General features: G+C 40.9%; 9 protein-coding genes and 2 long non-coding RNA genes across 23 annotated transcripts; 6 read left to right on the plus strand and 5 right to left on the minus strand.

Annotated features, from left to right (window-relative positions):
- The first annotated feature begins 20,540 nt into the window (after positions 1-20,540).
- Positions 20,541-36,250, plus strand: LOC142951326 (liprin-alpha-3-like). The gene is made up of 30 exons (XM_076092823.1): positions 20,541-20,873; positions 23,249-23,350; positions 23,827-23,991; positions 25,574-25,648; positions 25,756-25,815; positions 26,037-26,165; positions 27,242-27,334; positions 27,690-27,742; positions 28,436-28,529; positions 28,692-28,826; positions 29,104-29,187; positions 29,303-29,434; positions 29,536-29,598; positions 29,775-29,851; positions 30,221-30,365; positions 30,460-30,650; positions 30,802-31,045; positions 31,157-31,293; positions 31,411-31,559; positions 31,704-31,800; positions 32,097-32,178; positions 32,404-32,604; positions 32,746-32,808; positions 33,349-33,375; positions 34,317-34,492; positions 34,617-34,714; positions 34,840-35,015; positions 35,197-35,265; positions 35,768-35,930; positions 36,204-36,250. Exons 1-30 carry the CDS (start codon positions 20,541-20,543, stop codon positions 36,248-36,250), a joined length of 3,660 nt encoding a protein of 1,219 aa, XP_075948938.1.
- A 3,889-nt stretch (positions 36,251-40,139) lies between these two features.
- Positions 40,140-41,236, plus strand: fgf21 (fibroblast growth factor 21). The gene is made up of 4 exons (XM_076092862.1): positions 40,140-40,405; positions 40,548-40,625; positions 40,755-40,858; positions 40,946-41,236. Exons 1-4 carry the CDS (start codon positions 40,258-40,260, stop codon positions 41,234-41,236), a joined length of 621 nt encoding a protein of 206 aa, XP_075948977.1. The 5' UTR covers positions 40,140-40,257.
- A 2,490-nt stretch (positions 41,237-43,726) lies between these two features.
- On the minus strand, positions 43,727-47,324 carry LOC142951358 (potassium voltage-gated channel subfamily A member 1-like). Its single transcript, XM_076092861.1, has 2 exons — positions 46,638-47,324; positions 43,727-44,632 (listed from the first exon to the last, which is right to left on the minus strand). The coding sequence occupies exons 1-2, from the start codon at positions 47,322-47,324 to the stop codon at positions 43,727-43,729; spliced, it is 1,593 nt and encodes a 530-aa protein (XP_075948976.1).
- Positions 47,325-60,117: 12,793 nt separating this feature from the next.
- Positions 60,118-88,064, minus strand: LOC142951884 (voltage-gated potassium channel KCNC1-like). Of its 6 annotated transcripts, none has more exons than XM_076093748.1 (5): positions 87,444-88,064; positions 69,898-70,804; positions 69,823-69,843; positions 68,536-68,649; positions 60,118-60,586 (listed from the first exon to the last, which is right to left on the minus strand). In XM_076093748.1, exons 1-5 carry the CDS (start codon positions 88,062-88,064, stop codon positions 60,432-60,434), a joined length of 1,818 nt encoding a protein of 605 aa, XP_075949863.1. In that variant the 3' UTR covers positions 60,118-60,431. The 6 variants fall into 6 exon arrangements, with proteins under 6 accessions (XP_075949863.1, XP_075949858.1, XP_075949862.1 ...); XM_076093743.1 differs by adding an exon at positions 66,641-66,661 and having other exon boundaries at positions 68,536-68,730; positions 69,823-70,804; XM_076093747.1 differs by lacking the exon at positions 69,823-69,843 and having other exon boundaries at positions 68,536-68,722; positions 69,905-70,804.
- Positions 88,065-100,613: 12,549 nt separating this feature from the next.
- Positions 100,614-101,784, minus strand: LOC142951332 (uncharacterized). Of its 2 annotated transcripts, XR_012954567.1 has the most exons (3): positions 101,566-101,784; positions 101,391-101,466; positions 100,614-101,208 (listed from the first exon to the last, which is right to left on the minus strand). It is a non-coding gene; the product is annotated as an uncharacterized LOC142951332 (long non-coding RNA). The 2 variants fall into 2 exon arrangements; XR_012954566.1 differs by lacking the exon at positions 101,566-101,784 and having other exon boundaries at positions 101,391-101,553.
- A 1,773-nt stretch (positions 101,785-103,557) lies between these two features.
- On the minus strand, positions 103,558-106,504 carry rexo4 (REX4 homolog, 3'-5' exonuclease). Its single transcript, XM_076093606.1, has 8 exons — positions 105,986-106,504; positions 105,545-105,879; positions 105,311-105,457; positions 104,866-105,059; positions 104,692-104,780; positions 104,527-104,601; positions 104,337-104,411; positions 103,558-104,152 (listed from the first exon to the last, which is right to left on the minus strand). The coding sequence occupies exons 1-8, from the start codon at positions 106,208-106,210 to the stop codon at positions 104,000-104,002; spliced, it is 1,293 nt and encodes a 430-aa protein (XP_075949721.1). The 5' UTR covers positions 106,211-106,504; the 3' UTR covers positions 103,558-103,999.
- Positions 106,505-106,717: 213 nt separating this feature from the next.
- pigp (phosphatidylinositol glycan anchor biosynthesis, class P) lies at positions 106,718-108,793 on the plus strand. The gene is made up of 5 exons (XM_076093613.1): positions 106,718-106,796; positions 107,056-107,140; positions 107,728-107,800; positions 107,949-108,067; positions 108,372-108,793. The coding sequence occupies exons 2-5, from the start codon at positions 107,059-107,061 to the stop codon at positions 108,485-108,487; spliced, it is 390 nt and encodes a 129-aa protein (XP_075949728.1). The 5' UTR covers positions 106,718-106,796; positions 107,056-107,058; the 3' UTR covers positions 108,488-108,793.
- Positions 108,794-109,543: 750 nt separating this feature from the next.
- On the plus strand, positions 109,544-111,672 carry LOC142951802 (putative nuclease HARBI1). The gene is made up of 2 exons (XM_076093612.1): positions 109,544-110,342; positions 110,951-111,672. The coding sequence occupies exons 1-2, from the start codon at positions 109,571-109,573 to the stop codon at positions 111,379-111,381; spliced, it is 1,203 nt and encodes a 400-aa protein (XP_075949727.1). The 5' UTR covers positions 109,544-109,570; the 3' UTR covers positions 111,382-111,672.
- LOC142951800 (receptor-type tyrosine-protein phosphatase H-like) lies at positions 111,577-134,082 on the minus strand. Of its 5 annotated transcripts, none has more exons than XM_076093608.1 (28): positions 133,746-134,082; positions 132,661-132,745; positions 131,548-131,790; positions 131,022-131,279; positions 130,500-130,757; positions 129,978-130,235; positions 129,391-129,648; positions 121,349-121,606; positions 120,919-121,176; positions 119,996-120,253; positions 119,566-119,823; positions 118,639-118,896; positions 118,209-118,466; positions 117,284-117,541; positions 116,854-117,111; positions 116,089-116,346; positions 115,686-115,916; positions 115,255-115,515; positions 114,964-115,057; positions 114,818-114,865; positions 114,496-114,577; positions 114,258-114,348; positions 114,051-114,127; positions 113,676-113,810; positions 113,306-113,428; positions 112,938-113,095; positions 112,482-112,617; positions 111,577-112,080 (listed from the first exon to the last, which is right to left on the minus strand). In XM_076093608.1, the coding sequence occupies exons 1-28, from the start codon at positions 133,812-133,814 to the stop codon at positions 111,946-111,948; spliced, it is 5,322 nt and encodes a 1,773-aa protein (XP_075949723.1). In that variant the 5' UTR covers positions 133,815-134,082; the 3' UTR covers positions 111,577-111,945. The 5 variants fall into 5 exon arrangements, with proteins under 5 accessions (XP_075949723.1, XP_075949722.1, XP_075949725.1 ...); XM_076093607.1 differs by having other exon boundaries at positions 114,818-114,868; XM_076093610.1 differs by lacking the exon at positions 131,022-131,279 and having other exon boundaries at positions 114,818-114,868.
- On the plus strand, positions 133,708-136,308 carry LOC142951804 (uncharacterized). 2 transcript variants are annotated; one of them, XR_012954611.1, is made up of 4 exons: positions 133,708-134,179; positions 135,016-135,092; positions 135,450-135,949; positions 136,047-136,308. It is a non-coding gene; the product is annotated as an uncharacterized LOC142951804 (long non-coding RNA). The 2 variants fall into 2 exon arrangements; XR_012954610.1 differs by lacking the exon at positions 133,708-134,179 and having other exon boundaries at positions 134,614-135,092.
- Positions 136,309-139,058: 2,750 nt separating this feature from the next.
- LOC142951805 (ferritin, lower subunit) lies at positions 139,059-141,329 on the plus strand. Of its 2 annotated transcripts, none has more exons than XM_076093615.1 (5): positions 139,059-139,304; positions 139,905-140,008; positions 140,207-140,353; positions 140,443-140,568; positions 140,751-141,329. In XM_076093615.1, exons 2-5 carry the CDS (start codon positions 139,907-139,909, stop codon positions 140,898-140,900), a joined length of 525 nt encoding a protein of 174 aa, XP_075949730.1. In that variant the 5' UTR covers positions 139,059-139,304; positions 139,905-139,906; the 3' UTR covers positions 140,901-141,329. The 2 variants fall into 2 exon arrangements, with proteins under 2 accessions (XP_075949730.1, XP_075949729.1); XM_076093614.1 differs by having other exon boundaries at positions 139,073-139,253.
- The last annotated feature ends 1,071 nt before the right edge of the window (positions 141,330-142,400 follow it).

Below are 142,400 nucleotides of genomic sequence, written 5' to 3' on the forward strand. Positions count from 1 at the left end.
GCATGAATATGGTCCCAGCAACCAGCCAGACCTTACGGCTGCTTTCCTGTAAGATATATATTTAGACTTGGCTTTCCTCTCCTTGTTCTTATCATAGCTCTTAAAATACCTTTCATATCTTCCCCTCCGACAGCAACAATGCCAGCTCTCCCGAGGCATCTGTAGTGGCCCCGCTGCTGGGTATCGGCTTTCACTGTTTCTTTGAGAGCTTTTCTCTCTGTCTAGGTTTTATATTATTATTCATGACTCGAAACGTTTGCACTCTTCTCACCTTAAAGCCCCGTACACCTGTTTTCTTGCAGCTGGATTAGTGAAGCACCATCTTTCTCGTGCACTGCATCCAAGTCGAGGCAGTTCGGTTTCTATCTTGAGAATATTCGAAGAAGAACTCCACAAGACGCTGACTCAGTGCAACAGAAAACTTTAAAAAACGAGCCTACCATCTGGGGAAATGCTTTTGTCCCAATTGTGGAATTATTTAAAGCCTAGACTGACTGATTTTAAGACAATAAGATTATGTCTGATATTGAAATGCTACACAAACGATCACGGTTGAGAATACAACTACTGCAAGACGGATCAATCTAAACAGTATTCATTTTTTGGTGTATTTTCAGAAAATATCGGAAAGCAAGTTCATTTTTATTTGATAAACATTTAAACTAAAAGGACTAGATCTTCATCAATTCAAGAGTCAACTCTGGTTCCATCCACACAGAAGAACGTGGTTTGATTACACCTGTACATCCTGACTTTCGCTCCCAATAGTTCCATCCTCTCCGTGGTGCACAACTAAACCAAATCTTTGGAATTTTATTAAATTTGGCCTATACTCACCATCTTTTTTTCATGAATTTCTATGTAAAATTTGGCAGATTTGATGCCCTCAAACCAAAATAGCAGTGTTTTCAAATCACAAATTTTTAACAAATTCCAAATTCAAGACATCTCCGTTAAATAATAATTTTACATGTCGAATGATAGTCTGTTTCCCCCCAAATCTATGTTTTCCCAACAGGCCTAATGCCTGTACACCTTACATTCTAAAAGATATATCGATGTCTATACTGATGACGCTCTTCATGATTTTCAGGCTATGAATCAGTGAATCAGACAATAAAATAATAAAATCAATCTAAAAGTTGTTTTACCTGCAATGTTAATGTCCAACTGGGCGACTCCCATCCGCTGGGTGGACGACTGAAGGTCATATTCAAATTCTTCGGTTCTCCACAATTGCTGCAGTTATCCAGGAGCTTTGTTTTCCAACAAGATCTGTTTTCCAGTAGATTATCTCCAGTGGTTCAAACTCCAAGGGTTTGCTTTTCACAGTTTGGGTTTGTGGACTCCTGTCTAAAATTTGGAATTTGAACTAGTAACAAATCATTTTCAATTAATTATTTAATTTGATGTTGATCTAGTATGATGTTGTACAACAGGGGTCCTTTGTTGACTGAGGAGATCCAGTGAAGAAGATCTAACGATTCCAGTAGATGTTGAACCTCCCAGCTTGATTTTCAGGAACCTGGATCTACATTGCCACTGAAACAACCGGATGAGCTAGCTTTGTGGTAGGGTTGTGCAGGCACCTCGATCGGTACCACCTCGAATATACAATATATTTAGAGAGAGCACTCTCATCACACTCTAACAGATTAGACTCAACAAAGTTGACTTTGACCAATTTTCCAGGCCTTTATCAAGGGTGATGATTCAAGGCTGGCATCCAAATCTTTAATGAAGTCATGAAGTTGGATTTATACAGCCGAGAAATGAAATTCAACTAATGCAACAGCTGTTTGTTTCTTTTAGTAAATTCCTAAATCACAAACCCACACTCAGCAAAAGACAGAGAGGCTGTCAAGGGCAGGGTGAGAGGGAGGGACACTGAAGAGGAAGAAGGGGGGGGGGGGGGAGAAGGGGCTCACAGAGAGTGCACTGTTAGAGGACAGAAGAGTGTTAACAGCCAGCGTAGGTAGATCACCGGACAAACACTGCAGCTACAAGTCAGAACGGAGAGAAGGAGAGAAACAGATAGATAGGTTCACACGTGCAAGGAGAGAAGCGGAGTACAGCGGGAGAGGGTTGTGGCTGTTTGGGCAACAGGAGCTTTTGAAACCAGGAAGAGGGGCAGCCAAGCCTGAGGAGATGCTGTGAGGAAGACTGCCAAGTGATGGAGCTTGAAGCAGCCAGCAGGCGGGCACAATTAGTCAGGTACAGCAATATGGCATCTTTATTATGATTTATGTCTAATTTGATTCTCTGTAGACTTTGAATAGTTACAAACTTGCTACAGAAATATATACATGAGTACATTTGAGTGTTGCTTTATGAATTATTTGATAAATTAAGAGTACAGTTTGTAATACATTTAACAAAAAGACTGTTGCTTAAGGTTAACAGTGTTGTGAATCAGGTCCTGCTGTGTTATCTGTGGCGAAACTATTAAAGGCCCATTGAGGGAATTTATCTCTTTGCTAAGCTGGTATATTTCAGTTGTATTTCCCCGCATCTGTTGAGCCTCCTATAGCCCAACTTAACTGTGTAAAGTCATATGAAATGTGTTGTGTACAAAAATCCAGTATCCTCATAGGGCAATCTTCTCAGGCCGTTAAATTAGTAGTTGTGACAGTGCCTTATGCCACTACTTTACTTATCAAGGTCAAACTGATAGTGATGATTTTGTTGGCATTAAAAGACATGAGAATGTAGGAGACATGCAAATATTTGTGTTGATGGAGAGGGAGGATATTTTATTCAACATGCTCTGTGACCAACTTCACATGATGCTCCAGAGTCCTTGGGCACCACAAAGCGCACTCTGTGTGGTACACAGACCCACCATTTGTCCTCCCCTCCATCCCTCTTTAGCATTTTAAGTCTTCTCCCCGAGCAAGTGACCCCCGCTGACTGAGGAGGAGATTTTCCAAATATTTCACAACACCCACGTAACCTCCATCGGCTATGAGGTTGTTGGTCTCTGCTCTCATCTCTTACAAAGACGTGATTGTTTTCTCTCGTTTACTCCGTGTCTCGCTTGTAGAGGATCGTGGTTTACGCCGACATAGACTGCGGCAGCTAAACCATTTCAAACCTCTGGGTCACGCACGAGTGCTTGTGAGATGTTTCTCGTGAATTTCTATCTTCAAGTTCATCTGTAGTGCTGTCTTATGAGGGTCAACAATAACTCTACAGTTAACATAAGCTGTACAGCTTTGCTAAGACAGCTACAGCAGGTGTAACTTACAGGAACTGAGAATCAGTTTTAATATCTAAATAAGGATACTTTTCAGTAAAAAAGTGACTGTAAATTAAGTGATTACGTTATTACATTATACATATATGCATACATACTTCTAACTGCAAATACAGCCAATGCAAACACACAAAGTAGTTTAGCATACAAATTTGTTGGTAAAACTTCTTATATACGTCTATGATAACACACAAATATCACATTAATACATAAAGCAATTATTTTTTCATGACATAGAAATGTAAGAAAAAGAAAAATTGAAATGCTAGAACAATTTATATTTTATAAGTATATTTCTATTTCTATATACATTTATAAAAATATAATGAGAAAGTATTAGAGAAATCAACTCTGTTGTAATTCGTAGATTATATAATACTAGAAGTAATTGATGACATAAAAATAAGGAATTTAAGAGGATAGACATATTGCAGTATTAGGAAAGCAAAGCAATATATAATTGTATGTATATATATGTATATTGCATAAACTGAAAGTTGAAAGACATAAATGTGAGTTATAATTGAGTAACAGAGCACACAAGAACAAAGTTGATTGTATAAAAGAGGAGTGCTGGGTATTTTAGTAGGTTCAGGTGCAAGAAAACATGCTATCATGTGACCTGAGGTACATAAAGAAGACGGCATGACTCTACAGAAGCACACAAACTAGTAACACAGTGAACCCCACGCAACACATTTGTCTTCAACAGGCCATTTTACTTTCCCTGCTCCACACGCTTTTATTTTGGTTTTCTTTCTTCAGCAGTCCACGCTGCAGTTCTGCAGTTCGGGACACATTCCAAATGTCGCCTCTCATACCAGGCCGTCCCTGCTGCCAGATTGGTTTTCACACAGTCCCGGGGCCCCTCCCTGCTACCACGGCGATGCAGCTGTCACCTGTCAGTTTCGTGGTGGGGATGCGCGTCGGCCTGTTGTGGCTCAGAATAGAATTGTGGGAGAGTTTTCATTGGAAGTGGGGAGAGCACAACACCAAGCCTCCGAGAGGATGAACAGTTGACTGGGGGAAAAAAAATCTCAACTGTATGGGAATGTGGCATTTGTGTGCTCGGAGGTTACATGGTGCTGTTCATGGAAGTGACTGACTGCTTCTACAGAGAGAGACTCTGGTTCAGATTGTATTGGTAAGGCCTAACGTCTTAGCCTCACTCAGAGCAACCAGTTCATTCATATGTGTAGAGCTTGAGGTATGAGTCTTGTTCAGTACTGGTCACATACCGTGTACGGCATTGGGGAAGCCAAGTGTTTGTTCAGAGGTTGTGGTAAATTATAACTTTACATGTGTAGATATTTGTATTATGTGTTTTATTTACTTTATTGAGCTGTAATTTAAAAAATCCAGTCCAATTGAGATATTTGGTGTACTTTGCTGTGTGTGCGTGTGTGTATGTGCCATATTTGTGTGTTCTACTATGGAAATACTGTATGACCTTGAATGAAGGAATACTTTCTTATAAACGTATATATATATATATATATATATATATATATATATATATATATATATATATATATATATATATATATATATGAAATACCCTGGTTAAAGTTCACCTTCGCCTTTAGTTTGGGTGTAAACACTGACATTTCGTATGTGACATTTGCATCCAGCTCACGTCTCACAAAAGTTTATGACTGGGATCCTCTTGTAATTACCTCGTCCTTCTTTCCAGAGTCTATCTGGCTGTTTTCAGCTTTAATCTATATTTGAATATTTGTGTTTCTACTGCAGAATGGATGACCAGGACAGAGTAAGCCAAACATCCAGTGTGGCCACCATTTCCTACTTTCCTGTCATAAAGGTTTGTTTTAAGTTCAATTTTTCTATCTTGCACATGTGGACGACTTACTGCGATACAGCTAATGCATACTAATGTGTCATTCCCTCTTCGGGTAACAGGAAAGTGATGGAAAGGTGCAAACATTTGGGAAAAGGTGTCTGGCTGCCAAGAGAGACCCCAATTGTCCTGTAGTCATCAGAGGATGGCTCAACAAAAAAGTAATTTTTCAATTAACAATTAATAACTTTTACAAATAACATTTCATGTAGAAGATTGACTGAGTAAAGCAAAGAGCAGCTCCTAATGGATATCCCTTCTGCAGGACAGTTCTGGTTTGAAGCTTTGGAAGAGAAGGTGGTTTGTCCTCTCCAACTTCTGTCTGTTTTACTATAAAGGTACACAGCTTTTATCCCAGCAGTTTTTCTCGAGTGAAACCCTTTCATGTGCTCTGACTGTAGAACAATGCATCTCTTCTTCTGTTCATTCATTTTCTGTCCCCCCGCCAGACAGTAGAGAAGAATCTGTGCTGGGCAGCATCCCACTCCCGAGCTACAGAATCCTGTTCTGCACACCACGAGAATGCAAGAACAGAAAGTTCACCTTCAAGGTATCATCATTTGGTTACTCGTCCAATCCATAAATGCATTGTTGACATTGGATTTTACAGGAATTGTTTTTACTCCACTGAACAAACCAAAGGGGAGACATGTACTCGTCAATTTAGAGTTTTGTGCTATTTTGCTTCCGTAACATCTTCTTTCAGACTAGCGGAAAGAAAACATACAAAATACACATTTAGGTTTTCATTTTACTACACTTTGTCTACTTGCTTCTGTAAGTTTCTTTATTTATTTATGTAAAACTAGGTGGTGCACCAGGGAATGCGCTCTTATTTCTTCAGTGCTGACACTCAGGAGGACATGTTGGGTTGGGTCCGAGCCCTCAGTCAGTCTGCTGCAATGGAGCCAAACTGCTCCCTGAACAGGTACAGCACATTCACTGTGGACATGAAGGTGTTATGCTTTAAATATCAAACATTTTTCATGATTGAGCTTTTATTTTCTGCATCTCTTATAAATTCAGGCGTTGCTCGAGTTATCAGGATTTCATACAGATAGGTGGCAGCAGTGAGTCAGTGGACTTCCCTAAAACCCCCTCTGATGGAGAGGGTCCCTCCCAAAGACACAGACACGTCAGCAGGACTCTGAGCGAACCGAATCATTACACTGGCGGGAGGATGGAGACTTCGCGCTCAGATCCGAGGGGGAGGCGGAGTGTGCGTCACAGAAACAGCAGGTTGTCAAAGCATCTCTGAGTGTGAATGGCGCGTATTTAAATCCCAGTGGTTTACTTGAAGAGAAAATCATCACCAGAAAAGTCCCAGCTTTTACATTTCTGTTCTGTTCTCTGTTTTCTCTTCAAACAGAACACCCAGCCCTCTTGATTTTAGCAGAAGAAGAGCTTTTGGTCCACACCAAGAGGAAGGCTCTCTTCCTGGCCGTAACACACCACCCATGCAGACAGAAATGATGGGAACGGGTTCTTTGACCTCAAGAGGTCACCTGGGGTCACGACCTCACACACCAGTGGGAAGGGTAGACATTCGACCTCACGATGACTCGGACATGGCGCCACAAACCCTGTACTACGCACCTGCCTCACCTAAGCTGGAGTTCAAATCCACCCCAAATACTCCAGTCACGGAGAGGCGGCAAAACCTATGCAAGGTGTGTTTGGTTGATCTTGATCATAAGATGTGCTCCGATAGCCCTGATATGTTATCAGGGTTCATTTTTATTATAATGTGTCTCTTGTGGGCTCCAAAACTTTATCGAAGTGCAATACTTAATTGCCGCACAAGATTTTGTATCACCAAACATCTCATGTCACTCAAACCTAATCTTTTTGATTGTTCACAGCCTACACCTACCTATGGGTCTGTCCATCATATATCGAGTGGGAAACGACATTTAGGAAAGGTGATTATAGTACAAACAATATATTTATGGCAAACATCCAGACTGTTCAGCAGTGTAAAGTAGCGTTGTAGGTTGTGTGTAACGCCATGTGTGCTCTGTTCTTACATACGGCCTCTTCCTTCAGGGCTTCTCCACAGGGGCACATGCAGACTTACTGCCCCCTTTGCCCCCATCAGCGAGAGCTGCACATGCTCCCCAACACCCACACCACCACCATCACCACCATCATCACCATCACCGCAGCAATGTATCTGTTTGTGTGCTACCGCCAGCCATGGTACAGCCCTCGTTGCTGCGCTCTGTGTTCCTATGGTGTCCTGTGTGGTTCAACTTTAAACCTGCGATGTGTTGTTTGTATGTCTCCTCGAAAATGTTGTGGTGTTATGTTCTATGTATCTAACCATGGGGACTCATTTTGATATCAACGTGAGCAACAGGGTTTTTGTAGACCTTGTAATATAGTATGTGTAAAGAATGTCACTGTTTCATGTCCATGTCGTTGTGCTTTATTGTCAGTTTTTATTTGTGACTAATAAATCCTATCGTGCTCATTGTTTACTTCTAGTTATATATTTGTGTTTTGTCTAATTTTGATGAGTTCTGCCATGATTATGCTACATGAAATGTTATATGTTGTTTGATATGAAACGGATATTTGGCAGAGGGCTGAAGCTTGTGCTGTGCTTATTTGAACGACAACAGCTCAGTCTAACATTGAAGCATTGCAGCATTAACCCACATTCACCAACTGTAGTCAGCACAATGGCTTACAGAAAAAAAACATTCAAAAATGATCTCATTAAAATTGTATTTACAATCACACTTTGATAAATGGTGAACAGGAAGAAGCAACATCAAAACAGCACTATTTAACAAAATGATAACCTTGATGCATTTCAGGCACCAAAGCCTGACCTGAGGGAAGCCCCGCCAATCAGGCCTCTTGAAAGCGATGCAGACGTGAGTATTTATAATGTTGCCATACGGCTCTTAACTGTCACCAATACGGTGCAGTTACTCATCATCTTATAAGATGTTTCTGTCTGAGTTTTTATTTTTGTTTTCCCTCTTCAGGTTGTGTTGACGAGGTTATGTGGGTGTGACAAGCTGCTCCAGACTCTTTCTGTGGAACTGGCCCAGCTACAAATGGATAAGGTGGGTAATAATAAGACGACTCGTTTAAGGCTATTTAGAATAATTAATAGCAAACAATATATTGTGACTGGTTTGAGAATAAAAATAAAAGCTTTTTTTTTCCTGTTTGCAGGACAGCGTCCAGTGTGCATTAGAGGTGTCCAGACTTCAGCTGGAGGAGTGGAAAAGCCTGGGGCCCAGGGCCCAGGAAGAAGCCCTGACCCAGAAGGCTTTGCTCCAGGAAGAGCTGGTCACAATCCGGGCTAGAATGTGTGATGTATCGTTGGTGTGTAATTAGCACGGGGGACATGGAACCAGAATGAAATAAACAATGGCATTGCATGAGTAGTTTATCATTAATCATTCAAAAGGGATGTGACGTACTCATAAACTGTCAATTATACTGTTGATATATGTTATTGATATTCATTCTTTTCACAAATCTTCTGATCTTTTGATTCAGGAAATGGAGCGGGTGTGGAGTCAATATGAGAGGATGGAGAGTGAACTGTCGGTTATCCGTTCACACCTTCAGCACATCTGTAACTTTGGAGTACCACAGGTATTTGAAAACTACAAACTGGAGTGTGTGATGTGTGTTTTTTTATATATATTATTTTAGCCACTGACCTCAAAGGGACAACAATTCTACAAATCATTGAGGCTCATGCCTGAAGATACCTCATGAGTAATATCTTTGATTTCTTTCTTTTTGTCAGGACCAGTCTCAGGCCCAGAGAGAGCTGTGGATGATGGAGGACATCCTAGCTGGACTAAAGATCAACAGGGATCACTTCCGCTTCTTGCTGGGACTACAGAGGCACCAGAGTAAGCATCACCTTTCTCTCACTGTCATGCTGAACAGTTTAGACTGCATAATTATTATGTGCAATAGAAATAAGGTGCTGTTTCAATGTTTTGTGGTGGTGGGTTTGATTGTGAAGTCTTGAAAGCTTAAATAATTACTTCTTGCTTAGGCCGCCAATAAGCAAAGTAACCTGGTTCATGTTGATCATGCACAACCTGACGATTGATGAACAGTGTCAACAGCTTGACCTTTTCTGTCTCCCCCTCAGTGTTCCAGCCGACATCTCCACATCCTGGATCCCCTGGATCTCCCACTGAGAGAATGCAGAGTGGACTCCCAATGGTACAGTACGACTCCTGTCCATTGATTTGTCACTGACGTTTGCTCTCTGCTTATGAACAAATGTGGAATTGTTGTCCGCTCAACGCAAAGGTTAAATCCATCTGCTGGCATCTGCTGAGATCTTTCAGTCCTACGGGTGTTTTCTTACAGTATTGCCACAGCGTTTGATTTTTCTTTCACAAAATTGCTTTAAATTCTACATCATATAGATCAAATTACTGCTAATTTATTTGTGAAGTGATGGCTTTATGTGATCTGGTCGTCTTTTTGTAGTTTGGCATGATCGTAGCTCAGTGAATATATACCATAGTGGATCAACAGAACAGCAGGATTTGCAAGCCTAGAATTGTCAGTTTTCTCCCTTTATCCAGATATTATTAGTGACTCTTAAAATATAGTGTGACGGTTGGGATGACAAGGTTTGTTTTCTATCATGTCAAGAATTGATTCAACATCTCTACATTATGTTGAGGCATGCATCAATCTTCATCAATCTGGTATGGATGCAGTGAGATCTTCTTTCATATCACTTGTGACAATGACCCCTGCAGGATGCGGAACAAGAGCCACCACTCCGCCCACCATTACCGCAGCAGCTACAGGAAAGCTTCCACAGCAGGGATCAGGGCCATGGCTGCACAGAGTCATCATATGAGGTGTGAAATATTGACATTATCAATGACAATGATTATCAAGTTAGAAATATTTTACAATGTTTTCTCTTCTTATGTTTCAGGGAATCTACAACCACACTGTTGATCCTGTACAGAGAAAAGGAAACAGCCAGCCTGACCTGCTTAGTGTGAAAGCACCAAAAGACACATTCGGTTGGTGCAGATATACAAATAGAGTACATGGAAAGAGTAATACAATACAACACATTTTCAGACATATCTAGTATTAAAGAGCTTTAATAGGTGTTTTATGCAAAAGGATATTTTTTTATGTTCACTCTCTCCTCCCACTTATCCTCTCTCACTCCCTCTGTCCTTCTCCTCTTTCCTCTATTTTCATTTCATCTTTAGAATCTGGTTCAAAGTGGATCCCACCAGATACAATGAATCAATCAACCAAGGTTTGATTCGTCATAGTTTCGTACTTGCTGGTCAAAACTATATCTGGATGTATGCATGTGATCCAAAATGCTCCAAATATAGAAGCAGTCAAAGCAGATTTTTTTCCTCGTTGCAATCACAGCCAAATTCCAATTCTTTGATTTCTCTCATCTTCCTTGCAATTAGGGCATGTTGCAGTGCCTGTTGTAGGCGAGAGGGGGAGGCAGAGTCACATGTCTCAGTGCATTAGCTCAGTCTTCTCACGTTTGCCACCCAACCTCCTTTCTCACATGCTCACAATCACACACACACAAACACATATATATGTAGATACAGATGCATATGAACATACGGTATGCACGCATACACATCTGCACAAACTGTACAGTGTTTTTGATATTCAAATACATGGATTCTGGTTCTTGCGTTACCTTTTCTAAATGCATATTGCTGTGGCGTGGGGTTCATAAATGGCTTATTCTATATATTTTCTAGAAGCTGAAGATGAGTGAAGAAGAGCAGATTGAGCGGATGAAGAGGAATCAGGAGAGGTTAACTAATAAAAAGAAACCCCCCATACCCACTCCAGGTCAAAGTTCAGAGACAAGAGAGGAGGTCTGCCAAATCATTAATCAGTATAACTGACTGAATCACGACAATATATACCAATATACATTTACTAACCATATCTTGCTATTTCCTCAGGCCCCGTTTCCTCTAAGAGTGACACGAGTTGTTACAGCTGTACTGCCATCCTCTATTGTGGCCAGACGAGTTTCTGTTGAGGACCCCCCGCCTGAACTAGTCAACCCATTGCCCGAGCAGATATCACCTGAGACGCACCAAAGATTGTCAGGGCAAAAGGTGTTGAACAAGCAACCCTGGGGTCTGTTGCTGGAAGGTCCTGATCAAAACCAGTCCTCAGCAGAGATGCACCAGGATGAGCTTTTTATAAGGACAAACAGGCAGCAGCACCACGGAATATTGAGGTCTTCCAAGAAGGAGAAACGTTCAGAAGCGAACAGAGCCGAGCCAACAGAGACCTCGAGGAATCAAGTTCAAGACCAAGCAGGTGTAGGACATGGGAGTGAGAGCTTGGACGTCAGGGTAAGAAAGATTGAAATACATTTAATAGGAATCAAAGACTAGTATAAGCACAGCATATTTGGAAAGATGATACCATACCATGCATTTTCTAGTCCATTTGTTGATATAATGTCATCTCATTCTAACACAACCCTTCCTATGCCTTCGCGTTGGTGACAGCCGTATTCAGGTTTATACGTCCCATCCCATTCTTGTTAATGGAATATCTCAGGAAGGCCTGGAGGAAAATTCTTTTGCACAAATGTCCACTTGGACTCAAGAATGAACTGATTACATTTTGGTTGATAAAGGTCAATGTAACCTCATAAAACATGTTTTGCACATAACTCAAAAATGAATTTGCTAATTTTGACAATTTCACACAAACTTGAATGGTTGGCGGAGGCATTCAACCGTGAGGCGGTAGTTCTAGTGTTTTGTTGACGTGGTAACGTATATTGTTATTCACAGACAAGGACATCTACAGTATATTATCCAACTTAGTGAAGTTACTTACAGTATGTTTGCATCAATCAGAGCACAGGCAGGGTTTAACTGCTTGTACAGTCTAATGAACAAACTACTACAAAACTCAAAGACTTAACTCGCGATTCGGTGTTTAACCATGCTTTACACCTGTGGTCTCTGACAGCCCACACAGAAGTGAAGAAGTGACATCTGAAATCAGTCAGTTCAAAATCATGTTCATAAGTAATTCTATAATACATTTAGGAAAAGTATCAAGCTAATAGAGCAATGTTCATTTTGTTTTTTTGAGGTGTTTTAGAGGGCCTTATGTGCATTTTAATGTGACTCTGCTTGAACAGGCAGATGAACGGCAATCTGCCCTCCTGACCCCTGACATGGACCCTAACCTCTGTCTGACCCCTGAGCAGCGAGAGGCCAAACTTCGTCGTGTGGAACGAATACGGGAGAGAGTCATAAGAAGGTAAGAATTTGTTTTGTAATTGCTATATTTAAATATATGCACATGCACTTTACATATACAGTATGACCGCCTCCATAAATTGGTTCTTCTATCTGTCTGTCTATCTATCAGTGCAGTCAGACAAAGAGCTACTACACTCGATCAACGACCAATCAGGGGGGAGGGGCCGGACATTCATCAGGTGCCCCCTGACACAGCTAGAAAACAAAGGATGAAATCAGGTACATATTCACCAACACAAGATCAAGAAGTAAATGATTGCAAGTAAATTAAATTTGGTAAACACAACTATTACAAAGCTGCTTCTTCAGTAGAAGTATCATCGAAAAGCACACTTCCTATGCTCTAACTTACTGGCAAATTGTGGTACGTTCCTGTTTTCAGACCATCAATTCTATGGAAGCTGTGATCACATCAGAGCTGCAGAACTTCAACTTTGTAGTGGAACATCTCAGGATGAAGATGAAAGAGACCGCCATCTGAAAAGATCTAAAAGTCAAGTCAAATTTGGGGACAAAACACAACACAAAGATCACAGTGTAAGAACAGGGGTTGCCAAAAATAAAATCAAACGTCCAGCTTCACCCTATCACATCTCCTCTATGACTATCTATCAGAAAGATGGAGGCAAGGGATTTACAAGTCGCAAGGATGTAGAGGAGCAAAAGCTTGAAGAACCTGCCACTGATGACAATGAAAGTGATTTTTCTTCCTCCGATCTGAGAGCCAAGTGGTTCCTCTCCACCAACCAGTGGCAAGGGTTCGTACCTTTGCAGATCCCTGGCATAGACTCGTGCCATGAGGAGGTATCAGACATCGAGAACCAACCAGCATGCACCGACGACGTGACTGATTCCAATGAAATGTCATCCGCAGTCAGCGAAAGCTTAGAGAAAATGAAAGAGAACCATTCGCTCTTCTATAAGATTACATGTGACATTACTATTTCAGACACAGATATTACAACGAATGATGGAAATTCAAATGCCCAAACGTCATGCAGGCCAGATGACGAAGACCTACATATCACTGAATCTGTGACGGATGAAGCAACCCATAATGTTGGGAGATCTGCTAACCAAGAGAGCAAGGATTCTAGCCTACATTTGCCATCAGACTTTAATGAAAATATTCACTCAATTAATAATGTACTCAAGGATTCAACCAAGGACAAAGCAGTGTTAAATACCTCAGCCAGTCCCACAAAGGAGGCGTGTGTTCATAAATATGTCCCTCAGAAAGAATGTGAAGACACCTCAAGGCAAGACAGACAGTTGGAAGTTAGAGAAACTGTCCATGGAGCGTCTGTTCAGGACAATGCCTCTGATCAGGCCCTGGATGATGAATATGTAAAGTCAAGAGAAGAACAAAGTTTGGCGAAGGTGTCAGAGGACGGGAAGGTGGACCAAGAGAGCGCTGAAGAGCCGAGGAAATGTCGTAGTTTCAGTGAGGGGAACAAAGAGACAGCCCAAGAAGGAGGCAACAACCACTCCATCGCTCCATCCAGCTCTCTTTATGAGGGCGTAAGTGTGACTCGGAGTTCCTCTTTTGGGAAGGCACGAGTTACAGTACTAAGGACAAGTTTGTAGAGGCAAGAACAGCGAAGGCTTAACGAGCTTAAATGATTGAACTTGGAAAGGACAAGAACACAGTTAAGTGATTTTTTTTGGTAACGGAAAAGGACTGAAGAAGAGGACTTTAAGTGATTGAAGGAATCTGCACATAATTTTGGATTATAAATGGTAAAATGGGAACATACAATGTCAGAAATAGTCCTATGATTTGGTAAACTTGAACATTTCCATTATTCATCATACTAGGTTTGAAACAGATTATAGTTATAATAGAAAGTCTTACAAATATTTCATGAAAACAAAAGCTATTAAAATATTGGTCTTGCAGGTTGTTGTTTTTTGGTGATAAACACCAAATACCTTATGTCTAGTCGAAAACATGTCGATGTATGTTATTTCATTCCTCTCAAAACATACATCTAACACGACACAGAAATTATAGATGATCGCTGCTTGTGGATGGCAACATAACCCTGTTATTGTCACTGTAACAAAATGTGTTTTGTATCTCAAATATCCTGATTAATAAACATGCAGTGTGCTACATCGGGACACCGACTCTTGCTTTGTATGTGCAAGAAACTCTCATTTCATGTATTCTTTTTTTTCGGTCAATGAAAGCCTCACCACCACCCCCATCCCTAAATGCTTAGGTGCTGCTCTCTGACAAGCCCCGATGCAGAATTAAACAGAGACAGTAAAAATGCCTTTGTCACTTTAAATCCTTGCCATGTCTCAGTCGATGACATCATTGTCTGAGAACACATTACATCACCCCTTCCCAGGCTCTCGCTCTCTTAAAGACAGCACCACCTTATGTTTACTGGGCTACACATATGCACATATACACACACAGAGAGAGAGAGAGAGAGAGAGAGAGAGAGAGAGAGAGAGAGAGAGAGAGAGACCCGCTTATCTGTTTACAAATGCAATATCAATATCAACATGCATATTAATTCAGAACAGCATCCATAGATGTGGCCAATTCCACAAATGTATTCAAGAGCTACAAGTTGGCGTTTAGATGTAATAAAATTCACTTTAAACATAATCCTGCTATGATTGAATACTTTCCTACCACAGACAGTGAAGGCATTCCTGATAACATTTTAAATAAGAGCTTGTGTATTTTTTTTACATGCAGTATTCATATCTCAAGCTGCATGCAGCAGAATTGGGACATGTTCACCAAAATAGGTTATTTATCAAAACGGCTTCCATAAAATCATTGCTGATAAAGTTGAAGTGATTATTGATGCTAATAATATGCAATATTTGAAAAGATAATGCATTTTTGTATCAGAATATTGGACATTATTACTAATACCCACATGAGGTTCTTCTCATGGACAGAAGTTGGGCCTGCAAAGCATCGCCCCACACACATTAGCTTTCTATTGCAGGAACACATCGCAGATATAGCACCGCTTTATGATTTACTAAATGATTTGAATGCATGTTGTTTATCACAAAGTGTATTTATCAAATGAGTGACTTTTGGCTCAAGGTACAGATAGAAATTTGTATATTATAAAAAAAATAAAAATATTTGTGCAAGTGAAATGTCTGTCTGTCAGTTGGTTGGTCTTTGATACACATACACGCTGTATAATTAATCAGGTGCTTGATTGGCCTGCAAGTGCGCGTGAGTGCGTGGCGCGCGCGTAAATCACAGAGATGCGGAGAATGCTGAGAGAATGTTTCTTTAAGACCCATTACCTTCCAATCCGACAGAGGGGGAGTCTGTGGTAAGGTGGCGTATCGTCTCTCTCCGCGTCCCCCCCCCCCCCCTCCTCGCCGTTTACATGTGGAAAAAGAGAGACAGAAAGAAGAAAAAAAAAACATATTTTCGCCGGTTTCGGATGAGGGGCACGGACACCATCACGATCCGTGGTGATGGACCTAAGGAATATTTAACGTCAAACATGGACACAGACTCCCCGCGATGACTGTGGTAAGGATGCAACTTCACACCGCCCCATCGCAACCCAGTTTCCACTGAGAGGGAAATAATATCCATCGGAGGACGCGGAAGAAATACTAATGTAATAATACATGCAAGAGTGTGCGTGCATGTGTGTGATAACGAGAACCTAACGTTGTGTTGTGAAGGATTGAGGGTGGTGGTGGTTTATGTGTGCATGTGTGTGTGTGTGTGCATGTGTGTGTGTGTGTGCGTGTATGTGTGTGTGTAAGGAGAGCGAGGGGGGTGCGATTTTGAACAGAGGCAAATTGGCTTATATTAGATAGAGTATGCAACGCTCGGTGCCTATGGCAGTGTCAGGCATTGACAGGTGTGTTGGCAGTACACGGCACGATTTATTTAGGGCGCGCTTGCTCACTCCCGTTTGCATACAGTTTGGTGAGGTGATAGCTGTGGAGGGAGGGAGAGACCGATGATAAGATGCCTCTGTATATTGGCCTTCTATGTGTTGCTTGTAATTAATCACGGCTGTAACTAAGCCCTTAGCCGTTAGGAGCTTTGTAGTCAAACCTCCCAGCTCGGCAATACTGTCACTGGGCCTATGGAGTTGCTTATAATTCTATAATGTCTGGACAAGGCAGGCCCAGTAGTGAAAATGTGCGGTGTGCATTTTGGGCCATCTTCCTGACGTGATGCTTTCCACAGTCACAGTCGATCTCTAAATAAGAGACATCATCTCCCTGGTGTTTGCTTCAATGCATTGTAACACAAGAAGAGCCAATTCAGAACCCCCCCCCCCCCCCCCCCCCCCCCAATACACAACCACGAAGCTTTTTCTTTTTTCTTTTACTAGAATAATGTATATCTGCTCGTGCGCGCTCTTGCTCCTATCATCGAATGGTCTTTCCTCCATACATCCAGAAATGGAGGTATAGCCACAGACCTGTCATCTGGAGAGGCTCATTTCCCCATTAGCCCAGTATGCCGGGTGGATGCCAGCGCAAATAAAAGCGCGTTAGTCCGGATCCTGGTGCTTCCATTCCCCCCTCTACCCAGCTGCCGACAATCACTTATCGATTCCAATGATGCGTTTCTTGGCCAGGGGGTACTGTTTCATGGTATTAGGAGCGAGAGAGAGAGAGAGAGAGAGAGAGAGAGAGAGAGAGAGAGAGAGAGAGAGAGAGGGGGTCGGCGTACATTATTATACGCTATATACTTTGCTGTTATTGAAATGCAAAGTGCGTTATGCATCCGGCACGCGTGCATTCTTTCGCTGTAAAGGCGATTGACCATGTTGTCAAACCGGATGTAAAAACCGATCTCAGAAACCCTTTTTCTTTAGTTCCATTTGTCGGCGGTTGTGGGAGCCTGCAAACCTCTCTCCCCGCCCCAGTGTCTGGTGGAGGAGAGCGGTGCTACTGCTCTCTCTCTCTCTCTCTCTCTCTCTCTCTCTCTCTCTCTCTCTCTCTCTCTTTCTCTCTCTCTCTCACTCACAAACACACACAAGGCGATGGCATTTTCCATTTACTTACTTTTTTTTCGGAGGCAGGGATTTTTTTTTAGTTACACCATACACAGCCTAATTGGTGCCTTGTCGTAATTGGTCATGTAGCAACCACAAACTATAAAGCCAGTCTGTCCACTCCAGGTTAGGTGGCTACAAGCAGGATTCAATGTGGCCATGTATGATGATTATGGTGATGATGATGATGATGGTGGTGATGATGATGACGATGATGATGATATGGGCAATCATAATATGAAAACACCCACATGTGCACACACACACACACAGACACTAACACACATACTCAATCGATTTCGGTGTGTTGACACTGTGACATGAGCTCCCCCATTACACCAATGCATCTAATGCAGCTGCTTGATAATGTAGCTGCACTGTAGCTCTACATTATAGAAACATGTTATCACTGGCTCATTGTTTTCAAGCTGCCTCTCTGCCAGTCCCCATGCTCACTCCACTGATTGCTATGGCAGCAAGAAGGGCAACCATTCAAAGAAAAGGTCTCAACAATGCTCATAGAGCTGTAATGTTATGGCATAACAAGTCTACAGTGTCATTGTGATGCACCAGACATTGTTGCACGCTCTCTTGTTTTCTAGTTGCCTCTCTCACCCTTCCACACACACACACACACACACACACACACACACACACTCATAAATACACAAGTCCTGAAGCCCAGTGACCCCTCAGCTGACGCTTCAGTCAAAACTGCAGGCTGCACAGTTATGCTTACTGAATCAGGACTCCAGCAATGAATGCTTTTGTTTTTTTCAGCACGGACTCATCATGTGACACAGTAGGAACAGAGTGAACTATTACTGTACAATACTGTATACACAGTAGTCTGCAGTAATTACATTACACTGTTCTCCGTTGCCCCTGCAGAGCTAATAGAGCGGCTGGTAATGACGAGTATCCCGAGATAAGTGGTTGAATGTTTTATCTTACAGGACGAAGAGTATTTCAGGTGTTTCAAGGTCTTGAAACAAATGAACTTCAGGATGATATTTGGAGTTTTTTGGATCACAATGTAGCAATCAGAAGCTGTCTTAAACTGTTAACGAAACGCAGTCGGTATTGCATCAGTTATTATCCATCAGTGGAGGTGGAAAGGAAGGAAGTTGTTTTTTTCGTGATACATACAGTGAGGTTGCCAAGTACGCTAGCCAGCTCACCAGCATGAGGAGCTAATTTAGTGCTGTATCAGGCCTCCAATTACCAGCAAGCAGTCCCCATCTTTAGTCCTGGACGTCCGTATAATAATAAGACGACTGGCAATACTTGTTTTCAGTGTTGTTGAGGCCTGTTTGCTAAATATGTTTTATTCACAAAATGGATGATTTTTGGTTGACAAAGAAATTCTTCATCGCTCTGCCCAGTCTGACTGACGTACAGAAGCCTGCATGGGGCACTAAATCAGTCCAAACCACTTAAAAGTATAAAGGCCAGTGCAAGCCCCTGAGTATTGTAGACTAGACAGTGAAGAATATGGTAGGAAAGGAGAGAGGGCCATGCGGCGCTATAATAATGCTGATTGCCTGAATCCATACCATTTTGGCCAGAGTTTGCAGTTTGAGACAGAGACCTTATCCAGTTAAAAAGGCAATTTTTAAAAAAGCAGACAATTTATAACAAAACTGATTAAAGGAGGCTTGATGTAGTGAAATCACAAAGTTGAATCTCAATGACATATTTAGTTTGTAAGAAAAACTGAGAATGAGAAGAAATGTAACATAGCTTTGCTTAAATCATCAAGATGATCTTTTTAACACCTTCAGCAGTGCGGAAGTCAACACTGATCTCACCAAGATCTTAGTGACTGATACCTGAAAGCAACAGTTTGACATTTTGGGAAATACGCTTTTGACTTTGCTGCAATAAGATAGATGGGAAGGTTGTACCGCTCTCATATCCGTCTGTTGAATATACTCAAGGGCTACTGCCCACAGTTGATTAGCTTAGCTTAGCTTAGCTTAGCTTAACCTTGAAACTGGAAACAGGTGGAAACAGCTATCCTGGTTTTGTCCAACAGTTACAAAACCCACCGACCAGCACCACCTATAATTATCACTAATTTACACTTGATATGCAATTTGTTGAAAGAAAACAATAACTGAGACTAAAAGCAACAGTATTTAGTTTTCCGGGGGTACTGTGCTGAAGTCTTATTCTCACTTTGAGTTATTCATAAAGTCAATGCTCCCGGTAAAGAAATAGTCCGGCACATAGCCACCTGTTATACCACAACTTGTAGTTATACACTTCACATTTAAAGATGTATGGATTAAACAAACAAGATATACAACGTTAATTAGCGAGCTTCAGAGGAGATGGTAGGCAAATTTCTATTGACAGAACTGGGCTAGCTGTTTCCCCTGCCTGTTTCTAGTCTTCGTGCTAAGCTAACCGGTTGCTGGCTGTAGCCTTATATTTAACAGGCATGAGAGTGGTATCAACCTTCCTCTAACTGTCAACAAAAAAGAAAATACATGTATTTCCCTATAATAAATAGTATTTCTTTAACGCAAATAATTCCATGCACATTTCTCAAACTACCAGCTCACTCTTGCAATGTCTTTTCTCATTTGTTACATGCACACTGCGGTTTATTGAGGGGGATCTAATGCAATGCCTGCTCTCTTTTTCAGCTCTCACCCCCGGTGCTGTGAGGAGCTCTGCCTCGTGGACACAATTTAGGAGCATCGGCCCTCTTTTATCCCTTCCTTCTCCATAACCCCTTCCCTCCCTCACCCTTACCAATCCCAGCCACCCACAGCAGGGCTTCCCCGTAGATACCCCTTCCTCTTGCATAACACAGGAACACATAAGCATTCTGATCATATACCGTACAGGTTGTGATTTTATAAAGGAAGACAAGGGAGCAACGACGTACTGGAGAAATAACATAAAGGCAATAAACTGAGGACAATATGCAACCCAAAGGAATGATATTTTTGGAAAACTGATGATGTAAAGATTTATATTTTGTACATCAAACTTTTAATACAAGCTCAGAAAAACCCAAGGCACGAGGACAGACCTTTTGCACGCACAATCCAGTTTAGTTTTCTTTATTAACTCGACACACACGTCACGGTCTCATGATGATGTGCGAGGTGATGCCCACCATTTCTGAGGATGGGCGAAGTGGGACTGGTGGGGGCCCTTCCTCACCTGCCGGGGCAGGAGTCGGGGGCTCCGGAGGTGCAACGGCAGGTGGAGGCTGCAGTGGGAGGGAGGCAAGAAGCGGAGGAGACGAAGGAGGCAGCACCGGGAACCTGGAGTCGCTAATGGTCAACATGCTGACCGAGAGGGAGAGGCTCCTGGAGAACCTGAGGGAGACCCAGGACTGCCTGGGCACGGCTCAGCTCCGCCTCCGCGAGCTCGGCCACGAAAAAGAATCACTTCAGAGGCAGCTAACTATTGCTCTGCCGCAGGTACAACTGTGTGTATGTGTGTATTTACATCCTGTGCATTATGTGTACAGAGGAATCAGCCTTGTTTGGAAGTGAAAGTATGAGTTTGGGCTGATAGAAGTGTGTTAGGTTGAACACTCTTCCTTTTGAGAGAACATTGTTCATCCTCTGTGCTATCAGTGTCTGGTTATGTACGAGTGCTTTATTCTGAGTGTGTGTCATCGGGAAGCGAGCTCATGAGACAGTAAGCCTTTGCAGTGACGGTTCATGCAGAGAGATGCTAGAGAGTGGATGCTAAATACCTCCCACCCTGCTTCTTCAGAGGTTCCCTCACTAATGTTGTTCCTACTAATGCAGAGGGTTTATGTTCCTATCATCTTCTGGCTGTTTAGTCTAAGTTGTATCTGCAATTTATTCTCATTGTGTGGTCAGGTTTTATTATGTTAGTCGGCCATGTTGTTAGTGCTCATATGTTAATGGCTTCAGCTTAATTTGAACGAGTACTTGATTTTCTACGAATTCTCTTTAGTTTTCTGGGTAAAAATTGCTTATTAATAATAACTGCAATTTGAAGATTTTATCCTACATTTCTAACACAAACAGCTTTCTCTTTTTTTTTACATTTATTTCTCTTTTATTTCTCCAGCTTCTAAAATCTGTCAAATTTGTGTCGAATTTACCAAATACAGTCAGATTGCTTCTGCACATGTTGTGCTTTTTGATAAATGGTGTCTGTGACTCGACTGATCCCGTATGAATCTAATACCAGGAGATATTGCCATTGTCATTAGTTCAAGTCAGAAGGGTATTTTTAGATCTAATTTTGATGTTAAAACATGAAAGGAGACAGAAAAGGGACTTGATAATTTCAATTTTGTAATGAACATTGAGTCACCAGAGCTACTCTCATTATCATAACACTTCCACATGTTTGCTCATTATAAGAAGTAGATTCACTATTATAAAAACCCATGGAATCAAGTATAATACAATTTATATATATTCTCCATTTTCTCTTAAAATATTTAAGATGACAACAAAACAAGACCCAAACTAACATTTAATTATCACCTCTAGAGGTGAAACAAATGGTTAATTAATCAACAAGATGATTGACAGAAAAAAGGCAGCAACTACTAGCAATTTTTCACATTTGATAGACTAACTGTTAATCGTTTACTCAATCGATAATGAAAATAATCATTAGTTGCAGCCCTAAATACCTCTGTGATGCTTCTTCAACAAAGAGTTAAATGTCATAAACTCCATAATGTTAGTATTTGTTAAAGGGGTACGTACATTACTTAATTGCATTCGAATGTACAGGTGTTTATGATGATTGTGTACAAAACCTGTCAATCATTTTGCTGCTAACAGCAGTGAAAAGCATTTCAAAATTGTATTTCCTTATGTAACTCAAGTTTCCTTGTACACCATAGAGCAGACCTGCACATGAAATTAAATGAATGGAGGCTAATACAGATAGAGTGAGATGAAATAAAAAAGAAACAATGATGGGGACAAGAGAAGCCTACTGAGAAGCTGACCCCTATCCAAACAAGAAACAATCCCATAAGGCTGAGAGCCAATGGACCTACTGTGTAACCATCTGTATAGATCTCTTTCTGGCTCTTTCTCTCTTCCATTCTCCATGCAAACACATTTCATATGTCTACTTTCAGCTGTTTATGAGTCAAAAGGCAGGTAATCCTGAATGTAAACATCTGCACATCATTGTCATTCTCATCAACAGCGATTGTCTCACACTTGAAGGCTTCAAACGCGTTTTATGGAGACATAAAGAAATCACTGACCATGGATCAGTGTTTCATCAGTCAGTGTCTTATCAGTGTTGTTTAAGAGAATCGTGCACGACACCATCCTGTTTGCACTCCTTTCAAAGCATTATGCAGGAGTTGCAAATGTGTTCCCAGCGGTGTTGTCAATGATATATCGATGGCGTGTTTTTGGGGGTCTCTCTTGTGCGCCAGTGCAGAGCCATTGTGTAACAGTGTGATGTAATCCATCCACGAATGCGAGTTCACGGATAAATATGAGCGAGAGAGAGAGAGAGAGAGAGAGTGGTGGTGGAAACGGTGTCAGTGATTTACATGATTGTTATGTAGGTTTGCATCATCTACATTTCCCTACATCCTGGTCTCAGGTGTTCAACACAGTGTGTTTCTGGAAGGCGTTTGGTTATGCATATAAGTGCAGCCAACTCCATTTTATTGCCACAGTCACTAGATCTGTATGGCCTGAATTATTATTTGTGCCTTTAAACTCTCATGGCTGCTCAAGCAACTGAGCAGGGACCACTTACATTTAACTATTAAAACCATATATTTAAACAGTTTGTTTTCTTTGCCCCTGAACGCAGCTTGTGTGTTCCACAGGAGTTTGCTGTGTTGACTAAAGACCTGAACGTTTGCCGGGAGCAGCTTCTGGAGAGGGAAGAGGAGATTGCTGAGCTCAAGGCGGAGAGAAACAACACACGTGTAAGATGTTTAGCGGCCATTTTGCTTATTAGCACTGTAACAGCCTCTGTGTTATCTTCCTCACCCATTGTGGTTGTGTGGGTGTGACACATTCATTTGCTTCTGGTCTTTTTTGCCCCTCTTTCTCTTACTCTTTCTACTCCACATTTTCTCTTTGTGACTCCTTTTTGTGTCCGTATCTGCTTTCCTTATCTCTCCCACTCACTCCTTGTCCCTTTTTGCAACCAGGTGCTCTCCTCACAATTTTATCTCATTGTCACTCTTACTACCCTTCACTCCTCGGCATCTTCTCTGAACCTTCCTTGTCCCTCTCGCTTCTCTTACCTTGTTCTCTCTGTTTCTGTCTCTTACTGTCTTGCTCTCCTCATCTTCTGTGTCTCCATTCTTCAAACTCCCTTTCTCTCTTTCTGTTCACCTCTTTGCATTCCCCTGCCACCTTCCTGTCTCCTTCCCCTTCAACCCACTCACTCCTGTAGTTGTTGCTGGAACACCTTGAGTGTCTGGTATCCCGCCATGAGCGCAGTCTGAGGATGACAGTGGTGAAAAGACAAGCCCAGTCCCCGGCGGGGGTCTCCAGTGAGGTGGAAGTCCTCAAGGCCCTCAAGTCTCTGTTTGAGCACCACAAGGCTCTGGATGAGAAGGTGGGTCAAACTGGTGTCCTCTGCATTGTGTATCAGGGCCTTATCAAACTGCTATGTGATATTTTGGAGAAAAAAGGAAATTTCTTTCAGTGAAGCAGCTGCAAAGGAAAGCCAAAATATCTGATGAGATTCGGGCCACTTTGGTTGACCATCTAATGATAAGGGAGGCTGGGCAGAGAGTACAACCAAACTTCAGCAAGTTCACAGTAGGCCAGAAATCATTACAGTATTGTAGTATTGCATATCAATACAGCACACGATTACTGCAGTACAGTATTGCAAGTAGACAGTAAACAGAAATATGTATATTACAAAAAAATGTCTGTGTGTCATTTGAACACCATGCCATTTTGAGAAGACAGCATTGTTTTGAATGCAGAGTTTCAGTCTGTGTGTGTTTGGATTTGTGTTTGGAGTGATGAAAATATGAGCTGTGCTTTCAGAAAACGTGTGTAAAACAATTGAGAAAAACTGTAATAGTTGAAGAACCACATATTGCCTTCAAGACTCAGTAGAGACCAAAAAACAGAGCCAAAAGGAGAGAGACTGGCCTTATTTACATTCATCGGGTGACCACAAACACAATGTAAAATTCATGCTAATGTTGCTCTGTATCTGCTGGATGTATAAATATTATCGATGTATAAAGAGATCTGTGTATCATACATCCATGGTAAATAGGCTGTTTGTTAACATGCTAGCCATATTCATTTTAAATTTGGTACAACATGTCAGTATTGTGTTGTTTCTTGTTTCTGCTGTCCTCAAATGGTCAAAAAATATGTTATGGCAGATTTAAGAATGAAAGCTATTGAAGGGAAGGGAGGCACGAGAGAACCAGAACCAGGACTGTACAGGGCAGACTGTCAGACCCTGCAGCAGTAAAATAAATAGGACTCTGGTTGCCGAAAACGCTACCGCTTTTGTCCACAGTGATCACCAATACCAACACAAAATTAAAGTTCGTTGTAGTAGCTTTCAGTACAATTTTGACATACTTTACTTACTTCCTTATGCTACTTTATACTTCTACTCGATTACATTTTAGGTAATATTGGAAATATTGTACTTTTTACTCTTTTATTCATTTATTTGACACTTACAGTTTATTTTTTCATAAAGAACATTACATGCTTTTATGACATAATGCCATACTATACTTATAATCCATCCAGTAGAATACAAAGTATTGACAATCAACTCCACATTCGCAAACTGCAAAATGAAAATGATCTTAAACACAGGCAGAGGTGAATACATTCTATCAGCCTCATTGACTGTCTCATCAGGATGATCACAACCAAAAGGTGGGATGAACTAAATTACAATGCAGTGCACAGAAATACCTTATGCACCTTTTGTTAAGAAATGCTGTACTGATGTGAGTGTTTGGGCCTCTTATGAACTGTTTGATGACTCTATCGCTTTGTAATGTTTTCTTGCTCTTTCTATCAGGGAAGGATGGTCAAGAAACTGTAGTTACTTTAGGGAGTTGGAGGAGATCCGTTTAGTCAACACACATGCAGCTTGAATCGCAATTTCTAAACTAAATGATGGGCATGGTCATTGCTCTACTCCATAGGTTCGTGAGAGGCTCCGCGTGGCCCTCGAGAGGGTGTCCTTGTTAGAGGACCAACTTGCCGCATCGTCTCAAGAGGTAAAGTTCAAATGCAAATGATTTTCTGGGTCTCGAGGAATGCTCGGTGTGAAGCAACAACACTCATTCGTATCATCTGTTTGTCCATTTTGTCTCTCCTTTTCTAGGTAATCTCTTTAAGAGACCAAATTAAAAGACGTCAACAAGGGGCGGACGGCGGGAAAGATGTAAGGGAGAGTTTTATGCATGTTGGTTCCAGTTGTTTTTGTGTATGTGTGTTAGCGTCCAGAAAGTCAGTAGAAAAGTAGATGTATGGGTAACATGGTGTGTCAGTGTAATGTTAACTTTAAGAATGACCTATTCTACATGTCTTTTATTTCCACTACAACATCAACTTGTTATCTTTCTTCATCACTCTGTTTTTTTTTTTATATTATCATCATTCCAGCGACTACCCAATGGTCCCTCCACTGGCCTGGAGGACAGTGAGTTGGAGAGACAGCGAGAAGGAGAGATTGAGAGGCAGAGAGCTGAACTCTCCCAGCTGAAGGAGAGGCTGGCCCTCATGTGCCGGCAGGTGAGTGTATATTCCTGTATATCTGTTTAGTGTTTGTTGACCAGTATGACATTTGTGCCAAGCGGGGAAATCTTCACTCAAAATACGTTTATAGCGGTGAAGTAAGGATTGATTGTTGCGGGAATAGTTATCATTTTGGCAACCACAACCTATATTACACTTTGCTATTTCCCGCTGTTTCCAGTCTTAATGCTAAGCTAAGCTAAACGGCTGCTGGCTGTAGCTTTATATTTACTACAGCCAGCAGCCGTTTAGCTTAGCTTAGCATTAAGACTGGACACAGCATGATAATAGCTAGCTAACGATAACGATTCCTGTAACAATCAGCACACTTGACCGAAGTGTTATTGATTTTCTCATAAAAGTCTCGGCAAAGAAATAAATAAGCGCATTTACCAAAATGTCCAACTATTCCTTTAAGATTGGGGTTTTGTTAGCACTGAGGACTAGATGTAGTCAGTGAAGGTCTAATACAAGTGTACGTGCTTGGGTAAGAGTGCATCTATTGTAACACTTGCTATTATTAAAAAATATATTTTGTGTACTCCTTTTAGTAGAGTTAATCTATTGCACAAGTATTTCCAACAGTATATCCCAAGAAGGAGGGGAGCTATGTACAGTTTGTCTACTAGGCTCCTTCTTCCCTCTTGTGGCCAGTTAAACTATTGCATCTGCTTCAAATAGCCATCGTTTTACTGAATTGTGCACAATAAGACACCATTTGAATTTAGTTAATCAGTTTAATCACGTCCGACATGTGTAATGGGTCAAAAGTATTTAGGTCAAGATAGCCAAACTGATAAAATGTTCGACTGTCTGGTCAGATGATAACAGGATTTAATATAAAACTGAAAAGAAGCACATTGTGCCTCCAGTTTACTGAGTGCTAGATGCATCAGACTCCCAACATGTTACACTTATGTCAGTGATGCTTTTTAAGAGTCTTACATTAACCAGACAGACATTTGCAATGAATCACTTGTCGTGTCTGTTTACACTTGGTGGTGTGGCAGTTAACACTGACTCATGTAGGTTCAATCTGTGTCATCCTGTGTCCCTTTGTGGTGTCACGTCAGGTTGGGGAAATAGAGGAACAGCTTGCGGCCGCCAGGAGGGAGGTGACGAAGTCAGAGGAGGCCAATCAGAAGCTCCAAAGGGAAGTGAAAGAGGTCTGTAGGGCACCTCTGTCTCTTCCTAGCCAAGACCCTTAGCTCCCTCAGTTCCTTGGGCTCCAAGTATATTTGAACACAATGGTCATATGTTATGAGCTTGATTTATTTTGTTCGTGGCGTAACTGCAGATACAGAAGTCTAAAATAAATGCAGACAACATTTTAAGCGGACCCCTACAGTATTTAAAGGTATCACCTATGCAGGCCATCAACACATTCTAATGTTCTCCTCTTTCTCTTACCTGGCCATTATTTATCACATAAACGAGCAATAAGAACTGTTATCTCATCTATATAATGAAAGCCTAGATTGCACATCGTCTTGTTTCATGATACATCTTTGCTTCCTCTAGGCCCTTTGCCAAAGGGAGGACATGGAGGAGAGGATTACAACACTAGAACGCAGGTAACCTTTGCTGTGTTTAAGCAATCTATTCTTAGTTTTACTGAGGACTCACATTTCGTACATCAGCTGTAATAAATATAGCAGAAGGACCATATGTTTCACCTGTTGCCTGGAAATGTGTTGCAAAGTTGTCCTGCCACCTCTTTATACAGTAAGGTTGTTTTACATAATAACATTTGCATTACATTCTTATTAAGAACGCAGCTGTGAGCGATAAGCAAAAAAAGCTGACTTTGTGGCATACAGTTTGTTGGAAAGCAAGGATTTGACATCAGAAATTTGTAGTTTGAATCACATTTTTTTCTTTTATTAACTGCTGCAAAATATAACGATAATAAATTGTTTTCCTGGAAATGCAGAGGAGCCAGCCCTGACTAGTGTGTGCCGGCAAGAGCGGTAGAGCTGCTTCTATGTTGCCTGAAGGACAAAAAAAAAGTCTGCAATTCACATTAAGCTTAAATGCTGTGAGCGCAGTTATAATTGAAGGAAACCCAGATAAGCATTTTAACATTTTGATTAACTCAGTGCTTCTCCCATCTGGATTTTGGCGATTTGACAGTAAGAAGACAGAAGTTTGGTGGTATTTTAGTGAATAAATCAATTCCCACCCTTGCGTATAATCACATATATCTTTTTGTGTTGGCCAAGAACTGCAGCTCTAATAATTCAATGCTGTCTTGGTGTTGAATGCAGGTACCTCAGCGCCCAGAGGGAGGCGACTTCTCTCCATGATATCAAAGACAAGCTGGAAAATGAGCTGGCAAGCAAGGAATCACTGCACAGACAGGTAAGGAGTGGCTCAAATAATACATAAATAACATAAAAGTCAGCTCTTGCTGATGGACTTATATTGTAGTATTTAAAAATCCCAAAATGCATCTGGTATGCGAGTGCCATCTGACCTCCAATCACACATACTGTGCATTTGTGTTTTGGTATGTGTGTCCAGAGTGAAGAGAAGAACAGACAGCTACAGGAACGGCTGGATGAAGCCAAGCAGAAGCTCCAGCAGACCCTACAGAGGGCAGAGACACTGCCCGAGATCGAGGCCCAGCTTGCCCAAAGGGTTGCTGCTCTCAACAAGGTATTTTGAGTCTGTGCAATCCCATTCTGTACCTTCCTGACCAGACAACCTGACATTTGTATTCAGTGCTGATAGTAACATTTAAAGATTGGGTTAATTTTACAGTCGCCTCAACTCTGCATATATGCTGTCCTAGCCTTTATTGATCAAATAATCAGATCACCATGCCTTATTGAACAAAAATCCTAAAGCTTTTATTTAAATCAATTTTCAGTCCATTCATACATCAGATAAAGACTTGTAAGATCATCTAGAAATGATGCTTCTTTTAATTTAGGCAGAGGAGCGCCATGGGAACTTTGAGGAGCGACTACGGCAAATGGAAGCTCAACTCGAAGAGAAGAACCAAGAGCTACAGAGGGTAACATCATTTATTTTTCTCTACGTGGCTACATTTCCCACGTTAAGCGATATTAGAGTTTGTTGTCTGCCTTTTTCCTAACTCAAGCTCCTCTCTTACGGCTGTTTCATTTTAGGCGAGGCAGAGGGAAAAGATGAATGACGAACACAACAAACGCCTCTCAGATACAGTGGACAAGCTTCTGTCAGAGTCCAATGAGAGACTGCAGCTCCACCTCAAAGAGAGAATGGCAGCACTAGAGGAGAAGGTAACGAGGAGACTAATTAGTGCTGCAGAATATTTGTGATATAATGAAAAATAAGAAAAAGTGGGTGAAAAAATTGCATATTCATTCTTTTGCTCTGCTAGAATTCTCTTTCAGAGGAACTGTCCAATATGAAGAAAATCCAAGATGATCTTATAGCTAATAAGGTATGCACCTTTTCAGCTATGTTATCATTGTAATCTCATGTACCTTTAATTCACCATCACAATTTTCCCAGTTCTTATGAGTTCCACTTATCCCTACTGACAAGAGACGTGGTGTTTTACAAATGATGTGTTCGTCGGAAAAAAGCAAGTTATGTCTTTTTTCCTCTGTGTTTTAGGAACAGCTCCTTGCTGAGCTGGAGCGAATCCAACTGGAGCTGGATCAGCTACGAGGCAGGCCTGGCTCTTATTCCAGGTTAGCCACACTGAACATTTAAGGGAATTTATTCATACATTATGTTCTACATTTTGTAAATTTCCAAATGACAAGTCTCCCAAGGGACACTTTATGTGCACAGCCCTTTCTGAGCACAAATATACTATACCTAGAGGGTATTTTTCTGGCTAATAAGAATGCAAATAACATGCATATGCTTTATTTATATTGATACAATTTCTTCATTTTTTTTATTTCCAGGAAAAAGCTGTCTGTGTGATAATGTCACGATTGTTCACTCAGGAAATGGGGACATTATCATCTTCAAGTACTAACATCACAAATTCATTCTGGATCTCACCACAGGGCAGGCAGCGTGAGCTCACTTCCCTCCACCCTTTTTCGAAGATCTCTCCCAGGGAGCGCCTCGGAGCTGCGGTACCCTCAGGGTGGAGGCTCGCTCCCGTCCGGCTACAGCAACTCCTCTACCGGGGTGGTGGTCAGGCGAACACACCGAGGCCGGTGGGGGGCTTCTAGAGACGATAGCAACAAGGTGTCGATCTCACGCTGCAATAATAATGACGATGGCGATGTCGATATGATTTGTTATTAGGATGATGATTTCCTACTTTTTCCCTTCTTTCCAGTATGGAGAATGGGACAGCGGCAGTATGCTTGGTCCCGGTTTTGAGGGTGGGGATGGAGGCTGCTCTGACGATGAGGACGACAGAGAGACTATGTTCGGATCGGAGCTGCTGTCTCCCAGTGGACAGACAGATGTACAGACTTTGGCCATCATGCTACAGGAGCAACTGGAGGCCATCAACAAGGAGATTAAGTGAGTTTTAGGTCTATTACAGTTTTGATCCTAAAGCCATTCGGGCAACCAATATTTTAGCCTACACTTAAAATGATGTTGAGTGAGGCTTTCCGATAGAATAAAGATAGTAAATCTTGATATTTAAAAATATTTTTTCCTTTTCTCTCAGGCTGATTCAAGAGGAAAAGGAAAGCACCGAACTGAGGGCAGAAGAGATTGAGAGCCGGGTCAGCAGCGTGGCCCTCGATGCCCCATCTCTTCCCCCCTGCTCTCTGGGAGGACGTGACAGCGTCGGCAGGGGATACATGACTCCCTCCATCACCTCCTCTACGTTGGCGTCTCCCTCACCGCCCAGCTCTGGACATTCCACCCCCCGCCTGCCACATTCCCCTGCCAGGGAGACTGACAGACAGGTACTGTGTTGAAGTTGTGATACAGTATAAGCCTCATATGTGCTTCTTCAACTGAGGATAATTTAAAGAAGACCCTGTGTGGTAATTCACACAACTCTTTCCGCCCTGCAGAACAGCAAAGATGGTGAAGAATGCAGAGCACTTGCCCTGATTGACTCCAACCCTTCTGTTCCTCGAGCCCTACGATTGGACCGTATGACACACACTCACCCGGGTGCAGGACTCGATGACCTCCGTGAATTTCGCAGGTACTCTCAAGAAGGTTTACTCGTACTTTGTTTATTTGGCTAACAAACTAGCCCTCAGACACGCTCTGCGTCTGTGTTGATTTCACCTCCTGTTTTTCCCTTTATCTGTTCTTTTAGTCTCTCTGTTGACGGTTCCACCACTGCTAGCCAGGATTCCCTCCACAAAGCCAGCAAAAAGAAAAGCATTAAGTCGTCTATTGGTCGTCTTTTTGGCAAAAAGGAAAAGGGGAGGATCGGTGCACATGGGCGCGAGTCTTCCTCACTGGGTTTGTGAACAGATTGAAAACGACTCATTCACATCGCCGTTTTGTGTCTCCACCTGACAAATATATCTGTTTACAGCAAAATTATCATCAACAGTGAGGTGGATTCATTAAATAATTATTATGTTTAACCTTCGACCCTTCCAGCCTCCACACCTTCTGACGACCTCGGTTCAGCTGACCCATTAGGCCTGGCTAAACTTGGGACTGGAACAGTGGAGAAAGACCGCCGCAGCAAAAAGAAGTGAGAACAGTCATTGTTCCACACGCTTCTCATGACATTCACAGATCTTTGAACCCTCGTGTAGTCAGGTGCCGCTTGTAGAGCATGGCACTAACCAGGCCTGGCCTGGAGCTATGATATCCCTGGTGCCACTCATTTCAAAAATATATGCCCTTGTGGTGCTGCAAGGCACAAATATTATGGTATTTGAAATTTTAAATTCAATGGGATTTTCTATTTATAAAGGAGACCATGTTAAAGTGATATATGAAGACATTTACCTTTGCAAAACTTCTGTTTTCCACTCTCCTTGCAAGACATGACCTGTTGGAGGAAGCGTGTCGTCAGGGTCTGCCTTTCGCCTCATGGGATGGTCCGACTGTCGTTACGTGGCTTGAGGTACGTCATGGCACCCTGTCACCGATGAGTTTATATAGACATCCAGCATCTTCCCAAGGTTAATCTAAGGGGTAGGGGTTCATTTTAGTAATGGTGTCAGGCTAGGGTTAGGGTTACATAATCTGTATGCAACAAATACAAAGGTTGCTCTTAAACATTTGGTTTTTGGCCTCATGCGTGTTTATTTTGAGTGTTGCCGTTCACATCTTCTCTCTGTTCATCCAGTTGTGGGTAGGGATGCCTGCATGGTATGTAGCAGCATGTCGTGCCAACGTGAAGAGCGGCGCCATCATGGCTAACCTGTCGGATACAGAGATCCAGCGGGAGATCGGCATCAGCAACCCTCTACACCGGCTCAAACTCCGTCTGGCCATCCAGGAAATGGTCTCCCTCACGAGTCCATCTGCACCTGCAAGCACTCGCTCTGTAAGACTAAAAAAGAAGAAGCATGATGTGATTGTAGATCAGCTCATAAATCATGTGCTCACACAGATGAGACATTAGCAAATTCACTTACCCATGTCAAGCAAGAAGACTGATGTTATATTTGTTTACTATTCATTACAGTCGACCAGTAACATTTGGATGACACATGCCGAGATGGAGTCTCTCACTGCTGTCATCAAGCCAGTAAGAATATTACATTTAGTATCAAATCTCAAAAGAGAATTCAATATTTTAGGATATTGATTTAATCTATGTTTATCGGTGTTGCACTTAATAACTGTTCTGATACAAACACATTATTTTTTATTATTTTCTGTTTTTAGGCATGAAAGAATATTCAGTGTTTATGTTTTGGCATAATTCTCAGCAATTTGACCTCACATTGATGAGCTTTTTGTTCTTCTTCTTTGTCTCTGATTAGGCATGTTTGGCTACACCTTTCCCTTACTATTCCCTCAAAATCTGTTTCGATGTAGTGTTTTTCCAACTAATTCTCACACACTAACAAAACTTTTCTTCCCTCTGCCTTCCCTTTTTTCTTTTCCGTTCTGTCTTGACTCTGATTCACCGTAACACACACACACACACACACACACACACACACACACACACACACACACACACACAAACAAACAAAAACACACTACCCCTTGGTGATCTTTCCTCCCCTTTGCAACTCTCTATCCCTTTTCTCTTCCATTTCTTCTCTTCCTGAAACACAAGGAGCAGAAGGAGTTCAGCTGGGACCAGGTGAGTTTTTGGCAGTGAGTTTTTATTTTACAAATATTTAACTAGTCTTGTATTAGGTCAAGAGGAACATATTATAACACTTTGGGATCTGAATAAATATGAAAACTATCCACAAACGTAAATTATTGAGTAACGAACACTAATAATGCCAAACACAACCCCAAATGTGATCTGTCAGATAGTATGCCTAAGTAATCTATGATTCCCTTACACTGATGGAGACTGGTTTCCTGATATGAGACAGAATTTTCTAAGTGGACCCTGGCAAGCAATCTGGCAAATTGCGTGAACACCATTGTTCCTCATCCTCTCAGCCGGTTTCCAGTCGGTTGAAGGTAAATCTGTCCCTTATCAAATGTCTAAAATGAAAACCAGAAGGGTCTGCGACCAGCACAGAGAACAACTGAGAACAAAAGTTGCTCATGCTTTATAGCAACTTTAGGGTTGTCAGTCTGTAGAAAAATTGTCCTCTTTTTAGATCCTGCTTTAATGCACCTGGAAGTCCCTCAAATTGACTGTAGGTAAGTGGTCGATGTTATTAAGTTCTTAATGAATGTATTTCTGGTCCTGATACCCTGTAGCCCTTTTTTGAGTAGGTAAGTGGTTAAACAGTCCATTACTGGCTGGGTGTTCAAACCCTTTAAAACACTATAAACCCTTTGAAAAGAGTGCCTTACTAGAAAGTGGTACCAATCTGTCATAACACATCCTTCTAACATACAGTATATAAATGATGAATATCCCTAAAAACCTACCAGCAGCGATCTTTATATTTGCCCTTTTAGCTTATAGTTCAATTTTTGCATTATTGCTTTCTAGCGAGCACTGTATACACACAACTGTAGTGTATCTAGAATGCACAGTAAGGAGAGACAGCTGAGGACAAAGGGACTTTGTGTTTTATTGAATATACTCACCCACACCTCACCTCTGTGCTCCAGATCCTGGCCTATGGGGACATGAACCACGAGTGGGTGGGAAACGAATGGCTGCCCAGCCTGGGTCTGCCCCAGTACCGCTCCTACTTCATGGAGTCACTGGTGGACGCCCGTATGCTTGATCACCTCACCAAGAAAGAACTGAGGGGCCAGCTGAAGATGGTGGACAGTTTCCACAGGTCTGAAAGTCAGACGTTTACACAAATGATCTCTCTACTTCTTCTTTGTACCCTCTTCTTCGGTGTATATATATATCTGCCAGCTTGGATGAAAATTAGAGCAATGTGTCCATCTCACTTACAGGGTGAGTCTTCATTATGGTATCATGTGCTTGAAGCGCTTGAACTATGACAGGAAGGAGCTGGAGAGGAGGAGGGATGAGAGTCAACACCATAACCAAGGTGAGGCCTCTTGTCTTTAATACTCAAATCTTCTCTTCGTGACATGATATCAAAGCAAACATTTACTCATGCTTTTTGGTCTTCAGTGCCCTGGTGATGAGTGCATCTTGTGTCCTTCATCACAGATGTAATGGTGTGGTCCAATGAGCGAGTGATGTGTTGGGTGCAGTCTATCGGTCTGAAAGAGTTTGCTGACAACCTATTAGAAAGCGGGGTGCACGGGGCTCTCCTGGCGCTAGATGACACCTTTGACTACACTGACTTGGCCCTCCTCCTCCAGATACCCAACCCGAACATACAGGTACTCCACAGCACACCACCATTATTCTCAACTTATAGACACAGAGCAGTGATCCCACAACTGTTGTCAGAAATTGTCATTGCCACACCTTCTGTTTGCCTAATGCCAAGCTAATCCTAATCTTTAACTCTTAAATGATGTTAATTATGATCTTAAAGCTCTGTTTGTCTCTCCATTGCAGGCGAGGCAGCTCCTAGAGAAGGAGTACAATGCTCTCATCACCATGGGAACAGACAGGAGGCCAGATGAGGTATGACAAAGCAGACTGTCAGTCGCAAATCACTCGAGATAATCACTCCTGCCAGGAGGCGGGAACGTGTGATGATTGTAACCACCGTGGCTAAGACTTTTTTACTCAACAATAGAGCCTTTGATCCAAACTTTTCTATTTTGGCCCTTTGTTAAATATGTGTCATGACAGGTGCATTTCCTTTCAATGGTACAATAGCCGACTTAAATATCTGTCTTTCTTATAAAGAGAGCCATGGCATCACTGCATGCACCACTGCTGTTAGATTGTTGGCATGCCAAAGTGGTTCAGCTGTGTTTACGCCACGGCTAATTGCTTAGTAACAGCTTGTAGGATTAAAAACTTTGCAACTGTGGTATATTGTTACAACAACACCTGCTTTGTCAAATACTAGTTTGTGTTGACACCGCTAATGCATAATGAATATGACCATGAAATAGATATCCTCTACTGAGGATGCTGTTTTTTTTAATCACTGGTGTTTTTTTTTTTGTCTCTACAGGATGGCACGAAAACCTTTACACGGTCACCATCATGGAGGAAGATGTTCAGAGAGAAGGACCTCCGCGGCGTGACTTCTGACTCCTCAGAAACATTACCTGCCAACTTCCGTGCCTCCGCCATCTCAACCCCCTCCGTCACTCTGAGAAAAGTCCAGAGTGAAGGTGAGCAGATGCAGCTCACGGCGTCTAAAATGAACAAGACGGAAGCACTCCCAGGATCAGGCATTACACAGTGGTTTCTTCCTGTTTGTAGAAAATGCATTATAAAATGTTAAACTAGTCACAATATATACTAACAAACCAAGTCAATCAAAACCACAGTTTTCCAGTGTTTGTTTTATGCGATCAAGTTTTAACTACTGCACTAATTTAGGTCTGCTTGTCTCATAGTTCCACAGTGAGTTTTATTTACTAATTACCTCTTTTCTCTGTCAGTAGGTCCGAGAGGAGAGTCGGGGTCCGTGAGAACATATTCTTGTTAAAAGATAAGCACACCAGGTGAGAAAAAGCACCCTCACTGATGAGTGTATCTGTAGCTAAATATAGCTCGTGTGAACACCAAATCAAACATCTCATCTCTGCAGGAGCTTTCATGGTTCTTGTGTGTTTTATTTCATTTTGTAGAGCCCCACCTCTATCCTAATCCATGGGGGAAAAGAAACACATTTTTTGGAGAAAAAGCCCAAAGGATCAAAATAAAAAATGGACACTGGAAGATGATCAACACCATTTGAGTGAGATTCCTCAAAGAATCAAAGACACTGAGTAAATGATTTCTTAAAAAATGATAAAATAATGAGTGAATGTTTGTTAATCTATCTCTCTCTCTCTCTCTCTCTCTCTCTCTCTCTCTCTCTCTCTCTCTCTCTCTCTTTCTCTGTCTCTCACCCCATCTTGATCCATAGTTGTGGCATGATGCTGTTTGACTCTGTAGAAAGTGGCCTGTAGAAAGTGACCATCACCTATTGTGAATACATCTTCTGTTTTTGAGTGTGAGATGGCAATATTGACACAATGAATTTATAGTTTTTAAAATGTAAAACTGCATTCCTGTTGAGATCGAGAGAAAGATACCCCGTCACACATCATTTCAGGTGACCTTACTATGATTTAGACTGATAATAGAACATACTCTGGCTAGTTAAAAATACACAATACATTAGAGTTTGGGGAAAGTGTGGTTCAAAGGGAGAATATGACTACACAGGGGGAATTAAATGTATGTTCTTAAGCCATAACAGACATGAGATGCACAAATGTGAATAGGACGGACAATGAGATAATTAGCAAAGTGCTTTATGACAAAATCCTGTTTAAAGTGGGTGAAAAAAAGAATTAAGCATTTGTGTTAATATGCATGCTGAAATCAACCATTTTAGAGTGAACATCATGATATCAATCATCTAATGATGTGAAAGCTTGGGTCAGGACTTTGTAATATGTGTGTATTTTCTTTTTATCATTTTTTATTGATAACTGCTATTGTATGTATGTATGTACAGTATGTATGTGTGTGTATTAAACTGTATGTTCATTTCATACTTAGTTTTAAGACTGACTGTAATTTCATTTTAGGTTGAAAAAGGAAATATGTTTTAAATTATGGACATTAAAGATATGCTACTTGTATGTGTACATTTTGAAAAAAGTGTTATGATTTAAATTCCTATTATTGGAGAGTAGTGATGATAATTGAATATAATATGGTAATAATGATAATGATTGTAAAAGCTGTAATTAAAAAACATACCTGTAAAACGCTAACTGAAGGAGTTATTTGCAGTTCCCCCTCACAATGATGAAGAGAAGTGGGTGTGATGGTATAAAGGTATCAGTCATCTTTCAGAGTATGAACCGTTGAAATGCAGATGCTCGTAGAACTGACATCTTCAGCTTGATTACGTCAGTGTTAAACTGCAGCAAGGGAGTCATTTACAGGACACATGTCCCCCCCCCCCCCCACACATACACTTCCAGACTCCTGCACTTTTTACAGTGCAAAAAATAACATTATAATATTTAAAAAGAAAGTCAAGCTGCAGCGATGAACAGGCCCTTGCCCCTTGTGCACATTGGGAGATTGGCGGAACGCAGGTTGGCGCTACTATGTAGTTCTGTGACCAACCAACATTTCCTGAGTGGAGTACGTGGGGCTGGACATTTGTACCACTTCTTGTGTTCACTATGTGATGCTAGAGAACACGCTAATTAATTGGCATGTTGCTGTATATGACAAAAACCGCCCACCATGTCAATTTCATGTCAATTTGATGATATTTGTCACATAGGCTGACTTCCTTTGGTCAATAGATGGCACTACGACTATGACGCAATATGGGCCTACTGACCGCCTTGCAATAGCAACGCTGTTCCACCAAAAAGTAAAAGCTTAGCACTGTGAAAGTCTTGAGACTCTGTTGAACTAATTAGAGATGTATCTATTGAATCCTAGGAGTGTAAAAAAGTTCCAGCCGTTACCTGTTAAGTTCCTAAAATGCCGTATTGGCACATGACCTCATGACATCATCGTATTGACTATTCCTTTGCAAGTTAGCAACATAGCCGGAATGTTACACTAATGAATCTGATACTCTAGGAGGAGTTCGAAAATGTTTGCCGAAAATGAATGTAAAATGGACAAAATTTAAAACGAACAACTTCCGGTTGGAAGGAGCTAAGTAAATGCGGTATGAAATATATATGTGAATATTGAAGCAACTATGTTCCAAATGAAGGTCTTCCAAACACTGGAACTGAGTATAGTATGTCGAAAAAAGTCTTAAAAAAGTCATAGTATGTCGAAAAATGTTATGTATAGCATGTCGAAAAAAGTCTTAGTGTAGCATGTCGAAAAAAGTCAGTACAACATGTCGAAATATGTCCTAAAAAATTGATAGTATAGTATGTGGAAAAAACTCATTGTATAGCATGTCAAAAAATATTAGTATATTATATATATATATATATATCTATATATATTTATATAGATATATATATTTATAGTTTTACACTGAAGGGCAAGCATGAGGCCCACACGACACTCAGTAATAAATATGAGCGCAACATAAACACGAAGGGACGTTTTTCAGTGTTTATGACTTCCATTCTGTTTATATTTCATTTCAACATCCGGAGACATGTCTGGGCACGCTTCATTATCTTTACACAAATACAGGGTTATTTTAATTACGCTGTCACGGATGAGCCATACGTAATAATGGCGCCACAATACTTTCTCTGATGTGACACTGTTAACAGTTTGGAAGATCAATGAAGATATTGTAAATAAAAGGAGACTTTGGTGGTGCAATAAAATGTTATGCTATCTGATGCTATTTGTTCTGACTTTCAAGTAAAAACTATAACGATTTGGATGAACTGACCCCTGAAGTAACATCACAGTGAAATGAAACATGGTGGTAATGCACTTTGCGGTGAGAAAGTAAAGTTTCCTTGTGATGCAGTGGGTTTCTTAACTTGTGAGTTTACGAGCTGACGTACGGCCTCTCACAGCTGCAGTCACATAAACACTTGTCTTCTGCTTGTGATCCGTTTCACCCATTCTCTCATTCAAACACACACACGCCAAAATAAGATAAACACTGGGAACCCCAGTCTCTTCTACTCTGTTATAATTTATTCAGCAGATGACGCAGAGAGATGTGTTTGATCTTCTTGTAGTTGTGAAATTTGTATATTTTTTTAAGTGGAGGCCAGAATGGAAAAGCACCCCGAGTTACTTTCAAGTTTTTTTTGTCCACACATGACGAAGCATAATTTGTGGACAAATCCCGAGTTAAAACGAGGTGTCTGTACTGAAAGTTTTGAAATAAAAATAAAAAGCAATTGAGGTATGGAGGGGTATCTCATTTTGTCTTTACAAAATCTCAGTAATACATACCTTGATTACTTAAATCAAATTAAAAAGCGTATATTCAATGTTGTTTTGGGAAGAGAATGAGACTAAATCAAAATTCCAGCTGGTGCTTATGTGTTAAGAAAGAAAATCTAATTTCATTAAAATACATAATACACTTTTATTCAGAGGTCCTTGAATATTGTTCAATAACTTGCTAAACAAGTGTAAACAAATAGAAACATTAGGAAACATAAAATTAATTCATACTTCTATGTTTTATGTGCTAGTTGGCTTAGAGGAATTTTATCCCATCTGATTCCCGAACACCCAACTTTACGGGAAACTCTTACTGTAAGCGACAGGAAAAAGCCCATAAATAGTGTTTAAACACAGGTCATCCTCTCTGCATTAAATCACAGTTTAATTATGCAGAAACATCTGACTCATACGCTCAGGAAGTACGACCTCCTTCTACAAACTCCTTTATAAAGGGCACAAAACTTGCTCCTGATCGAAAAGACCTCACTGCAGAGCAATATATTTCCTATTTATTTTATAACCTATTCCTTATTTTCATTGAGCTACTTTTTTTTTTTATTCCTTTTTTATGTTCCTGAATCTTTTTTCCAAATGTTTTTGTTTCGATGCAGCTCTTTCTCTTGCCTGTCTTCTTTTCTCTTAATCATCCCGATTCCTTTCTCTCTATCATTTTATCTCACTGACTCCAACCCACTTTTATCCTTCAGTACTCAAGTCAGAGAGGTTCACCTCTACACAGGTATTTTTTAAAAGCCTACTTGTCATTTTAATAATTTAATAATATAATGAATGCAAATATGTAGATATGAATCAGATAGTGCTGCTCTTTAAAGACCTTACATTCTTAATAATGCAGATTTCTGTCGTTCTTCTTGTTGCAGATAATCACAGAAGGGGGATGTATCTACAGATGACTCTGGATGGGAGAGTGTCGGGCAGCGATGTTCAGACCACTTACAGTGAGTATTTGTGAGATAAATCAGGAACAGAAAGCATAATGTGGGCTCAGTTTAGGATATTTTCCTTTCAAAAACATTCACACAATACACCGGATAATTTGAGGTCTATTAATGTTTCTGTGCTTTCAGGTGTGCTGGAGCTGAAATCAGTTAAATCAGGCCATGTAGTTATCAAGGGACAGTCCTCATCTATGTTTCTCTGCATGGACAGTGGGGGTCGTTTGAGTGGGCAGGTACAGTAAGCAAAGAATACTTTATTTTCCTAAAGTCGCCATCCTTCCTGTCGTCACTGACAGTTTACTATCTGTTCATCCTTTTAGGGGCAGTACTCAGAGGCCGACTGCACCTTCAAAGAACTGCTGCTGGCAGATGGATACACCCGTTTCCTTTCCTCGCACAACGGATTTCCTCTGTCTCTGGCATCAAGACATTCCCCAGATCGACACACAGTCCCCTTCACTCGCTTCCTACCACTTCGGATTACTTTGGCAGTGGAGAGTGTGTCTGAACAGCCACCAAACAACCAGAGACATTTCAACGTGGACTCTGATGATGTCCTTGGAATGGGTCTGAATACTATGGTCAGTCCTCAGTTCTCAGTGGACAAGTAAAGAAAATGAATTGTAGAGATCTGTAACTTAAGTATTTTTTTATTGATCAGGGATCTGATTTTGTTCTCAACATGTTTCTCATGAACATACAGTATTATTGTAACTTATTTATTTATTGTGTTTGTGGTGTATTTCTAATGGCTATTTAAAAACTAACTAAGATTTTACAGTCAGTGCTTTGAGAGCGTGTTTGTGTCTGTGTGAGGAACTGACAGTGTTTGTACGACTCATGTTTATCAGACTAGAGAGAAGTTCTGAATGAAAATAAACATGGTATAAATTTCACATTTGTTTGTCTGAATCTGTCATGCAATGATACAGACATCCAGTGAAACAATTAAACAAACCAAGAAGGATCCATTAACGTAACGAGGAAGACCAATGACCAGAGCTCTCATGGTGGAGGAGTGAGCAAGTGGGATGAATGTTGTGACAGCGGGAGCGCTCTCTGCTGGACAAATAAGTAATGATGGAAAATAGTCCAGGTTCTCTGCCTGTAAACTTGTATAAAATTGGGTATGTATATAATAGTGCTATCGTTGTTATTATGAGCCTATATTACTGTTATTTGAACGTAGTCCTGAAAGTTAGGAAATAGTCACAAAAAGAAAAAACAACAGCAGATCCGTGAAGGTTAACAGACTAAAGCAACTGTTTTGGACCAAAGTCACCTGCAGTTCAAATCCATGGCTTAAATGTCTACAGCTAGAGGTCCATGGTTCATTGTAGGGAAATGTCATTGGTTTAATACACAATCTGATATCTGAGATTTTGTATATTAGACTCACTGCTCAATACGCCTCTAACGACCATAAACCAAGACAAGCGGTTGATCCAAAACTGGGCCTAGAGGTGGACCAGGTGACGCAGCAGAGCAGACAGCTAAGCCTGAATATAATTTAAAGAGTGAGTTGTATAAAAATGTACCTGCGTACAGTTGCCATGAACAGGGATATTAGCTATAGAGACCAAAACAGTTGTTTGTACCGTGCTGTAAACATGTGCCGTATAGTTGGGCATATTAAACATGTAGATCGAAGAGGATTGACTCGCTTTTAGAGCTATACCCTGACCTGCCCTGGAGGTTGCCGCTTGGGAGGCATGTGAGAAAGATAAAGTTTTCCTCAAGAATTCAAAATAACACACGGCGAGTTTTTGATATACAAATTGTCATTTTAAGGTTGAAAAATGTCTTTAAACATTTTTTTTTTTAATCCTATTGATTTTATTGTATATACATTCTCAGTGCTTGGTTGGTAATCTGCACAGGTGGTACGTTTATAGGTTTGTTATTCTGCAAATAGTTTATCTTAATTCATTTACCCTTCACGGAGAGTTAAACTAACACAAACTAAAACACATAATTGAAGCCATTTACACAAGCAATGTTACTTTAGTACACATACTTTCCATGGGTCATCACTGTGATGTTGTGGGAAGTCGAACGTGTTCCAGTTAAACTGAGAACAACATTATTGGAAGCTACTTATAACAGCGTAGTAGCTGTGGAAAAGGTCGGCCATAAAAGTGAAACACAGATTGGATCCGGCAGATGTGTCTAAATGTTGTGATTAGAGATGCAGTAGACGAAGCAGTGAAGGATTAGTTGTTGTATTTCTAAAATAACACTGCTATAACTAATAGGCAAATATGATTTTTAACAACTAAATATCACAGGCAACCATAAATGGCACTGCTTTTTTTTAAAGAAAATTATTAAAATATAATCTTTATTAAACACACCGAGTCCATAATTAAGCAGGTAAATGCAGAAGGTTTGTTATAGCAATCAATACATTCCTCATTAACATAAACGTGCCATTAAGTAATGCAGCAGTGTTGTATTACAGCATGATAAAGGTCATGTCAGTCACTTCAGGTCACATGAGCCAAAACTACACAAATATCAACTTTGTACATTACTTACAGAAGAATGATGAGAATGTGGGGTTGGTTTACGAGAATCTCAATCTGTCTGCAGCGACAGCTCTGCTGGTGTTTGGTTAAGTTTCGGGGAAACTTGACATCTATGTTGCCAATAATCTATCTGCTTCCACTTCAAACATGAAGCCAAAAAGTGACAGTACTAAGACATTACAGTTTCAACGCACAGAACACACATTCAGAAAGAAATTCATTTTTTTCAAACACAAGCTCTAATCACATTAATAAATAACAACTCATATTATATTCATATCAAGACCCTGAGAATGTAAAACTGAATGTCTTTTTCTTGCCTTTCTTTAAAACTATTATACAAAAAGTTGTCTTTCAGCGACATTTGGCTGACTAGTGCTGTAATAAATACCTATAAATGAACAAGGAGAGGCAATAACAAGTACTGAGTAGGCATATTAGCGTTATATTTATAGTTTTACTTTCCAATATCTTTTTTTCTAATTTCATTCATTGTGTTTCGTTCAGATTTTTCATTCACCTCGTCATTTTTGAATGTCTTTGTCAAATGGTACAAAACAATGCTTACCCACCCTACACTTGAGTAACCAGTGATTCACTCAGATAGATGTTACCTCCTCTGAACTCTGTGCTCTGCCCTGTGCACACTCCATCCAACAGAGTCCCATTCAAAGGGTTGCAGCTGCCTTCAATGGCATAATAATCTGCCTCTGCGTCTCCATCCCCTTCCTCTATTTCCTGCCCTTCTGGCCCTTCGTCCTCTCGCAGACTCGTCTGGATGTGAGTGTACTCGGTATGATCCACACATTCAGTCTCTCGATGGTAGAAGTAGCTAAAGTTGGACACTATGACGGGCACTGGCAGCGAGATGGTGAGCACACCGGCAATGGCGCACATTGAGCCCACCAACTTACCCCACACTGTCTCTGGGTACATGTCACCATAGCCCACTGTGGTCATGGTGACAACTGCCCACCAGAAGGCATGTGGTATACTGATAAAGTCTGTGTTGGTGTGGTCAGCCTCAGCAAAGTAGATGGCGCTGGAGAAGAGGATGACGCCAATAAACAGGAAGAAGATGAGCAGGCCCAGCTCGCGCATGCTGGCCTTCAGTGTTTGACCAAGGATCTGGAGGCCCTTAGAGTGACGAGACAACTTGAAGATCCTGAACACCCTCACTAACCTGATGACTCTGATGATGGCCAAAGATGTGGCTGGAGTGTCATCATTGTCCTTGGCCAGCTCTGTTCCCAGAGTGACAAAATAGGGCAGGATGGCACTGAAATCGATGATGTTCATGACATCCTTGAAGAAGTGCATCTTGCTGGGACAGCAAGTGAAGCGCATGAGGAGCTCAAAGGAGAACCAGCATATACAGATGGTCTCCACCAGGAAGAAGGGGTCATGGAAAGCACTTTGTGGCAGAGGCATGTTCTCAGACACGTTCTTTGCTTGGGAGTGGTACTTGTAAAAATATTCCTGAAGTAAAGGAGACAGGAGAGACAGGAAAGATATAAAACATCATCGTAAAAGTGTCACTATAACAAGAATGAAAATACACAATTATAACACAATGTTATTTTGCTAATTGTTCTTCAAACTATAAATAATTCAACTCCAGTAAATATGAAGATAGAACCAGCAGCAGGTTACCTTAGCTTAGCACATAGAGTGGAAGACGGGGGAAACAGCTAGCCTGGCTCTGTCTAAAAGAAACAAAATCCACCTACCAGTATGTCTTAAGCTCACCAAATAACACGTTATATTAATTGTTTATTCTGTGTAAATACCTAAAGTGTAAAAATGGCACAGCCATAAACTGAGCAACTTTTCTTGACTAGAGTAGTTTGGCACATAACCCTACATAAAACAGAGAATTGGCGTTTTTACACTTTAGTTTTTGTACGGATTAAAAAAACCACATAATATTACGAGTCTTTCTGCTTAACTAAGCCAAGAGATATGAGAGGAGTATCTATGATCACATCTACGCTTACATGCCAGTCAAATCCTTCAACTGTATATCATGTTATGCTGAAATACTGTTTTTATGGTATTCTCATAAACTGCATATAACTTCAGTATGTTGTCCACCATCTTCTGACACCATCATAAAAGCACTTGACATCTGCGGCTTTAAATTTCAATCGTATAGCTTCGCCTATCTCTTTTTCAGTTCAGTTCTTTTTCTGTCTTTCTGTCCTCCGTGTCTGTTACCAGCATTACGTTCAAGCACTGGATAGTGGCTGTTTAAAACATCTTAACATCAAGAGCGGATGATACAGATATAAAGGGATCAGCTTAGTATGCTGTAATTGGCTGTGTGTAATATATAAAGTTTCAGGGTAGTATAAACCACGTGTCTTCCGAATGACTTTCAGTAGCAGGTCAGTGACAGTGTTTATTACTAAAGGTGGATGTCTATGTGTTGATGTGCTCTAAGGGCTCTCCTAAGACTAAATATAACCCTGTGAGATCTCCGAAGAGAAACATGAGATCGTCTCCTGGTCCATCTCAACCTTGGCTGCTACCCCGTCTCACTGGCCCCTGCAACCATGTAACATTGCAAGTGCAGTTCAGTGGTGTCTGGAGTAAGTTACAGTAGGTTCCTGGCAGCTCCCTGGTGCAAAGGCAGCCTGGCCTGGCACAGCGGCCCTGGAGGAATGTGTTAACATGACCCAACGTACGCTTATCATTCTGTGAGATCTTTTAGTCTCAGGTTCTAAGCTACCGGAAGGTTTTGACTCACCATTTACCCATGTGTTAGGTCACCTTTTACACACACACACACACACACACATTACCCCCTCCACCCTGTAGCGCTTCCTGAATACGAGTGTATCAAATTTAACAGCCGACTAAAATAATCACACCATAAGTCTCTCTCTCTCTCTCTCTCTCTCTCTCTCTCTCTCTCTCTCTCTCTCTCTCTCTCTCTCTCTCTCTCTCTCTCTCTCTCTCTCTCTCTCTCTCTCTCTCTCTCTCTCTCTCTCTCTCTCTCTCGTCTGCTCCCAGACATATTGGCAAATAGTTGTCCCCATTTCTGTAGTTTTCTTCTTGAGACATGTAGTGCTCACCCAGTGTGTGTTTACCTAAACACCTGCTTCCTGTGATATCATGTTTCAGTTTGAGCCAGGCTGTCACAGACTTCCCATTCAAGACCTAATGGTGGTTTGATTTAGGCTGTTGGTATCTCTGTTTCAGCAGGTGGCTTTGAATTATTTGAAGGACATCCATCAATGTAACCTCATGTCCAAACCTTTACCTACCTATACGCCAAATGTGGCATTTGATTCAATTCCCAGTTTCTTCTGTCAATGCACATTCCCAGTTCTTTTTATACTCCTGATCACCAAATAATAAAAGGCGGATACTCACCATCTTACATATTGCCATCCACTTAATCTTCAGGACATTTGGAAACTCTAAAAACTTCCCAACCCTGTTCTGCCTCCCAACCATGCACTTTAATCACATTACCTACCTCCCGTGCCTCCTTGTCATTCCTGAAGTCGGGCAGTGTCTCCAGGCAGAAGATGAGGATGGACACCACAATGACCATGACACTGATGATGGCTATGATGCGTGCGCTCGATGAGGACTCGGGGTGCTCAAACAGCACCCACAGTCTTTTCTGGATCTCGTTGGATGGAAGCGGCCTCTCCTCCTCTTTTGGAAAACCTTCGTCCTCCTTAAAGCGGTTCACAATGTCCTCTCCCAGCTCGTAGAACATCAGCTCATCCATGAAGATGTCCAGGGGTATGTTTGTGGGCCTCCGAAGCCTCCCGCCCGACTGGTAAAAATACAGAATGGCATCAAAGCAGGCACGGTTTCGGTCCAGGAAGAGCTCGTTTCGAAGTGGGTCAAAGTAGCGTAACCTGCGCCTGGGGTCACCGAGCAACGAGTCAGGGAATTGGGCTAAGGTGCGAAGCTGAGTTTCATATCGCATCCCTGAGACATTGATGGCCAGTCTCTCACTCAGCGCCCATCCACTCCTCCATAGAGACCCAGAACGCCGGCCCTCCTTCTTCTTCTCTGTCTCGTTCCCTTTGGTCTCCTTCTCTCCTTTTTCCTCACAGTTGAGATGGTTGTTCAGCAGTTTACCGCTCTCTCCGTCGCTCTCCTTCCCTCTGCCTCCTCTTTCGTCTTCCTGTGGGTCAATGCTGTCCATTCCTGTGTGTATCGCAGGCCAGGGAGCGCTGCAAACCACTCTCCTGAGGATTCGTAGGACAGCTGGACTTAAAAGCAAACCCTGTCTGAAACCAGAGTGATAGTTCCATCAGTGGATTTCAATTTCAATTGATTGGCTTTAATAGATAGTATTAGAACCATATGGCTATAAGGTAGATACTGTAGCAGGGTCTGTTTGTACAAACATTCTCCATGACATATTTAATCGCAGTTAAACATACACATTCACCAAAAAAGTTGCAAAACTTTCCTTTAAATGTTCGTAATTAAATTGAAATCAAAAGGTGAACTGTGGATAAAAAAAAATGGCAAAGAACAAGCAATGTTAGTTTCCAGTTAGCCAGATGAAAGCATTTACTCACTAAGTGTAAAACAGCTGCTGACAGACAGGCAGGATGAAAAATCACATTGTTGGTCTCCTGTGGCTCATCAGGTTGTCTGTGTTTCTCTCTGTCATCATGTTCGTCTGTCATACAAACAAAGTCCTTGTTTGGCTGTGACTTTCGGTCCACTGGCAGCTAAACTCTCTGACCAGGTTGTACACCAAATACGCTTCCAGTTGTTAGCTCGGGGATCATCCACGATCTTATCCCGTCCCTTGCTGCCTCACGTTGTCTGTCTTGAAATTCTTTTGGGAATGCTGTCCTGTTGAAATTCAATCTCTGCCAGATCCCTCCAACCCCTCCCGGTCCTTTCCCTCCATTTTAGCTATGAGGCAAGACAACCTTCAACCTCACTATCAAATGTCACCTCTGCCTGGCACTGCATGGTGTCACCCTCTCTCACAAGCATGGTGGTCTGACTGACAGAGGTCCCTCGCTCTTCCTCATTAACTTCAATGTAATTTGACTTGAATGTGTATCACAAAATAAAAACACTTAAAGACAAAATAAAAACGGTGGAACTGACAGCTGTAGTAAAAAACATTTATTGTCTGATTATTACATTTAATCACTAATTTTGCTAAATTATGTGCTTAAATTACTTATATATGGATCAGTTGAAATCGTTTTTCATTTTCAATTTAAGAATGTGCTTATAGTCATGTTAAAGGAACCTGCACAGTATAAGATATACAAATCTTGGAAATCAAGTTGACGATAAAATTAAAGTTGGAAACTTATGATAACCTCATAAATCGCAAACATGCAAAATGGGTGTTAGATCCAATGGAAATATTCTAGTAAAATGCTGTGAATATAATGTGATTCAAGCTATTCTGCTTAAAAGATAAACCTGTTGACCATGACTTTGTGATTTACAGGGAGAAAAAACAACACAATTGGCTGCTTGCATTTTGGCCTTTGGTTTTTGTATTCAACATATTAGATGGAATCACAGGGTTGTGTCACATTGCATAGCACTTTCTTAATGCTAGTAATACTTATCATTTATTTCAGTTCATTTTAACTTTGTGTTTAAAACAAAAACAACCAAATGAATAAAGACGAGATCAACCAATCAAGCAGATTTACTGTTATTAGGTCCTCATCCATCTGAATCAAAGCAGACACTACTGTGTATTACCACCAGAGGGAGATGAAGTTTTGGCATAAAGGAGAAAAAACTGAAGGAGGCCTCTGCCGACATTTCCTCAAAGCTGCCTTCAGTCACAGAATAAATACACTTCTCACTGGGTTGCTACATTACATCCCAATTTGATGGCATATCTCATGTCATCAAATGATGTAACTCAGAGTGCATACTATGAATCTGACAACCCTTTGTGTGAATGTGCTTAAAAAGCAATAAGCTCGAAGATATCTACAGAGTGCAAATAAAAAAATATCAAGTATTAATTGAATGCAGTAAAGGATTCGTCTTGTTTTAGAGGTGTTAATGACGTGTATATCCACCATAAGATGACACCCCATAGAAAAGCGCTGTTTTTTTTAGGATTATGCATCTAAATCTTGGATAAATCAATACTGTGACAGAGAAATAGTGGCGTCTGGTTCTGTAAAATGGCTTTAAAGTCTTTAGCTCATGCAGCTATGCAGAGCAAACGTGAGGCCTTCTTGTGACTCCTATGAGATGGCTGCACATACCACCACAGATGCATCACCACCAAGAATATTTTAGAAAATAGATGACTCATCAAGCCACATTGATATTCCTTACACCAGCGTATGGCACATAAGCATTCTCCAAACAGCAGTGCTAAGATGATTTAGCAATCCTGTTCCCCTACGCAGGTGTTCCATTGAGATCTCCTAATTGTCCACTTTTATAACACTTTGATGAACCGAAATTGATGATGTCAAACCCTTTCCCCTCGCTATGATTTACAACGTGTCTGTGATATATGTCGTACAAGATTGTCAGACAACGCTAACCTAACACTGCTAACTGGCATTCTTGTTGATAACTCCCCTATGAAACTGGTTATTTTCAGTTATTTCAAGATATTCTAAAAAATCGTATAATCTCAGTTTTATTCCGTATCAGTTTAGAAATATTACAGATCCTAACAGATCTGCTGTCACAGATATTAGAGGATAAAGTTACAGTTCTTGGATATTGATCATTCTCAAATATCATGCCACAGTTACAATTGACCTCAAAATTCTAGATTACAATTGTATGACATGTATTTAATTTAGATGGTAAGAATGGCTCGATGCAACAGAAACGTATTGGAAAGGCTGGCATCAAAATACACCACATCCTTAAACGTCCAGTTGCAAATGTAATGTGTCATCCTTCGGTTTCTCGGAAGACTTTGGGTTTTCATTGTGTCCACACTTCAAGCCAGATTACGTCAATCTCTGTTTTGTGGTATCCCGTTTCTGACAGGCCGATATAGCGTTAACTGTGACAGTCAGCACAGAAGTCAGTGTGCACAGGAGCACACATCTCATCAGTTAGAGATCTCAAACAAACTGACACAACATGGATGTCACTTTTTCATTTATTTTAAGTTCATTTCAATGATATTAAGCAATTTTTAATGTCTCTGAAAAAGCATCTCATGACTGTTAATCAGTTATTCGTCCAAGCTGCTATGGAGATTGGTTCACATTAGATCGCAATGACATTCATACATTTTAAGTCTCAATAGTAGAAATACGTATGTTCAATTATGACACTTTATTGATATGTTTCTATTTTTTCTTCAAAATATAAAAAGATAGATCATGAACATTCCATTGAAATATACTTTATACAGTTCTTGATGAGTTGTTCTTTGTGTCCCAACATTTCAAAAATAAAATCCGGCATAAGTCACAACCAGATACTCCAGTGACCACCTCTTCTCCCCATTCACTCTCCTACTAAGACCGAAGTACAATGGACTGGTACCTAAGTCTGTTTTATACAATTTGATGGCATGTAAAATGAACATACATCTTTTTTTCTTTGGAATGCTTACGTAAATGCATGATGTTAGCCTGTGATATTAGATGCATGTGTATCGTTATGACTTTTGTGGTGTTTGTCACATCATTTCTAATTAAAATAAGATACTAAATATACTAGAAAAATCTTTTCAGTATGATAACATTTCCTCTAAAGCAACTCTGGTCTTGATCACTTTGTAAAATAAAACACTTTTAGATTAGTGTGATTGCTGAGTCACTTTATGGAAAGCCATAAAGCCACTACACACGTGGTTGCAATCATCTGAACTGATGACAGAACATCTGTGTCTCAGGGAGCATACAGTAAGTGTCGATCAGTGGCATTCGTGGTGCAGATTGCATACAGTGTCCTCAATTTACAAAAACAAAAAACATACTCAACAGAAACAGGCACATAAAGTAAATCAATAGGATATCGTAGAGGATGTGTCAACCCGAGGACCACATAACACCTTCCAAACACCTGGAGAGGACATGTCATAATATTGTCACGATATATGATATATAACACAAAGTAGCCATTAGGTTAACAGTGGCAACTACTTACCATGTAAAGCATTTTTGTTATTTTGGTTATGTGAGTAACATAAAGGAAAAAGGAAATCTTTAACATGTTATAACAGATTGCGAACTTTAGAAAATAAAACAGACTTAGCACTCTCAACATTGTAACTCATTCTGTTCAATATGACGAAATCAAATGGCAGTATTAAGCAATAGAAAAAGGAAAGACATCTTTCTCAGCCTGGCATTGGCAGAGCAGTCACAATGTAGAGAATGAGGAAATGGTAAAACGTAACGGTGAGAAATAAGGGAAGAAAAAGACAGCACTCGGCCATGAAAACACAAACAGCTGGGTGAAGTTTTTGCAAGTGTGCACGCCATTAACAGAAGTTTACCTCTGAAATATTCATGAACATCTTTGTGACCACCGAAGCCATACTGTTGTTTCTTAATGCCTTCCAAAATGGGAACTGAAATCGTGAGCTTTAAAAAGATACGGGACCAAAACAAAAACCCAAGGACCATTTTTGCAAATAGACAGAAGCTCTATAACCTGTAATAACCTTGAATAGTCTATGTAGTCTACGTCACACAATATTCTGGTGAGCCTCCAACCGCAATGTACTGGGAATGGACAGAGGACCATTCAGCTGCCTGAGCTGAGCCCTGGACCAGCAGGGCCTGAAACTCACTTGGAATACCAAAACGAAGGATAAGGTGCTTGGACAGCACTCAACAATGGCATGCTTTTTTTTTAAGCTGTTTTTTTAACATGGATCTCCCCTTGGTGGACACTGGTATCTCTCATCCTCTCTTTCTTACAACACTTAACTTAAAGTACTTCACTGACATCATTTTGGAAGCTCTGGGTCTCTTTGATTGGTGCTCACATGACTGTGTTGTGTTCTGTAATGAGCTGCCAACAAGCCAGCTGGATGACGGTAACTCTGTGGGTAATGACGAATGCAAAGACCTGACCATCTAAAAAAAAAACGAAGACGAGCTACCTCTACACACTCATGCTGACACTGTGAGTGCGAGTAGTTTTCAGTTGCCTCTCGAAGGAAGACGTTTCTGCTCTACGACACGGCACAGTGTTCATAGTTATCGGGACTGGACTCATGACGAACAACGATAGGAGGCTAAGGGGATATGTTACGACTCTGTTCCCCCTCGAGAGATTATCAAGTCATTATGCATGCGGTTTTTTACACATCACGGTGAGGTGTTCACATTATCGTTGTCTATATACTAGAATTTATTATGTTAGAAAGAAAACACCTACATCCACACACACCATCAACACACCTGAGTCCTTTACACCACACACAGACTTTGGAATGGCAGTTGGTTCCATGCAAACCTGAAATCTCTCTTGATTGTTCGCCAGTATCGTATCTTTCATAGTCTGTCATTGGTCTTTATTGGATAACCTGCACTTGTACTCCCATTTTTCTACGTAGGACGAGTGGAACAGAACTGGGATATCCAAGGCCTTTACAAATCTCTTTATCACTGAGGCGTTGAAGATACTCGAGGTTCTCCATTTGCCCTGCTACAATCATGTGACAACTCTTGTATTATTGCCAAAGAAAAAAAGCTAACTATGAGTACTATTTAAGCAGTCAAAGTTGTGGTATGGAGAGCTGTTGTTTTGGAACTGCTGCTGCTGCGGCTGTTGCTGCTACGATAGTTGTGCAAATGATTCAAGGAGGAAAACATGGACTTTGTGGTTAACAACAAACGTCCTTTGCGCAAATGCTATAGTTTGGCAAATGATCGCTGTTGATTGAATGGTTAGAAAACATACTGCTCGATGCATAACGAAGAAAAACTATGGCAGCGGTCGAAAACACTGGAATGGGGAATGTAGGGCAGTAGTAGCAGAGAGATTTCATCAAACAAAACATAGTTCAGGGTGTACTTTGCAAACATACATGTTTCAATATTCACATTTTTTTTTACTTTTCAAAACAAAATATAGCTCTTCTCTTTCATTATAATCTTTTTTAAAACATTAATTGCATATAACAATTTTTAGTTCATTTTATATATTCTTTTTTTTTGTATCTCTAGCACCCTTGTCTTCAATTAAGGGCTTGCAGAAAAGACAGTCATGCAAACTAGTCATGCTGGTAAACAAAGTTACAAAAATGCATTATCTTTTTTTTTTCATTTGTTTATCTCAGCGTCCATCCTTTGTCATCCCTGTGTCTTTATCGGCAAGAGTCGGTCATTGCTCATTGTCTTTCAAAAAACATGTCCCCAGTGCTTGTGGTGAAGATGAATTCACCCACCCCCCATACACCCCCCAAAATATTCACTTACAATCTTTTTCCAGAACTTTGACTCCATTTCATGATGCCACATTTTCTATTAACATTTGCATCTCTTTTTTTTTTTTTTCTCGTCTCTTCCGTTCTGGACCTATTCTGCTCAGAAACTTCCTCCGCAGCTATGGTTTGTTTATCAAAATATAGATTTGTTCTCTTTGTACACTTCCACTCTTGGTCCATTTCTTCTCATTTTCCCTTTGCCTCAGGGCTCCCCTGATGGACCATCCTTATCTTGACATAGACTTGCCTCAGAAGCAGTTGTTGGCAGCAAGAAGGACAAGAGAGAGATGGGGCAGTATTCAACTTGAGATTCTTGTGCCTAATTGGCAGTGTCGGCCTTACGTTAGGAGGAGCGTTTATCTGATTGGTCCCTTTCAAACTGATAAAACAGAATTTCCAGCTAATGGACAGTTTTATGTGACGTAAAAAGTGTCCTTGCGGCAAGGACGTCCTTTTTGTTGTACTTTAGGCAGGCCAATATCCTTTGATATTAAAGACTGACAATTGTCTCTAAGACTTTTGTTTCGTCTCCTTGAGTCTTTTTGCTCCTCGTGACTGAGCACTGCGTCAGTCAGACATGGGAAAAATACTTGTAATATTTAAATGTGCACGTGAGATGCTAGTGGCAGTTAAAGTACTTTTAGGGGAATGTGTTTGTACCAAACAGAGGCAATGGGCAGTGTGAGGGTGAGTACAAGCCTCATCCTCAATGGAATATTCCTCTTAATCTATACTATACATTACAGAAGGTCATTCAGCAAGCGCTTGCTACAGGACCTTTGGTATTCCACATAGACGTTCGGCCAAGCCCGTGTCAGTACATGAGAGATAAAGAGAAGTCTTTTCCCACCATTTTCTTTTGGTCAATGTTTCAGGTGAGTCTAAATGGACAGTAAATGCCATACACCACCTGTTTGAGCTGATGCTACATGTGCTTCATTTGATCAACTTCATAGTTAGTGCTGTTTTTGATTATCGGTAGTCGTGAAGAGGGCAGTGATTCAGTCTGATAGAAGAGAATGGAAGACATAGGTTCAGTGGCAAACATGCTATACAAGTGCTAAACTTGAACTAGGGACTATAGTGTGGGTGTTGGTAAATACTGTGCATTTGTGATTGATTTCATATGCACTGAAAGACCAATCCTTTGTCTCTCATGTACTCTATTTCTTTTTTCTTCACTGGAAAGGAACCTAAGAGGAAAATGACATCTAAAAGATCCCTCGAATGCATAAATTCCTCTCTCTTCCAACTGTCGATGGATAAAGTCAAGTTATTTCCCAGCCAACAAATGCTACAATATGTTAGCAGAGATGCTACATTGTTCATTCAGTCCTTTGTGAAGAAGAGTGGGGTTTTTTTTCGGAAACGTGTGAAGTTGCTCAGTTGTTCAGCACTGTAGACGGTACCGAGTTGGTCATCCTACAAGATGGCGAGTATAATGTTGTCAGAGAGATGTCATCTGGAATGTGTAATCAGGAGTCCTTTTCGCTCCCAAAAGTGTGTCAGTGCAATGCTCAGTCAGTTTTCAGAAAAAAAGGGAAAAAAAAGGTCAGTTGACAAAAATGTGGTCGGAGTTCCAAGAGGCCGCTTTGGTAACAACGTGAGGAGCAGACCATGTGATTATTTAATTCATGATTAACCTCTGGTCTCTCTCTTGTCACCCCAAAGATCTCCTTTAAACCGACCATCCGTGTCACACTTGACGCTTACGTGGCTCCCGCCGCAAATTTGTGTTTACCGGTTACTGACTCCTCATTAGAGAGAAGGCGAATGCTAGAAACTTAACACTGTGAAGACAAGAACAGAAAGCCATTAATTTGAAGTTCACAGAGAATCATCAGAATTTGTAAGAAATCATGTTCAAGTCAAATTGAAACTTAACTAAAACGTGTAACATTACAAGCACTAGATTGGTTTATAATAGAGATCCACTAATACAAACCAATCTCATATTTTGGAATTTGCCAATTACATTGTTTTTAATAACACAGTTTTTATGGTGTAACTAAAATTATGTACAATAGGGGAAGTAATCAGGGATTACCATTACCTGTAAACTGCTGGTTAACTGTGCATGTCAGAATGAAGTGCACACATTTAAACTGTAATGACAACTCTAACACAGCTAAAGAAAACAGTCTATCTCAACCATACAGTACACAAAGTTGGCACAGAAGTTATTCTTGAAAATCAAAATCAAGAAATGGTGACAATAAAACTGGTGGCAGACAACATTAGAAAAAACAAAACAGTAGACTGAATGAAACAAGCTGCCAGCCAACTGACCAGCACCGCGCTCCCACCTCTGCCAAGCCTCCGCAAATCATCGTATTTACAGTCGTGAATTATGTACAGACCATCTCGAACAAGATTAGGTGATGAGTTATTCACTAATGTGTGTGTGTGTGTGTGTGTGTGTGTGTGTGTGTGCGTGTGCAATCATTTTAATTTAAATGATATGTACAAAAAAACACTTTCGACAGATGGACACATACAGACATACTGTACTCAATGCTGTTCATGGAAGTTTTCAAATCTAAAAGAAGTAAAAGAATTACACATCGGGCTGACACCATTTCAGGAGGCTTAACCCCCCAACTGCAGCGACACGTCATGCAAACACAGGTGCAAATTCAAGAAAATGTTTGTCACCAAGAGTAGGTTGAGCATTGTCAAATCTTTGCCGACACTTATGGCAAACAATTCTTGTATCACATGTGCTGGCATCAGGCATTATTTACTAAATTGTTCCTTTGTCATTGCAGCTGAATTAATAATGGTATGCTGTGTAGAAACAGTACTGTAAAAACAATAAACAAACAAGCTTTTTGTTTTTGAAATACATACTCCTATGAAGGCCAGGTTAAGTGGTGTAGGTAGGTTAGTTTGGCACTTCATCGAGCATTGCAAGATAAAACCTTTCTGATGATCGATTAAATCATTTGTTATGTAACGTCCAGCGCCCCGCACTCACAAAGTATACATCGATACATTCATTCTGCATGACTTTAATGTATTGACATGTGTAGATACAGATATGTACATATTCAATAATAACTACTGACCTATTACGCATTGCTTGGAAGGTTTAGCTGGTTAAAACTAGCTAGTTTGCATGAACTCCTAAATTGACATCAGAGCCTACGAGGGCCTCATAGAGGCACTTACAACATCTGCCTGTTTCATTTACTTAAACAATGTGTACGTCACAGTGTCCTACAGTGAGTGACTTGCATCGGCCACAACTATGTGATAGGACTCTTTAAGATCAACAGAACCACAATTATGACATTCTTCAGATTCAGTGTTGATACAATACAAAGCAAATATAAACAAATACAGTACTTCTTTCGTCATAAATGTTCAAATGAAAGCAGTGGTGTGTGAGATTGAACAATTCACTGCAGATATATAAGATGGACATTTCCCTTGACTGTAACAGAAAATGTACATTCCAAAATAAAGTGGCATACCAGTATCATTTAAAGTATCGCAAATTGTTACATCCACATTGTGGAGTCATTTTAGGATGATACAGTATGCTTGTGCGCTTAGACAGGTTTCATGAGGTTTGTGCGCTGAAGGAAGTGATGCTAACAGAAATACAGACTAATACTCAAGTGTGCTGATGTGGACTCAGATTACCTTTGAGGATTGCACCCACGTCAATCAATGTGTGTAACTGTACTCGTTACAGTTTCACAAAAAACATTTCCTGCTCGTGAAATCAACTTAAAAACATACTATCCCAGAGTTTCCCTTCCTTCCCTTAGTTTAGGTTGACATTATACATTAAGGAGCTGCTGTCAAACAATGCTTGGATTCACTGGAGACACAAAGCTCTGCATGCTGTTTCAGATATTTTCAGACGACACAAAATGATTGTCATTTTCTGACATCACAATGGTGACATGTAACAATACTGAGTATAAGCACGACTATTAGCAACTTCGGTCTGGAGATATGTGCGATGGCCTTCGAAAACCCGTATCAAACAAAGCCAGCCAATCGTTACTTCTTGCAGTGACTGTGGTGGGATCTATTATAAACGAGACACTACAACTTGTACCTCTCAAAGCCCAGTCGACAACAGAATCAACCAAACATTCAAGTGATGTCATAGTTCTCATCCTGAATCACAATACTGCATATCTAATTTCTCAAAGTTGAAGAGTGTGGAAGCACATCGATTTTTAGACATGATGGTAATCGGGACCATAGATTATGACAGTAAGAATTTCAGGACCTGACTCTCTAAACAGGTAAATACTCTAAATACTCTCTCTTTACACCTGCGAAAAAATGCTGTCTCTAAAGAACTTACAGTTTGTCCTCATGATTTTAGTCTTACTAAATTTTTCTTTTTTAAAGAACCTAAGCACAGTTAAATACAACATTGTATATTTTTTCGAGAAATGCTATTTTAGACAATCAGTAGTACAGAAAAGGCATTCCTCACAATGAAGTACACATTACCAGTACAAGTGAAAAAAATATAAAACTATTACAAAACTAAAACAATTAGAAGTGGCAGCCACAACATCAACAAGTTCACAGGACCAGTAACACTGACTTGAAATAAAACAGGACAAATGGCTCATGGTGTCATTGTAATACTCCTCGAACAGCTGAATCAAAGATTACAAGTAGACAAAGTTTGTGCATTTTTATGATTAAAAATAGATCTGCATATTTATATATGTATGTGCACAGCATGTTTTCCAGCATTAAAATAATATTGCATGTTTATTGCATACGTGAATGAGTCACAATTCTTTTTTTAAATCTTTTTAGCTGAACTTTTACATAAGATCTATTTCTATGTGAGAATGGCAGTCTGAGGAAAAACCTCCATTACAAAAATAAAAGCTATAAAACAGATTGTTCATCTTAAATTATTCAAGGGAATGGTATATTGTAAACAATGTCATATTTTTTTATAATTAATATAATTAATAGATTGCATTTTGTATTTTGTATTTTTCAAAACCATTTTAGACAAACATTTAAATAAAAAATTTAAAAATAATGGAAAAAGTATTAATAAAAAAACGTAAAAATGAAGCAGAACAGATATTTAAAAAAGCTGAACATCCTTAGAGAGAGACGTTTGATCAGGTAGTCTCAAATGTTCAACCTAATAATTTGTTGTAATATGGTCTGTGTCTTATCCCAACATGCAAACGTTAAAGGTTAGTAATAACATTGACTGTTAGTAAAGTGCTTGTATTTGTTTACGTATGTTATTAATCATGTATTCATCCATATCTGACTTTATAAGTAGCTATATTTGATGTAGTTAGTTTATGTATTATTTCTGAATACATTGTAATTCGATTTCTTTGAAAGATTGTGGTTCTACATAGAAGTATATATTTCATTTACATTACTTTTCTGATTAACATTTTAATAATGTCCACTCAGTCATTAACCATCATCAAAAATAAATGTATCGCTAACGATGGGATAGCTTAATTGTGCTATTTTACCAAAGACTCTCTGGGAGACAAAACACAGTTAGCATGTAGCTACCCAGGCAGCTATTCGTGAGGTCCTCAGCTGCCCTAACAATGTTTACATCAACTAATTGGGTTTATAAGGTAGTGTGAAGCTCAAACATTGAATGACATTAAGTCATTAGGTTTTGCTAACAACCAGCATTGTTTAACAAGCCGACATGTCAGAAAACTATTGCACGTAAAAAAGAAAAGCATTGATTTAAAAAAAATGTTCTGCTTACTGTTCATCTGTCGACTGCAAAGACCTTTGAATGCTTCATTTCCTACGTATAAAATCATATTTCATTAGCTCGTCTTACATGTAACAACTTAGTCTCCCGTCTCCAACTAACCTCATCCTAATCCCTCCTTGTTAAACTAAACCTGTGCCCTTGTCAACAACTAAACGGTTGCAAATTTTAATAAATTATTTTATATATATATATATTTTTGGGGCATATGATGAAATTCATATTTTTGTTTGGGAATATGATTGTTTTAATTGCATATGATGCATAAGATGTTGATAGATATGTAGAAATGTAAGAAACAACATGCTTGCAACTGCTAAAGAAGACCTTTCTTTAACTGTACACCGGAAGGTAGCAATTGCATACATGGGATCCTGACAGCAATGTAATAAAACAAACTACACGGTACAATATTTGTATTCTTTTCATTTAAGCTAAGTTTTTTGTTTTACATTTTTTGACACCTCTGTGTAAACTATCAACATAAAGTGTCCAATGATGTCACAATGATCAAATGAAGTGTTATTACCAGGTCTTATAGAAGCTGTCTCGGCTGTCTTTTGGAAAAAAAATACCAAAATGATGTCTACACTGTAGGCTACATACATCAATATTTACAAAAGACAGGAAGTAGAAACCATTTCAACATCAATCTTATCTACAAATGTCTTTGGCTAAATGAACTGAAGTATCTCATTTCATGGTCATTTATCTGGACAGTGGTGAGAGCTTTTTGTTTGGTCCAGAACATTTAAAAAAATGGATGTCCACCTACACACTTAATCCTAAATTATATAATGTAACTGTGCACTTGTTTTAATAATGTTGTTTTAATCTCTGCTACTATTTTATTTACTAACCCATCCAAATCTTTTTATTTTTTACATTTTCTACGATCTAAAATAACAGTGTACACTTTGTATTCGACCCCATCAGCTAACCTGATTCATGCATCATAAACCATTAGATTCACAAGACAAGGGGTCATTCTTTCTACATTCAAGTTCATTTTACGTTATTGCTATTGTTTTTGCACGGTGTACAATCCAAATGGAGGCTTTAATGCGATCAGTCCACAGCTAATCCACGGCATCTGTTAACATCCAATCAGGGACATCCTTTTTTTTTTTTTGCTACAAAATGGAGGGGATGGGGGAGCGACAGCGGCGCAGTGGTCCTGGGGCCTCATAGGTTTCAAAGGGTGGGCTAGTGATGGGAGCAAGCCGCAGCGATGACCCAGCCATTCCCGATATGTTATTGAGACTGCGAGATTTCTCGTAGCCCGTTGCTTTAATAAGAAAATAATTTGAATCATCGAAGCATTCATTAGATTAGATTATTTGTGATTGATATCGAATACCAATGAAATAAAAGGAAATCGTGGTTGAGATGTGTTGGCATGTTATGACAAATTTTGCATATTCAGGTGGTTTGTTATGAAGATTACACAGCATTGGTTTAAGATGTTATAAGAAGAAATCAAAATCCAAAAAGAATCACATAAGTGGAGAGAAAAAATTAAGGGTAAGAAATTGTAAATGTTATCAAATGATAAAGACATATAAAGGACAGACGGGGACAGACACACACAAGACAGACAAGACAAGACAAGACAAGAAAATGCGAGTTATGATATGTCTTTTTTTTCAAAACAGAAAAGCAAAAGTTTCTTTGATATTAAGAGTTTTAACACCTATAATAGGCTACCAGTATACAGTTTAACACAAAAACAAGTAGTAAATGCATAGATATCACTGATACAGTGTAGGAGTTGACCACATGAAGTTCTAGGTGAAAACGTTTAGACCACCAAAGAAGTTATGTAGAACAATGAATTGCCTTGCATTCGACTTTATAAACAGCCCATTTATAATTTGCTTTGGGTTCCTGTAAACTTCAGATGGCCAACACAACAATGTTCTCCCTGCAACGTTTAAAAACACTTCCTATCCCCCAGTAATAGCATCCTGTAATGGAGATCAGTTTGCGTTTTGTTACAGTGGGAAATGACACGGCCCACTTGTGCAAGTGACTTTAGAGTATAATACATGTACTTGAACGTAGGTATACAAAACCAATTCATCTAAGAAATAACACATTGGCTTGTGTGTCCTTTCCCGCTGTATTTATGTGTAACAGAGCATGCAGACGTTGAATTTCCCCTGTAGCAAGGAGTGCATCAGGTGAAGTGGAAAACAGCATTGTTAGGTAGCAGTTAATCTGCCCTATCAATGGCTAACTGACCCATAATGGATGGAGTTTTACAGTTTTATTAGGAATGTGATACATTAGCTGAAATTTAACTTGGATGTAATGCAATAAAACTGCAATGCTAACAGAGGTTGTGACTAAATTAACAATTAAGTGTCTATGTTTTGTCAAACTCCAACCATCGCAAGGCCACAGTCAGACAACAAAGAGCACCCATTGCTACAGTATGCCGCCCTTTGTCCTTCCTGCTGAAATGAAAAAATAATAATATTGTGGTGCACAGTGGCCACCACTCTAGATTACGCATCATTTGAGCCAACTATAAGAAAAAGTCCTTTTTTTTATTCTGACTAGCTCAGGCGCATTAGTCGGATGGCAACTCAGTAAAATATTGATGATACATTTTTCAGTGGGTTTCATAAACTGCTTGTCCCACAAATATGTCTGAGAAGCTGTCTGGTCAATCTGTGGTTCTGCTTTAATCTCAAGTTTAGTTCTACCACCCAAATGTATGGAGACACGTTGTCAGGTTGCATCAAGTGGCAGCCATGTTTGTGATGCTGAATCACAGGAGAGAGAGAGAAAAACAAACAAACCTGTTTTTAATCTTAAATTAACATTATCTGATAAACCCTTCACCTCGCCCAAATGAACAGAGATACAATCCTTAAGATTTGGTGAAATCAAACTTTGTTTTTGATACAAATGTTTGGTCTGCCTTTTTTCGTCAATGTCGATTGAATACATTGAACGCATCCAGTAGTTACCTCTCTATAGTAGCTTTAATTGTTGGTGGTGTACTCCACCACTCCTGTGCTGGTTTCACATTGCCTTCACGCACACAAGAGTTTCACAGGAAACAATGTATGCATGTAATCCATCTTAATTGTATCTAATTCATACCAGCCTTGTGCTCTCTGACACCGTGTCAGAGCCACATTCAATTGCTGCAATGCAACCAACTGTTGGTGTTTCACATTAAAAGTTAGAAAAGTCTTGATTTTGCCGTTAAAATAAGTTTGTCTTTTTTTTTTTAAATAAAGAAATATACATATATAGGGTATAACAATATAGACAACAAATTTACTATGTAGAGGGAACCTAGTAGTATTTATTTAAACTGTCATAGTAATGTCCCAACAGCTCAAATGTGCAAATATTATGCTTTACTTGGGTGCTATCGATTAACGATGACGAGTATTCACTATGGGAGTTCACATAAATAAAGTTGGAAAGTCCATTATGCAGTTACAACAAAGGGCTTTGATTCGACTGTGAAATTCCGTTGCTTCTATTCTTCTGCATGCAGAGTGAAGAGAGAAAAATGAAGGGAAGAGTACACACTGCTCACGCGATAAAAAGACTAAGAATACTATGCTTCATATACATTATGATCTTCAAACATAGTAAGACGCAACTGCTAAACCTATAAGTGTTCATGTTTGCCGTTTTAAACTCTATATTTGATATTGTCTCTGTTGCTTTAAACAAATGTCCTTTAATTTTCTCTTTTTAGTCTGAAACCAAAGGATTTAAAACACTTGTCAAGTGTGATATGAGTAAAATATGTAAAAAGGAAAAAAAAGAGTTCCTCTCTGATGACAGGATGAAGGTGAAACTGATGAAGAATAATGTAGATGCGTCAGTAACGTGGTTCTGATGATTTTCCGATATATGTCAGTGACCGGTTTAAAGTTGGCTGATTGGTACATCGGTTTGCTTCTGCTGATGTATAAAAGTATTGCTTGGTCAAATTCAAGATAACGATAGTTCTCAGAAATGACAATAAAAGCGCTGATAAAGTTAATCATGTCTCAGCCACTGCAGTCTGTCACGGTCTGCTAGCTTCCTCCTCACTGTGCTAAGTACTGTATTTACAACATCAACAGGGGTTTTGTGCTCTGGGGGTCATCTATCAGGGGAATTAGTGAGTCTGGCTGTCACTGCAGTCAGTGATGACATAATTCCTGCCCAAAGTCACACTTAATTTACACTACGAAGGGAGTACGTACCTACCTACAGTCAGACTTTAGTTACACTTGCACTGAAGTGGCGGCCTGGGAATGGGATGGAGAATGAGTGTTAATCACAGAAGGAGGAGGTAATGGAGAGGGAAAACACAGAGGAACAGAGAGAGGAAAAACTGCAAATATTCTGACCAGACTGTTTACCAAGGAAATGATCATTTAAAATGAAAAAGATTGGACCGAAAAAATAGGCTTAATCATTCTTGTATGTGTGTAAAAGGCAGAGAGCTATTTGACTGTCGCTATTATGTAAGCTGACATATGTCCTATAATGTGTCCATGTATGTGTCCATACAGTACATATAGAACCTGGGGTGTCTTTTGGGGAAACTAGATGACATGCAACTGTAACCTGCCTCCTCTTGTTAGCGGTATGTAGGTCTTACAGACCCATACGCGTCAGCTGTGGTCATTAAAGCTCAAATCCATTTCAAATGTGATACTTCTCATTCATATACATACATATTTATTTATAAGTTGTTTTTTTCTTTTGTAAGAAGTAAGTAAAAATCTGGCTGAGGCAAAAAAATATTTGCGGGTTTGTTGTGATGAGGCAACATTGAAAGAAACAGTAGTATTGTTACGCACATTAGGACATGCAAGACAATGTAGGACAAGTTTTACATACCGAGTACACCGACACGTTTTCACACAAAAGGAGCTAGGGAGTTGAATTTAAAGGTATTATATTTTATTTAGTTGTAGCCTGTTGTACTGAGCCACTTAACATAATAACTGTCTACAACAGAAATTGTCTGTGATGAATAATTTTGCGTGAGCACAAGCAAAAAAAACAACAGATGTGTTGTGGTGGCCAGTAAGTGAATATTATAAAACCTTTGGTCTTGAAATATAATTCCACCACCAATCTCTCCTAATTAATGTCCTAATTATGAATAATATAAAACTGCGTAAACAAGGAGTGGGATGAGATGTGGATGGAGAGCGAATGCGCCCGTCTTTACTATAAAAGTTTTTTACTTAAAACTTTCTTTTTCATCTTTTTCATATTATGGCTTTAGTTGAATTTAGTAATGAATAATTAGGTTTTTTGGTCAAATAAGTTCTTGGAAATGTCCTGAACCAGTGAGATTTGTGCCAGTTTTTTTGTTAATAAATTCACTGTTGTGTTGGCAATTTCCTTTTATCATTCCAATCCATAGAAGACAGATAATAGGTGATAGTAAAACTCAAAGGAGAACACAGGAAGAACATGGGGGAAATCGAAACATCAAACAACAAAACACAATTGTACAAAACTCAAAGACTTAAAAAAAAAGAAAAAAAGACCATAACCACATAAATTTAAAATAAGTCTAACGTAATCTTAGGCACATCAAAAATATAAAGTGTTCACACTACAACACAAAACTCAAAATAACCACAACATAATACTCCACAAAAATAGGTAATGAAAGACGTACAAACCAAGTTAGAAACACAGGACATTAATAAAGCACAAAAACCCCAATAAATAAAAGAAATAAAACAACTCGTAAACATATAGTGAGGAACTGAAAGGAGAGAATGTGGAGAGGGAGAGAGACAAACGAGGCCCTTGAAGAAGGTCTAGAGGAGTGATTGGGAGTGGGCAATCAAAGGGGTGATTGACCATTTGACCTTAGCGGGACATGCATATTGCATTGGGTGCGTAGGAAGTCAAATGGCCAACAATCAAAGAGAAGGAACTGAAGAGGTAATAAAAATAAGTTTGCAAAGACATCTTATGCGAGTATCTACGAAATAAATCACAACTGAAGCACACAAGAATAACTTTTCGACAGCGTGAGAATCCCTCTTTAAAGACAAGGAGGAGAATGTTTTTTCATCAGAGGAGAACAGGGACGTAGCATAAACCCAATGGGTTGTTTTTGACTAATGTTGGTGCGCTAGCCGTCAGGAAGGTTATATGTGTATCACAGGGCTGTATACATGAGATATATCAAATGCTAGAGAATCAGGTTGCCGAGATGGCAAACAGATCAAATGTCACTGGTATTTACTGTAAGCACCAAGTAAAATCTCTTCCTCCAGTGCACAAGACCTCAACGTCTTAAATATTATAGATTACAGATCCATTATAAATGTATGAATCACAGTGCAGCCCAAACCCTGAAGCTTCAGCATAATGACACTTGTTGTCTTCAATGGACTCCTGATTTGCTTTAAAGAGGGATTTTTATAAGACTTAAATTGCAGTTCATACATAAGAACCATTGAAACTGAGAGCAATGTCAGGGACCTGTAAGTGAAGGACTCGGAAAGCTCGAGGCTTGCTTACCTTAGACAACATGTAGCCACTTTTCAATCAAATCTGTCATAGCGCTTGTCTGTCTGTCTGGTAAATAAGTGTTTCAGTCACCGAGTGCAGCTCCTAATCCTTTTGATTTCTATCCAGGCCTCCACAGCACAAATACAAAAGGTCCTGAACTTTGGACTACACTAGAAAGCACAGATACGTGGTCTAGGGAGTAGTATTTCAGATCCATTACACGCTCACAACACAGTATTTTTTGTAAAGAAGTATAGCGATAACTGGCCTTGTTTACAAAGCTGAATTAAGAAACTACATTAACAGTTTAAAATATTTGCTTGTTTTCAGCGTGGCATGTTTCAAGAGGTACTATCCCTTGACCTGGATGGCTCTACTGACCCCAGTGACCTTAGGCCTTGGAAAGATGATTGTCATACAACACTTTACTCAGTGTCACAACAGTGTGAAACTATCAAGGCTGGCCAATTGATTTGACATAAAATACTGCATATGTACATGCAATTGTGCCCATCTTTGAGCCTGAAATGTATTCTAGAATAGAAGGATTAAGTGCCATTGAGTATGTTTGACCTGTGCATGAGTACATGTACATATATAGACTTAAAAAAAAACTGTAGAAAGAGTTTGTTGTTAAGGCAAAGCCTCTCTAAATTGCAGTGAGTGCTTTTGTTTGCCAAGGTGGAGGTCCGTGGGATAAGGAGTAACACGAGTAAACACAGTAGAAGGGAAAAACAAAATTAAGCCACACACGACAACACAAACACAACACTCGGCATTGAGAGGACAGAGACACAGTGTATAACACGTAAGAATGAAAAAGCCCACATACACACGCGTGATATGACACAACCTGAAGAGAGAGACAACAACAACAACACAGAGGCACATCAGACAACAACGTGGCCCGCTGCTTCTGTTCAATCTTCTTCAGTGTTATGTTTTATTAGTTATTGACACAGGACACGACAACTGGGTTATTTTCATTTGAGCTGCTGGATGTATTTGCACATACACACTTCCCACGTGGATGCGCTCTTTGCACTCATGACTCTATGCAAGTTGTAAGCTCTCACACAAGTGTACACGTCTTTGTGCGCACTTCTTATTGTGGGTGTCCCGATATCACAGACCAATCCCATTTTCTTTTAAAAAAAATGTTTGTACATTGTTTATAGAGATTGTCGCTGAATTGACAATTTTTTTTATGCAGTTAGGATATTCGGCTGAGGTTAGGTTTCATCGGATAAGATACCTCACAAATCAGACGCACCCTAAAATGCCACCCAAATCTTGATATTCAGATTCAAGCGCTACCTAAACTTAGCTCAACCGTTTGCATTATTCGCTTAATGTAAAACTGACAGCACACTTTCAGAAGGCTTTTCATGAGTGACACTTCAAACACTATTGAAAATGTAGACACAACATTGTGGATATGGTGGTGCATCTGTGATCTGAAGTCATGCATAGTGTGTGCAGCTACGTCTGTGTTTACATGCGTGTTGGAGTGTACTGCAGTTTGTGCAACTGCAAAACATGCTACGTGATGGAGAGCCAGATCAAAAATTCTGTATGTTTTCAGTCAAAAGCTGACTAGCTAAGGGCTCCACTACTTTTTAACTTTTTGTCAGTGTTACCTCTGGTCTATGGTTTGATCCAGGAGGAGGTGGAGTTTGCATTGAGGTCCTGCTGTAACAGAGACCCTTCCATCTTATACCAATCCTCAGTCAGAGGGGAGTCTGGGCTGGGTGCCAGGGCTGCTGCCTCTAGTTTGTCGTCAACAAGGGGTGTTGAAAGTTTGGAGGGAGTGTTTTGGTGCAGGTTGGCGGCAGTGGTGGTGGTTGAATTGCAGTAGTAAAATAATAAAAGTGTCAGGATTTTATGAACACGAAGGTAATGCACATAGGGGGGGGAAAAAAAGGGGGGGGGGGGGTTGTTACGGTGTAGCACAAAGGAAAGGAAGAGGGGAAATGAGGGCGTGGGTTTAAAGATGGGGCAGAGGAGAGGGAAAATGTGCGGCAGGTTAGGGAGGGAAAGTCATCACATAAGGGAAGGGAGGGGGAAGGAAGGGAGGGGAGGGGGGGGGAGGGGGAGGGGGGGCGCAGGAAAAAATAAAAAAGCAGGATGTAAGGTAGGCGAGAGAGAGAGAAACAGAGAGGGAGAAACAGAAGTGACGAGAAGTAAATTAATGCATGGTCAGATGTTTGAGTCCAGAAGACAGAGAAAGAGAGAGGGTGTTAATGAGCATGAATGAATGTGACATTATGGGACACGGAACAAAATTCAGACACCATGGTAAGAAAGAGAATGGAGAGAAGTAGAGGGACAGAAGAAAATTGTCTGACAGAATAAATAAGATATGATACCAATGGAAACACAGACAATATCAATGTGAAGAGTTGGAAACAGTAGAAGCAGAGGAGAAGTGTATATGCATGTGTTTTAACTACATGACTGTGTGTGTGTGTTTTGCTGCTAGCTGTAATTGGAGCTGTAGTTAAGGCTTCCAAAGTTCATGTGTGCTCTTCCATCCAAACCGTCTTTCCTAAATGTTTGGATCTGCTGTTATATTTACACAGTAACCTCTGTGTACTTATCTGCATCAGCTGCACAGACGTATATAATATGTAGGTTTACAGTATGCTGTGCCTGGCATCTTGCAGTGTGGATCTGTTTACGTAAGATGTGCATGTTTTTGTATCCGTCTCCTTGTGTGAAACGTACCTTTCCGCACATTCCCATCTGTGGCACGGAATTCCCTGGTGTTGAGCAGGAAGCAGGCGCGGTCCTGCTGGTAGCGTTCCCGGGTAGGCCCTCGCCCAATGGGGCTCCTCTCGTCTGGGCTCAGCACCTGGTCGATGGTGGGACAGTCCTCGTTAGCCAGGGCGGCCGAAGCTGCATCGCCGTTCTGCTTGGAATCTAGAGGAATAGGTGGAGGAACCACACACAGGAGAATTATGAGAAAAGTATAGAAAATCTTGTGTGTCTTATTCATCACAAATGCTAATATACGTTTGTATTGTTGATCAAGTGCGAGAAAATACATGTCACGAATAACAATATTTCTAGGCAATTTATAGGAAAATTATCACATTTTTAAATCCTAAATGTACACAATTGCTTGCTTGTTTCTTTTTTACATACCAGTAAATCTAATTTTGGACTAATTTAGGCTTTGGTAACTTGCCAATATTTTTTAAATCTTAGAGACAAAACAATCACGTCTATATATATATAATGTACATACAAACCGTCAATGTCGAGTGATAAATAATGTTTGGGAATGATACCCACATGTTCACTGAGGCAATATGATAAAATGTGTTACACCATGTAGTGATGATATTGGAGAGCAGTCTTGGAGCCAGTTGTCAAAATGTTGACTAATACAACTTCCTGCTAAAAAAATCTACTGACACAACCTACAGGAAACCTTTTTAGTCTGGAGGGAAGCCAAGTAGACAAGATGTAGTAGAAGCACTGATGAAACCAATATTTTCTGTCTCACTGATGACTGAGGCAGTAAAGTAATGCATTAAAGGTGCATTATTGTTGCATGTGACTGACGCCTGATGCTGCAGCATGTAAAGAGCAAACAAAGAGCCAAATTACCTCTCCTCCTGATATTACTGCTAATGCCAGAGAGAAAATGTGTACAGTCAGCCCAAACTGAGACGCATTAAGCTGTTTTAATAGATAATTGAGTTCATTTTCTTTTGTTCTTCACTGACAGATGGGTGCCTGTGGACCTACCAGTTGATCATTAATTACACATAGGTTCTGATGGGCCAGTGATTTCTCAGGGGTGGATCCAGAATCAACTATGCATCACTTCTTGATAGGGCTCCCACTTCTTTCTTTGGCTCTCTATTTCTCCAATGGACCCCTGAAATCACCCCTGTGTATGCCTAAGTCATATTCCCCCTGAAGCATGACAGTCAGTTTTGATATTAAAAGATAATATTTGTTGACAAAATAAAGAAACTTAACATGAAAAAACAAATCTCTCACCTCTGTTCATCTCTATAATTTCTTCTTGGGCTAGAGGACAGTCTCCCGCAAGGCCTCCAGGCCCCATCACTCCACCTAGGACATTTCCCAAGAGCCTTTGCGGTGATGCAGTAGCCATAGCCAGGGCGTCTGGCTTGCAGTAGTTGGGGGACCCTGGTTGGGGTGCTCGGGGAATGTGTTTGTTTTTCTTTTTGGGCAGCTTTTGTTTGGCCATGGCCAGAGAGTAGTACATGCCGAAGTTGTTGACAATTACAGGTACAGGCATGGCGATGGTCAGCACACCAGCCAAGGCACACAGAGCACCCACCAGCATCCCTGACCACGTCTCCGGGTACATATCTCCATAGCCCAGTGTGGTCATGGTCACAACGGCCCACCAAAATCCAATGGGAATGTTCTTGAAGTTGGTGTGGGCGCTGGCTGTTGGGTCATCTGGGTCGGCGCCAATTCGTTCAGCATAGTAGATCATGGTGGCAAAGATGAGGACACCGAGGGCTAAGAAGATGATAAGCAGGAGGAATTCATTGGTGCTGGCACGCAGGGTGTGGCCCAGGACACGGAGGCCCACAAAGTGGCGGGTCAGCTTGAAGATTCGGAGGATACGGACGAACCTGACAACACGCAGGAACCCCAGGACATCCTTGGCAGCTTTGGAGGACAGCCCACTCAGGCCCACCTCCAGATAGAAGGGCAGGATGGCGACGAAGTCGATGATGTTGAGGCTGCTTTTGAAGAATTCAAGCTTGTCTGGGCAGAAGGTGACTCGCAGCAGGACCTCAATGGTGAACCAAATGACACACACACCCTCCACGTATGTCAACCAGCTGTCAGTCACCACCTCGTATACAATCTCCTCACGGGTCGTGTTGCCCACTGTGACGTTTTCTGTCTTGTTGAGGATGGTGTTGAAGGCCTCATGCGTCTCCATGCAGAAGGTGGAGATGGAGATGAGGATGAAGAACAGGGAGCCAAATGCCACATACTGGAAGAAAGAAAGAAGAACGATATAAAGATAAAGCAGAAAGAGAAAGTGAGTGTAAAGAGTCAGGTGCAAATCAAGAAATTCAGCAACAAGAACATAGAAAAACCTCAAGACAACATGAGTATGTGTGAATCTTATAGTACAAAAAACTACTCCTGACTACTTCTCACTCTGTCATGTTCATCTACATTGAGGTCTTTGCATCTAAATAGTACTAAAACTTTAATATTAAAATGGTCATATTATTTTAATATTATCATACAGTAAATATTACATTAATAATAAGCTATGATTGGATTCAAAACATATTGAATTAAAACAAATATGAATAAACAGGTCACACACTTTTGATACCATTAAAGAAAATAGTCTGACCCAAAACCTGTGGGACCTGTTGATTTTTGAGTCTGAAAGGACCTCATAAAACAAGACAAATGGAAAAAGATCAAATATCAATAGATAGCTGATAATGTGCACGCTGTAGTCCAGTTAACAAGTGGAAATCTCACACATGAATCCTACAGCTCACTGTGTGTTCTGTGTTGTTAGAGGGAAAACATGAGTGCAACAGTCAAAGTGAGCTGCAGTTTCCAAGCAAACATTTGTTTACAGACTTACAGTACGATGTCAAACCCTGCAAACAAGCAGTTGGCTTATTTTTATACCAGTATTATTGTTATTTTTTTATATTTAGAATGCTACAATGTTTACAACAGGGATGTTTTTAAATGAGGACTCCCCTCCTGCTCCTCCACTTGATTGATGGTCCAAGTAAGCTGCAGGGTAGCATCACCCATCATATCATTCAGCCTCTTCTTCACATTAGACGTAACATCAATTTACAATAAAAGATTTTCTTGATTTTGTTGCTCTATGGATTATTTTGTTGAGCAAAAGATGTTGAACATTTTCCAATGTTTAATGTTTTTGACATGAAACACGTTTGTATGTAAACGTGAAGCTACTTTCGTTGAATTACTGTCATTTTTCTAACCGGAAAGAAGGAAACAAATAATTCAGTTTCAAATTCAAATGTGTTTCTTGGCATTTGCCTCGACTCCCTCAACATCTGGGCAGTAGTGTCAGCACCTTTCCTACAAGTGGCATCCTTTCTATACTACAATGTCTTACAGCTCCATGTTTGCTTGTTTACTTCCTCGTCCTCGGGGTGAAATTCCCGGACAGAAAGCAAACAATAAGCTGTTGTATTCTAAATGAGTTTATCTTTGAGGTTTGATTGCTTTTTTTGTCGCTCAAAGGCAATTTTCTTAGCTCTGAATATCTGTGTGATGTACATCTGTCTATTACTACCCGAGCGTATTGTTACATACTGTAACCCATTCAGTTGTCACTGAATCAATGACAGTAGCGTGATATCACCAGTGTGTGCTACTGCACAATCTTTCCCCGTTGCGGTCCATTCCTACAAGCCCTGCAGTGTATTTATAGATGCAGTTATCAAATAAATAATAAAACAGACATGGCCTGAAGAGTGAAAGAGAAAGGTAACTCATACTTGAGTGGAGCCCATATATATAGGAAGCCTGAGTGCCTTCAGTGTGTTTCTGCGTGTCATCGTGTATTTTCGACATTATGCCTTTATGTAATAAAGAGCAACAAACGTATAAGAGGAAGCCTTATAACTAAGCAAATGGAGGGAACCAGTTTCCATTTATGTTTCTTGAAAGGTCTCGCTTCTCTCTGCAGGTTTTCTTTGATTTTGAAATTGGATGATAGCTTACACATATTTTCTTTAAGTGCCTTCATGACAGAAATACAATCAGTAGAACACTTAAGACTAGAGCAGCTTTATTTATTCAGGAGATTAGCTGACAAACATTTAGCCAAAGAAGTGACCTTCCAGGGAAGTCAGCGGTGTCCAATCTGTGATCTTAAGTTGTTATTTTGGTATCTATTTGTTGTTCAATCAATCTCGAAACCCATCGGCTATCGGTCTGATGACGGATAAGGCTCTGGGGGCGAGGGACTATATTTTTGGGGGTTCTGGTGTAGCCTGCTATCTCGGCCAAGACTTTGCTTCCGTGCGTTTGTCATTGTCTACAGTCCGATTAGCAACTTGAGGTGAGCGACTGGAGTTGGAGTTGAGAGACGACGCGTACGACCGGATAGGTCCACAAGTAGACAGTTTACAAGCTCATTTTAAACCAATCAAAAGCTAAATCATCGTCAGACGACAGCCGGTGGGTTCCAAGATTGCATTTCGTCCAATGCATTTTACCTCCTTTGCTCTTCACATGGACTGCTTGAACACGATTGATCAATACTACTCGGACTACAAACCGAAACCAGAATGTGTCTTATAACAAAATCTTGTCGCGTTGCCTATTTATAGAAATTGTTCAGTTAAATCAACACATTGCAATGACATGTTTTTTTAAGGATCATATCCGTATCCTAAATAGTTTGGCAGTTTAGATTATCAGGTGTGTTCCAGGTTGTCTGGTTTTCTATATTCTCACAAGCCTCTACCCCCACACCTCCAACCTCTCCCGCCTTCTTTTCTCTCCATCTCTTCTCCCTACTTCTTTTCTCCTCTCCTATGTTTGTCACTAGTCGGTGTCTGACCTACTTTCTCAGATTGCTGCAGTGCTGTACCCCTCTGTATCATGAAAACACACACACACACACACACACACACACACACACACACACACACACACACATACACAGAGGTTCTCAATGACCCTCCTACCTCTACCCCTATACCAGCCCCCATGTCCTAGGGAAGCAGGATAGCACCAGTGGGACCATCTCAGGATGCCCCCTCATTGGCTGGACACCAGAAATACTTCATACGTGCAAATTAGGGAAGGAGAGATTTGTTCTGAAGTGTTATGCACTTATTTTGTTTGTTACTGTTGCCAATATTCCTCACGATGACATTATTGATATATATAATAACACTTAAACTGAGGAGAACAGGTGAGAGGGAGACCAGACGATGTGGGTCCATGCGTAGGAAAACACAAATAAAAAAACAAGAGGAAAGTATCCCGTTTTGCAAAGATAACCGAAAGTAGATCACTGTTCTGATGATCTTAATGTGACTGTCATGCAAACGGGACTTTTAAAAAAGACAAAGAAGAGGACAGAAAGGACAAAGGAAATCAAAGTAAGAGTGAGATGAAACGAAAAGAAAAGAAAAAGAGGGCAAGATGTCAGGAGATTAGTTTTGAAGTCGAACAATCACATCATGTTGCTCAAAAAGGCCACCCATACCTGTATTATAATAAAAAATGTATAGAGCTTGCGCAAAATTTTGTCCAGCCTCTACCCGGGTCACTGGTGTTTAGGCTGAAGACACCGGACGAAAGACAGAACCAGACGGTCCTCAGGGATTTATAAGCAGAGCGAGAAGTGATTCCCAATTTTTCGTGGAGCTGCGTGAACTGTTTTTTATTGTGTCAGTGTCGATATAGCGTTTTTCTCTGGCAGAAAAGCTAGACTCACCAATGACACCAATACATGCAGATCTAAGAAGGGCACAAATTAAACCTAGATTGTGATAAACATTAACCATGGTAAGTGCAGCTTTTACCTCCAGTACTGTGCCGTTATTAATTTGACCACGTAGTTAAAAGCCACAATACAATATTGAAACAAAGGTCCATTCGGGGTTTCAGTAATTAAATGATACAGTAGTTCAAGATGGCAGAGCACAGTGGATTACACATCAAATCAATATTGATCAATCCATCACAGCGGCCTGTCCTTTTTAAATATGCAGCAGCATGTCAAGCAGAGACCTGCTGTGTGATAGAGAAGACCCCCACTGCTTAAAATGCACCTAACGCCACACATCAGGTGCGGCTGCGTCTGTGTGTATACTGTATGTGCTTGTGTTTACATCTGTTGGCGTAAGTGGATGGCACAAGTGTGTGTGTGTGTGTGTGTGTGTGTGTGTGGACATGACTCACAATGTGAGAGAGACAAACAGCCTATGGGCACAGGAGGTGTGTTTGCACACTTGCTGATCGCAGATAGTGAGTGGTAACTACATGAGCACTGCATTGAGGTGATGGAGAGGGATCAGTGGAGAGACAGAGAGAAAGAAAGAGGTAGAGGAAGATGATAAAAGGAGGAGTAGCAATCTGTCACTTCACACTTATTCATCTCCTGGCACTTTGTGTCTGTTCTCTCCCTCCATCCCTCTCCTCGCTGCAACATGAAGGTATGTGCGTGTTCTGGTCTGGACGACATGCTCTGAATGTATGAGTCAGAGGCCCACTGTAATGTTTGTGTGAAGCTCAATGCGTTGAATCCCCGACATTAAAGCTACTATGTGTGACACCTGCCGTCCAGTGACCTTCAAGGCCCAATAGAGTCTCCCTCGCTCTCTAGACTCTGAAATTAGATTTGGAAAGATCATCAACATAAATTTAAAAGGGCGGGAGTCAGAGATGGAGAGAGAAAGAGAGTGAAGCAAATGAGAGAGAGCCTCTGAGAGAGAGGGGAGAAAGAGAGAGAGAGAGAGAGAGAGAGAGCAACCGTAAAAAGGAAGTTGATGATAGAACATTGATTGTGTTTTGATGGATGAATGAAGAAGAGAGAGTGAAGGAATGGAGGGAGAGGAGATGAAAGGACGAGCGGAGGAGAGAAGACAATGACGTAAATCTCACCAATCAAGGGGATAGAGCAGGGCATCGGACAGTGAAAGTGCAATAAAGAGACAGAGAAGAAGAAAGGAGGAGGTGTTGGGAGAGCATCAATGTAGGTGATATAACCAAGGGGAGATTGTCGGAGCTGATATTAGCACTACGGGCATTTTGCATGCACGACGGTGCGCTCTTCTTTAACGGGACCCGAGCGGCGCTGTGTTTACTGCGGCACCATCCAGAAGAGCTTTATCATTACAGTATCACCACAGCCCTGCCTGGCTCTCTGTCACCATGACAACCACTGCGTTAGCCTCTGCTTTCAGGCACCAAGGACAGGACGAAGCCAAATACTGCTCACACAGCTGGCATAAAGGGCTGAATGCAGAGGAGCGAGAGCAGAACCGCGATCATTCAGACCGGCTGCTGATTGATCGATGAAAGATTAGCATGTGTGAGGGCAAGGGCGAGTGACCTTGACGGAGATATAAAGACAGATACAGGATTTTGCTTTTGTTCCATGTGCACTGACGGCGATGTTTCATCAGCATTAGTGTGACGAACAGCGCCCGGTAAGAATGAGCATGTGGAGTCTTTCCCAGAGGGCAAAGCAAATGGGCGACCACTGCAGCAATGATAAGAAGATGTTGCAGGATGATGTGAAATCTGCACCTGAATGAGGCATGAAAAATTGAACATTGAAAAGAAATACAGAACGTTCTGCTGAAGGGCAACCCGTGCACTGGGTTGGACTCGGATCAGGTGATTAATCTATTATCTTAGGTGAATGGCTGCAGCCATCACTCGGAGACTTCCAAAGTAGCCACTTAGCGTGCAGTGCGAGTGTAACCTTGGGTGGGTTACAGGAATAGCCTTCACTTTTACCACCATCATCACTGTTGTCATTATCACCGTTATATTCTGAGTGGATTAATTGAAGGTTTTGATAGTTTAGGCTAAAATTATAATAAATAAATCCTCATATTATAGTCAACCTAATAGTCAAACACTCCTGAACAAGATCAAAAGAGGGTTCCTTTAAGTGACATGGTGTGTGAGATGGACAAGCAGCAAAACTGAGAGGAAAGAGAGAGAGTCTTTCATTTTCTTTTTCATGCATTGAATTATGGATAACTTTGGCCGTTTATGACCCTTTACCTCAAGGCTTCCTCATGTGAGTTTAAGATCTTATGGCGTGGCTCAAGAAACATGTCTATGTTAACCATAGTTACAGTATTCAGACCGTCATTTTACATTAAGTCTTCAAAATACAGTTGATACCACATGGAAAGCCACTGACTGCCCTTATCTACTTCAATTAATCTGAATAGTCATTTCGTGAAATGTTAAAAAAAGGATGACCAATGACCATCATTAGTTAATGAATTTAAAGCAGCTGAATTTCTATCTATCAACAGTTGTATGTGAAAGGGGTTTGAGAATTATTATCTGGCTCAGAGGTCCCCTCTGCTCAAAAGAGTGTTTTAGCTTCTTTCAGCTAATTGTTTTGTTTTTTTACAGCCTGCACCTTTACTGTTTTGCTTCATTCTCACCGCTCCCATAGCGTTGTATTTAGCTGCAATAGCTCTGATAACCTCGCTGTATGTTTATCTGCTCAGCCCTTAACGGTGCACACACAAAGTTAGTGAACAGCTGGTGAACATAGTGGAGCATCAAGCAGAGAGGAGCCAGATATTTCCCTCAAGAGAACAAAACCAGAGCTGAAAACAAAGCGGGTATTGGACTTCCATGATGATGTCGCTCCGTATGTGTATACTGTAAATACGCAGCTGTTTGCTAACAGGTTTGTTGTTATATTGACTTAAAAGCTAATAATATATCAATGCTGTGTTGTTTCTGCTTCACCCAAGTCATCAAAAAAACGTTATTGCAGGTATTGAAGGCATTGACTTCACAATCTAACTATAAAGCAAAGAGTTGTCTGTCTGTCTGTCTGTCTGTCCTTCGCAGATCTCTGGAACCATTATTCCGATCTACTTCACACTTGGCGAGTGCATCGCTGGGGACCCCATGGAGCGCTTTTGTAGGATTCGGTGCAATTTTGACACGTGGCACGTTCAATATTAATACACTTTAAATAAACAAGCAAACAGCGAAGCTTCAGGCTCTGCAGCTCAGCATGGCACCCCCCCAGGCAAACGCTGCCTTGCTTTGTTTTTCACCCTTTCTCTAACTGGGAATGTGGGTGTTGGCAGTGGTAGAAAAAGTACTTAGTGTGCAAAGTAAAACTATTAATATTGCAAAATAGAAGGTCTGCATTCAAATGTTCAGTTAAGTTTAAGTTAGAATTATTAGCACAATCTTTTTAAATTGACTTAATGTCTGTTAAAGGCGGAGCTTTCAATTCTAAGATGATGCTGGATAGCTATGAATATTAACGCATCATATCTGAAATGTTACATTTTTTGTGTCAAATCTGAATCTGCAACGAAACCATTAACATTTCTCTGTCAGGTAAATGTAGTACTACAATATTTTTACTTGAATAACCTAAACAATGGATAGATAATCAGTTATTGATTGAGTGATCATTTCAGTGCTATACCAGTTGCATTGTTGCAAAAACCTCTCTTTTTGTACATGCAATAACATGACAGACATTTTGGTTGTGTTAGTTCCATCATTGCAGAATATTTCAAGGTGCACTGATCTAATAGCTCCTCAGCTTGTTTTAAAGAGGGGATCTATGACAGCTGATAATACCAGACCAACAATAGACAGAAAGTAATATCAAAGAAGATATCAAATTCTTGAGAGCAACTCTTCCCCTTTTCCTGTCCCAGAAGAACTGCAGCCGTGTCTCGCCTCAAGGGAAATGCAATCGAAACAATGCAGTCCGAGCCAGGACAGGCAGTTAAAGCAGAAGATTGTCAGCTGTTGCTAGGGGTCAGCCAGCATCCAACACGGGACTCTGCGGGATAATGAAGGGCAGTAGAGGTGAGGAAATGGGTGAGGACTGGTAGAAGTAGATGGCTGAGAGGAGGGACGCAACAGGAATCCCGCCACGGGATGGTTTTTATGTGTTGCATGTTTGTATATGTGCAAAACATGTGCGCGGCAGGCTCATCAAACGCCCGAATGCAGGAGGAGATGGAGGAGGAGGAGCGACTGAGGTTTGGAGGGAGGTGGCACTGAACTTCAAGATATAATTAGCTTCTGCTCGGGGTAATCCTCGCGTATATACTATTTCTGAAAACACTGACTCTCTGAGGTCAGTGCTCTTGGAAGCGATCCTAGTAAAATTTAAATCACAACACAGACTTCTGTTTGAGACATTCCCTGAATGACTCAACTCCTTGACACACTACAGTTGAATCGGTAAGCTCTCCTACACACACACACACACACACACACAGTGTTGTATCTGCTCTAGCGTTCAGGTCCCCTCCATTTAATTCCCTGCAATTATGTCAAACCTTTCTGAAGACAAACAAACATCGTGTGGAGGTGAGTGAACTGTACACGTGTCCGTTCCCTCTCATCTGCTTTGTATTCACTCCGGATTACTGCAGCATGCTATGTGCATTTGTCCTTGCGACGCAGCCCTCCCCCTCTTTCTCAACCGATCCTCCTTTTCTTCTCCCTTCCTCACCCCTTTCTCCATCCTTGTATTGTTCGAGACATGTAACGCAAGTTTGGCAAAGCTCTCCCTGTTCTAGTAGCTGTGATGACTGACTGCCTTTATAGAAGAAAAAGTGCTGTGTGCTTGGGTCAAAAGTCCAACAAATGCCACGGGAGGGACTGGCTCTTATCAATAGTTCTCCTTCTCCTGAGTTCAGTGACGACATGTTTTACCACCATGTTGCCATCCATTACAGTCTGTTGTATTACCATTATACATCTGGTTTTCCAGATTTTAAAACATGTGATGCTGACAATGAGCTGGTAAAGTTCTCTTTGTTTAACGGACATCTTCTCATCAAACAGAGCAAACATCACAGATTTATAGTTCACGTTAAAGACTAGGCCGAGGCCTTGAAGTGAGGCCCAGACCTGTTGCGCTCTGTAGCAGTCTATGAACAGATGATTTTGTGTTTCGTCCTCGTTACAATGCATCATGGGACATTTTTTCGTAGTGACATAGCAGCTCCATGACACAGTGGCTCTTACAGCGAGTCTATTCATTGCCATGAGCCATCGGGCATCTCTGATGCTCTCCGAGAGATTCTTATCCTTCAAAATTTTTAGGACTTCCTCACCCTCGCCATCTGTCAAATTTTTATATTTAACGAATCCACCATGTTTAAAATCGTTGATCTTTTTATAGATAGCTTTACTTGGTAGACTCTTCCAGTCGATGCGTAGGTGTTGATAGAGGTTAGCAAAATCTCCGTATAATAACTTGTAGTCAGGGCCCTGTCTCTGTTTCCCCTTTCTCTTCCTCCACATGGAGCCGTCTCTCCCTCTGCCCTTTCTCCCTCTGTGCTTCAGTAACTATCCATAACGAACTTCATAGGTCCATCATAAAACTGAAAATGAAATGGGACATGCACAAAGGCCTTTTTGGTGAACAAGATCACGAGCTGTAAACCTTTCTGTCGTGCTACTCATAGATGTAAACAAAAGAATATAAACGCCTAAATTTGAGAAAATAATCTATAAAAAACACGACATTCTGATGCACCTCCGTCCAATTCCACTCCTGAATCAGACTCTTAAACACTTCTCTAGATCACATTTCTATTTAAAGTAGTCATTCGCTCTGCCTCCACTCCGCTGCCACTTGGACAGAAGGGACAATCACGAGGAAGCAGATGGTCACACAGGAATTGTCCCAGTGACGCCCTCCGATGTCATTTTCCAAGGGAATGAGCAGGGATGCAGTTTGACTGTTTAAGTGCCACTGTGGAACGACACCATGGCCAACGATAGACTAAATGCTGAATCAAGAAACTTGTCATCAGTAGAGCTAAAGTAGTGCTTTTTCAAACATAAACGCCAAACGTTCCCTCGATTAAGATTTTTAATTATCAGGGTTCGCTGCTTTTCTTTTTCTTGTGTGATAGTAAACTGCATATGTTTAAGTTTCAACTGTTTGTCGGGCAAAACTAGCAATTTGATGACGTCAACTTCATGATGGCCATTTTTCACAACTGTCTGACGTTCATGTGTTAATTGATTAATCGAGAAAATAATCCACAGATTCATCGTTAATAAGAAATGATCTGCCCTGGGGTGCTTGCAGATTAAGTTCGTGCTTTTCTAACATGAACAAAAAATCCCCAAATAGTCAGCCACCATTATTCTCTTAAGTTATTTAATTGCATGATTGTATCACTAGTAGTGAAACAATTAGTTGATCAATTGATTAACAGAAGATAAATTAGGAATTTTGATAGTTAATTAATCATTTAACTCAAAAGTACCAAATTATTCGCTGATTCTAACTTCTCAAATCTGTGGATTTTCTATTTTTCTCTATCTAATAATGCCTTTGACTCTGGAAAGTTGCATTCTTTTGTTTCATGATTTAAAAAAAAAAGATCTACAGGACAATAAATAATGAAAATGTAAATCAGTTTTCAGCTCTTAAAATGATGAGTGATTGGAAAGCTCTTTTGAAATATCTGTCAGCTATTTTCCATCCAGTCTGTTGATCTATGTATTTGTAAAAGGCATGCTTTTGGGACATTGGCATGTGTGAGAGTGATCTGCAGAGTTACATGTGGAGGCGTGTCACATTAAGTGATTTATCTGTGTGCTGTAAGTGGTGGACGCTCAGCTGGATGGTTTATGGGCAGCTACACTTACAGAGCATGGGCCAGTGTGTAAAGGTGGGGGCACCGAGAGTGATTTATGTTCAGCCGGTTGTTCGAGGGGGTCAAATGTGAGATGCATGTTGTAATGGAAGTGGGTAAATGTGTTTCTATACCACATTAAGTCTCTCTTTAGTTACAGCATGTGCTGTTCTATTGCTCATGAATAATTGACGATCTTTATGCAGCGAAAGGACTTTTGATTCAGCACGCAATTAAGTGTTGTTTTTCTCTGTGAGTGTGCGCGCACTGTCTACTTGTTTGTTTACATATACTATGTGTGTGGCGGTCTGTGCAACTGTAGTACACAATACACTGCTCTCTCGTGTGATTTGACAAGATTTGCCCCATTAAGAGAATTCGAATTCCCACCACTGTAATCGGCTCTGGCACCGTGTGAGCTCTCCACCACTGCCGGTGTCCGGAAGTCATTTCTATTCGAGAGCGTAAGAGCACATGTCCAGGGTTTGCCACAAGGTCAGTACAGTGGTGTGTAGTGCCGATTCAGCACTTAACTCTTGCATGGCTAAATGGACTGAGGCAGAGGAGGAGGAGGAAATGGCTGAGGAGGTCCAAACGAGAAGAAGAAAGGTATTTGGAGTGATGAGAAAGCAATTTTTTTGCAACATAATCACACAGTATGTTAAATGCTTCTGTCTGAAATGTAACGTGATGGTTAAAGCAGTAGGTTGACATTTTGGAAAATAAACTTTCTTGCCAAGAGTTGTTAGATGAGAGGATCGATACCACTCTCATGTCTGTACAGTGAATATGAAGCTGCAGCCAGCAGCCGGCTGGTTCAGCTCCGTTCAAGGACAACAAAATCCGTTCACCAGCACTTTTAAAGCTTGCTAATTAAAACTTTATATCTTGTTTATTTAATCGGTAGAGAAAACCTAAGTGGAAAAATTACAATTTGCGGATGGGTCATGTGCCGAACAATTTCTTGCCTCTGAGCAGTTGCCTGGCAACCAGGAGACTTCAGGAAGTTACTCGTCCGTGCCAAAGTCTGGCACATAGAAATGGCAAATTCACTTTTTTTTCTCCAAACAGCTAGTGCTGGCTGTTACCCTGTTTCCAGTCTTCGTGCTAACCTAAGCTAACCGGTTGCTACATACATATTTACCGCACAGACGTAGAAGTGCTATAATCCTCACATTTAACTCTCAGCAAGAATGTGATTATATGTATGTCCCAAAATATTGAACTGTTCGACAACTACAACTGTGTACAAATGCGTGTCTAAAGTCCTTCTCGTGTCAGCAGACGCACTAAATATCTTCGGGCGACGCAATAAAAAACCTTGCTGCCAGATAAAGAAATCCTAGAGCAAACACTGCAGTTTCTTCTGTTTTTACCACTTTAAAGTGCTTCTCACTTATTTAAAACAGAGATCATGTCTCTGCCCCTGTTATGAGACATCAAGCATATATCCAGTAAAGTATCGCCAACAGACAGTGCTCAAGTTACAAACAGAGGGACTGTGACTTCCGAGGATGCAAACACAACCTGCGGTACAAAACATTGTCAGGGAAAATTGAAACAGAACACGATACATTTACCAATTGGAGGCACAGGAGAGGCAGGTTGACTAATTATCACGCCCTTGCCAGCAGCTACTGCTTGAGGAAAACAGTTTACCTTAATAAACTTGGTGAGCACTTAAGAATATCTCCCTCCGTCTTTTCTTATGCACTAAACGGTCATACAAGTACATAGTCTCATCCTCTCATCAGTAATGGAGGAACAGATTTGCCACCAGCGAATGAAATTAAGGCCTCCGTTTCCTCTCTTTGCTATTCTCAGATGCAGCCCACGGGGAGAGGCACCAGACTGGAAGTGGTAAATAGGCCTTTCAGCGGGGTCAGGGTTTGAATGGAAACAGCTCGGAAGCACGAATACCAAACCCCACCGCTGAAAGTGAAAGTTCAATTCAACGCGCTAAAGACCTTTCAGTTTACAAAAGAGCATCATCATCTCGATTTCACATCATTGCGAACACCGGGACGCTGCCAAAGCTGAGCTTAACGGGTAAACAGAAAAAGTAACGCAGGAATACGGCAAGGTAGAGTCCAGGGTTGCTGTCACCTTCCCCACAGTTCCCATGAAGCTCCGACCAGAGTCGGGAGGTTCTGTACGTGGCTCTGGGGCAAACACAATTAGTCACAAGACTATTTGAAATTAGAAGTGTCCTAGCATAAATGAGTCTGATAATGATTAATAGCAAAATCATGCTTTAAACACAGGTGTTTTAAATGGCAAGTTGGAGAAGTAAAAACTTTACTTTTTGTATTTCCAACCCCACACAGAACTCATCTTCTCTGTCTCATGAACTCCCCTAAAAATGTAACGCAATTTCCCAGACAAAGATGGAAACATCACCGAAACCCTGCCTATAGGCCAATTTCTTTTCCACCCAACATCATATCTATATACACTGATGCCTATCAATACATCTTCTTTTCTATTTTCTCTCCCCCACAGTGGTTTTCTACCCGGAGACAACATGTTCTTAGGCCATCCGGCACAACGGCAGTCACATTTGTGTTTGTGACAGCATTGTGCGCTCGAGCACTGTGGAAAAAGGACAGAAAACAATGAACCTTAAGACATGACCTTCAGGGACAGGGACACAGTGCTGCTCCCCCGAAAATGAACCAAATACAGGCACAGGGGGGGGGCAAAGGGGCATCTTGTACATGCTGAGCTACAAATGGTGCTTTGTCAGGAGATTGCTGAGAAAGACAACCGTGCACTTCTGGTGCGAAACTGGAAGTGACCAAAACTGCTAAACCTGTGGGACAGTGGCACGACAGTATAGGGCACCATACAGATAATTTTTTTTTGTTTACTTGTGCTTATTTAACTTGTAACACCTGACATATCCAAAATTTCTATATATTCCTTTCAGTAATTGTACCATTTAATTTTTCTAACTTCTAACTTCGTTTGACAAGATAGTGTCAAGTGATTACATCAAATTAGATTACCTTCAATGACAAAAAACATACAACACAATAACCACCGTCAGTAATGATGGATCCTTGGATATTCGATTAGGATCATTGTCATTAAGGCAGACTATACTTTAACACAGTAAGATAGTAGATCAAAATCTGTCAAACATCATAAAACAGCTTTATGTCGTCTTAGCTGCACTGCAAGATCTTTGTCAACCGAGCACAGATCAATAAGAAATCAGTCGCAAATCATATTGTATACCACCTCATCAAACAGAAACATATACATCCACACATTTTGTCAATGTGTTAACGGTTGTGTTCCAATTCAAGCATTAGTCTTTGTGAGCATTCTCAGATTTTAAGAGGTGATAGAGGAAGAGAAAATGGCTTTAAAAATAGACAAAAGAGAAGATAATCAATTAATTATCAATCAATAGGCAGGCAGGAGGGCTGGGGTAGGAAGATTGGATAGCTCAAGCCTTCACAGATAATCGAAGATGCTAAGACAAGGGTCCCCACCCGCATCATACAACGTCTTTCTCCCTGTGGGTGTCACCTCCTCCCTGTTTATCACAATACCCCTCTTCCTCCTCTTTGTCTCTCTCCGTGTCCCTCGCAGCCCTTCAGTCCCTTTTTTCCCTCTATATTTCCCTCCACTATCTCACCCCTTCTCCATTTCCCTCGCTCCGTCTATCCCTCTCACTCCCACTCCACCTCTTTTCTCTTCCTCCAGTGCTCCCCCTCCTCTCTCCCGTGTCTACTGCAGCAGAAAAGCCAGCACAGACACCAGCATATGTCTGTTTGTACATGTGTGTGCTGCTACGGTAGATCCCCGATCGAGCTTCAGATGATCATGAGCGGAGGAGGTGGGGATTTATTTTTTATTTTTTTAAGAAAAAAGCCGCATGCGTGTCGAAACGCTCTGATCAAAACATTGATTGCTGATGCGCTACAGCCATGCAAACAAAAAACCCTTAAATCATTAGAGTAACGTCTCTGCTTCTGCCTCCCTTTATTTCCTCTCGTCTCCCGCTTCCTCTCTCCGTTTCTCTCTCTCTTCTGTCTCATTGTATTTCCACATCAGCATCTCGTTTTTTTTTTCCCTCTGTCCTAGCCTCTCTCCATCTCTCCGTTTTTTTCTCTCCACATATAATTTGCATCCCACAGGACCGAAAAGACCAAGAGGTTCTGCCACGTTGGACATAATGCTTTCAGAAAGAGCGAGGGTGGAAAAAAAAAACAAGTGATCTGGGTCACAACGCTGTTTGACGTATAGCGCTCGCATATTAGACCTACAGAGAGAAACAGGGCTGTGTTCACCCACAAAAAGAGCTGCAGCCATTGAAATGAATCCCACCTACTACCTGCACCTACCCTGCATAACCCCAACGTGCCGTCACAAACACCACTATCTGCAACCATTACACTCATTGGATGTTTTTGTATGATTCATGAGCTCTTGGCCACTGTAACCAGAGGATGTGGTGTAAAACTGATCATTGCATAATATACAGCATTCTAGCGGCTAGGCAGCAGGTACAGTAGCTTGAATCCAAGGTATGGCAATGCTGCAAATGATGCCTCTTCGTGCTGAATGATCATTTAGAATTCAGCACCAAATCTATTTATTTTTCCAGAAACATGTCAAGCACCTTTTTTTTTGCCTTGCTCCTGTCATTATTTAATTTGAAAATCCAAACCCTGAAGCTATCTCCCTCTCATGCAACACTTGGATATTCTGCAAAGAATCACACCACTATGTGCTGTATTGTTACATTGAGTAGAGGAAAAGATGGGTGGGATAGTGAGAAATCAATCCAATTGGGATGAGAGTGACACTTAGAGAAGCCCTTCCTGCCTGATCCCAAGTCCAGAGAGGCGGATCAGGTGGCCTAAACCTGTCTGTCACAGCCCAACACTTTACTCTTCCTTCGGAGGATACTGAATCCAGGTATGTAGATCTATACCTGGGGTGTGTGTGTGTATGTGTGTGTTTGGGAATAGAGAGTAGCAGCCTGTGTGTGCAGCGATTGCCTTCATCAGTGATTATAGATACAGTATGTATTGCTGAGTGTGCAGTGATTTGTATTTTAAGATGTTTTTTTTCAAAAGCTATTTTCAGCGTGATGGCATGAATTGGCCACTGCAGGTCTCAGCTGACCGTCTGGTTTTGCATGTGCACCTACAGTGGGCATGCATCCACAGTATCCAATGGTCCTCACACACCCTCATAACAGCTAAATAGTACTAGACAGGGTGCAAGACAGGGGTGATCAAACTAAATCACTAAAACACAAATCAAAGCAGCTGTGATCAAGCAGCTGGTTCCGTCTGTAACTGGAGGGTCTGAGAAAAAAAGAACCACAAGCCCACTGTAACTGTTTTCATGTACCACAGATCAAAAACTCAGTGAGGAGTACTTGTTACTCGTACACCTGTATGATCAAATGCTATCAAACGTTTGCTTTTAAGATATACATCATGAAGTATTTACACGAAAACAATAAAGGGTATTCCAAAATAGGAGCGAGTTGTGCGTAACAGCATAAAGCCCGTGCGTAAAAGCCATGTAGCCTTCAACTGGGAGAGGGGTTGGGACTGGCAAAAAACAACCCAGCAGACTGTAGTACCAAGGGCATATGTGGGGAAAGACATGCACTTCAACACTGACGAATCGGCGTCGTATGAGCAGCGCAGTGCTACAATAAATAAGACTACCATGAAATACGGCGCATTGATGTGCATCGTAAACGGACAAATGTGACCTAATGAGGGCGTTTGGATGCAGGAGGCGCAGCGGGTGCCACGTTTAGAGACAGGTATGTATTAAACCTTCTCAAGTAGCAGGATACAACGATAGGAATTGTGATAGCAATAAAACGGTATTCGGTGTGAATCCAGCTGGTCTGAAATATGTAATATATCAAGTATAAGACATGGATGTGTTGCGTTTGACAAAACCTTTGGTTGTTGTATAATCTATATCTACCAATAAATATAGCTCCCATACCATTTTCCATTTTCCCTATGCTATCAGCATTAATTATTCAATACCAGTATATCTCTATATCCTGCTATTTAATGCAAGTTATCCTGTCGGGGACCGACAGTCAGCCTGCAGTTCATTTTGACGGACTGGTTTCAATGACAATGTGGACAGAACATTTAAAAAAAAAATAAAAAGTTTCAAAAACTTATCATGACTCAAGCAGTGAGACATCATGAGGCAGACTATGCAACAGCACATAAACAAGTTGGTCCCTCCAGGAGAGACGTAACTCACCCGGGCATATTTGGAGGAATATGGGTCTTCAAACAGTGCCCATATTCGGGGCTGCCAGGTTTTCCACCAGCCCGCTTTCCTCGCGTCCTCTTGCATGCACAGTCTTTTCAAGTCCCCATCCGCACCGCCCAGCGCCGGTTCGTCGTCCGGTGCGTCTGGTTCTGGATTCTCGAAGCTGTCCAGTGCCTCCTCCGCATCCCGGTGCTGCCGGTAATTCATCCAGCAACACGCCTCCACGTCCGTCTCATCGATACCCCAGAAAGCCAGCTCCTCTTCGAACAGGGGACCGCACACATCGTTGGGACAGTGCAACTTCCCAGTGCGGTAATAGTTGAGGATGAAGGAAAACACTGACGGGTGTCTATCGAAGAAGAACTCGTCTAATTTGGGGTCGTAGTCGAAGTTGCTGAACGCGTCCGCCTCGGTGAGCCACGATAAGCGGGTGCCAGGCAACGTTTTTAGGGTACTCCGGTAGGTCTCATGCCGCACCCCTCCGCAGTTTATCACGATTTTCTCGCTTTCCGACGGACAAGTCATGTCTGCGCTGTAACATGCTTTGTTGGACGACTTGTTCCCACCCTTGCGCCCTTTGAAAGAGGATACACACACCGAACTGAGCATAGAGGACCGGGGGGGAGGGAGAGGATGAGAGAACCCGAAGGGAGGAGGAGGGAGGAGTCTGAGGAGTCTGCGGAGGGAGAAAAAGGGGCAGAAATTTTAGAAGAAGGGAGAAATAGATGTGGATTATCAACATTGCAATACGAATGAGAGTCTCGCGCTGAAGCCAGCTGTATGTGCAATTATTCACTTGATAATCAGCTGGTGGAAGGGCACAGAACGACCTTGTGCAGGTGCAGTGACTGAGAGGGGGGAGCTGGGGAAACAAGGGGTGGCGAAGTTGTTTTTAACACAGCATCCTGGAGCACAACGATGCCTTCTACTTATTAGTGCATCATATGACAGCAGGTGAGCACATTCATGGGTCAGCATCCTCACAGGCTGGTTGTTGACACCGCAGTGATAATAAGGTATTTTCAGCTATTGCGATGTGACTGCCGGGGTCCCATCCCTTATGCTCTCTGCTGTACAGTTGTTCCAGCCATCACTGTGGCATTGATATGGTCAATGCTCATGTCAGTGTACATTCAAATCCACTCCCTTATTAGGCCACTGCGAAGCTTGAGCACCCCCCCCCTCCCCATCCCAATCCCCTCCCCACCTGCAGCAACCCTGCTTCCGAGCACCCAAAGATGTGTTCGGAGAAAACAGTGACAGAAAGATGGGAGGAAGAGGGGAGACGTGGATATCCTTCACCCTGCTTATTTTCCCCCTTTCCCAAGAATCCCTGACTGACGTAAGGTGGCGCAGCACCGTGTGTGTGTGTGTGTGTGTGTGTGTGTGTGTGTGTGTGTGTGTGTGTGTGTGTGTGTGTGTGTGTGTGTTTGTGCGTGTGTATGAGCATGTGTGTGTAGGTGTTAATTGCCTCCCGAGAGTGCGGTGTCCGTACTAATGTTAGATCTCCTCAATCAGCCTATGTGCGTGCTACACACACTGCTGCAGCCCCCTCCAACCGCACTGAGATTCATGCGATGCACAATTATGTCAATGCTCTCTCTGCCACTTCTCCCATGCACTGCGTGTGTGTGTGTGTGTGTGTGTGTGTGTGTGTGTGTGTGTAAAGACATGTAGATCGAGAAGAGGTAGAGGGTGAGAGAGAGGGAGGTTGGGGGAGGCCATAAATCAGATTTTTAATGGAAGGATCGAAAAAGCGGGAAAATCAGGAAAACAAGGCAGGCTCAGACAAACACCCGAAGATGAGGACGAAAAGAGAGAGAGAGAGAGAGAGAGAGAGAGAGAGAGAGAGAGAGAGGGGGAGATGTGGAGGGAAAGAAAGTGAATGCAGTACACTCAGGGAACAGCAGGTGTAATATTGTCTCTCCCCCTATTGATGGAGGAAGGGGGCTGAAGAGAGTGCCGGAGGGGGGAAGAGCAGCGAAAAGGAGAGTGCACTATAAAAGTGAATGAATTCTGCTGCAGTAAAAAGCCACAGTTATTCTCTCTCTCTCTCTCTCTCTCTCTCTCTCTCTCTCTCTCTCTCTCTCTCTCTCTCTCTCTCTCTCTCTCTCACTCTCTTCTCCCAGCGAGGTCAAATTATTTGATCTGCGTTGCCATCCTGGGGGGCTCACGGTGCTTCAGAAAAGACACGCATTCACAGCAAGAAAGCCCATACATGCGCAGCATCTATGTTGTTAACCTTTTTCTCTATTCAAAGAAATGCACCACTCTCCTCCTCCCCCCTCCTCTCCTGTGAGCTCTCACTGGCCCTCCCCCTCTCCCTCCTACTACTCTCTCTCCCTCACTTTCTCTTCCTCGCTCGCTCTCATCTTCCGCATAAAGGAATCACATTTCATTGAAGGAGGAGAATCAAGGCTTCATTTCTCTCTCCTCTTCCTCCTCTCACAACCCTGGTCCTTTTCCCATTCATAGCCCTTCTGCCATTCTTTTCTTCTTCTCTTTCTCCCCCCTTCTTTACTGCATTTTACTCTGCATCTGTCTGCCATTTCGCTTCACTCATCCTGCTGTCCCATTCGTTCCCTTTACCAAAGTAAGCTTCCTTCACTTTGGGTCAAATCAATCTTCCTCTTTTCCCTCAGACTTTTGCTTCCTTTCATGTCCTTTCACTGCAGTCTTTCTTTCTTACTTGTTGTTGGTGTTTACTCTGTTGTTTTGCTTATTTCACTGCACTTCTTATCTGAAGAAACAACTTTTTGTTCAGGAAAAGTTTGCCGTCTCCCTATTTTCGTCAGATCTTATATTGACATTACGTTTCTTTATTTTTTCAGATTTATTTATTTTTTTGGTGCAGAAATTATCTCTTTTTTTCATTTTTGAAGCTCCTGGACTTAACAACACTCAGGTAAGATCTACTAAGACCAAGGCTATTGCATGGGTATGCAGTCAGAGTTCAGAGACATTAAAGCACAAATATTTCACACTGTGCGCAGCTGACAAAACTGTATGTATTGTATATGCAGAAAAATCAAGACACTGAAGCCTGAAACCTCTACTTTATCTAAAATATCCAGTAGTATTCACAGTGTTTTCCGCAGGAGCATCAAATATGCTTGCTTGACAAAAAAATATTCTGCACTCATGCGTTTCAGAGTACTGCATCATTCTGCAGAAGTAGTTTTCTGTATTTCTCAAACTACAAACTAATAAATTAGGACTATTTTAATTGAATAAGGAAGTAATGAGAGGCAATAAAATCTAAAACTGAACAACTTGGAAGTGAGGTCAGGCAGTCAGAGAGTAAAAACATCTTCCTGTGGGGCTTTCCAGCAGGGACCGCTGGTGTTGTGGGATGGATTATATTTCAGCACCATGGACAGTGGCGCTTTCTTACTCTCTCTCTCTCTGGGACAAACTCTCCTCTTACGGGATACTAAACTTTCAAGAAGCAACTTCTATTATCTCACTGTGGAACTTTCATTCATTGGATGAGTTTTTTTCTGGTTTCACTTTGTAGCGCCCCTGCGCCCCTTACTTCTACTTCATAGGCAGCTGTAGCTTATTGGTGAACTGCTCAATATCTTATACACAGGCAGCCACAACTCTGTAACTGTGGGTAGATGCCTTTTTGTTCCCTCTGAGTCATGTGTGATGAGCTTACTGATTTTTTAAAATGTACCTATGTATTCTTTCATAAAAACAAATTAGAGGTTCATTTGGAAAGGGCGCTGTTAGGTTCCTCTACCTTTCCTGACAACTAGAATTTGTGAGAAGTTAAAGTAACTGTGATGAGCTACATATCTGATTACTGATCTTGATGAGCTCAAAGCAAGTGAGTTCAATGCTCTGTAGTTGCATTTCAGGAAAATGTCCGCAGTTTCAGTTTTTAAGAGCCTGCCTCAGCACTTTAATCATTGACAGCAGTGCAATTGCGCAAAAAAACAACAACCAGAGAGAGGAGCGGGGAAAACATGAGGAGGAGGTATGGAGGGGGGACTGAAGCTAAAGAAGCTGAACAGGGGGTGTAGATCCAGTGGAGAAAGCACAGAGCTGATAAGGAATGCAGAAAGGAATGAGGAATGAGGAAGAGGCTAAAAACTGAGGGAGAAGTGGGAAGAGGGGAGGGGGGTGTGCAGAGAGGAGGAACAATCTCCACCACCAGCTCTCTTTCTCTCCCCTGCAGCATTTCCTGCCTTGGCCACCATGTCCTGCGCCACCCTGCTACTACTGCCTCACCACTGCATATACACGAGAGGAGAGATAGTGAGAAGGAGGGGAGAGGAGAGGGGAGGGAGGGAGACGCATACATACACACACTCACCTGGCTGCAACAAACGGGCTAAGAAAAGCATGTTGAGGGCGAAATGAGGCTCATTCATTCTGAACGTTTAGAGAGAGGAGAGGAGCTCTGCAGTGGACAGATAGAGAGAGAGAACAGGGCTGGGGGATAGAAAGAGCGTGCACACGGCTTGCGCACGACGGCTGCACTGACGCTAATATATATTAGCAGAAACACTGCAGCAAGAGGGGGAGGGAGCTCGGGATTATAGGATGCATTGACTGTGAGGTACCAGCAGCAGTAACCGGGGGGAGGGGAGGGGAGCGCACGCTAGAGGGAGAGGGAGAGACAGAAAGAGGAGGCAAGGGAGGAATTTTGAGGAGTGCTGACTATGCGGAACAGACCCAGCAGTTGGCAGAAAAAGCAAAAAAAAACGTCACGAATCACAGAGGGGGAGTGGGTTGGGAGATATGGAGAGGGAGATAAGATGGAGGAGAGAAGAAGGTATGTAGGACAGTTAAGGTGAGAAAAGGATAGAGAGAGTAGGGGGGAAGTGTAAGGCAGGGGAGAGGGGGAAATGAGCAGTCTGGGGGGGAAATGAAACAGGGGAGAGAAAAAAGGTGGGGCAAGAGACAGAGAGGACAAAAAAAGACCTTGCAGTGGCGCAGGATAGCACCTGAATGGATGTAAAGGTGTAGGAGGAGTCAGGGGGGGGGGGGGGAGGTTAGAAATGGTCTGCAATACTAAGAAGAGGAATGGAAACATTGATGATTAAAGAGGAGGAGAGGAAGGATAACGTGTAGGGATGTAAAACAGACACACAGTTGAGCTAAATGGCAAATGTACCATTGGGGAAAATGAGGGCTTTGCAGGCAAGTGTTTAACGTGTGTGTGTGTGTGTGTGTGTGTGTGTGTGTGTGTGTGTGTGTGTGTGAAAGAGCGATAGCAAGAATTACGTATGTGTTTCTGGTGCGCAGCCATTTTTTTCCCACCCGCTACCTCATCAAAGGATGTAACCACAAGGCTTCACGCTGTTCCCCCATATCACCTCCCTCCTTTCCTCATTCCTCTCCCCCTCATCTCTACCTTATCTCACTCTCCTCTCCTCTCTCTCACACTCCCCGGTGTTGAGGAGACCCCAACAGGAGAAAGCGAGGCACTGCAGCGCGGTGAAAGCACTGCGGTCACCTCCCCTTTTAGTGCGGTGTCACACCACACAGTGTCCTCTCCCCTCTCCAATTGTCATTGCACCTCATGGTGTAACTCTGATTCTGGCAGGAGGGTAGAAGCCAGATAGGTGTGAGTGTGAGGATAGTGGTGAGAGGTATAGGTGGAATGAATGAATAAGAATGAAAATGAGATGATTGTCATGAATGGATGGAGAGCAAAAAAAAACAAGGTGTATATGCAGGAAAAAACAGAGAACAAGGACACACAATGACCCAGTAGCTTTGAGACAGCTGATGTACACAGAGGAGAGAAAAAAAACAAGGCATTTCTCATCACAATAAAGCTCACCGGTGGCCAATTCCCAGAACATGAATTAAATAGCCAATCAATTAAGCAAGCAGAAAGGAAATGGCAGCTCCTCTACTCCACGTGGAAATCTCCAGGGGCTGACCAATCCACACATACTGCAGCACCACGTCTTGTGCATACTGCTCAATCACCCCCAGCCCTCTGAGGAACTTGCTATGGTCCCTTCCAGCCACTTTCTTTTTTTGAGAAAAAAAAAAGAATCATGTGCTCCTGGTTTGCTCCTTTTAGCTGGCTGGGGATGATTAATACATAAGGCCAGTTTCAGGAATAGACCTGCAGAAATGAAGCCTGTAATAGAGCTCTGAAAGCCCAGCAAGTGTCCATGACTAAATCCTTTCTGCCCACAGGAGGACACATGTTGAGATTTGTTTGGGGATAGATATGCCCACTGGGTGAGACTTCACTGGTGACAGGAGGAGGCAGGGTGCAGGTAAAGATTGAGGAGTTCTACAGTTCCCTTCAAGGGGCAGTGAGTGGTGTAGGAGAGGTCAGAAGAATCCTGAAACAGAGTGCAGGCAAAAAAAAAAAGTTTCATGTCGGGAAGGAAAGATATTTTTGGATCTGGATGAATCTGAGCTATCCCGTAGTATTTAAAATGTGGTTCTTAGAGAATTTACATCAGGAGCAAATTGCTTTAACCTCAACACCTCCCGACTGTCTCTTAAGTCATTTAAACCTGTCTGCTCCTAATTAAGGATGCTGCTCTTACTACATGATTAGGACCATTATGATCCAGCAGCGCAGTGATGTGGTTCAGAGGGCCAGACAGACAAACGGGATGATGGGAGAAGTATTACTGCACTGACCCCCGACCTGTGAACTAGCCAGCGATTAGACAAAGAGGAGGGGTAGGGAAGTCACAGATAAGACTCTCAACAGGAGGGAGAGAAGTTGGCTTTGAATGTGAAGAAATAAAACAAAAGGAAATGGAGACAAGGAAGGAGACGAGAGGGAATGGATGGTGAGCCTGGAGGTGAGCCTCAAGGTCACCGATGTAAAACACAGAAGGTTTAAAAGCAGAGTCAGGTAAGGAATTAGTTGAAGGACAGAGGGAGAGTTCTCTGATGCGAAGACGTGAGATGACAGAGAAACCATTGCGGCCAAGGAGAGAGGAAGGGTCAGAGGAGAGAACACACACAAACCCAAGACACGGCAGATGCGTAATTCAATCACAGCCTCAAAATAGATTCATTCCCCCCCGTTGCTTAAACAGCAGCGTCCTCCTTTCGAGCCCCATCACTACTCTACCGATCACATCCACTGACAGGGCGCCACTGTCTCTGGTGGGGAGGCTTTTTTTTTTTTTATAGCTTTTTGCTAAAATCAAAAGGGTGTTTTCTAGGTTACCCTCGATCTAAAAATAGCGCCAGCTGTAGATTCATAATGCAGGATTGAGGAGGGGGGAAAGCAGTGAGAGAGCAAATGGAAGAAGAGAGTTCCCACCAGGGGAAGAGCACGCTGGAGCCAGTTGGCAGAAAAAGCGAGGCATGCGCTGGAAAGTGAAGGAAGAAGAGGCGTTATGAAACTACAGGCATTGTGTGTAATGCAGTGGAATGGTGATGTCGTGGCGGGGGGGGGGGGGGGGGGTTGTATGGGGAAGAAGACCACGTCTAGACATTCAACTGCCCCCATAGACTTCCTGGATCTCAGTGACGCTATGTCCTTGCTGTGGTTCTGCTCCATTCATCTCCTCCTCGCACCTTCTTCTCCTCGCCCTCTCTCACGTGTGTGTTTGTGTGTCAGCCCTCTCACCCTCCTCCTATGGCTCCTTTATCAAACCTCCATTTCAGGCCTTGACACTTAGCACAGTGCTGCCACGCTGCACAGATGCACACACACGCACACACACGCACACAAACACTGAAGGCACATGCAAGTAAATCAAATGCATGCACACAAATGCACAAATCAATACACACATGGAAACAGTTGCTCACGCAGACAGACACACAATGATGCCGAGAGGGATGAACACACACACACACACACACACACACATTCCCCTCAGAGGCATGAAACTGCTCTGATCTGGTGGTGTAGATGAGGAAACACCCACCATTTGTGCAATGAGAAATGTTTATAAAATGAATTATTTTGAAGCGGTTTGTTTCAGTGGAATCATCAAATCTGACAGCGTAAAAGTAGAGTTTTCTTTGTATTATAGCAGCTCCCCCCCCCCCCCCCCCCCCCCCCCCCCCCCATTAGAGCCGGCCAGTAAATGACCTGTTAACAGACGATAAACGCAGAATAAAGCCACCAAGATACAGACATATACACAGACACGGTTAATACTTACTTGCTTTTGGTTCAGGTTGCGTTTCGAGAGCGTGCAGAAACGCGCACATCAAGGCTAAAGATCAATCAAAACGTAGTTTTCTTTGTTAGATCGCTCTTTCTTATGATTTCAGAGAGCATCCAGTTTTTTTTTTGCAGGCATTCAGTTGTTTCTTTTCTCCCCCGATTATAATAAATCAGAATATGATTGCGCGCGTCTGTTCCTGACAATCTCGTTTTGACACCGCTATTGCCGAATGTGACTTAGGCTATAGCTTATGGTCATGCTGATGATGGAAAAGGGATGAGTCTTTCGGATGAAATTAAGCAGAAGTCCCCCTGAATACTGGCTTCTTCTTTGTTTTGCTATTTCCCTCGATTGCGGAGCCCCCTCTCCCACCTCTTTGTTATTGCCAAAAAAAACAATTGCCAGCGTTTGTTACAGTGTCTCTACGCTTCCAGGCGCAGGGTGTAGCTACCATTCAGCTCTTCCTCTGTCTCCCCCTTGCAAATGTTTCAATGGAGATGCAGCCTGTAGACACCTCTCTCTTTGCCTTTCCCTCTCTGTGCCTCTCTCTGTTCCTTTGGAGGAGCGTCACCTTCTGCACTATTTTTTTCTCCCTCAGACGATACATGTGGGCGGATTAGAGATCAAGACAGAGGAGTGGGAGGACCCCGGTGAATACAGAGGCTAATTCCTCATATGGCTGATGAACTTCATAAAGACATGTGCTATAAAAAAATATATACACACACCAGGGCTATACCAGGAAAGACTGTGTTGTTGTTGTTTTTAATCAACTGTTTATGTGGTTTATGTGGTTGTCCCCCCCCCCCCCCCCCCCTTCTTTCTTCCCCACTTAGGCTACACAGCCCACACATGCTCACTCTGCTGGACGGACGCACCATTTTGTCTACAGGTTCCCAGCCTTGACTTTGCCTGACATCAGCAGTCATGTGGTATAGCAGAGGAGCAGGTGGGTTATATGATAGTGAGCGTGGAGTAAAAAGTCCAATAATATTAATAATAATAATAACAAGACGAAGAAGAGGAAGAGACACTGTTTTGATGAAGTTATCTTTGCTCCGAAGGCACTCTTTGCTCTCAACAAACATTAAGGAATTTGTTGTATCTTTAAAAAATGTCACTATTTCAGTAACATTCCTGAAACAAAATACTGCAGAAACAATACCAGATCATATGAGACTATGAGAAATATAAAAATCAATGTGTTTGCAGGAGCCGTAGGTCTGAGCCATAGTGGAAGTACATGATCAGCAATGTTGCTGATGCACTCATCGACAGGAAACTCAGGGTGAAGAGCAACACAGCCTCATAAAAAATACAACAGTTGTAAAAAGGCAAAAGGCTATTGCTTATAGGTGCCTGTAGCATTTTCCTTTGACCACGAAATGTTCTTCCAAGAGCAAAGTGCGGACAGAAAAGTGATAAGTAAAGAAGAAAGGAGAGTACGTCACTTTTAAACTAAGAATTTAAAGACGCAAAAGGGCTGTTTGTAAATAAGTCTTATACCCTTTTTATTGTTCTGAAGTTGAGGCGAATACAAGCAACATTCAGATCTACAGAGTTTTCAAACCACCTAACTTGCATGTGTTGACACTGGAGGAAAACCAAGTGAACAAACTCCACCAAGATAGAGGTCAGGCTTCTACCTGCTGTGAGGTTACAGTGCTAAACACAGAGCCACTGCCGTTATTACTCATAAAGCACTTTATTTCTTTAGTCAACCATACCTTTCAATAATTTTGACACATACACATTGGTAATTGTGTCAGCTGGGAGAGTGTGTGTTGGTAGATCATACAAAGTTAAAAAGGAGCTGTTGAATGTTGAAAAGTGAAAGAAATTGAGAATTCTTAATATGTGCACAAATACAGTCGCCCTCTTTTTCCCATTTTTTTTGTAAACTATGCCACAAGATTACAGGTTTGGCTCTATAATGCTACTTATGCACAGTGGTGACTAGAGGAAAATTCAGCAGATCACCAAAGTCATTAGGGTTCATCCTCTGTGGAACATCAATGTCTGAACAAAAGGCCCTCACAATCAATCCCATTGTTGTTGAGATATTTCAGCACGATGCAAAGCAGTGGAACCACCGACTGACATTGCCGTCCGTAGAACCGCGCCGCTAAAATGCACCAGCTAAAGAATGAAATTAAAGTGCAACATCGGAATATTCAAATGCCGCACTTTCTGCGTCAAAACGAGAGTGAGTTGACCCTCAGAGTCACAAAACCAGAACAAATGCAGAAGGAAATCGTCCACGGAAAGTAGCTGACAGTGTTTCTTCATCAGCCCGCATAAATACTGAATGTTCAACTTTGTTCGTCCTAAGAGTGAGCATTACACATCCACAGTTAGTCTCTCGGCGGCGGCATGGCGCAGCTCATGCATAAGGAAGTAGTGAGCAGCAGACCTGAGAAGACTTTGTGTGGTCAGGAGAATATTCTCAAGCACTGACAGGGAAAAATGAGAGGATGTCCTCAGCCTCTGGGTTCACCGTCATTTCCTGCAAATGTGATCATTGTTATTGTATGGGTAGATATATAGTGTATATTGTACAAATGAAAAAGGATTGCAAGGAACAACACACAGCAACACTACCATAATACTGTAATTGCTGTTAATCTATTCTGCGGGGACTGTACTATATGGTAAACAGAAAGGAGTGTTGGCCTTGAGGACGCAACGACTAATTGACAATGAGAAACCAGTGGTTCAATGACCTCTATCGATGTTGTCCATCACTAATCGGAAAAACAGTGCCCACCGCATGCTTCCTGTGCTCAGAAATGAAAAACGTTCAGTGGAAGCTAGTTGCACAGGGATACAAAATAGATTTTGATACAAGATGCACAAATCAGAGTTTGCAGAGCTGCTGATTATCTGCTGCACGTTTAAACCCCACAACAAAGGTGAATACTGATTCTAACTACTTTTGAGACAATGTGCAGTAGGATGGAAGACTGTAAGCGTCATCTTATTAAATTATGAATCAAGTGCAATGCTAGCAACAGCAGTAATGCCTCCAAACTCATCACGAGATTTGTTAAATGCAGTCCTGTAACAATGTTACGTTCAGCAGTCCAGAAAGCTAGTCTGTGAAGAGACGCTACAAACCTCCAGAGCCGTGCGCTTGCAGCTTCATTACGTTATGCACTGTTGAGCAGTATTAATTACCTGATTCATTTTAAAATTAAAAGACATAATTACTCGAAAAATGAAACCAAAACCTTACTGAGACCATCGTTTTATTAGTACATCCCACTGTGTATAACAGACAAATGAATTAAATAGGATTTTTTTTTTAGGGGTGGTCTGCAGTTTTGGGACACAACTTCACAATGTTCTTCCAGACTCAAAACATACAGACCTGGAAAACCATTTCAGAAGGCACGAAAGAAAGCGGTATTGCCAGACGACGTGGATGATGTTTCGAGCTCACTCATTTTAAAATAACATTTGCCATCAATCTGTGATTGAATTGACATGTTCTGTTCTTTTCGCCTGTGAGCCATCACAATATGGAGCCATACAGGCAGCAAGAGGTTACATGGAGCAATGGATGAAAGATTATTGTAACACTGGCTGGCTTACAATTTCTGAGAAATAAAATCATGTTTTTTGAAGTTCTCTTGAGTAATGCCTCTTTTTTCTGAAGGTCATAATCTGTGTGTGTTTGATTACTGTGTGCTGTATCCAGATATCATGGAAATAGCTGCTTGGGAAGTGTAACATCTTGAACAGCAGCATACCGTTCATAATCTAGCCCTGGCCCGATCGCCTTCCCATAATTAATCTCTGTACCAAAAGTTGAACCACAACAGTATTTTGCAGTCGTTAATGAATGAGTGATTAATCCCCAGAGAGCATCGGAAGCTTATTCTTACCAGGTTTTACATCTTTTGATCGTGGAGAACAGCCTTTCATACTACACTCAGTTGTCAGATTAGTATGTACACCGAGGTGAAACTAATGTAGTCTAATACAGATATCCTGCAATAAAACCTCACTTCATGGAAGGTTTAATACTTTTGTTGAAAGGTTTTGATTCAACTTCATGGCCATTTTGAAGAGAGTTGTTTGTGGCGGGGAAATTCTTTACAATTTTTAAGTTCACACAATTTGTAAACAAACAAAACTGCCAAAAATATGAACTTTTTTGACAATTTTAAACTTGCATATTAAAACAGCAGAACTCGCCACCAAACAAATGTATCTAATGTCTGACTTGCTGTAGTCTCAACCTGATGGTCGTGAGAACTGACAAACTAACCCTTTCTCACAACAGGCAGGAATAACAACAGCAAGGCCTTGGCGTCTTGGTTCCATCCGAAAAGGAAGAACGCCAACGATTTCTTGGAATACTTGTTGAGTGTTGCATAACTATTCATGCTCATGTTATGTCCAAACTTTAATGTGAGGACATAATATATGTCCAATAGATTTGGCGAGATTCTTTTTTTTCAGCGTTGTAAATCTGAGCTGTTTCCAATGCAGCATGAAGCAAAACTTATAGTTATAAATAATGAAACTTTTATAAACTATCTTCAGCAATACATTTCCTAAAATCTATCAAATCTACTCTGCGTCTTCCTCTGACTTTAAGAGTTTAACCACTAGGGGGAGACATGTCGTAGTTTAACAGGGGAATTCCAGTGAGGAGTCACTTCTGCTATTCTGTTGCGCCACAATCATAACACAACTGTATAAAAATACTTCAAAATAAGTATTTTATAAGCAGATATCCATATCTGAATTTACTCAGAGGTTTGCCGCTTCACGGCGTCAGACCGAGCTCCATACAGAGCCGAGTTTACATCCTGCAGACCAAGGAACTCATCTTCACTTCAGCAATGTGGAGCACACTTTGCACCCGCCTCTGGGCAGCAAATCACACTGACATACTGTTGGCACATAGGGAACCGAAATCCCTCATATGAAATAAGCTGTGACACCATGACTGCAACAAAAAATCCCAAATTGACACATAGAAATTCCGGCAAGGATGGGTTCATTTCTGTCATTGAGAAAAACGGTATCACCGGTGAGGGGGTTTTATTAGCAATAATTGCAATATAGCTACATAGAAAGAATTTCTCTCATTTTATTCATACTTTTTAAAACATATAAGGCAACCAGGAATCACATTACTACAAACCAAGTCATGAGAGAACAAAGATCTAAACTAAACATATTTATAACACTGGAACCATTATGCAGAAATAACGGATGTTGTGCTAGTGGACAAATGATTGAGTTCTCATGAGCAACAGGAGATGAAATTGGATGATGTGAACATCTGCCTCTGACTGCTGGAGATAAAATTCTGGGAAATGATGTCTTTCAAATCTTGGAATGACCTGTCTGAGGGGCCACCTGTCAGCAACACATTTTCATGGAAATGTTCCCAAACCTCTCAGTTTCATTCGGGGCTGCTCTGATCCAGATGCGATCTGTCCTCTTGCATACTGGTTTTGAAGTCATCTTCCCATGAGATTCTTGTTCTTGGCAAACTTTGGCTTCCTTGTACTCTTCGTGGCAGAGTCTTTGTTATTATGACTGGCTTTAATCTCTGCTTCCCACTGTTTTCTCACCATCGTGTAGAGCCTCATGGTGGCCTGTGCATCTTGGACCTGGTGGACAGTTGAAGAAGAGAGAGGGAGTTCAGTCCAAGATGCTGTTTTACATTTGTACAGGTACTCTTTGTAAGTTTGTTTTCTAAATCAACTGTTAACAATGTGAGAGAACAGCACATTGTTACGGATTTGAAAATAAGTGGTGGGTGACAATTGTGTCTGATGTGTTGATGACTTACGGATGAATGTTCACCCTGTTGGACCTTAACGTTGAGTATCTCTCTACAGAGGACTCTCAGAGCGGGTCGGCACAATCTGCAAATTCTCTCCCGCAATGAGGCAAACATGGAAGTTACGGTAGAGCAGTTCATGAAGACTATTTTCAAGCAATAAATTATAAGTGACTTGACTCACCGTCTTTAATGTCATCTGGTCGGATTCCACTGACAGCTGTCCTGTAGTCCGTTACCTTTTCTGTGGGTTTCACATATTTGTCATAGATGCATTTCCCAAAGTGGTTCACGAGGGACACGCGAGCCAAGATGCTGTCCTCTCCATCAGGACCGACTCCCACCATCTCGCAATCAATGGCCACGGCTTTGGTGAGGCTGACGGTTGGTGAAAGGCAAACAAAGTGATAAGAGAGGACAGTCTTCACTACTAGTTCAGTCTGCGGGAGGAAGATCTGTTGTCTCCATTTCTCTTTGGTATATTGTTGTGAGTGAGTGAGTGAGTGAGTGAGTTGGCCATTATCTTTATCCACAGCATGTAGTGGTATTTGACACTCTTTTAAGTGTTTTACATCCATTCAAGGCATTTGCCAGTTCACATTTGTATTCATAAGTAAGATTGGGATACACAAACAAATGCAAATAGAATTTTTATGAAGAAAATGATCATTCGGTAGCTTTTTGGGAGTGTAAAACAGCTGTTTGTAAGCAGATTCTAATTTGCTTACAATTTCTGAGAAATAAAATCATGTTTTTTGAAGTTCTCTTGAGTAATGCCTCATTTTTCTGAAGGTCATAATCTGTGTGTGTTTGATTACTGTGTGCTGTATCCAGATATCATGGAAATAGCTGCTTGGGAAGTGTAACATCTTGAACAGCAGCATACCGTTCATAATCTAGCCCTGGCCCGATCGTCTTCCCATAATTAATCTCTGTACCAAAAGTTGAACCACAACAGTATTTTGCAGTCGTTAATGAATGAGTGATTAATCCCCAGAGAGCATCGGAAGCTTATTCTTACCAGGTTTTACATCTTTTGATCGTGGAGAACAGCCTTTCATACTACACTCAGTTGTCAGATTAGTATGTACACCGAGGTGAAACTAATGTAGTCTAATACAGATATCCTGCAATAAAACCTCACTTCATGGAAGGTTTAATACTTTTGTTGAAAGGTTTTGATTCAACTTCATGGCCATTTTGAAGAGAGTTGTTTGTGGCGGGGAAATTCTTTACAATTTTTAAGTTCACACAATTTGTAAACAAACAAAACTGCCAAAAATATGAACTTTTTTGACAATTTTAAACTTGCATATTAAAACAGCAGAACTCGCCACCAAACAAATGTATCTAATGTCTGACTTGCTGTAGTCTCAACCTGATGGTCGTGAGAACTGACAAACTAACCCTTTCTCACAACAGGCAGGAATAACAACAGCTGCCAAGGCCTTGGCGTCTTGGTTCCATCCGAAAAGGAAGAACGCCAACGATTTCTTGGAATACTTGTTGAGTGTTGCATAACTATTCATGCTCATGTTATGTCCAAACTTTAATGTGAGGACATAATATATGTCCAATAGATTTGGCGAGATTCTTTTTTTTCAGCGTTGTAAATCTGAGCTGTTTCCAATGCAGCATGAAGCAAAACTTATAGTTATAAATAATGAAACTTTTATAAACTATCTTCAGCAATACATTTCCTAAAATCTATCAAATCTACTCTGCGTCTTCCTCTGACTTTAAGAGTTTAACCACTAGGGGGAGACATGTCGTAGTTTAACAGGGGAATTCCAGTGAGGAGTCACTTCTGCTATTCTGTTGCGCCACAATCATAACACAACTGTATACAAATACTTCAAAATAAGTATTTTATAAGCAGATTTCCATATCTGAATTTACTCAGAGGTTTGCCGCTTCACGGCGTCAGACCGAGCTCCATACAGAGCCGAGTTTACATCCTGCAGACCAAGGAACTCATCTTCACTTCAGCAATGTGGAGCACACTTTGCACCCGCCTCTGGGCAGCAAATCACACTGACATACTGTTGGCACATAGGGAACCAAAATCCCTCATATGAAATAAGCTATGACACCATGACTGCAACAAAAAATCCCAAATTGACACATAGAAATTCCGGCAAGGACGGGTTCATTTCTGTCATTGAGAAAAACGGTATCACCGGTGAGGGGGTTTTATTAGCAATAATTGCAATATAGCTACATAGAAAGAATTTCTCTCATTTTATTCATACTTTTTAAAACATATAAGGCAACCAGGAATCACATTACTACAAACCAAGTCATGAGAGAACAAAGATCTAAACTAAACATATTTATAACACTGGAACCATTATGCAGAAATAACGGATGTTGTGCTAGTGGACAAATGATTGAGTTCTCATGAGCAACAGGAGATGAAATTGGATGATGTGAACATCTGCCTCTGACTGCTGGAGATAAAATTCTGGGAAATGATGTCTTTCAAATCTTGGAATGACCTGTCTGAGGGGCCACCTGTCAGCAACACATTTTCATGGAAATGTTCCCAAACCTCTCAGTTTCATTCGGGGCTGCTCTGATCCAGATGCGATCTGTCCTCTTGCATACTGGTTTTGAAGTCATCTTCCCATGAGATTCTTGTTCTTGGCAAACTTTGGCTTCCTTGTACTCTTCGTGGCAGAGTCTTTGTTATTATGACTGGCTTTAATCTCTGCTTCCCACTGTTTTCTCACCATCGTGTAGAGCCTCATGGTGGCCTGTGCATCTTGGACCTGGTGGACAGTTGAAGAAGAGAGAGGGAGTTCAGTCCAAGATGCTGTTTTACATTTGTACAGGTACTCTTTGTAAGTTTGTGTTTTCTAAATCAACTGTTAATAATGTGAGAGAACAGCACATTATTACGGATTTGAAAATAAGTGGTAAGTGACAATTGTGTCTGATGTGTTGATGACTTACGGATGAATGTTCACCCTGTTGGACCTTAACGTTGAGTATCTCTCTACAGAGGACTCTCAGAGCGGGTCGGCCACTCTAAAAAGAAAAGAAAATGATCGCATAATATACAACACTGATTCTAAGCACTGGGTGAGGGACTCTTTATGGTCTACGTACACATGGTATGTCGACTTTAGAGTAGTACACGTACCTTAGCAGCCCTCCTAAAAGGTTTGTACTTCTGTGTGTCCCGGATTTTCTTTTTTGGATGATCCAAAAGCAAAATCTGAAACCGGAATTTAAGATTGGTATACGAGTGCTTACATATATTTTGAAAATTGTTTTAATTCCCTCTCAGATATAACATCCAGTCTACCTTTAGGTCATTGTGTAGGGCATGTCCAATCACGATTCTGCCTTGCAGGATATCAGCAACCTCCTTCTGCACAATCTGCAAATTCTCTCCTGCAATGAGGCAAACATGGAAGTTACGGTAGAGCAGTTCATGAAGACTATTTTCAAGCAATAAATTATAACGGACTTGACTCACCGTCTTTAATGTCATCTGGTCGGATTCCACTGACAGCTGTCCTGTAGTCCGTTACCTTTTCTGTGGGTTTCACATATTTGTCATAGATGCATTTCCCAAAGTGGTTCACGAGGGACACGCGAGCCAAGATGCTGTCCTCTCCATCAGGACCGACTCCCACCATCTCACAATCAATGGCCACGGCTTTGGTGAGGCTGAGTGAGTGGGCATTGCCAGAAAGGGAAACACAAAAAAATAAGCGAATATACGGAAAAGTCAAACTAGTCTTCTAAATATGTGCACAGACAACAATGCAGCAAGACCGGTGCCAACGCTGCATTCACGTTGTTCTGAGGATTTCTCATCTTATGACCTAACTGTCGTAACACTTTTACCAGTAAGACATGAACTCTTTTGAAGCACATCTGTGGGGCTACACAAATACACTGACTTAGCCTTCACTCACCCGGCAAAGGCTCCCTGCTTGACCAGGGCACTCTCTGTGTCCTGGTTCTTCTGAATGCCCTGCTTCCTCCTCATGATCTCTGCTGCCTCTGCTCCCACTGTTGCCTCAATGTCGTCAGGGTCCACATCATCAAACCACATGTCCTCTCTGCAATAGCACACAGAACAATATGAAGTTAGCAGCCACAATTCTTCTGGACCCGAGTATCGGCAGAAGCGAGTTCTGTGCACTTACTCTGTGGGTTTCTTCTCTTCCACCACAAGCTTTTGTTTCTTGGCTGCGTGCTCGCTGTTTAACTTTCCACTGTCTTTTTTCCTTTTTGGAGCAGCAGACTGTTTTGTCTCTTTTACAGCTGGAACCTTCGAGTTCACCTGGGAGTCCTTGGGGGCAACACTTTTAGGAACAGGTTTGTGTTTCACTTTTGTCCCAGCGTCTGCCTGCTTGGGACAGACATTATTCTTGGAAATATTTTTAGTAGAATTTTTTTTAGCCCCTTGGTTTGGAAGAGCACCATTCTGAGGTTTTGGTGTCACAGGCTGCTTCTTCTCCGGTTGACTGGCCTTCAGCATCTGTGGAAGGTTTTGCAAAAGTTGTGAACAATCCTAAGGAAAGTGACAAAATCTGATGCAAAGATAAGACATGTAAACATTGTAACAAGCTATTATAATGACAAACCTCCTGTAATATCTTCCAGTTAGCAGAGAACTGCAGGCCATCTTTTGGAGGTATTGTCTGCTGAGCTTTAGCTTTATCTTGCTTCTTGGGTGGTGGCTTTATCTTCATGAACTTCTCTGTCATCCACCGTTTCCTATTCTTTTTCGATGTGTATTTTTTCTCTGAAGATGTGGCTGGCTGTGTCTTAGCAGGCGACTCTTTTGTCTTAGACTTCACCTTCGACATTATGGCCACTTTCGGTGAAATATTGCGTGTTATTTGGTTAAAGTAAGTAAAGTATCTAAGACGTCCTCAGCCACGCTGGACCGTAGAGCTCCGTCACTTGGTCACCGGGTAACGTAAAAACAAAAGTAGCGGTCAACACTGTCTCACCAAGATGTTTCCGAGGAGCACGTTTAACGTGTAGTCGCACCGACGCAGAGGTGTTGCTCGAATAATTCTCTGAACTGGTGAGAAAATTGCCCGGTAGCTAACTGAAGCTGCACCAAAGCCATGCTGAAATGTATATTTCCCAAATGTGCAGCGGCGAAATGTGTCCGGCAAGAACAGGAAATTGTAATTGAAATAACTGAGCTAAACAATCCAACGGTGCGATTTTCAAATAAAATATTCACTTCAATTTATATGATATGTTAATCTATATGTTGATTGGTTAAAAATATATATTTTGCTGTTTATATTGTTTTATTCAAAAATGCGGAAACGTTTGTGCCAAACGTTTCACATCGGACCGAAAAATATATAGGACCAAACACAGGCAAGCTAGTTGATCGAGGATATACGGCAGATTAGAGTAAAGAAGCCATCCGGGGTTTGTTTTTCATTTTTTTTTTTTTACATGTCCTTCTCTCACAGTTCTGATAAATACTCCACACATATGTTGAGGGCGTCTTGTATCAAAAGCTCAGTTTAGGTGTGTTGACAGGAGCACAACGTTAGCTTTTTTTCGCTACTAACGTTAGCTGTTATATGAACTACGTTAAATTGATTAAACTTTAGGTCTGAAGCTCCATGAATTGTGACACTTTTACAATGTAACGTTATCTTTCTGTCTTTCGTTTTGGTTTCAGATAATGGTGGTAAACTCTCCTTCTCCTCTGCCTGAGAGAGCCATTTATGGGTTTGTCCTTTACCTCGGCTCACAGTTTGGCTTCTGTAAGTAATTGTCATTTCCCTTTTCACATATTAAAATGTTAAACATGTCTAATTAATGTTGAAAATCCATCAGAGACATTCAGGGAATTGAATAGCATGTTTTTACAGTTTCGTGTACAATCAATGGTCAATACAGTAGCTGCTACAAAAAAAAAGAAATTTCAAAATAAAAGGCTGTGTATATTAATTTAGTTTATTGAAGAAGAAAAAAATCTGTGCGACCGCTTTGGTTAAATATTCTACAGATGTACGTTAAATATTAAATAAAATACAAAACAACTGAGTCAGATGCAGTCGTTCATTACACTCAGTGGTTACTGTGAATTGAATTGCCATGCAGGAACACCGTGTGTGTGTGTGTGTGTGTGTGTGTGTGTGTGTGTGTGTGTGTGTGTGTGTGTGTGTGTGTGTGTGTGTGTGTGTGTGTGTGTGTGTGTGTGTGTGTGTGTGTGTGTGTGTATAGTACCTGCAAATAAATCCTAATCATTTATTCCTTAATGTCAAACAGTGGGATTAGGAATCCAAACAAAAAAAACAGTCAACCACGTCTGCAATGTGACGTCTACTTTCCTTTCTTCTCTCCGCAGTTCTGTATTGCCTGTGGGCATTTATACCAGAGGAGTGGCTTCATTCCATAGGGCTCACCTACTGGCCTCAAAAGTAAGTAGAAAATCATGTTGGTTATTAGTTATCCAATAACCAGTCCCCTCTCTTGACTGTTAAATTAAACAGTGTGCCTCAGGAAATACATGTACCACATTGGAAGTTTTATGATCCGTTAACTGAAACATTTTACTTCCTCGTTTAGATATTGGGCCCTCGCTGTACCAATCTATCTTCTGGTTGCAATAGTGATCACTGCGGTGTTGCTGTTCGGAGTGAACATGAACAACACGGCTCCACTCAACTCCCTGGACAACTTCACAGGTGAAGACATTGCCTTAGGCTAACTGCGACCTACTGGATAGGTGACAATCGAGCGGCAACGTTTGTTTTAGAGAAGTGAAGCCAGAGATTATACACTCTCCATGTGTTCACTCCTCCTATTCTAGTTAATGGACTCATGACCTGCAGCTTGTCTCGTAAAGGGGCGGGGCAGCAGTGAAACCCACATGACATAGATAGAGGAAACTGACCCTGACACAAGAAAACACTCAAGTCTTACAAATGTTCTTTTAGAGTTTGGAACTTCCTGATCCTAACGTCATTTATTGTTTTCTTTTTGTCACAGATGTGTACGCTCAAGGCCAGAAGACAACAGACAGTCACAAGGGGGGAATACCCAGACTGAAAGATGTTTCCATCAGTGAAGTCAACAAAATGTTTTATTTGTCCCCCACGTCATAACAAACAGGAAGTAATTTAGCAAGAATCGAGGTGAAGCTGCACGTGATTACCCTCTGTTTATAAAAGAAGGCTTCTGCTTTTATTTATTTATCCAGGAACAATGCAACATGGGAAAATATGTACTGAAAGAATCCTTTATGCACAAAATGAAGTGCTCGGTGTGTTAATAACAGAGATATGCTGAATGTGATGTAACACAATTTCACAATATAAGTGACTATTATCAAAGTAACTTTGATAATAGTTAGTAAAGTGAAGAACTTGTATGAACAAGGTGATTTTATTTAATAAATTACATGCTTTTTATACACGTGTCTTGTGCAATACTACACTCGTATGACGATATCATCATATGAAATAAATGAGCTACGATATCGTATATATACATGACGTATGTTGCATTTTGGATTTCATGGGGAAGATTCTAACCTGACTGTCATGGATGGATAACTGAGCGGGCCTATCGGTCACAGGCCCAGGGGGCCACAGTGTAAGGGGCCCCCTTTCACTTGGGAAATGTTGATCGAAGAGACACGTACTGACCTCAAAGAGATGCAGAATGACCGGACCGGTACAAAAGAGACATGCATACATAATCTCAGAGACATACATAGACCACAAAAGCATCACAAAGTCTGTGGGTCTTGCTCCGAGGTAGGAGAGTCTACAATTCAGGCCACAGGTATAAAAGTTAATATATAATATTTTTTATTATGGTGTGTTACCTACAATTCCTCTCTTTCACTTGTAGTTCCCCACAGATAATGTATTTTATAGAGACACTAAACATACTTCAATTTATGAGCATTTGTTTTGCTTTAGTACAGGGTTTCTACTTCCACACTGATAGCTGAGAGGGGAAATCACACTTTTCTGGGTAAAAATAACTAACAAACCAGGAAGTCATGGAATATAGTTTCCCCAAAGTCTCTTCCACTGAAATGACTAAAGTACTTGCTCCATCTGGATTGTATTCTCTTCATTATTAATGTGCCGATAGCTGCATTCCTGTCCACTGGGTGGCGATAAAGTGCAGCTTTTCGGACTATCTAAAAGAAGAAGACCGTGCTTCCATGTTGCTTGATGCCCTACGTCGTTTGTCTGTCATCCAGTAATAGTCGTTCCACCTTCAAGCCAGAGTCGCACGTGCTTCACTGCACTAGTAAACAAATGGCCTTCGCTCTGCCGGTGTGGCTCGCGGTGCAGGAGGAGCTGCTCGGACACGACGGAGCGGACTGTGCGGCTCCGAGCATTTTCGACGATTTCGACGACGACGCTTTGTTCCAGATGTTCCACCTCACCAGACCCTGCATCGCCTTCATCACGGACGCCGTCCGCATCCGCATGAAGAACGTCGCGTTGAAGAAACCCGCGCTGTCGGTGGACGCGACGGTCATGGTGGCGCTGAACTATTACGCGCACGGCGTTTCCTCCGCCGAAGTCCTGCAGAGAGTCGGCCCGAACCAGGCGGACAGCCTCGCGGCCATCTGCACAGTCTCCGAAGTCATCGCGGGTATGGCCGATCAGTTCATCTCATTCCCACTACTCCGGGAAGCCAAAACCAATGTCGCCTCCAAGATTCGGAAAGTCTGCGGGATCCCCTACGCGCTGGGCGTCTTGGCTCCAGCTCACTTCAAGATAAGAGCTTCTCCGTACGAGAAGGAGACGTTCAGGTCTTTCGTCAACACCTTGGGTTACACGTCGGTGGTGAGCCAGATCATATGCGACTCCGACGGCAACATACTGAGTGTGGAAAAGTGCTGCGTGGGCAGCACGTTTGAGCAGGAAATGTGGGAGTCGTCGTTCAAAGGAAGAGAAATGGAGGAGGAACTGCATGGACCATATTGGGTTATTGGTAAGATGTAAAACAAAAGCATAATCAGGAATGGTGACCCCCCCCCCCCCCCCCCCCCCCTCTCCATTTGGATGTCATAACTGAATTCTTATTTTTCTGTGCTTTACTAAATGTCAGTGTATACTTAGCCAGCTTACACACAACCTATAACATGACCTGCTTTTTTTTTTTTTTTAAACCTAATATCCAAACAAACAGTATATTCTTGGCGTTATGCTACCCACAACAGTGTATTGGTTTAAAAAAAACACTCAATTTTGATAAACAAAAAATAACCTCACGGTCCATGTGCTAGTTTTTTCCAGAGTTCAACTGTTTGTCATTCTTCCTCAGAAAAATCTGCAGAGGAAATCTCTTATAAATGGACCTTAAGTGAAATATGTTTGTCAAACTACTGCTTACAAGGTTAAAAATGAACTTCCCCACTTGGTCATTCAGAAGATTGTCATATTAGATAATACGCACTGTCATTTCGTGACAAACCTATGTTGACATTCACTCTTCAAAATGTTGATTTTTTTATTGATTTTCTATTGATTAAGCTCCGAAACACACCGGTACCCCGTCTAGTTGTCATTAATTGCATTCTCTCCTGCCTTTCTTTAAAGGTGGAAAAGGCTATCGCTTAAGCAAACACGTCTTGACTCCTGTGTCAGAACCTGCAAATGACGGTGAGACGCGCTTCAACGAGGCCCACGCCAAGATCCACAACGTCATGCGGACAATGCTCGGCTCCATGAAGAGGCGTTTCAGGTGTCTGATGCAACTTGGTTTTGCACAAGAATGCTCTTTGGTCAAAAAGGCCAACATTATCAAGGCGTGCAGTGTCCTGCACAACATCGCTAAGAAGTTCTCCGTCCCTCCCCCGCCTGTAGCTGGTAAAATTGAGCCCCTGCATCCAGGCAAGCAGCATTCAGTGCCGGTCGCGATCAACCCCGAGGCCCTACAAGCCAGACAGGAACTCATCCGTTGTCACTTCTCTATCGCCTCCACTAGAAAGGACCCACTAAGTAAAGCCATCATGGGGGAGGATGCGTGAGCAGAGCGGGTGTGTTGCCTGCTCTAGGTAGCAACGGATCATCAACATATAGTACGAACATTGGACCCAAAACCCAGCTGATGGCGCAAGATTTATACTCTGGTGTTTTGCTTCTCTGTGTCAGTTTAACACTAATATGAAAATGTGACATACTGGATGTTTCTTCGAGTTTGCAGAAAAAAACGCATTCAGGTATTTTTGTTCATGAAAAATGTTGTATTTCTTGTACAAATAGAAAATCATACTTTTCTACCTACACTTCTTAATTTTAATAAATGTAATTTAAACATTTTTCATTCACCTGGAGTTTTGTTTCCTCACATAATAATAATAATAATAATAAGAAGAAGAAGAAGAAGAAGAATACACATTTTGTAGATGAGAGGAACACAAATTTACAAGTTAAATAAAATCCAAACCGTACTATTCATGTACAGTAAATATATAAGACTTAAACGTTTGCATATTTACAGTTAATAACAAAAATATAGCACAGAGACTTTAGAATTAGTTTTACATTAAGTGCATAAAAGACTGACTTCAGAACTGACGATCTTGTTGAGTTTAGGCTTTTGTGAACTCTCGCAGTGCGGTGGCATTGGCGTAGATCATGTCTACATTCTCATATATGTTCTCTTCAGTCTTCTCATCTGGCTGCAGACGGTCCATCATGCATTGGTGCAGGAAAACGTACTGAGACTGAAAATAAGAAAACCAAATGTGCCGGTCATTTGAAAAGCAGAAGTTTGGTTGTGAAGGGTTCATGTTCACAATGTATTCTGGCCGACACTTCCTTGTAAATGTTAACAAGCCTCAGTTTCCTGATAATGTGGGTTTGTTTAGACCCACAATTCACATGGGAAAGTTTAAATGGGACAATAGAAAAGACAATCTCAGAACCATGTTTTTGGAGGATGGATATGAACAACTATATGGAAATCTAAGCAAAGCTTACGATTCGATACATGCGCTATATACAGTAGTTTCAGTGCTATTACTGTATCACCAGCTGTAAGGTAAAGAGAGTCTCAACCGTAAACATGTACCCAAGTAAGGAAGTGGTAGTTCAGCCTGAAGTAACTTCACATGAGCGGTTTTACCTCCGTCTGCACCATGTGTGGTCGGCTCAGTCTCATCTTGTGCACAAAGCCGTTGATTCCCACTGCACTCTCCTTCTCGAGCTGCTGAAGTAGCACATCCAGAGCAATGATGGTGCCTGTCCTCCCCACTCCAGCACTAAGAGACAGACACGCAGCAATTAGGTAGGTCATTAGGTAGTCCTGATGGTCTCGAAGTAGGTTTTTAACTACATGTGGAAATCACTCACTTCCGACTTTAAAACATTTTCTCCCCCCTGAGCACCTTCTTACTTAAAACACTAAACCAGTGAAAGTTATAAAAGCTTATATTTCATCAAAAATCCATCTGCATATATATCATAAGATATGACAGCAGTAGTGTTATAAGTTGACCCAACTACGTCGCCCCTCTCTTTGACCTTTGTCTGGTTTTTACAGGCTTACTTTCCAGACTTACAACAAGCACTCATTCTGTACCTGCAGTGAACCACGGTTGGTGCTCTCTCTTCTCTGTCTATGTGCTGTCTCACCAGCTCTCTGAACTGGATCAGGACTTCTGTGCCCTGTGGGACTCCATGGTCAGGCCAGGCAGTGAAGTGAAAATGTCTCACTGTGCGCTCTTCTGAGGTATTCCCCTGTGAAATGATCAAATAGAGGAATTCAAACACTGTAAGTCTTGAACCAACAAAGTCATCGTTGAAGTCGTCAAGCATTTATCCTACATTTTTACTTGTGCTCTGACACGATCGCAGTTTTCATTCGCTTTGTTGTGCGTTGTGACTTGGAACTATATTAAAACTCAACCTATTCAGTTACACCATAAACATTTTAGAGATGTTCCGTACATGTTTCACCCTAAATTCCCTCAATGTCCAGTTGGGCTCCTGCTGCTCAGATCTGATGGTGACCAACAGCTGTCCGAAAGAGCAAGGCTTTGTGTCTGCAGGCCAGTACCGCTCACACTTAGTCTAGGAACAAGAAACACCATAATTGGGTTATTGAAGCTGTTTTGATGTGGTTGTAGTCGTCAGTAGTAGTAGTCAATAAAAATCAGTTATTTGTGGGAACTTAAAAACCCACAAAAAGTAACTGAGTGCACTGTCACCATTTGACTACACGTCAGCCATAACAGCAAACAGTAGAGTCAATAATCTCAGTTTGCACTTCCCCTAAAATCTGCCCGTGTAACATTCTCAAAACTTCCTGTAGACTCACCCGTCCTCCCTCGGTGCAGTTGGTCACCATGACAATGCCGTTCACTCTTTGTTCCCAGATCATTCTCCAAAAGTCATTGACGGTGGACGGCAGAGGACCCTGGGTGGCGATGTACTCTCTGTCGCTTTTGTAGCCCTAAGAAGCAATCGTCAAAGTTAACATGAAAAACCTTTCTTGCTTGTTTAAGTCAGTATGATAGAAGAGACCATCTTGTGCTCATGAAATCACACACAGTCAGCATAATTTGCTTGACTTCAAATGAATGTGCAGATGTTTCAGCAACCATTAACTTGCAACTGTGGCAACTTCATTACTGATAATGATTGTTTCAAGCTTATCAAATCTGCCCTTTGACAGTCATCAAGTGATACCTACTGGCATGTAACAGGCATTAATGTAGTCGGAAGATTCATTGGGATTGGATGTAGTTAGCTTCACCCGACTCCAGTCATCTAGGATGACAAAACAGACGATGGTTCAACGGCAATGCACCACAACAAAGTAGGCAATGCTTAGAATGAATCAGTGGATCTGGACTATTTCACGAGTCGCGACTGCTCATGATATTGTGGTCCAGCTTACATGGCAGGACATTGTTGAAACGGTTCCTCGCTTTGTTCTGGGGTAGAAGAGACACATCTTGCATTTGCTCCGTGCCAACAGGAAGGAGGCTCTGCGTGGAAGTTAGGTGAGACGGCGTGTGATTGAACGGAAAGCAAGTGAAACAAGTTCCCCAACTATACACGCACACTGTTGCGGTCATATACAAAAATAGGAAGACATAGAAGAGAAACAAAATGTGAAACGCTTTTGTATGCACCTCGTATTCCTGGCTGAAACCTCTGTTCTCATCCACACCTAATTGGTAGAAGTGGTCTGGAAACTTTGCCACAGAAATAGCTCTGAGAAAAAAACACACAACAAAAGTAGAACCCATGGCACGTTGTAATGGTATTTAAGACAATTGACATACATAAATATTACAGAATAAAGATTGGGGTTAATCTTAAATACAGTATATTTTCATATGTGGTCAACCTTCTAATTCTCTGTATTTATACAATATCTAATTTCCCTTTTCACCACATTGTAGACCGACAGGGGTGTTAGCATTATATAGAAATGGTGAAACGTATGCTTACTTGCACTTTTTATTGGGTTGTCTGGAACCACCGATGAATGACTTTTTTCTGCTGTGGGAAAAAAAAGCAGAGATGTTCCCTGATTGAGTCTGATTCACTACATTTCAGGGAAATAAAATAACTATGGTTACTGAGGCAGCACTAACCCGATAATATCTGGTCTTTTAAAAAAAATGAAGAAAGCCAAACAGAGCAGGAGACAAAAAATCACAACAGCAAATACTGCCCCTGCAATGACTCCTACAGGGGGGTAGAATCTGGATTAAATGCTTTAAAACATATATAGATACTCAATGCAGTAGACACCAAAACCAAACAAGAACTGATTCCAAACAGAACAATAATGAAGTAAAAGTGAGAATACATTGTGAAAAGGTTACTTCAGGAAACACACTGAAATGGTACTTCTATAGAGTAATATAGTCACTTTGACTCACCCCTTGGATCAGTGAGACATGAAAAAACAAATGGTTCGTGACTCTTTACGGTCCCGGACAGTAAAGCCAAAGACACCTCATATGTTTTCGCAGGTTGGAATCCAGATATTCGGAGATGCTTGTCATTTCCAGGCACTGGGTGAGTTTCTCCAGACACGTTCACCTCCACTGAAGTCCACACACCCTCCGGGTTATTCCAGACGATAGAGACAGAATAGCCAGCGGCCCAGTACTCACACTCAGCGCTTAAATACGCAGGAACTAAGTGAAACAAGTGGAAATACGCCTTTACAATGCAATCACAAACCAGTGTGTCCATTGGCAAACAACACAAGTTCATGCATTTGCTTTTATGTCCATCGGAAAGTAATAGTACAACAGAACACATGATTAGCCAAACAGTTAATGTGGTGAGACATATTTGTACTTACGGATTGTCACGGTGTGGTTAAGCTGTGGCCAGGTTTCAGAATTTCTTTCATAAAAAAGAGACACCTCATAGGTCGCGCCAGGGTAAAGGCCAGCAAATGACACATTGCCTCCTCCAGGACTGACATGAGTTTGCGTTTTATTAGTGGCTGTTGCATTCGAGAACACGCCTTCAATCGTTCCTTGGATTGATGAGTTAGTAACACGCCAGGTTCCTTTGGGACAGTCTATGGCTGAAATGAATGAGAAAATAAAAGCCTCCATTTGTTAAAGCTATAGCACATAATTCAATAAATAAATAATACTTTCCAGAACACAGACTGTTCTGGATGTTACTATTCATATTGAAAATGATCCATTGACAACAGTTTTCGAGAGTTTGTCAGAGAGAAAGCGTGTATATACTTGTTAATGTGTAGTCTTCATAAGCAGTGCTATTAAGTCCAGAGAACTCTGTCTTCAGGCTGAATGGATACAGTGTTCCAGGCTGGAGGGACGTGATTGTATGGGACACAACATCCATGTCTCCCTTTGGCTGAATTCGTGATATTTCCCCAATAATTTGGAGAAAGTAGTACCAGTTTGTATTCACTCTCGGCCACGTCAGAGTTACGCTGGTCACAGAGCGTTCAGTCTTGTCGACCGAAATCACCATTAATGGAACTGAAAACACGCACACACACACACACACACACACACACACACACACACACATATATCAATGTAAAAACATTTTGAATGCAGAAATGAACTTAGAATAAACACTTTTTAAGAGATTTAGAAATGCAGTGTGAATTTCAAAACATTCACTCCGACCTGAGGATGAGGTGTGAATGAATAATAGCCTACATATTATGAGGTGCATTAGAGAGATGCAGGCCCAGGTCACCACAGTATCTACTGGCTGCCGTCTGTTCCATTGAACTGTAGTTCTGTTTTTTCACTTTTTTACTGCAGTGTTATATTGGTCTGATTTGAATCATCTGTTGCAAACGCGTGTGCATTATGAATAGGTAGTACTGTGTAATGTCAATGAGCATTCGTTCCTCTAAATCCTATGTCTGTTGGAAATTTAAATTGCGATGGGTTTAAAGGGTACAGTTAAATACGGCAATTTGCATATCATAAGCAGAATACCAGGCTTCAAGTGTTTCGTCAAAGGTCACCTACCAGTCACAGCGTCAAATGAGAATCCAGTGCTGTTGACTTTCTCAAAGCGAGTGATGAGAGTGAAATCGTATTTTGTCCCAGCATTAAGTGAATAGACCTCATATTTGACTGATGTGTTTTGATGAGGTATGCTGATGGCGTCTTCTCTGTTATCATATTGTAGAACGTACGATGAGATGTTGTTCACCGTGTCCCACTTCAGAGTTATACTGCTCTCATTTTGTGTCAACGCAGTCACATTATTCACATTCCCAGGAGCTGAAAAGACAAACAGTTGAAAGTTTCCACAACAAAGCAAAAGATTCGTTGGATTCAACTCCATTATTTTATCAGCAAAAGTCAGAAACGTTACTCAATTTATTAATGATAAGAAACTTTAGATTAGCTAAAAGTCTTGTTGTTAGCCTTTATTGGGAGAAAAACATCTTACCAGTGGGTGCATCGTGCTTTACTCCGCTGCTTCTGACTTTTTCAAACACAGTGAAGAGAGTGAAGCTGTATATAGTCCCACTGGTGAGCTCTAAGATTGTGTGTCTCACCAGTTCCTGTCTCGCTGATGCAGTTACATTAATCTCTCCTTCACTGAACCGAAGTTCATAGTCGAGGATGTCATTCACTCTTTCCCACTGCAGAGTGATACTGGTCTCATTTTGTGCAACTGATTTGAAACCTTCTGCATGAAGAGGAGCTAGGATGTAAACAGACATGGAGAATATACTGTTACAACATTTTTGATCAAACAAATATTGATTTCCATTCAATTCCATTATTTCTTTCAGCCGCAGCCAAACAAATATGAAGTGAGCAACACCCTGCTGCTACTGAGAAACTTTGAACTGAATGGAACTGAAAACACACACACACACAGACACACACACACACACACACACACACACACATATATCAATGTAAAAACATTTTGAATGCAGAAATGAACTTAGAATAAACACTTTTTAAGAGATTTAGAAATGCAGTGTGAATTTCAAAACATTCACTCCGACCTGAGGATGAGGTGTGAATGAATAATAGCCTACATATTATGAGGTGCATTAGAGAGATGCAGGCCCAGGTCACTACAGTATCTACTGGCTGTCGTCTGTTCCATTGAACTGTAGTTCTGTTTTTTCACTTTTTTACTGCAGTGTTATATTGGTCTGATTTGAATCATCTGTTGCAAACGCGTGTGCATTATGAATAGGTAGTACTGTGTAATGTCAATGAGCATTCGTTCCTCTAAATCCTATGTCTGTTGGAAATTTAAATTGTGATGGGTTTAAAGGGTACAGTTAAATACGGCAATTTGCATATCATAAGCAGAATACCAGGCTTCAAGTGTTTCGTCAAAGGTCACCTACCAGTCACAGCGTCAAATGAGAATCCAGTGCTGTTGACTTTCTCAAAGCGAGTGATGAGAGTGAAATCGTATTTTGTCCCAGCATTAAGTGAATAGACCTCATATTTGACTGATGTGTTTTGATGAGGTATGCTGATGGCGTCTTCTCTGTTATCATATTGTAGAACGTACGATGAGATGTTGTTCACCGTGTCCCACTTCAGAGTTATACTGCTCTCATTTTGTGTCAACGCAGTCACATTATTCACATTCCCAGGAGCTGAAAAGACAAACAGTTGAAAGTTTCCACAACAAAGCAAAAGATTCGTTGGATTCAACTCCATTATTTTATCAGCAAAAGTCAGAAACGTTACTCAATTTATTAATAATAAGAAACTTTAGATTAGCTAAAAGTCTTGTTGTTAGCCTTTATTGGGAGAAAAACATCTTACCAGTGGGTGCATCGTGCTTTACTCCGCTGCTTCTGACTTTTTCAAACACAGTGAAGAGAGTGAAGCTGTATATAGTCCCACTGGTGAGCTCTAAGATTGTGTGTCTCACCAGTTCCTGTCTCGCTGATGCAGTTACATTAATCTCTCCTTCACTGAACCGAAGTTCATAGTCGAGGATGTCATTCACTCTTTCCCACTGCAGAGTGATACTGGTCTCATTTTGTGCAACTGATTTGAAACCTTCTGCATGAAGAGGAGCTAGGATGTAAACAGACATGGAGAATATACTGTTACAACATTTTTGATCAAACAAATATTGATTTCCATTCAATTCCATTATTTCTTTCAGCCGCAGCCAAACAAATATGAAGTGAGCAACACCCTGCTGCTACTGAGAAACTTTGAACTGAATGGAACTGAAAACACACACACACACAGACACACACACACACACACACACACACACACACATATATCAATGTAAAAACATTTTGAATGCAGAAATGAACTTAGAATAAACACTTTTTAAGAGATTTAGAAATGCAGTGTGAATTTCAAAACATTCACTCCGACCTGAGGATGAGGTGTGAATGAATAATAGCCTACATATTATGAGGTGCATTAGAGAGATGCAGGCCCAGGTCACTACAGTATCTACTGGCTATCGTCTGTTCCATTGAACTGTAGTTCTGTTTTTTCACTTTTTTACTGCAGTGTTATATTGGTCTGATTTGAATCATCTGTTGCAAACGCGTGTGCATTATGAATAGGTAGTACTGTGTAATGTCAATGAGCATTTGTTCCTCTAAATCCTATGTCTGTTGGAAATTTAAATTGTGATGGGTTTAAAGGGTACAGTTAAATACGGCAATTTGCATATCATAAGCAGAATACCAGGCTTCAAGTGTTTCGTCAAAGGTCACCTACCAGTCACAGCGTGAAATGAGAATCCAGTGCTGTTGACTTTCTCAAAGCGAGTGATGAGAGTGAAATCATATTTTGTCCCAGCATTAAGTGAATAGACCTCATATTTGACTGATGCGTTTTGATGAGGTATGCTGATGGCGTCTTCTCTGTTATCATATTGTAGAACGTACGATGAGATGTTGTTCACCGTGTCCCACTTCAGAGTTATACTGCTCTCATTTTGTGTCAACGCAGTCACATTATTCACATTCCCAGGAGCTGAAAAGACAAACAGTTGACAGTTTCCACAACAAAGCAAATAATTCGTTGGATTCAACTCCATTATTTTATCAGCAAAAGTCAGAAACGTTACTCAATTTATTAATAATAAGAAACTTTAGATTAGCTAAAAGTCTTGTTGTTAGCCTTTATTGGGAGAAAAACATCTTACCAGTGGGTGCATCGTGCTTTACTCCGCTGCTTCTGACTTTTTCAAACACAGTGAAGAGAGTGAAGCTGTATATAGTCCCACTGGTGAGCTCTAAGATTGTGTGTCTCACCAGTTCCTGTCTCGCTGATGCAGTTACATTAATCTCTCTTCCACTGAACCGAAGTTCATAGTTGAGGATGTCTTTCACTCTTTCCCACTGCAGAGTGATACTGGTCTCATTTTGTGCAACTGATTTGAAACCTTCTGCATTAAGAGGAGCTAGGATGTAAACAGACATGGAGAAGATACTGTTACAACATTTTTGATCAAACAAATATTGATTTCCATTCAATTCCATTATTTCTTTCAGCCGCAGCCAAACAAATATGAAGTGAGCAACACCCTGCTGCTACTGAGAAACTTGGAACTGAATGGAACTGAAAACACACACACACACACACACACACACACACACACACACACACACATATATCAATGTAAAAACATTTTGAATGCAGAAATGAACTTAGAATAAACACTTTTTAAGAGATTTAGAAATGCAGTGTGAATTTCAAAACATTCACTCCGACCTGAGGATGAGGTGTGAATGAATAATAGCCTACATATTATGAGGTGCATTAGAGAGATGCAGGCCCAGGTCACTACAGTATCTACTGGCTGTTGTCTGTTCCATTGAACTGTAGTTCTGTTTTTTCACTTTTTTACTGCAGTGTTATATTGGTCTGATTTGAATCATCTGTTGCAAACGCGTGTGCATTATGAATAGGTAGTACTGTGTAATGTCAATGAGCATTCGTTCCTCTAAATCCTATGTCTGTTGGAAATTTAAATTGTGATGGGTTTAAAGGGTACAGTTAAATACGGCAATTTGCATATCATAAGCAGAATACCAGGCTTCAAGTGTTTCGTCAAAGGTCACCTACCAGTCACAGCGTCAAATGAGAATCCAGTGCTGTTGACTTTCTCAAAGCGAGTGATGAGAGTGAAATCATATTTTGTCCCAGCATTAAGTGAATAGACCTCATATGTGACTGATGTGTTTTGATGAGGTATGCTGATGGCGTCTTCTCTGTTATCATATTGTAGAACGTACGATGAGATGTTGTTCACCTTGTCCCACTTCAGAGTTATACTGCTCTCATTTTGTGTCAACGCAGTCACATTATTCACATTCCCAGGAGCTGAAAAGACAAACAGTTGACAGTTTCCACAACAAAGCAAATAATTCGTTGGATTCAACTCCATTATTTTATCAGCAAAAGTCAGAAACGTTACTCAATTTATTAATAATAAGAAACTTTAGATTAGCTAAAAGTCTTGTTGTTAGCCTTTATTGGGAGAAAAACATCTTACCAGTGGGTGCATCGTGTTTCACTCCGCTGCTATTGATATTTTCAAACACAGTGAAGAGAGTGAAGCTGTATATAGTCCCACTGGTGAGATCTAAGATTGTGTGTCTCACCAGTTCCTGTCCCACTGATGCAGTTACATTAATCTCTCCTCCACTGAACAGAAGTGTATAGTCGAGCATGTCTTTCACTCTTTCCCACTGCAGAGTGATACTGGTCTCATTTTGTCCAACTGATTTGAAACCTTCTGCATTAAGAGGAGCTAGGATGTAAACAGACATGGAGAAGATACTGTTACAACATTTTTGATCAAACAAATATTGATTTCCATTCAATTCCATTATTTCTTTCAGCCGCAGCCAAAAAATATGAAGTGAGCAACACCCTGCTGCTACTGAGAAACTTTAAATGATATCATATCTTTACAGAGCTGTAGCTTGTTTTTGTTACATGGCTTTATGAGAGGAAATTCACTTACCAGTAAATGCAGTGATGTTCACTCCGCTGCTTTTGATATTTTCAAACACAGTGAAGAGAGTGAAGTTGTATTTAGTCCCACTTGTGAGATCTAAGATTGTGTGTGTCACCAGTTCCTGTCCCACTGATGCAGCTACATTAATCTCTCTTACACTGAACAGAAGTGTATAGTTGAGGGTGTTATTCACTCTTTCCCACTGCAGAGTGATACTGGTCTCATTTTGTCCAACTGATTTGAAACCTTCTGCATTAGGAGGAGCTAGGATGTAGAAAGACATGGAGAAGATACTGTTACAAAAATCTGAGTTTAAAGAAAAGACACGATAACCCTGATAAAATGTAGTGCATGCAGAGGAAACAAGCTGTTATTTGAGAGATTTTTGAGCCACGTGTCCAACGACATTATCAGTCCTACGAAGCGGACGATTGAGGTCCCGGTTTGCGGCTTTAAAGGACGGCGATGAACACAAAATGCAGGACTTTCCTTTTCTTATCAATGCTTATTGTGTTCTGCACAACTATTGTGAAGTTCACAAAGAAACTGTAAACGAAGAAAAGCATAAATGCAGAGCTATGAGACAACCAAACCGAGGAAATGAGTGAGAGACATGTGTTCACCAAATATATCAAGCACAACCTTATATTAGTCATATTTCCTTTAACGATGCAACCAATTTACTTCCTGTTTGCACTGGCACCCGCATGCCCAGTGTAGGTCAATAGTTACAGTATGTGATAGTCATTTTCAGGCGTGTTAGTATGGACAGAAATCCTTTCTAAAACGACCGAATGGACGTAGATCGTTTTCATTTTAAAACCCTGTTTCAAAAATCTACAGCAGGTGATTAAAACCGGCCAGAACATCATTGACATCAATCTAGAGAGCATCAGTGATGTTGGGGAGAAGAGCTGAAGGGATATTAAAAGACAAAACACACCCCAGCCACAACCTGTTCACCCTGATGCCATCTGGAGAGAGATACAGAAGTATCAGCTGCCGGACCACCAGACTTCACATCAGCTTCTTTCCTCTGGCTGTGAGACTCACTCATCCTCCACCATATATAATATTTATATATATTTTTTGTTTTCTTTCCTGCGTCACCAAGATAAAGGACAGTGGCTCAAACTTACGTGGTTTTGTTGTTGGAAGAGTTGTCAACGGTGTTGTTGGTGTTGTCGGTGTTGTTGTTGGTGTTGTCGGTGTTGTTGTTGGTGTTGTCGGTGTTGTTGGTGTTGGGACTGATGTTCTGTTTGAGTCAGTGGCAACCTAAAAACAGAACAGGAATTGTACAGAGAGAATGACTTAACCCCAAAAAACGTGATTTCATATTGTACAAAATTGTCACAAGTGTTCATCTGACTTTGGACTCTTAGTTGAGAGAAATCTAATGCAATATTATGTTGTATATTATATTGTATCCAGCATACTCTTAACAGCATTGTGACAAGGTACAAAACATACATTACTTACAAAAAACCTGAGACAAATATATGATATTGCTGTGCAGGAAACTTGAGAAAACATCTGAGATCTTCATGTGCAAATTATGGCCCGGAAATTGTTGTAGCATTTTGTACTTTGACCTCTAAATCTCAACAAATGCAACAACACCTGAGATACTGTATACTACTGAAAGAGTTCACAAAATAGTGATTTGTACACAACTATTGCCTTCTTTTTTCAATAATAGTAAATCCTGTTCATTAAGTATATATTTGTGCACAGTAGTTCTATATAATATCTTCCATGTGGTACATTCTCTACGATATTATAACTTTCAAAATTGCATTATCCTAATATATACAGACAGACAGTGTTATAAAACAGTATCCAGCTACATCACCTTGTCTAAAATACATACGATAGAAACCAAATGTTGGAGGCACGGCTCCCTTTATGATTTACATTACGTTATTTCCTCATTCATGCTTTTGTTTCTCTGAGGAAGTCAGTGAGAATAGATTACTGCAGCCAAGAAAGAATGAATTCATCTTTCACCATCGGAAAGAAAATCCAGCATTCTTATGTTGTGCAAGTCTTTTTGTTTTCTGTACATACTGATATTTAAGTTTAAGACAATGTAATTCCACCGTCTAAACTGTGTTATGATTCATATTGTACATTGAACCGTCACTGTGGTTTGGACGCTTTTCTTTTGAATAGGTAGAGTGATCACTATCAGAGCGGAAAGGTAAAAAAAAAAACACTTACCCACAGTAGACTCAGGAAGACACACAGCAGAAAGCGGTCTGAGGTGGTTTTGAAAGACAAAGGCTCCATCGTTATTCGGGTTTATTAAGCTACACACATTCTATGAACTTGTGAAATCCCTTTGCGGTCCCACGATAAACTTGAAGTTTCTGTTTTCAGTTCTGCCACAAGTGTGTTGACAGAAACAACAACACTTGAGGTTGGCAAAGAAATACTTCGTGCCTGGGCAGACGCGGTCCAATATTAACTTTATTCCGGAGCTGTTGACTTTTAATTCTTAACCATGTCCTCCTTCTGCAACCTCTGATCCCCTCTCATATTGGCAAGTGACTAAGTAAATAACTGCTTCTCCTTTTTGGCCTTGTAAGACCACAGAGACCTTTGCCCCGCCTGTTACTTCCTTATTAACGGTCATAATGTGCTACTTGTCAAAGGTAAGTTAATCAAGTAAATGTGCACCTATTTTACATGTTTATCAGTTGTAATTGCTTTACACCTGCTGTATGTTTGTCATTACCCGTTTCATGTTTGTGACTGCCTGTGTATCTTTATGATGTGCAAATAAACGAAGTTTTTTATGAACCCAGGCAAAGCTTTCAAATGCTGCTCAATATAAATGAAATGTGTTTTGTTTTCGAACTATTTTAAGTTATTATTGAATGATGTTGCAGTTAAAATCACTGTCTAGTCTCTTCAGTTGGGCTGGTTTCACAGAAGAGTAGATGTGTTTGAAGTTTCTTTGCACTGTTTCGGAGAGCAGTGATATTTATAGCTTCCTTGTGGTTGACATCTATAAGGAACTGCGAACAGAAAACATCACCAACACCCTTTTAGCGGAACATGAAGTGATGACAGTGTTTATGGTCTTGTATTATGGTGAAGTGCTCAATAAATATGCAGGTATGTCAAAGAAAACGTTGTCCAATGGGGAAACATGAGGAGGATGTAACCTTTGTCAATTATGTTACATGATCGCACTCTTTCATGCAATAACTATAATGAGCTTCTGTGTTAGATAGTGAGCACAACTACTGCAATTGGAAAGAACATTTGTCAGTTGGTTCTTGAAATATTTTGGTGTAACTTGAATTTTTCTGTACGTAAAAGAAACTTTGCAATTCAACTAATTGTGCAAATTCAGAGAAAAAGATCAAACCACAATTGTCGATTTTTATGGGTCTGTTCATTCTAGGAGAGAAAAACCTACAACCATGATGCAATACAAAATCATGAAATTCAATCGTTATTTGAAGTACCATTGGTTCTCCCGTCTATCAAAAGTCCTGCTCTGACCCAGGCTGACAGTATATGAGGTCATACTGTGCACTATGTGCATCTGTATACCACAAGATACATTCTTTTACATTTACTGTATTATCATAGCATTTCTATGAGCACCACATTAAATCTGTTACCCTTTATTAAATCCGCCATTTTCACGTGGACTGATGCTGAGAAGCTCATCCATTCATTTTTTAATCAAAAGTGTTTCGGTTTGCTCCTATTTGGTCCAAGTCAACATATTCTTGTCAGATTGCGGCATTTAGAGATTGCGTGCAACTGTGTCACACAAGAGGGACATGTCTCCTCTTATCAACCCACTTCTGCCACCACATTACCACCTGTAGGGACCCCGTTGATGATCAAATAAGTCAATACGGTTGTTGATTTTTTTGTTTAGGCGCGTGCCATAAATAACGAAGTCCAGTTTCCAATACAGGCATTTTATTTCTCACATGAACAGAGGACAACCACTTTCAGAATCAGAACCGTTTATTTGCCATGGTATGGTGCACATACAAGGAATTTGACATGTCGGGTGATGCATAACATTAAACAACCAACACAGTGCAAAAAATAGAAACATATTAAAATCTACAATACAATATAAAATAAAGTGCACAAAACAAACAGATAACAGTACTATAAACATACATAAACTGATCTATCCATAAACATATACAAACTCTGTCATAATCCATAATCCATAGACAAAAGAAATCATAACGTTTACATTCATTAAATGTTGCACGTTCAAAAACGGTTTGCTCCTGCTTACTCAGCAACACCTGTATCCAGTGACCCTCCTGATTATATTCACCTGTGGTTTAATTTATAGCCACACTACGCCCCCACGTGGTGGGAAGATGTACAAAACAATAACAATAACAAAATGGCTCTTACACCACCCATTCCAGGACATCCACGTGCTTACCATTCACTGTAGGACGTGCTTTAAACCCTACACTGCTGCTCACATACATACACCGTCTTTTGATATAATAATAATGAGTGGATGTTGATGTGCTTACAATCCCCACTCTCATATCTTCCTTTTTGTCTTGACTGATCATCGTGCATCCCTTTTCTTTTTCTTTGTGTAACATTATTAAAACAATCATCTGACAAAACACTGGGTTGTTTCATTTAGGTTGTGTTTGGCATGCAGTCTTTGGATTGACACCAGCTGGCTCTCACTTTGTCTGAGAAATGTCATTCGTCCCCAACACAGGGGGTGGCAGTAGAGATGCATAAATAGTCAGGGGTGGGTCGATGTTTAGGGTCGGAGAGCGCTGCTGGTGGATGGATGACACAGCAAAAGTTGATGAAGAAGAACAGACAGCTCAGCGGGCATCACTGAAAGCGGTTGTTTTTTTTGGACCTTTTGATTTGGCGGTTGGTATAAACTGGTTTGTGACTGGATTAGGGTGGCAAATCAGGAAATGGATGAGGAGGATGATGTGGATTGTGATGGCTGGAATCCAGTAGCTGGTGGGAGAGGAGGATGAAAGAAGGGCGGGAACAGGCAGAGTGAGGGAAGTTTGAATGGGAGTCAAAATAATAAGAGAAGTTTGGAGGGAAACAGTTCTGATGAAGGAAATAGTTGTTCGAAGGAAGATTGTGAGGGAGGAATTTAAAATGATCCTTAAATTCAGAAAGGAAGATGAGCATATTGGTCTTAGCCCGATAACCCTGTCTAGGGAATTGAGAAAGAAGATTGGAGAAGTGGAAATGGCTAAAGTCTTGAGGGACGGAGGCTTATTGATAATATGTAAAACGGAAGAACAAAAAAACAAACTATGGATATAGAAAGTATCTGTGAGAAAAGATCTGTGAGTGAGAATCGAGTGACACGAGGAGTGATAACAGGTATTCCTGTCGACGAGGACATTAAAAAACTCAAACGGAGTATTTGTGGGGGAAAAGTGAGCAGAATGAAGAGGTTGCTAGGAACAGTTAATGGAGAAAGGGTTGAGAGCTTATCTGTTCTTATTGAGTTTCAGGACTCCGTACTTCCTGAAAGAGTCAAAACCGGGTGTATGAGTTTCCCGGTGAAGCCCTATGTCCCGCCCCCGCTTCACTGCTACAAATGCCAGAGATATGGGCATATAGCAGCAGTGTGCAAAGGGAAACAGAGATGTCCCAAGTGTGGAGCGGATCACAGAGTGGAGGAGTGTAAGGATAATGTGCAGGATAAATGTTGCAATTGTGGTGGCCAGCACAGGGTAACATATGGTGGATGTGAAGTCAGGAAGAGGGCGGTGGAAATCCAACAGGTGAAAGCAGGAAACAACATAAGCTATGCAGAGGCAGTGAAGAGAGTTGGCCAGAGTGGAGGGACGGATGGAAGAGCAGTAAAACAACCCACAGTAGTCCTAGAATCCAGATAATTGTTAAAGCAGCAGTTCACCACCTAGATATCAGAGGACTAACATGGGAGGAAGTAAGAAATGATCTCAGTATTCAAGCAAGTCAAGAGCAAAATATGGGACGGGTAGTTTCAAAACACAATGCTTCACCTAATACAGTGGAATGCTTGGAGTTTGTTGGCTAATGGACAAGAATTCAAAAAATATGTTGAAAATGTAGCTGATAAACCAGATGTCATATGTATACAGGAAACATGGTTACGGGCAAATTAGGACTTCAGACTAGCTGGATACACGTGTGTTAGGGGTGATGGGGAGGGTGGTCTAGGAGGAGGATGTGCCACATTCATTAGTGAAGACATTACATTTAGAGAAGTAGAGATAGGAACTGAGCTAGAGTAGGTAACGTTGGAGATCTGGACAAGCGAAGGAGAGTTCACAGTTATACATTTTTATAATCCTTGTAAAAAATGAGAGAAGAATAGATTGAAGGGATAAGTGGCTAAACAAGGTGTTGATATGTGGAGATTTTAATGCACATAGCACGTCATGGGGTGGAGTAAGAACAGATGCAAACGGAGAGGTAGTAGAAGAGTTACTAGAAGAAAATAATTTGGTTTGTCTAAATGATGGGAGAGGGACTAGATTAGATGTCCACACGGGGAACACGTCTGCACTAGATTTAACTATCGTATCAAGAAATTTAGCATCGATATGTGAGTGGGATATAGAAGACGAAACATCAGTGGGTGGGTAGTGATCACTTCCCAATAAGTTGTAAAGTATCATTGCAAAGGAGTAAGGAACAGGGAGATATAGTAGGTAAGGGTATTTAGTAGGGCAAAGTGGGAACAGTGAAGCTGTGTATAGTCCCACTGGTGAGCTCTAAGATTGTGTGTGACACCGGTTCTAGTCCCACTGATGCAGTTACATCGAAATATAAGGGGAATGGGTAGAGAGGGTAGTCCAGTAACCGCTAGGTCGGCGGTTCGATCCTTGACTGCAACATGTTAAATGTTGTTTTTTTAACTTTTCACATCACAACCCTCTCCCCGATTTGTTTCCACTTTCCCTTTTGACCCCACCATTGTTTCATGAAGACAGACACCATATTAATAAGTTCATAAGTTTTTATTTATTGGCATCACAAACATTATTCATTCATTTATTCAATTCAATGCTTCACACACCAAAGCCATGGCGTCATTATAATCACTCTGCCTGTTCTACATTTATTGTCCACTTGATGGCGCAGTAGAGCAAATGAAGCACCATGGAGCTTCGACCCATGTGTGGAACCAATTGGAAGGAAAGCTTCAATGCTTCATGATGCTTCATGAAGCTTCATCTCGCCATCGCTACAGATAGGTCACGACAGCCTTTCCAAAATCACATTTCGCCAGATTCACAGTCAGAGATGCTTGAGCTAAACGGGCAAACGCACAGCGACACAGGCCCAGAGTGAGCAAACAAGGGCCGGGAACACTGGATTCGGGGGTTTATATGCAGCTCCAGTGACGGGATGAGGACTCTCACGTGTGGGTGCTTCAGTGCTCGTCAGGGGGCGTGGCAGACCTGAAAGACAGACAGAGATCTCCACTAGAAAAAACTCATCGTTAAGTCAGGGGGCGTAACAGCGATAGATAGATAGATACTTTATTCATCCTGCAAGGGGAAATTTGTTATGAGAGGAAATTCACTTACCAGTAATAGCAGAGGTGTTCACTCCTCTGCTTTTGATATTTTCAAACACAGTGAAGAGAGTGAAGCTGTATATAGTCCCACTTGTGAGCTCTAAGATTGTGTGTGTCACCAGTTCCTGTCCCACTGATGCAGTTACATTAATCTCTCCTCCACTGAACAGAAGTGTATAGTCGAGGATGTCTTTCACTCTTTCCCACTGCAGAGTGATACTGGTCTCACTTTGTCCAAATGATTTGAAATCTTCTGCATTAGGAGGAGCTAGGATGTAGAAAGACATGGAGAAGATACTGTAACAAAATCTCAGTTTTAAAAAGTGACAAGTTGCCTCCTGATAAAATGTTGTGTTGTTTTGTGTATTTTTTTTCTCCAAACATATTAAATGTCATTATTTCTTTTAGCCGCAGCCAAAAAATATTATGTGAGCAACACCCTTCTGCTACTGAGAAACTTTAAATTATGTCATATCTTTACAGAGCTGTAGCTTGTTTTTTGTTACATGGCATTAGATAGATAGATAGATAGATACATAGATAGATACTTTATTCATCCTGCAAGGGGAAATTTGTTATGAGAGGAAATTCACTTACCAGTAAATGCAGTGATGTTCACTCCGCTGCTTTTGACATTTTCAAACAGAGTGAAGAGAGTGAAGTCATATTGAGTCATATTTGTGAGGCCTGTAATTGTGTGTGACACCGGTTCTAGTCCCACTGATGCAGTTACATTAATCTCTCCTCCACTGAACAGAAGTGTGTAGTTGAGGATGTCTTTCACTCTTTCCCACTGCAGAGTGATACTGGTCTCATTTTGTGCAACTGATTTGAAATCTTCTGCATCAGGAGGAGCTAGGATGTAGAAAGACATGGAGAAGATACTGTTACAAAATATCAGTTTTAAAAAGTGACAACTTGCCTCCTGATAAAATGTTGTGTTGTTTTGTGTATTTTTTCTCTCCAAACATTAAATGTCATTATTTCTTTTAGCCGCAGCCAAAAAATATTAAGTGAGCAACATCCTTCTGCTACTGAGAAACTTTAAATTATGTCATATCTTTACAGAGCTGTAGCTTGTTTTTTGTTACATGGCTTCATGAGAGGAAATTCACTTACCAGTAATAGCAGAGGTGTTCACTCCTCTGCTATTGATATTTTCAAACACAGTGAAGAGAGTGAAGCTGTATATAGTCCCACTTGTGAGCTCTAAGATTGTGTGTGTCACTGGTTCCTGTCCCACTGATGCAGTTACATTAATCTCTCCTCCACTGAACAGAAGTGTATAGTCGAGGATGTCTTTCACTCTTTTCCACTGCAGAGTGATACTGGTCTCATTTTGTGCAACTGATTTGAAATCTTCTGCATCAGGAGGAGCTAGGATGAAGAAAGACATGGAGAAGATACTGTTACAAAATCTATTTTAAAAAGTGACAAGTTGCCTCCTGATAAAATGTTGTGTTGTTTTGTGTATTTTTTCTCTCCAAACATATTAAATGTCATTATTTCTTTTAGCCGCAGCCAAAAAATATTAAGTGAGCAACACCCTTCTGCTACTGAGAAACTTTAAATTATGTCATATCTTTACAGAGCTGTAGCTTGTTTTTTGTTACATGGCTTCATGAGAGGAAATTCACTTACCAGTAAATGCAGAGATGTTCACTCCGCTGCTTTTGATATTTTCAAACAGAGTGAAGAGAGTGAAGTCATATTGAGTCATATTTGTGAGGCCTGTAATTGTGTGTGTCACCAGTTCTAGTCCCACTGATGCAGTTACATTAATCTCTCCTTCACTGAACAGAAGTGTATAGTTGAGGATGTCTTTCACTTTATTCCACTGCAGAGTGATACTGGTCTCATTTTGTTCAACTGATTTGAAACCTTCTGCATCAGGAGGAGCTAGGATGTAGAAAGACATGGAGAAGACACAAAATCTGAGTTTAAACAAATGACAAGTTATCCATGCTAGAATGTTGTGTTTCATATATTATTGTCTACAAACAAATAATAAATTGCATTAAATTCCATTATTTCTTTCAGCCGCAGCCAAAAACATATTAAGTGAGCAACACCCTTCTGCTACTGAGAAACTTTAAATGATATCATATCTTTACAGAGCTGTAGCTTGTTTTTTGTTACATGGCTTCATGAGAGGAAATTCACTTACCAGTAAATGCAGAGATGTTCACTCCGCTGCTTTTGATGTTTTCAAACACAGTGAAGAGAGTGAAGTCATATTGAGTCATATTTGTGAGGCCTGTAATTGTGTGTGTCACCGGTTCCTGTCCCACTGATGCAGTTACATTAATCTCTCCTCCACTGAACAGAAGTGTATAGTTGAGGATGTCTTTCACTCTTTCCCACTGCAGAGTGATACTGGTCTCATTTTGTCCAACTGATTTGAAATCTTCTGCATTAGGAGGAGGTAGGATGTAAAAAGACACGGAGAAGATAATGACAAGTTACCCTGATAAAATGTTGTGCATGCAGAGGAAACAAGCTGTTATTTGAGAGATGTTTGAGCCACGTGTCCAGCGGCATTATCAGTCCTACGAAGCGGACGATTGAGGTCCCGGTTTGTGGCTTTAAAGGACGGCGATGAACACAAAACGCAGGACTTTCCTTTTCTTATCAATGCTTATTTTATTCTGCACAACTATTGTGAAGTTCACAAAGAAACTGCAAACGAACAAAAGCATAAATGCAGAGCTATGAGACAACCAAACCGAGGAAATGAGTGAGAGACATGTGTTCACCAAATATATCAAGCACAACCTTATATTAGTCATATTTCCTTTAACGATGCAACCAATTTACTTCCTGTTTGCACTGGCACTCGCATGCCCAGTGTAGGTCAATAGTTACAGTATGTGATAGTCATTTTCAGGCGTTAGTATGGACAGAAATCCTTTCTAAAACGACCGAATGGACGTAGATCGTTTTCATTTTAAAACCCCGTTTCAAAAATCTACAGCAGGTGATTAAAACCGCCCAGAACATCATTGACATCAATCTAGAGAGCATCAGTGATGTTGGGGAGAAGAGCTGAAGGGATATTAAAAGACAAAACACACCCCAGCCACAACCTGTTCACCCTGATGCCATCTGGAGAGAGATACAGAAGTATCAGCTGCCGGACCACCAGACTTCACATCAGCTTCTTTCCTCTGGCTGTGAGACTCACTCATCCTCCACCATATATAATATTTATATATATTTTTTGTTATTGTTTGTTTTCTTTCCTGTGTCACCAAGATAAAGGACAGTGGCTCAAACTTACGTGGTTTTGTTGTTGGAAGAGTTGTCAACGGTGTTGTCATTTTCGGTGTTGGGACTGATGTTGTTGCGTTTGAGTCAGTGACAACCTAAAAACAGAACAGGAATTGTACAGAGAGAATGACTTAGCCCCCAAAAACGTGATTTCATATTGTACAAAATTGTCACAAGTGTTCATCTGACTTTGGACTCTTAGTTGAGAGAAATCTAATGCAATATTATATTGTATATTATATTGTATCCAGCATACTGTTAACAGCATTGTGACAAGAAAGTAAAAAAGACTGGTGTTTCCGAGACGTTCTACTTTTTTTTTTTAGGTACAAAAACATACATTACTTCCAAAATACTTGGGATAAATATATGATATCGCTGTGCAGGAAACTTGAGAAAACATCTGAGATCTTCATGTGCAAATTATGGCCCGGAAATTGTTGTAGCATTTTGTACTTTGACCTCTAAATCTCAACAAATGCAACAACACCTGAGATACTGTATACTACTGAAAGAGTTCACAAAATAGTGATTTGTACACAACTATTGCCTTCTTTTTTCAATAATAGTAAATCCTGTTCATTAAATATGTATATATTTGTGCACAGTAGTTCCATATAATATCTTCCATGTGGTACATTCTCTATGATATTATAACTTTCAAAATACCATTATCCTAATATATACAGACAGACAGTGTTATAAAACAGTATCCAGCTACATCAGCTTGTCTAAAATACATACGATAGAAACCAAATGTTGGAGGCACGGCTCCCTTTATGATTTACATTACGTTATTTCCTCATTCATGCTTTTGTTTCTCTGAGGAAGTCAGTGAGAATAGATTACTGCAGCCAAGAAAGAATGAATTCATCTTTCATCATCGGAAAGAAAATCCAGCATTCTTATGTTGTGCAAGTCTTTTTGTTTTCTGTACATACTGATATTTGAGTTAAAGACAATGTAATTCCACCGTCTAAACTGTGTTATGATTCATATTGTGCATTGAACCATCACTGTGGTTTTGACACTTTTCTTTTGAATAGGTAGAGTGATCACTATCAGAGCGGAAAGGTAAAAAAAAAACACACTTACCCACAGTAGACTCAGGAAGACACACAGCAGAAAGCGGTCTGAGGTGGTTTTGAAAGACAAAGGCTCCATCGTTATTCGGGTTTATTAAGCTACACACATTCTATGAACTTGTGAAATCCCTTTGCGGTCCCACGATAAACTTGAAGTTTCTGTTTTCAGTTCTGCCACAAGTGTGTTGACAGAAACAACAACACTTGAGGTTGGCAAAGAAATACTTCGTGCCTGGGCAGACGCGGTCCAATATTAACTTTATTCCGGAGCTGTTGACTTTTAATTCTTAACCATGTCCTCCTTCTGCAACCTCTGATCCCCTCTGATATTGGCAAGTGACTAAGTAAATAACTGCTTCTCCTTTTTGGCCTTGTAAGACCACAGAGACGTTTGCCCCGCCTGTTACTTCCTTATTAACGGTCATAATGTGCTACTTGTCAAAGGTAAGTTAATCAAGTAAATGTGCCCCTATTTTATGTTTATCAGTTGTAATTGCTTTACACCTGCTGTATGTTTGTCATTACCCATGTCATGTTTGTGACTGCCTGTGTATCTTTATGATGTGCAAATAAACGAAGTTTTTTATGAACCCAGGCAAAGCTTTCAAATGCTGCTCAATATAAATGAAATGTGTTTTGTTTTCGAACTATTTTAAGTTATTATTGAATGATGTTGCAGTTAAAATCACTGTCTAGTCTCTTCAGTTGGGCTGGTTTCACAGAAGAGTAGATGTGTTTGAAGTTTCTTTGCACTGTCTTGGAGAGCAGTGATATTTATAGCTTCCTTGTGGTTGACATCTATAAGGAACTGCGAACAGAAAACATCACCAACACCCTTTTAGCAGAACATGAAGTGATGACAGTGTTTATGGTCTCGTATTATGGTGAAGTGCTCAATAAATGTGCACACTGTAACGAATTACTGTAAATTTACGGTGGATTTTCAACGGTATCTTACAGTATTTCATAATAACTGTAACATACAGTTAAATGTTCATCCTCACATGTAAATTAACAGTTAATGCCGTCAATTAACAATAATAGCAGACTACCGTAATTTATCAGCATGATACAGTATTTTTTGTGAAGTGGTGGATACACGCTTCTCTATACAAGTTGAGTGAATCACGATCCATCTACATCGTACTGTCTATTGTAGGTTAATGTGTCTGTAATGATGAAGTTAAGCTAACATAAATAAAGTGAATCACCAATTACAGTGTTAAGATGTAACGTTAGTAACCTAACTTGTGTTTACTTGTGCTCTTATTGAACTGTAGGACCGCAAACAGGACGATTATCAAAAGGGAGAGGAGAACAGAGATCACCGACGTGTTCAAGACGATGAACAGTTGAGGTAACGCTAACAGTAACGTTACCCGTGTGTGTTATTCCAGGAGCAACATTAGCACCAGATGAAACTCATTTTAGTGTTGAACGTTAGTCCATTGTGGTCCATTGTCTTAGCTTTATTACTTCACCTAACGTAATCAGCTCATCACATAAGTCTGTTCATTTAAACTGTATGGTATTCTTGTAGGCCTATTAGCTTTTTACAAAGACTTACATTGATGTGAACATGTTAACATGTGTGAGGCACAGGCAAACCCACAGCTGCACACCCAAAGCTTCTTTTGTTTATCCTGGATGTCATAGAACTTTCCAGAAGTTCAGAACATTGTGTTTCTAAAGTTTTTATTTTGTTTGTTTACAGTCACTCGTCATCAGAGATTGAGGAAACCAGCCAGACGCTGCAGTCAAGTCCTCTTTAAGGTGTTCTCTCTCCTTATTGTTTCATTCATGTGAGTTCATGCTGTTCAAATTAACTATAAATGTGTATAAGACTTGTTATCAAGCTAGACTGTGAAGCAGTTCTATTACACTGTTCTTGATACTATTTTAATTCAATGTTATACTGTTGATGCTAATGAGTTCAGTTAAGCTGGTCATTAACGATTTTATTGGTTTATTAGTTTTTGTCACGGCTCTGCTGTGACCTCAGCTTGTCTCCCCTCTGTTGTCTGTATGTCTGTCTGTCTGTCTGTGTGTGTGTGTGTGTGTGTGTGTGTGTGTGTGTGTGGCTTGAGTGCGGCTGCAATCATCCGGCACCTGGGCTCATCTCCTCACCTGACAACAATTACACCATCATCATCTTCAGCTTAAATACCCCGGCTTCCTGCAGTCTCATCGTCAGATTGTTCCTTCAACTCAGTGGTAGCTACACCTCGGCCCCTTTGAGTTTAAGTCTTCTCTTAGCGAAAGTTAGCCTTTTTGACGTTTTTAACTAACTTGTGTTTTCCCTCTGCCTCAGCGAGTCCCGTGCCACGTCGCCGCACACACCGCCTCGCTGCTCCACCTGCATGCTTCACCTGCATGTTCCACCGGCTCCACAGACAAGCAAAATAAAACTCTTTTTTTCACCTACTCTGCTGTCCCGGTGTCTGCGTTTGGGTCCAGGATAAACCGACCATAACAGTTTTCTTCTAAACATGCAGTACATTGTGAGTTTTGTGATGTAATACAAATGTCCCTTTATTATTTGAGAACATGTAATAAACTGCAACTATTATGTATTGAATGTCTATTGTTCTTTCAATTTTTGGGAATTAAATGCTAAAGTAGCGGGTTGTATTACCCTTTGTAAATAAACGGTAACATTCTAGCATATACCGTAAAATCACGGTAACCCAATTATCCTACTATCACGTACCGTAATCCAGTATACGGTATGATACAGTAAAAGTAAATTACGGTAGTGTACTGTAAAAAAAAACAGTAAGTTACTGGCATCCCTGCTGCCAGTAAGTTACTGTTAATTTACGGTGAAATAATTTAGAGTGCAGGTATGTCAAAGAAAACGTTGTCCAATGGGGAAACATGAGGAGGATGTAACCTTTGTCAATTATATTACATGATCGCACTCTTTCATGCAATAACTACGTATAATGAGCTTCTGTGTTAGATAGTGAGCACAACTACTGCAATTGGAAAGAACATTTGTCAGTTGGTTCTTGAAATATTTTGGTGTAACTTGAATTTTTCCGAATATATAAAAGAAACTTTGCAATACAACTAATTGTGCAAATTCAGAGAAAAAGATCAAACCACAATTGTCTGGTGATTTTTATGGGTCTGTTCATTCTAGGAGAGAAAAGCCTACAACCATGATGCAATACGAAATCATGAAATTCAATAGTTATTTGAAGTACCATTGGTTCTCCCGTCTATCAAAAGTCCTGCTCTGACCCAGGCTGACAGTATATGAGGTCATACTGTGCACTATGTGCATCTGTATACCACAAGATACATTCTTTTACATTTACTGTATTATCATAGCATTTCTATGAGCACCACATTAAATCTGTTACCCTTTATTAAATCTGCCATTTTCACATGGACTGATGCTGAGAAGCTCATCCATTCATTTTTTAATCAAAAGTGTTTCGGTTTGCTCCTATTTGGTCCAAGTTAACATATTCTTGACAGATTGCAGCATATAGAGATTGCGTGCAACTGTGTCACACAAGAGGGACATGTCTCCTCTTATCAACCCACTTCTGCCACCACATTACCACCTGTAGGGACCCCGTTGATGATCAAATAAGTCAATACGGTTGTTGATTTTTTTGTTTAGGCGCGTGCCATAAATAACGAAGTCCAGTTTCCAATACAGGCATTTTATTTCTCACATGAACAGAGGACAACCACTTTCAGAATCAGAACCGTTTATTTGCCATGGTATGGTGCACATACAAGGAATTTGACATGTCGGGTGGTGCATAACATTAAACAACCAACACAGTGCAAAAAATAGAAACATATTAAAATCTACAATACAATATAAAATAAAGTGCACGAACAAACATAACAGTACTATAAACATACATAAACTGATCTATACATAAACATATACAAACTCTGTCATAATCCATAATACATTGACAAAAGAAATCATAATGTTTACATTCATTAAATGTCGCACGTTCAAAAACGGTTTGCTCCTGCTTACTCAGCAACACCTGCATCAAGTGACCCTCCTGATTATATTCACCTGTGGTTTAATGTATAGCCGCACTACGCCCCCACGTGGTGGGAAGATGTACAAAACAATAACAATAACAAAATGGCTCTTACACCACCCATTCCAGGACATCCACGTGCTTACCATTCACTGTAGGACGTGCTTTAAACCCTACACTGCTGCTCACATACATACACTGTCTTTTGATATAATAATAATGAGTGGATGTTGATGTGCTTACAATCCTCACTCTCATATCTTCCTTTTAGTCTCGACTGATCATCGTGCATCCCTTTTCTTTTTCTTTGTGTAACATTATTAAAACACTGCGTTGTTTCATTTAGGTTGTGTTTGGCATGCAGTCTTTGGATTGACACCAGCTGGCTCTCACTTTGTCTGAGAAATGTCATTCGTCCCCAACACAGGGGGTGGCAGTAGAGATGCATAAATAGTCAGGGGTGGGTCGATGTTTAGGGTCATGCAGTTAGCAAAACAAGATAAAGACAGCAAGGACGTCAGGCCAGAGAGAGTGGTGATTGCATCAGATTCATGTGCAGCACTGACGAGTTTGAAATTTAGCCACTCCAGATGCAGAGAGGATTTACTGTATGAAATACTACAAGGACTATACAGAATCCATCAAATGCAGATAGTGGTTAAATTTGTGTGGGTCCCTGCTCATGGTGGAGTCGATGGCAACGAGAAGGCGGATAAAGCAGCAAAAAAGGGCTTTGAAGAGTGGGAAAAATATTGTTAAATTAAATATAAGTAAGTCAGAAGCTAAAGTGGTGATTAAGGGACAAATCAAAAAGATGTGGCAGACTGAATGGAATAAAGGGAGCAAAGGACGATATCTGTTTAGAAATAAACCATTGGTTGGGAGTGCAGGGCCTAGTGGACGAAATAGAAAAGAGGAGAGGGTAATGACAAGATTAAGGAATGGGCATACTGGTCTTAACAGTTCCCTCTGTGTTATTGGAAAACATAATAATGGAATGTGTGAATTTTGTGATGAAGAGGAAACTGTGGACCATGTTTTAGTGTCATGTCAGAGGTACCAGGCAGAGAGAGAAGTATTAAAAAGTGGTCTAAGAGAGTTGGGAGAGGAGAATATAACTGATATATTAAAGGAAAGCTTTGGTGAAGAGTGTTGGAAGCCTCTTTTGGAGTTTTTGGAGTCAACAAGACGAGTGAATATAATTTGAGAATTATATTTATTTTATTTTGTGTTTGTTTGTTTGGTTTTCGTATTAAAAAATGACTTTCCTTAGTCCACAATCCAGATTAGTGGGTGGCGGTAATGCACCTAGAAGTTGTTTGCCAACCGCCATTAAAAACAAAAGAAGAAGAAGAAGAAGAGATGCATACCCAGTCAGGGGTGGGTCGATGTTTAGGGTCATGCAGTTAGCAAAACAAGATAAAGACAGCTAACGTCACGGTACTGGTGAAGTGTTGCAGCGTTCTCACAGACCTCCCGGAGAGGAACAGAAAGCAGAGGTGACTATGCTAACTAAACTTTAGCCACAGTCTGGTGCAGCCAGCGAACAGGTCTGTCTGTTTACTAATATGTATGCTAGTTAATGCTAACGTGGCTAACCTTAGCCAAACAGTCACTTTGCATCGTGTTGTGCTAACTTGTGTAGCTAGCGCCAGTAGCTAGCTGTAGTTCTGAGCCTAGAAGTGAAGATAGTGATATCTGTACTTGAATTAACGTTATTTAACGGATGTGAATGATCTCAGTTCACTACAGCAGCTAAACAAAACGTCCAAATGTTAGTGAACCGTCCCAGTGTCTGACTAGAGAGGTTACATCACACTTGAACTCAATTCACTTAATAACACACGAGGACAGTCTGGCTGATGCTTTACTGAAGCCGTTAAACACCGGGTGTTTAAAAGCTGGCCAGCAAAGACGTGCAGAACTTTGATAAGCTTACTTCACCAGGCGAGTGTCTGTCAGTCAAGATAACGTTAACGTTAGCTGAGTGTGAAAGGAAAGGTAAGAAATATGTATTTGTCTTCTGGAGTCCTAACTTCAACGTTATCTGTCTGAAGTTAAGTAATGGCTTTGTCTTAACTGGGATTGGTTTAGCATCAACATTACTCTTCTACTAGTCACATTGATTACAATATATTTTTGTCTTTTAGAAATGCAGTCTGTGGTAAAACAAAACTTCCATTTGGAGACCGAAGGAGACGTTAACAAACTCATCAACCTGAAGCTCAATGCATCCTACACCTACCTGTCTCTGGTAAGAGTTCTGTCACATTATCATTAACGTTAATCCACAGCAGCTGTATGAATAGTGGTATTTGTTATGCAATGTATTGAAATCCTGTTTTTGCACTGAAATATACCAATAAATTGCCCTCTTTGCTGCGGTTCCTCCTCTCTCAACACGTGTCTGCACTGTAATCCCTGAATACTGTGTTTCTCTCATCTCTTCTAGGGGATGTATTTTGACAGGGATGATGTCGCTCTGCCGAACTTCTCCACTTTTTTCCTGGAGCGCTCCATGAAAGAGAGGCAACAGGCAGAGACGCTGCTGGAATATCAAAACATGAGAGGAGGTCGAATTTTGCTTCAGGTCATTGCTGTAAGTCCAGTTTTTAGCAGGCATTTTCAAGCCATCATTGTTATGATTGATATAGATATATTTGTGGAAGTATAAACTTTCTGTTCTAGAAACCAAGTAGAGATGACTGGACAGGTGGTCTGGATGCAATGTCTTTTTCCCTTGACTACCAGAAGTCCCTAAACACATGTGTCCTTGATGTGCACCGCAGAGCTGGCATCCACACTGACCCTCATGTAAGTCTGGCACAGACGGACAAACAGACAAATATATAGACAGATAGAACTGCTATTTGTTCTCAAGCTATTGTTTAGCTGAGAGATGGTGAATATGAAACAAACAGCTACACTGTTGCAAATTAAAAATACTTTTTATAGCATTCTTTTACACTGTGTTTTTTGTCTTACTTCTTTTGTAGCTGTGTGACTTCCTCGAGCAGCACTTCCTCACCGATAGCCACGACACCATCAAGAAGCTGGGCGATTACATCAGCAGTCTGACCCGCATCACTGCGTCTGAGACACACGGTCCTTTGGGAGAATACCTCTTTGATAAACACACTCTGTAAAGGTCACACCAGTACAAGGAAATAAGCTCCATATTTCAAAAGATTCACAGAGTCAACAGAATAACAGTGCCTCACACTGTGCGTTCTACTCCGTTAAGAAAACTACACAATATTGTCAGTTTACAACGAACTTACAAGAGAAGTTGTAAGGAAAATAACGGAAAATACCTCAATTTTACTTAAAAACCACACTGGAAAAAATAATGTTCTCATTAATATGGTGCTAAAAATTGCGATTTTTCTCAGCAGTTATAAGTCACTTGTTCATTTAGACTCAGTTGTATCATGTGTCATGCATTCCAGTGTTTCCAGTGTGTTTTAACCTTCATAAATGTTTGGTAGAAATGCATACTATTTTGAGTCAAATGGATGATTTAAGATTTGGAATATAATTGAAACATTCAATAAAGCCAGACTATGCAGACATGACATGTTTTTGTCTTCTTTCACAGCCACTTTAACAACTATGTCCAATTGATCACACAGACATCTGATCGGTCATGCAGTCTAAACACTTTCTGTCAAGTCTGCCCGTATAGAACGCTGTAAAGACAACAGTGGGACTTTGCTGAGTCACTGTTGGGTGGGAGCTTAATGTTTAACATTAGGCTACCAGACAGCGTGTGGTTAAAATGACCATGCTGCCTCTCAGTAGCATGGTCATTTGTCTCGAATGACAACATTTGTTTTTCAATGCAATAAGTTCAAAGCTCAGAACAACAGATCCTTTGCTAAGCCCCTCCCCCCCTTTGGTTACTCATGCTATGGCTATCAAGCTTGCACCTGACACGTCAATATGGCATTTAAACAGAATGTACGCTAACCTGTCATGTTAGATTCAATGTTGTAAGTAAACTACAATTATCACAACAATGCCAACATTCAGGCTTCCTCATGTGGCTCAAAGGTGAACTGCGCATATTAATGTTAAATAAAAGACCATTGAAGAAATTCTATTTTATTAGTCTACCCGAATAAAATCTCATGGGTCCCGACCCAGACTTTGGGAAGGACTGTATTCTAAAAACAGGATTTTACTGTTGTAGCTGGTTGAGCTGGAGCTCATTTTGAACTATTAATTGGTTTGTAAAAATTACCCAGAGCCCAAAGTGACACCTTCACAATGTTTTGTCCAACCAGCAGTCCAAACCTTTAAATTATAAAAAAAAAAATGAATTTAAAACAATTAAAGGGAAAAGCAGCACATCTTCACAATTGTTAAAACTGGAACCATAAAAATGTTTCAAGCATTTTTTTTTTAAATCATGAAAATAATCTTGCATACTGTTGGGCAGTTGCATTTCTTGACAATGCATCATTAAGTTTGTAATGTATAAAATCTTAATTTGTGACTGTAGTGGAGTGTTGGGGTTTACTATTTTCAGATTTTTGTAGTAATATCCAAAATTCCCTCTGTAAAAACCTTTGACTCGATATGTCTGTTGACATACTGTGTCTTGGGATGTCAACAAAATGTATTAGAACTTTGAGCCCGGCTTT

This window comes from Anarhichas minor, unplaced genomic scaffold, assembly GCF_050575085.1.
Source record: "Anarhichas minor isolate MPS153535 unplaced genomic scaffold, ASM5057508v1 ptg000017l, whole genome shotgun sequence".
Taxonomy (NCBI): Eukaryota; Metazoa; Chordata; class Actinopteri; order Perciformes; family Anarhichadidae; genus Anarhichas; species Anarhichas minor.

Excerpts from the sequence above, each read along its gene's own strand:
- LOC142951326 (XM_076092823.1), top strand. The coding sequence starts at position 20,541 with ATGATGTGCGAGGTGATGCCCACCATTTCTGAGGATGGGCGAAGTGGG. Across the intron at positions 30,366-30,459 it reads CTAGAGACGATAGCAACAAG|TATGGAGAATGGGACAGCGG; the intron begins GTGTCGATCTCA and ends CCTTCTTTCCAG. Across the intron at positions 31,801-32,096 it reads GACCGCCGCAGCAAAAAGAA|ACATGACCTGTTGGAGGAAG; the intron begins GTGAGAACAGTC and ends TCTCCTTGCAAG.
- fgf21 (XM_076092862.1), top strand. The coding sequence starts at position 40,258 with ATGTTTTTGTTTCGATGCAGCTCTTTCTCTTGCCTGTCTTCTTTTCTC. Across the intron at positions 40,406-40,547 it reads AGAGGTTCACCTCTACACAG|ATAATCACAGAAGGGGGATG; the intron begins GTATTTTTTAAA and ends TTCTTGTTGCAG. Across the intron at positions 40,626-40,754 it reads CGATGTTCAGACCACTTACA|GTGTGCTGGAGCTGAAATCA; the intron begins GTGAGTATTTGT and ends CTGTGCTTTCAG.
- LOC142951358 (XM_076092861.1), bottom strand. The coding sequence starts at position 47,324 with ATGGACAGCATTGACCCACAGGAAGACGAAAGAGGAGGCAGAGGGAAG. Across the intron at positions 44,633-46,637 it reads ATGACAAGGAGGCACGGGAG|GAATATTTTTACAAGTACCA; the intron begins GTAGGTAATGTG and ends CCTTTACTTCAG.
- LOC142951884 (XM_076093743.1), bottom strand. The coding sequence starts at position 88,064 with ATGCTCAGTTCGGTGTGTGTATCCTCTTTCAAAGGGCGCAAGGGTGGG. Across the intron at positions 70,805-87,443 it reads ATTCCTCCAAATATGCCCGG|TATGTGGCATTTGGCTCCCT; the intron begins GTGAGTTACGTC and ends TCTTTCTTCCAG. Across the intron at positions 68,731-69,822 it reads AATTATAGAGATGAACAGAG|ATTCCAAGCAGAACGGCGAT; the intron begins GTGAGAGATTTG and ends CTATTCCTCTAG.
- rexo4 (XM_076093606.1), bottom strand. The coding sequence starts at position 106,210 with ATGTCGAAGGTGAAGTCTAAGACAAAAGAGTCGCCTGCTAAGACACAG. Across the intron at positions 105,880-105,985 it reads ACTGGAAGATATTACAGGAG|ATGCTGAAGGCCAGTCAACC; the intron begins GTTTGTCATTAT and ends AACCTTCCACAG. Across the intron at positions 104,412-104,526 it reads CTTTTAGGAGGGCTGCTAAG|AGTGGCCGACCCGCTCTGAG; the intron begins GTACGTGTACTA and ends TTTTCTTTTTAG.
- pigp (XM_076093613.1), top strand. The coding sequence starts at position 107,059 with ATGGTGGTAAACTCTCCTTCTCCTCTGCCTGAGAGAGCCATTTATGGG. Across the intron at positions 107,801-107,948 it reads CTCACCTACTGGCCTCAAAA|ATATTGGGCCCTCGCTGTAC; the intron begins GTAAGTAGAAAA and ends TTCCTCGTTTAG. Across the intron at positions 108,068-108,371 it reads CTCCCTGGACAACTTCACAG|ATGTGTACGCTCAAGGCCAG; the intron begins GTGAAGACATTG and ends TTTTTGTCACAG.
- LOC142951802 (XM_076093612.1), top strand. The coding sequence starts at position 109,571 with ATGCCCTACGTCGTTTGTCTGTCATCCAGTAATAGTCGTTCCACCTTC. Across the intron at positions 110,343-110,950 it reads TGGACCATATTGGGTTATTG|GTGGAAAAGGCTATCGCTTA; the intron begins GTAAGATGTAAA and ends CTTTCTTTAAAG.
- LOC142951800 (XM_076093607.1), bottom strand. The coding sequence starts at position 133,814 with ATGGAGCCTTTGTCTTTCAAAACCACCTCAGACCGCTTTCTGCTGTGT. Across the intron at positions 132,746-133,745 it reads TCTTCCTGAGTCTACTGTGG|GTTGTCACTGACTCAAACGC; the intron begins GTAAGTGTGTTT and ends TTCTGTTTTTAG. Across the intron at positions 131,791-132,660 it reads TCTTCCAACAACAAAACCAC|AAGATTTCAAATCAGTTGGA; the intron begins GTAAGTTTGAGC and ends CTCCTAATGCAG.
- LOC142951805 (XM_076093615.1), top strand. The coding sequence starts at position 139,907 with ATGCAGTCTGTGGTAAAACAAAACTTCCATTTGGAGACCGAAGGAGAC. Across the intron at positions 140,009-140,206 it reads CCTACACCTACCTGTCTCTG|GGGATGTATTTTGACAGGGA; the intron begins GTAAGAGTTCTG and ends CATCTCTTCTAG. Across the intron at positions 140,569-140,750 it reads GCATCCACACTGACCCTCAT|CTGTGTGACTTCCTCGAGCA; the intron begins GTAAGTCTGGCA and ends CTTCTTTTGTAG.